Here is a 139,566-nt window from a genome sequence, read left to right on the forward strand (position 1 = left end):
CATGAATGGATTAATCCATGCATGGATTAGTGGATGAATGGGTTATTATGGGAGTGGGACTGGTGGCTCTATAAGAAGGAGAAAAGAGACCTCATTTAGCACACTTAGGCCTCCTTACCATGTGATGTCCTCTGCTGCCTCAATACTCTTCACAGAATCCTCACCAGCAAGAAGGCCCTCACCAGATGTGACCCCTTAACTTTGCACATGTGAGCATCCATAACTGTAAGAAACAAATACCTTTTCTTTATAAGTTACCCAATTTTAAGTATTCTGTTATAAGCAACAGGAAATTTATGAAGACAGTCTCATCTTGTCCATCATTTCTCTTTAACACCTTGGATGAAAAAGCATAGAACAATTATGCCCTGTTTGTGGATTAGAAAAAGCCGAACAGGAAAGAAAATACAATGAGTATTACCGCCCCGCCCCCCTCCCCCCACCCCCACACACAAGTAAACCTCATTAAACTAAAATTGAAGAGCAAAGCTAATAAAACTTCACTTAATCAGGAGAAATATAAACTCTTCACTAAGGTGCAAAATTTAACTTTCCATGCACGGAATTAAGTAGATCTGTCTTGAAAACACATCTTTTGGGGAAAAAAACTGTACTTTTTGTTGACTGAATATGTAACAGGACCCAATCATGTGATGTATCTACCAAAAAACAACTGCAATCTTTAGTTACATTTTCAGTACCCCAGAAAACGGGAGATTATCTTCCCATGGTGCTCCACACTAGTTGACCACATGTGGAGTATCATATTGACTTAAGGGGGATGCACCTTAAATCTAATCCATCTTTAACATCACAGCTTTTCAAATATTTGAAGACAGATTCCAAGCTGCCTTTTCCAAGCTAAGCATCCCTCTTCCCAATAGAACAAGTTGTTATGTCACCAGGACAATTCCTTGTTAATGACACTGCCCTCTACACATTTGTCAGCAACTCTTTGTAGTTGTGTCATACAATTGAATGGGATGAACAGGATTGAACAGGATGTTTCAGATGTAGAATGACTAGCATAGAAAAGAGTAGGATGCTCACCTGCCCTGTGCAAGTTATTCTTCTATTAACCAAATGTAAAATTACAGTGCAGCTACATTATACATGCACTTAATTTATACAATTCTACTATGTGTTTCAGCAAAAATAAATTGAAAAAGATACTGCCCACTCAGTGAACACATGTCAGAGTAAACATGAAATAAGCAATGTGAATGGGGCATTCACGCTTCACAAATTTAACACTTTTGATGGTGAGGTAGTGCTAAGTGTCACTCACCCTTATGTTTACGAGTGTCACTTAGGACACTTAGGAGTGTCACTCGTAAGCATAAGGATGAGTGTCACTCATCCTTACTGCTGTCCTTATGGGAAATTTTAGACTTTCATGGTACCTTTGACTTGATGAGAATTTTGTCTTTTTATCCCTTTTGACAACCACATGAGATGCAAGTCTTCTGTACTTTTGTCTTTTTGGCAGTCACCTCACGTTGTTGAATTTATAGTCTTTTTTTTTTGAAAAGGAGTCTCACTCTGTTGCCCAGGCTGGAGTGCAGTGGCACAATCTTGGCTTACTGCAACCTCCACCTCCCGGGTTCATGTGATTCTCCTACCTCAGCCTCCTGAGTAGCTGGGATTACAGGTGCGCACCACTACACTCGGCTAATTTTTGTATTTTTAGTAGAGACGGGGTCTCACCATGTTGGCCAAGCTGGACTCGAACTCCTGACCTCAAATGGTCCACCCGCCTCAGCCTCCCAAAGTGCTGGAATTACAGGTGTGAGCCACTGTGCCCTGCCTATAGCCAATTTTTAACAACAGTCTTTTCATATAAACACTTTCATATAAAAATGTAAATCAGTTCTGCCCTATCTTATACTTTTAGAGTTGTTTTGTTTTGTTTGAGCCTAAGTACAGGATTTTATGTTTATTGCTATTATGTTTCTTCCTACTACATGTGACTCATTATTCCGTATTAATGATTTAGATGATCAAATTGCTATTAATATTATACTCAGCCTTTTGTCATCTAGTTTCCATAATAAACCAAAGCCTACAACCTCCCTCTTGGTTGCCATTGCTGATTCATTAAGACTTTTGCACATGTAACAAACCTGCACATGTACCCCCTGAATCTAAAAGCTGAAAAAGACTTTTGCATGAATTTTATATTTCACTAATTCTAAAGTGAATATTTCTTTCACATTTTACATATTTGAAATTATGGCTTAAAATCAGTGGGATCTTCAAGAGAATGAGAAGACAAGCCACAGAGTGGGAGAAAATATTTGCAAAATACATATCTGATAAAGGGCTATTATCTAAAATATACAAAGAACTCTTAAAACTTAACAATAAGAAAATGAACAACCCAATTTAAAAACGGGCAAAAGACCTAAACAGACACCATACCCAAAAAACATAGAAAGATGGTACATAAACACCTAAAAAGATGTTCAACATCATCTGTCATTAGGGAATTACAAATTAAAACCACAATGAGTTACCACCATGTACCTATTAGAATGGCCAAAATTCAAAACACTGTCAACACGAAATGCTAGTGAGAATGTGGAGCAACACAAACTCTCATTCATTGCTGATGGAAATGCAAAGCAGTACAGCCACTTTGAAATACAGTCTAGGAGTTCCTTACAAAACTAGACATACTCCTATCAGATGATCCAATAATCATACTTGTTGGTATTTACCCAAAGGAGTTGAAAACTTATGTTCTCACAAAAACCTTCACATGGATGTTTGTTGCAGCTTTACTTACAATTGCCAAAACTTTGAAGCAACTAAGATATCCTTCAGTAGGTAAACGGATAAACTATGATATATCCAGATGGTGGAATATTATTTGGCACTAAAAAGAAATAAGCCATCAAATGACATAGAAGAAACTTAATGCATATTACTATGATAAAACTTAAATAAAAGAAACCTGTCTGAAAAGGCTACATACTGTATAATTTCAACTACATTATGTTCTGAAAAAAGCAAAACTATGGAGACAGTAAAATGATTAGTGGTTCCCAGAGATCAGTGGGTAGGGAGGAATGAATAGGCAGAATACAGAGGATTTTTATGGCAGTAAGACTATTCTATATGATAGTATAACAGTGGATACATGTCATATACTTGTTCAAACCCATACAATATACACCACCAAGGGTGGGCCCTACTGTAAACTATGCAGTCTGGAAGGTAATGATGTGTCGATGCAGGTTCATTGATTATAATAAATATCCTAAGCCTTGTGCAAGATATTGATAGTTGGACAGTTTGTGTGGGGGACGTGGGGTAGATAGGAAGACTCTGTACTTTCTGCTCAAGTTTACTGTGAACCTAAAATTGCTCTAAAAACCAAACCTTTTTGTTGGGCATGATGGCTCGTGCCTATAATCCCAACACTTTGGGAGGCTGAGGCGGGCGAATCTCAGGAGCTCAAGACCAGCCTGGCCAACATGGTGAAACCCCATCTCTACTAAATACAAAAAAAAAAAAAAAAAAAAAATTAGCTGGGCGTGGTGGCGGGTGCCTGTAATCCCAGGTGTGTGGGAGGCTGAAACAGGAGAAACATTTGCACCGGGAGGTGGACGTTGCAGTGAGCTGAGATTGTGCCATTGCACTCCAGCCTGGGCAACAAGAGTGAAACTCTGTCTCAAAAAAAAAAAAATTAAATAAACCTTATTATTTTTTTTAAAAAAAATCAGTGTGATCTTAAAATCCCTGTTGGCCAGGTTATAGCCATGATATGGTGGTCATTACCTATACATGCACAAACACGGTTATTGCTACTCATATTATCAGCACTTCACATGAGTTACATGTACTGTTAAGATTTCTCATGCTAACTTTAAAATTTCTTCAAAAAGATTACGCTATGATTTGTTACTAAAACAAAAATTTATAATAAGCATGGAATAGCGCAGAAACAGAGCAATGAGATATACTTTTGATATTAATCAGCAAATAATAGTCACTGGGGTAATGACTACACTCTGTGTTTTCTTGTGAATGCAGGACCTAGGAGAGAAGTGTCATGAGTTCATGAAAATGTGCTGCATTTTATTCCTGATATAAGTACAAAAGGGCCATCAAGTGGCAAGTAATGTATTTAAGAGAAATTAAATATATTTAAGAGAACTATGATTACTTTCCTGCTGAATTCTACCAAACATTTAAATAACTAATACCAATTCTTCTCAAACTCTTCTTGAAAATTGAGGAAGGAATTCTTCCAAACTCATTCTATACTCATTCTATGAGGCCAGCATTACCCTGATACCAAAACCAGACAAGGCCAAAAAAAAAAAAAAAAAAAAAAAAAAAATAGGTCAAAATCCCTGATGAACATAGATACAAAAATTCTCAGCAAAATACTAGCAAAGCAAATCAAACTGTACATAGAAAAGACTGTAAACCATGATACCATGATCAAGTGGGATTTATCCCAGATATGCAAAGATGGTTTAACATAAGCAAATCAATAAACATAATATATCACATCAACAGAATGAAGGACAAAACCCGTCTGATCATCTCAACAGATACAGAAAAAGCATTTGATACAATTCAACATCCCTTCATGATAAGAACCTTCAACAAACTAGGTATAAAAGGAGCATATCACAAGACAATAAAGGCCATGTATGACAAACCCACAGCTAACTTTATACCGAAGCTTTGACCTTCTCCTGGAACAAGACAAGGATGCCCACACTCACCATTCTTATTCAACATAGAACTGGAATTCCTAGCCAGAAAAATTAGGCAAGAGAAAGAAATAAAGGACATCCGAATTGGAAATGAGAAAATGAAATTTTTCCTACCTGCCAATGGCATGATCTTCTATATAAAAAACCCTAAAAGCTCTGCCAAAAGACACCTGGAACTGATTAAACAAATTCATTAAAGTTATAGAACACAAAATTAACATACAAAAATCAGTAGCATTTCTTTACACAAAAAACCAACTGGTGAAAAAAGAAATCGAGAAAGTAATCCCATTTACAAGATAGCCTTAAAAAATACCTAGTAATAAATTTAATCAAGGAGGTGAAAGACCTCTACAAGGAAAACAATAAAATACTGAGGAAAAAATGAAGAAATCACAAAGAGATGAAAACATATTCATGGATTAGAAGTAATATTGTGAAAATAACCACACTACCAAAAGTGATCCTTAGATTCAATGCTAATTTACATTAGTATAACCACTATGGAGAACAATATGGAGACTCCTCAGAAAACTAGTAATAGATCTACCACATGATCCAGCAATCCCACTGCTGGGTATATATCCAAAAGAAAGGAAATCAGTATATTAAAGAGATATCTGCACACCCATGTTTATTGCAGCACTATTTACAACAGCCAAGATAGGTAATCAACCTGTGCCCACCAACAAATGCATGGATAAAGAAAATACTATTCAGCCATAAAAAAAGAATGAAATTCTGTCATTTGCAAGAACATGGATGGAGTTGGAAGGCATTATGTTAAGTGACATAAGCCAGGCACAGAAAAATGAATATCACACGTTCTCATTCATATGTGGGAACTAAAAAGGTGAATCTCATGGAGGTAGAGAGTTGAATGATGGTTACCAGAGGCTGTCAAGGGTAAGGGGAAAAGGAAATGAAGGCAGATTGATTAATGGATACACAATGCAGTTAGATAGAAAAACTAAGTTTTAGTATTTGATAGCACAGAAGAGTGACTATAGTTAACAATAATTTTTTGTAGATTCACAATAGCTAGGAGAGAAAATTTGAAATATTCCCAACACAAAGATATGATAAACATTTGAGGTGATGGGTATTATAATTATCCTAATTTGATCACTACATATTGTATGCATGCCCCCAAAATATCACATGTACCCCGTAATTATTATATGCAATTATTATGTATCAATAATAAAGTGTCTTCAAGTCAAAGATATATGATCTTATCCACTTACACACTTGATCCACACATTTGTTGCAGATAAAACTTCCATGGTCCTTTAGAACAACCAGGAGTGAACTGCGTAGTGAGAATTTTTCCTTGGCAGATGTGAAAGTGATTGTAAGACAAGCGTACGAGTGAAGTCTCCAAAGATAATGAAAGAACCTAGTGCATGGTTGTTAGAAAGTGAATACAATCAATGGAGACAGCATAATTAGAGAGCAATTAAACAAAGGAAATTTGATGCACCTGGATCAGACATAGCTTAACTTCTCTTAGATATGATATTTTGGCTAAATTTGTGCATGTGAGTTTGCACACTTTGAAACATTTGATCAGTTAAAAGAGGCTAAAAACCTGGTTCAGGAGGCATATATTTTTTAAAGCAAAGTTGATAGTTAACAGGACATCTCAGTCTAAGGTAACTAGGCCAAGCACCTTCACGACTACAATAGCATCCTAACTTTCCTGCCTGCATCCACTTTTGCATCCTGAAATCCATTCTGCGTGCTTTTCTAAATACACATACACACCCATTAAAGGGTTTCACCATCTGCATGATTTTCTATTGCTCTTAAGAAAAATTCAGGCCGGGCGCGGTGGCTCAAGCCTGTAATCCCAGCACTTTGGGAGGCCGAGACGGGCGGATCACAAGGTCAGGAGATCGAGACCATCCTGGCTAACCTGGTGAAACCCCGTCTCTACTAAAAAATACAAAAAACTAGCCGGGCGAGGTGGCGGGTGCCTGTAGTCCCAGCTACTCTGGAGGCTGAGGCAGGAGAATGGCGTGAACCCGGGAGGCGGAGCTTGCAGTGAGCTGAGATCCGGCCACTGCACTCCAGCCTGGGGGACAGAGCGAGACTCCGTCTCAAAAAAAAAAAAAAAAAAAAAAAAAAAATTCAAAACTCCTTCATGTGGCTCGGTCTGGACCAACTCTCCAGCCTCACCTCACTGCACAATGGCGTTGTTAGCGCCAGACACTAAGTTCTTTCAGTTCCTTATATGTGCCATGCTCCTGCTTATTGGGGGTTTCTCTGCCTGGTGTTTCACTTACCACTTCACTTCATTTGGTAAGCTCCTATTCATCCTTCAGCTGCCAGTTCAGTGGTCACTTTCTCAGGGAAGCCTTTCCCAGCCTCCCTGACTACAGCAACTTTTTTGTACACACACGGCACCATGTCTGTCTTTTGCACCATGTCTCTCTTTATCCTGGCAGTTAACATGGTTAAAATTTTTCACTTATTTGTATGATTATTTGATCAATGCTTTATCTTGTCCTTCCCATACACAAAACAAAAACTGCAAGCTCCAAGGATATAGTAACCATCTTTCTACTCACCATTGTAATCCCTACTACTATTCCATTATGAAGTGGGTGCTCACTAAATATTAAAAGAATTAATGTTAAGTAAAGACACCTCCATATTTCTTCTTTATTTTCTGTAACCACTTTTCATAAATCCTGGAAGTTGGCAGCCCTAATCAAATATGTTTTACTATAATGTTAACAAAATGTGGTGAAAGTCCTCAAAAAGATAAAGCCAGAGTAGGCTTCCCATTAATGGTTTGCAATTACACAAAGACTAATGTTTTAAGGAGGACAAGATAGCTAAATGATGAATGGTTGTGATTCCACTGATAAAGAATGCAGTTCCTCAGCCAGGTGCTATGGCTCTCTCCTGTAATCCCAGCACTTTGGGAAGCTGAGGTGGGCTTATCCCTTGAGGTCAGGAGTTCATGGCCAGTCTGGCCGACACAGTGAAACCCTGTCTCTACTAAAATTACAAAAATTAGCTGGCTGTGGTGGTGCATGCCTGTAGTTCCAGCTACTCAGGAGGATGAGGCAGAAGAATCACCTGAATCTTGGAGGTGGAGGCCAAAGTGAGCCAAGGTCGTACCACTGCACTCCAGCCTGGGTGACAGAGTGAGACCCTGTCTTTAAAAAAAAAAAAAAGAATGCAATTTCTATTATCTTGTCATATTTGTGATTAACTTCCAAAAAAAAAAAAAAAAAAAAAAAACCCCAGCCAGATTAAATAGATATTTTCTTGGGAGAAAACTTCTAGTTAGAGAGACTTGATTTTAAAAGTGTTAGCTTAGTCAATGTTCTGCATCAGTTAAGAATACACAGGGAGGGAATGCCTCTGTGATTCTAAGGATTTGTTTTTATAAAATCTCAACAATGTTTATGTGTCTATGTGAATGTAAAACTATTTTGATCTCAGTATAAAATATAATGGATTGTGGCCAGTTATGGTGGCTCATGCCTGTAATACCAGTGCTTTGGGAGGTTGAGGCAGGAGCATCACTTGAGCCTAGGAGTAGGGGTTGTAGTGAGCTGTGATTCCGCCACTACACTCCAGCCTGGGTGACAGAGAGAGATCCTGTCTCTGAAAAAAATAAACAATGAGTAAATAACCAAAAAAAAAAAAAAATTAAAATAGTAGATTTCATCAGTTTTATACCCCTTAGATGTTAGCAACAGGCGTTGACTTTGGCAATTAGACAGAAAAGAAGCTTATTAACAGAATGTTAGAGGTCCTACTTTTTCTTTTTCTTTTTCGTTTTTTTTTTTTTTTTTTTTTTTTTGGCGGAGGTTCCCCTCTTTCCCCCAGGCTGGAGTGCAGTGGCGCGATCTCGGCTCATTGCAAGCTCCGCCTCCCGGGTTCACGCCATTCTCCTGCCTCAGCCTCCTGAGTAGCTGGGACTACAGGCGCCCGTCACCTCGCCAGGCTAATTTTTTGTATTTTTAGTAGGACGGGGTTTCACCGTGTTAGCCAGGATGGTCTTGATCTCCTGACCTCGTGATCTGCCCGCGTCGGCCTCCCAAAGTGCTGGGATTACAGGCTTGAGTCACCGCGCCCCGTCGGTTCTACTTGTTCTGACATTGAAATTGCCTAGGTGCTTTGGGAGACCCTTCAACTACAGAGCAATTAATTCCTGGTTTGAGACACCCCTTCTGCGTAAAGATACTTCCCCTTCCAGGCCGGGAACGGTGGCTCACGCCTGTAATCCCAGCACTTTGGAAGGCGGGCAGATCACGAGGTCAGGAGATCGAGACCATCCTGGCTAAAACGGTGAAACCCCGTCTCTACTAAAAATACAAAAAAAAAAAAATTAGCCGAGCGTGGTAGTGGTCACTTGTAGTCCCAGCTACTCAGGAGGCTGAGGCAGGAGAATGGCGTGAACCTGGGAGGCGGAGCTTGCAGTGAACCGAGATCGCTCCACTACACTCCAGCCTGGGCGACAGAGCGAGACTCTGTCTCAAAAAAAAAAAAAAAAAAAGGCAATGGGGAGAGATTAGTATGCTTGTAAGCAGTTATCAATGGTAGTGGTGCCATCTGGAAAATTAGTCTTGGAAAAATAAGTCTGGTCTAGCAGTTACGTAGGGAAGGGATCCTAGAGTTTCCCCCAGTGAGCTGTGAGCATCCAGAGTAGTTGACAAGGTCCCACAGTTAATGGCTACTTCTGGCTACTGGCAGAGGCAAAGTGAATCTTCTCTGGAAGAAAGCTTCCTTAGTTATCAACTTGCGAACAGGGACTCCCATTGAATAAAATCAAGACGTGAATTCACAATCCAATAGCTCAGATACAAAAGAAAGCAATCCATTATGTCTGAGAGACAGTGAACAAAACCAATAATTTTAGACCCTCTTCTCAACTACGGCAGTTATTAAAATGATCGGATAGAAAAATACAGACCTGCCTTATAGGTAATATTTTGAAAAATTGAGGATGCATCACATAAAAGACAATCCGAAAAGGAAAAATCCCAACAAATTTGAAAAGAAATAAATGCAGCCTTTAGAAATTTTTTTAAATGGCATTATTAAAATTTAAAAAGTAATCTACAATTAAAGACCAAATAAGACATTTTAAGAGAGAAATAGTAAACCAGAATATACATTTAAAAATACCTAGCATATAGTGCAAAATGACGAGATGGAAAAATATTTTTAAAAATATTAAGTGAAGTGGAAGATAAAATGAGAAGATTTGCATACATCTAATCAGAATCCCAAAAGGAGAGAAAAAGAGAATGCAAAAGAGGAAACAAAATGAGATCTAACAGGCTATCTACAAAGGCACAACAATGAGAATTACAACAGATCTCTCAACAAAAATAATGGAATAAAAAAATGTATACGCAGAAGAACTCTCTTTTGAGAAAATGAGGGTAAAATAAAGATTTTTTTAACCCAAAGGAAGTAGATTTCCACCAAGGAATCAGCCAAAATAACTTCTAAAGGATATATTTCAAGGCAGAGAATCATTCCAGAATGATAGTTTGAGATGCAAGAAGAAATAATTTTTCCAAAAGGCAAACATATCTATAAGGACAAACATTATATAAAATAATAATAATACAGGCAGAATTAACGTACTAGAAAATAATAGCATATAGGTCAGAAGAGGCGTGATGAAAGTTAAAACATTCTAGGATACTTGTATATTTTAGGAAAGAAGTTAAGATATTATTTAACTTCAAACTCTAATAGATAACATCAAGTTAAGCGTGCATGATAACACCTCAAGGATAGTAATCAAAAGAATAGAATAAATTTGCAGTGCACAAGACCAAAGCATGAGAAATAAAAATACAGAATAATACAAAAATAAACTAACAAAAGTTCAACAAAAATTTAAATAGATTAAACTCATTAGTCAAAAGATGGAAATTATGAGATAACATTTTTAAGTCCGGCTATATACTGTAAAGAAGAAAACATATAAACCTAAGAATTTAAAAAGGTTGAATGTAAAGGGATGAAAAATTATATCCCAGACAGCTATTAGCAAAAAGGAAGCTGGAATAACTATTTGAATGGTAGTTGCAATAGATTTTAAGACAGAACATCTTAATAAAAGGTTAAATTCACCAGAAATATGTTGCATTATAAAATTATATACATCTAATAAAAAACAGCCCCAAATATGTAAAGCAAAACTGATGCAACCTAAGGAGAAGCTGACAAATCCACAGCCTCTCCCAATTCCTAATAATCAAGCAGAATAAATATCAGTAATGAATAAAGTCATGAACTAGTGAATACATAGAGACCTTTTTGTGCAACAATTAGAAAACACACATTCTTCTCAAGTAGACATATAACATTTGTGAAAATGATATCTATGCAAGATCATAAAACAACAAGAGTTAAAGACCAGATAACATTGTCTGGTCACAATGTAATTAAAGTCCAAGTCAATTACAAATAAATAAATAAATAAAATGTTTTGTAATATTTGTCTGTTTAAAAAACAGTTCCTCAAAAAGCTAAACACAAAGTTACCACGTGACCCAGCAATTCCATTCCTAGGTATATACCAAAAGAACTGAAAACATATGTCCTCACAAAAACTTTACATTAATGTTCATAGCAGCATTATTTAATTGCCCAAAGTGGGAACAGCCTGAATATTCATCAACTGATAGGTAAATAAACAAAATACGGTATATTAGTACAATTCACTGTTATTCCATCATGGAAAGGAATGAAGTATTGATAATATGCTTCAACATGGATAAACTTTGGAAATATTATGCTAAGTGAAAGAAGCTAGATCACATATTGTATGTTTCCATTTAAATGAAATACCTAGAATAAAGAAATCTATAGATAGAAAGCACATTAGCCATTGCCAGGGCATGAGAGCATGAGGTTTGAGGAGTAATTGCCTGTGGGTATAGAGTTTCTTCTTTTAGGTGATGACAATGTTCTGTAATTAATGGTGGTGATGTCTGTGCAACTTTGTGAATCTAGTAAAACCACTGAATTATACCACTGAGAGTAATACAAGTGGAACTGCTTCTGTTTCCACCCCTGGTTCTCAGACTCACGTAATCATCCTATTGAGGATGAGTACCATGAAAATACATTTGATTCAAAGTATCTATGTGTCCTGAAGGATGGCACTGGATTCTTGTAAAGCATTGCTTCTAAGCTGGCCCTTCAGTTATCCTTAACCAGGCCATTCTAACACTCTATCAGGCCAGCAGTTTCTAGGTGGTGTGAAATGAGATAGTTCTAGGGAAATGCCCACTGCCTGCACCTCCTTTTCTTTAAAGGGAGTCCTCTGATCTGTTGCAATATTATGTGTGATTCAAAACCAGTTAATTAAACAGGGTTAGCTCCCAGACAGTGGTACTGAAAGAAAGGCAAACTCATCTTAGATATATCTATTCCTGTCTCAGTGAGTTGCTGGTTCTTCCAATGTGGAAAGTTTACAATGCAAACCCCTGCAAATGTTTTCTTCCCTCTCACTACCTCTGACTGGATTACAAACCCATTTGTAATTAGTCATAGTGGTCCAAGTGATAGATTAAGCTGACAGGTTTAAGCCAACTATGTCCCACTAAAATCACAATTTTAAGAACAGAGAGAGGAGTTCACCCCTACAAATTTCATGTAATTAGGAAAGGGAAATGGATGCCAGGCAGCTAAAAATGACAAAAACAGAGGGTATATATATCATTACATTACATTACATTACATTACATTACATTACATTACATTACATTACATTAACTGGTTCCTCCTCCTATTATCCAAAGCAAGGCTTTCCCATTTGGGATAGAACAATGTAGAGTTGGAATTCCACTGATGAAGAACAAATCTGTACTAAAGCATTCACTACCAAAAATGGCTATCTACATATAAAGATCATAACCATAGAGGAAAAAATGTTTCCGGCTTTGATGGGAAACTTGTTTATCTGAGATTCAAGTCAACAAGTATGTAGAGCGTAAGATATATACCAGATGCCACTGGGAAATACAAGAATGAGTAAAACATAATCTTGCTTACAAAAAAAAAATCAGTGGAGATTATTAGAATTTCAGACAGGGATGTTGTGCAGTCTCATGGAAACAAGCACACGTTTCTGCTCTGCTGTCTCAAAGTTTTGTTTTCTGAAGGTCTTAGAGTGTCAGCACTGCCTTCTTCCTTTGTTCTTCACGAAATTAAAAGCTAGACAGATCCCGACTAATGTTGCGTATTAGCTTGTTGATCATAATTGCCGATTTAAATTAACACACATACTTACCAGGAAACATTTGAGGGGAAAAAAATTCCTTCAGGGGTAAAGAGTTCAATGCAATTAAAAAAACAAAAAAAAGGAAGAGAAAAAATTATAGTCTGGTTTTCCAGATAAAAGACAAGGTAGGTAAAGTAAAAGAATTGACTGCCTGTAGACTGGGGTCTTCCTGACCCTCCTTGAGTCCACTCACTCCTAGAATCACTAATATCCCTATTTCTAATATCCCTATCCCTATGTTCACACTACATACAAGAAGTCAGGAGTAATTAGTAGCAAACTCTACCTGACTTCCAGGGTTGTTCAAATCATCAGCAAATACACTGTGGACTTCTAACCAACTGGATAAAATATTGCAAAACATTTTTTATCAGACAGTTTTTAAATAAACAAGCAAAAAATACTCCAGGTGACAGATACAAAAAGGGAATTCAGAGTCAGAAGCTGAGCAGTTGCAGAAGATTTATAGAAATATCTAAACCAATCAGAGCTCTTAATTGGGCTAGATCCTGGAGCTTTAAAGCCTGTATCTGGCAGAGAATCCATGGTTTACGGTCATGCAAATGGAAGCTGGAATGAGATATCTACTGAAATCCGGGAAATAGACAGACTTCTCTGTTCATGAAAGAAGAAACAGAAAATTTCTTTCTAATCACTATCTAGAGAAACAGTCAAGAAACTTGCTGTACACTAACAGCTAGGAGAGAAAAAAGATCCACTCTTGAGAAATTAGAATCCCAAGCTGCACCGTACATATGTGTGAGGTTCTCGCTTATTTAACCCATGTAGTATACATTTATACACCAAGAAATTTGCATAAAAACCAATCCAGAATCAGTGAAAGCCATTCGGCTCTGACAGAGGCTAATGCAAAGTAAAGATAATCCTCTAGTCAAGGAGATTATTTATATCCCCTAAAATATAATCACAGCTAAGATTTTAGTATGTGTTTTTCCAGGCCACATTTTTCTACGGATTAAAATACCCACATCATACAAATATAGAGTCTGTGTGTTGGTGGAAGAGGGTCATTCTTACTGCCATCTTGAATTATGACATCGAAACTTTCTCTTTTGTTTTTACTTCAAGTTCTGGAGATACTGGATTGCTTTATCGTGTTGCTTTATATTGATCCCTTTCATGGTCATGAGAGAATGTGTCTCTCATAATATAAATAACAACAATAAAAAGGCAAAGTCTAATTCATACAATGTAAAAAGTTGGCTAAAATTATTTTCCTTGGGAATTAATAATCTGTCCCTTTATTCTCACATAAAATCCATTAGAAGTCAAAAAAATCTTCAAACTTTTTTCTCCACATAGAACCTAATTTTGATCAAATATAAGAAAGTGTGTTTTATGATTAGCTGCTTCCTAAGCCTTGACTTTTACTTTAATCTTTACTTGTGTTTTGAGGATGCACACTTACTCACTCTCTCCTGAATCATAATCTCTTAACCTCTTAATCTCCTGGTTCCTTTTGCTTTCTTCAACACTGAGGACAAGAAAAAGGCTACCGTCCTCATTGGTTGAAGCACTGATTCATAATCTTGTCACAATGTGTACACTCATAATCTTATCACTTTTCAGCTGGTTCTAGATGCATCTCCCTTCCTCTCCATTGTAGAGGGATAAAATAAAATACCTCAATTTATAATCCATATTTTTAACATAATTTTTGTTTATACCACAATCCCTGAATTTTCAGTCAAATTTTTTTCAAAGGAATCTCCCCCACCCCTCCCTTCTCTTTGCAAGGCCACTGTTTGATCCGGTTAAGTTTTTATACGGAAAACATTTTAAGCAGCTCCAGTTGCTGATTTTACAAAGAATAAAAACAGAAATGATAGGAGCATTTGGCAAGAACCCTTAGACCTGAGCAGCAACCCACTGATATATTCCTGCTGCAGAAGTGATTTGTTTTGTTTCATGAACTTGTACAAGCGACTCTTTCTTTTTCAGTGCAAACGTAGTCACAAAAGGGAAAAAGACCAGCACACTGTGGGGAGCACATATTTGGTTCTTTAACCAAGTTTTAAAAATATGTTTTATGTCAATATCTAAATTACATAGAGCAAGCTGACACGCTCTCTTTTCCTTTCGTTTATGAACTCTATTCTGAAAGTGGGTGTGAAATAATCCTTTTGCTTGTGCTTCTGGATTGGCTTTGATGAGTTAGGTGTTAAATATGACTGGTTCAGATGTCACATATCGATGCAGGGCATAAATGTCGGCGTTTAGATGGAGAATAATTGGATTCATATCTGTGTTATGTTTTCGAATTGCTGGGTCAGTTCTGGGTCTCTTGCTGTAAATTCTTCATCACAGACCCAAGTAAAAGGAATGTGACAGATTTAATACCTTGAATAAGTTATTAACTGTAAGGATGCATAAAACAGTGGCACTGCTGAGCAGAGAACATTACACTGCTCATAATTCTGTAAATGAAAATTAAAGTTTTTTTCATTTTAGTGAAATATATTTTTCATTAGCTCTCTTGCTTTACTCAAGTAAGTTCTTTATGTTTGATCTAATGTAATCACTTTTATTTGGCCATTGAATTTATGAATGTTTAAACTCTAACATCCAAGCGTGAGAGAATGAATTTGATAAGAGAAGGGAGTTGTTTATAATGTTTCACTTCCCAAAATGTCAAGTGGCAGCCAGGTGGCTACTGTTGACTGCAACTGTGATTTTTCATGAGAACAATATCTAATGCAAATCCCATTATAGAGACTTCATGAAATATCACCATTTATCGTCATAGCATATTTGCCTTTTGTTATGGCCTAAAAGAAAGAGAACTGAAATCTAGTCACACCTATTAATTTTAAAATTATTTGAAAAAGAAAAAAAAAATAAGAAGCCAAGAAGTCAGGAGGAGGAGGATGGGTGTTTTTCATACCTCCCAGCATCAGCACTAGAATCTTTAATGGTGGCTGGTGCTGGAGAGCAGCTTGGGTTTTTCTGTGGTAGAATAACAGCAGTGGTTCTCTTATGTCTGTGTTACCAGGCCATCCCCACTCCAAGAAAATTCTTCATTTCTACAGCACCTTTTATCATGCAAGCTCAGAGTGTACAGGGTAATTCAACACAATTACATTCACTTGGCCATCCATTTTATTACTTGAACATTGAATACCTCCTATAGAAAAAGTCAGTTGCTGCCAATAAAGAGCTGTACTATAAGTTATGCAAGAGTTTCTCAAACTTGGCTTATTCAACACCACCTTCTGTACTTATTTAGCACACACTTTTACAGGTACTGTTCCAAGTACTTTATGAATACTAGTCTATTTAATCCTCATAGCAATCCAATGACCTCTTTTATTGCCACAAGAAATTGAGGTTCACAGAAATATAGTAATTTGCCCAAGACCACACCTTCACAAATTTTGCAGTGTCCACATCTCATCTACACATTATTTATCTACTAATTTTCTTTAAGTGACTTTTTTCTCCTTAAGTAAAAGTGTACTTAAGGAGTCTTATTGCTTCCATAAAGGGACAACAAATATTACCATGAGCTTAATGTGGTAATTATATTTTCAAGTATACATTAAAATAAATACATATATCACATCACACCCACTAGGATGGCTGCAGTCAATAAAATGGAAAATAACTAGTGTTAGTGAGGATACGGAGAAATCGGAACCCTCACACTCTGTCAGTGGTAATGTAAGACGCTGTAGCTACCATGGAAAACAGTTTGGTGGTTTCTAAAAAATGTTAAACAAAGAGTTATTATGTGAGCCAGCAATCTCACTCCCGGATATATTGCCCATAAGTTTGAAAATAAGGACTCAAATACTTGTACATGGATGTTCATTGCAGCATGATTCATAATAGCCAAGAAGTGTAAACAACCCAAATGTCCACCAACTGCCGAATGGATAAACAAAATGTGATACATCCATACAAATAAATTTCCAAATAATGGAAAATTATTTGACCATAAAAGGGATTGAAATACTGATACATCATACAAAACTGATGAACCTTGAAAACATTATGCAAAGTGAAAGAAGCCAGACACAAAAGGCCACATATTGTACAATTCCGTTTATAAAAAATATTCAGAATAGGTAAATCCATAGAAACAGGAAATAGATTCATGATTATCAGAAGATATCTGGAGAGAAGAATGAGGAGTGACTGCTGAATGCCTATGGGGTTTCTTTTTGAGGGGATAAAAATGTTCTGAAGTTAGATAGTAATAATCAATGGTCAGTTTTGTGAGTATACTAAAAACCACTAAAATCCACACTTTTAAAAGGGTGAACCTGATGATAGTGAATTGGATCTCAATAAAGCTGCTATTTTAAAAATAGAAAATAAAAGAGAAAGATTTCAAAAGATGCTTCAGGGATACTGCAAATATCTTCTTTCATTTGTAAGGCAACCATTCCTTGTATGTGAATAAGGATTTTCCAGGTACCATAAGACAGAAACAAAATACAGAATTAAAAAATGGATGGAGAGGATGGTTTTTAAAAATACACACATATTACATTTTTAAAGATGTGTTTGTGTTCTACCTAAAATAATTTCATATGTACTGCCCGAGGTAAACGCACCAAGATTTGGCAAGCACTGTTGAATATCACAGTGGTCAGCAAGACTGGGTTTGAAGCCCAGTTCTAGCACTTACTATGTGAGCTGGGAAAGTTCTTTAATGTTTCTAAAACTTGATTTCTTCATTTGTAAAACAGAGATAATTCCTGGGAGTGCCAATATCAGGGAAGCCTGGGTCATTAACTTAATATGGTAACATGTCTTGTTTATAGCCTAGAAAGGCAACGTGCTAAAAACATTATGTGTAATGTCATTATATGCTCCTAAAAACTGTATGGTCTAATTTAAATATAATAACCAAGTGTATAGTCTTCACTGTGCACAATTCCTCTAGATACTATTGAAAATCTAATGTCTTCTAATGTCATACCCACTAAAAGGGTTATTGATACAGAATCATTGCCTTCTTCAAATTCCTTAAATTCAGACTCTGTTGTCTGACAGATCACATTTTGTTTTTAAAATTTTAATACATCAATTTATGGTAAATTGTATCATTCTACACTCTAGTAAAGCTATGTCAAAAAAGTATTTGTATTTTATTTATATTTATGTTCTAAATTTACAAGTTGTGGGGATCTTGTATGTACCCTCAAAAGGATTACATCTTAGAATGCTGAAAAAAATTGCTCAAAAATCTATAAACTTGCCAAAAAGAAAACATAAATAAAGTACAGAAACTATTACTCAACTCTTAATTGACACTAGGGTCTTAGTGTATCCTATTGGCTTCTGAGAGACCCACTCATGTACAACAGCATTCATTAACTAAAAATAAATTTCAAATGTGCAGATTCAGTGACAATAATAATAAACAAATGCCAAATTACTACGATATATTATACCCTTGCACCAGCAATTGAAATGAGCTTGGAGTCTTTGAAAGTCCATGTAGCAATAAAAGTATGGCCCCCAACTGGATCAGAAATGTGAGTGTGAAAACACTTTTTCTTTTAAAGAGTCTATGTAACAAGTCCTGAAGTAATAATTCAAGTATTAAGCATACTATTACTCCTATCTCTTAGTCTCATATTTGATTGAATGCTTAGGAATCTACCTCACAGGGAGATGCTATGTCAACCAGTCACCTTTGCAAAGCAATCAAGGTTACCAAAACAGATTATGTTTATAAGACAAGGTCAAAAAGAACTTCAGCAACTCTTAGCATCTGAGTTAATCCCTAGTTTAATTTTTTCAAGTGTTCCCAGTCGGTCCCTAATTATTTCTATTTAACTCACCCTTTACACATGCAGAGCCAAGTAGAGTGAATTGGGCCCATGGGTTTTACATTTTTATTAAAAGACAGAGGTAACATTTAACCAAGTTGAATTGTGGGTGGCAGCTCACTGCATGATTTTTTTTCAGAGGAAATTTGATTGAACACATGGAGCTGGGCTGTGCAACAAGGTCACTATTTGCTTTACAAGTAGGTCTATATAAAATGGTATTTGGCAAGTATTCACCAAAACCCCTTGCACTGTACCACAGCTAAATTATTGTCCTTCCTGCTACCTTTCAGTTACCAAAATAAAAAGGTCAGAATCATGACACTTTTTAAAAAAATGCAAATGAGTTCTGTTAGCAGTAACTATTTGTAACAAACTTCCATTTCTATTAACCACATTAGGACAGTGATATTTTCCTACATACATTCTGTGAGCTCAATAAATGCTCTCTGACAAAGCTGAGCTCTAATATATGTGTGTATGTGTGTGAGAATATGCAAATATACAAATTGCCAAGTTGTTAAATGTCTGTTTATGTGTTTCCACAGAAGTGCTACTCTTCACAAGTGCCTAAAATGTAAAGATATATAGAAATAAGTATAAAGACCCAGGTATAGAGACACTAAATTACAATCAAATTAGAAAAGTAAAAGAAGTATATGTGTCTTACAGTACACACATTAATGGGGAAAACATTCTAGTTTGAATTTTAATTAACAGCTAAAAATTTAGAAAGTATTATTTGCTTTCAGTTATAAAATACTGAGTATATTTATTATTCAACTTACAAGTATTCCCAGATTTTATTAATAGGCTTATATTAGATTTATTTTCTGTAAATTAAATCAACAAAGAAAATTAGCAACAAGCAGGGACTCCTAGGGAAACTTTTATTTAAATTTTAAAAAATTGTAAATTTAAAAGTTCTGTATAGAAAAAGAAGAACACATAAGTAAAGATACAAAATGAACTGGGAAAAAACTATGACATGTATGACAAACAGAAAAGTAATATAATAAATATATAAAGAATAATTTAAATCTATAAGAAAAAGATTAATATCTAAATTAAAATGTGGGCAAAGGCCATGAGTGGGCAAGTCACAAAAGAAAGAATTAAAATGTCCATTGAATACGTAAAAAGATATTCAACCTTACTTGTAATTGACAGAAAGCAAATTTTAAAAGAGGAGAGAAACGTTTTACCTAGAAAAGTCCCAAGTGTTTTTAAACTGGTAATATGAGGAGAGTTCAAAAAGCTCATGGAAAATGCATATTATAAAGAAACTATATGTGGATTTCAAATTTTTTGCACTCATACTAACTTGTAACATACCTGAACAGGATCTAGTTTGAAGCACTAAGAAAGATAAGATATCAGTTTGAAAAGATCCACTATTAGAACAACATGATTCTGCTAAAATTGAAGCTTGAACAAACATCAAATTTATGGTGAAGTTTGGGAGGAAGAATGGGGAAATCACTGATGGGATGAAATGGTGTGAAGATGAAGCCCACAGAAGCAGACAATCCACATCAATTTGAAAGGAAAAAATTAATCCTTTGCTGCCCTAATTGAGGAGGACCAACAATTAACAGCAGAAACAATAGTCAGCACCATAGATATCTCAATTGGTTCAGCTTATACAATTCTGACTGAAAAATTAAAGTGGAGCAAATTTTCTACTGGATGGGTGCCAAAACTATTGTACCAGATCAGCTGCAGACAAGAGCAGAGCTTTCAATGACAATTTTAAATAAGTGGGGTGAAGATCCTGAAGCATTTCTTCAAAGAATTGTAACAGAAGATGGAACATGGCTTTACCAGTACAATCCTGAAGAGAAAGCACAATCAAAGCAATGGCTACCAAGAGGTGGAAGTGATCTGGTCAAAGCAAAAGTGGACCAGTCAAGAGCAAAGGTCATGGTGTATCAGTCTGTTCTCACACTGCTATAAAGAACTACCTGAGACTGGGTAATTTATGCAGAAAAGAGGTTTAATTGACTTACAGTTCCACAGGCTGTACAGGAAGCATGACTGGGAGACCTCAGGAAACTTACAATCATGGTGGAAGGTGAAGGGTAAGCAAGCATGTGTTATCATGGTAGAGCAATAGAGAGAGAGAAGAGGGAGGTGCCACACACTTTCAAACAACCAGATCTCATGAGAACTCACTATCATGAGAACAGGAAGGGGAAAACTGCCCCCATGATTCAGTCACCTCCCATCAGGCCCCTCTCCCAACACATGGGGATTACAATTCAACATGAGATTTGGGTGAGGATACAGAGCCAAACCATATCACATGGCAACAGTTTTTTGGAAGGCTCAAAGCATTTTGCTTGTTGACTTTATGGAGGGCCAAAGAACAATAACATCTACCTACTATGAGAGTGTTTTGAGAAAGTTAGCCAAAGCTTTAGCAGAAAATCATCCAAGAAAGCTTTACCAGAAGAGGTCTTCTCCGCTCTGCTCATTCCTCTCATCAAACAAAGACAATTTTGTAAGAATTTCAATGGAAAAATCATCAGACATCTGCCTTACACTTCTACTTGGCTCCTCCTGACTTCTTTTTGTTTCCTAATCTTAAAATATCTGTAAAGGGCACCTTTTTTCTTCAGTTAATAATGTGAAAAAAACTGCTTTGACATGATTAAATTCCAAGGTCACTCACTTCTTTAAGGATGGACTAAATGGTATCATTGCTTACAAAACTGTCTTGAACTTGATGGAGCTTATGTTGAGAACTAAAGTTTATATATTTTTATTTTTATCTTTTAATTCTGTCTTTCCATTAACTTTTTAAAATATAGAGATGGGAGTCTCACTATGTTGTCCAGGCTGGTCCTGAACTCCTGGGCTCAATCAGTCCTCCCACCTTGGCCTCCCAAAATCTTGGGATTACAGATGTGAGCCACCACACTCAGCCTCCGTGAAATTTTGGATCCCCTCATACATAGTATTGGTGATATTGGTCTCAATACAAGCACTCTCATTTTGTGAGTCAGGGTATAAACTGACTATACCTTTCTGGAGGGCAATTTGGCAATATTGTGTTAAGACAAATATGCCTACCCTTTGATGCAACAATTCCAATTCCAGGAATTAATCCTAAGGAAATCATCAAATTAATGATCAAAAATACATACATATACATGTTATGTAAATATAACATAAATGTGTGTGTGTGTGTGTGTGTGTGTGTGTGTGGTGGTATTGTAAGATTCCATAACACTTGAAAAACCCAAATCTCTAAAAAAACAGGGTAAGTTAAATAATTTATTATGGTACTCTCAAACAACGAAATGAACAACTATATTTAAAATGAAAATGTAGAATTACATTTATTAACAAAAATTTTAAGGTATATTATTGAGAAACTAAGTTTTAAAACAGTTTTGGTCCTTTTTTTGCAAGAAATCTGTGTAACAAAAGTTTAGAGTTATGCTAAAATAAGAACATTAGTTGTCTCTGGGCAATGAGATTTTATCTAATTTTTTTCTTGCTACTGTTCTGTATAGTTTAACTTTTTGGCAGTGTATGTATTATGTTTATAATCAGAAAAAGATCTCAACTTTATCTTATTGATATTCTTTTCACCAATTCCCCAGTTTTAGGAGCAGCAAAAAACATGACCCTACAAGTCAAACTGTTGACTACTGAACCTTCAAATTATTAATTATTGCCCTAACAATTCCCTCCTCTCTATTGGAAATATTTAATTTCTAAATTGCAATGTCTAACTTTCCCTTAATCTGTTGAACACAAGAAATCAATGTGACTGACAGAAGTGACAGGTAATGTTTCTTTTCCTTTCCCAACACTTCTAGCACAGTTCTGCTGGAAATACATACGGTATTTATTCAACAAACACTGCTTCAATTGTAGTATTACAAGGATCCTGGAGACTTTCCAGTGCCGTCCATGGTAATCTGATATCAGCTAAAGAACTAAGTTGTTGGATTATCCAAAATAATAAAATAAATTATACTTCCCTGAGGTTTCTTCTACATCTAATTGATTAACACAAAACAAAGCTACACTATAATCTACAGAAGAGGAGGATTTTTCTGATTCGCAAATGACATGATTTATAAAACAACAAAGCCATCAGACTGATGGGACTGTTGTTTTTCTACATTACTTAGCAATCATGAAGCATGACAATGTGAATTTTTTTGGCCTTTTATAAAAACTTCTTAGAAGAGTTGGACTTAAAGATTACCGTTCAGAATACTACCCTTCAAGACCTTTCTTCCTCATCCACTGAGAAGATACCAGCTAGAGCACTGGGAACCCACTAAGCAGACCAAGTGGAGGGCAGTGTTTTTAGGTATCCAGGTGGTGAGCAGCGCATGGGAATGTTCACCTAGTAGATTTGCACCCTAATATCTTTTAACATAATAAATGCAGCTGGTTCTCCATATCAGTGGGTCCACATCCATGGATCAAACCAACTGCAGATCAAAAATATACAGACAGAAAAAAGTTGATGGCTGCATCTGTACTGAACATATGCAGACTTGTTTTCTTGTCATTATTCCCTAAATAATACAGTATAGCAACTATTTACATAATATTTGCATTGTATTAGGTATTACAAGTAATCTGGATATGATTTAAAGTATTTGGGAGGATGTATGTAGGTTGTATGAAAATACTATACCATCTTATATGAGGGATTTGAACATCCCTGGATTTTGGTATCCAGGGGGGTCCTGGAACCAATCTCCCACAGATACCAAGATGTCACCATACAAAAATTATGCTATCTATTCTGTATAGTTCATCCATTCTGTGTAGTTTAACTTTAACTAGTATTATGTGTTATGCACCATTCATTTTTAAAACTGGATATACTGGATTATAGGATCTGCAAGCTATTAATATACTGGATTACATTGCCAATTCTTTGCCACTGACTCATCTTTCACTAGAGAACTCACTACATTGCAGAGTTTTTATATCCTTATCAGTAATGTTAAGAAAATATGTAATCCTTGAAGAGTTTTGTTTAAATTGCTAGACTGATCGCTAAATAGCATGATGTCATTTGAGGCTCTGTTGCATTTATCACTGTGCTCTTTGGTGAGGGAAGAATTCTTCGTTTTCATCCAAAATTTTGTTTTTCTAATTTGAAAGTCGTATAGGCTGAAAAAGACATTGTAGCAAACCATAAAGGTATAAAGAAATGAAAACAACTCATACTATACCATTCTCAAATAGGATGAGTATTTTTTACATGTCTTGTAGCCAAGTGGTTAAAAGGGCAGGCTGCTGAAATCATAGTGCCCAGGGTTCAAATCCCAGATTTGCCAGTTACTAATTCTGTGCCCCTAAGCAAGCGGCTTTGTGATTCAGTTTCTCAAGAGAAGGGAGGAGGGAAATATTAGAGAAGAACTCTTAATGGGTGGTTATGAGAATTAAATAGGTTAATATATGTAAGTGCTTGGAACAGTGCCTGGCACATGGTCTCATGTTAACTATAGCTATTATTTCCATTTTGAATCAATACATTAAATATATGGAATATACACATATGAAATCATACTGTTTGGCATCCTGCTTTTTCACTTAACAAATTATCTTGAGCATCTTTTTTTTCCTTTTTTAAAATTTTTTCATGTAAATTAATATAGAATTGTGTAATCATTTTTAATCACTACATAGCATTAAATTGCAAAGATGTATAAAATTCTGTAACCAATCAGAGGAAACTATTGTAAAGGCTCTATTCCATAATATAATCTCATCATGAAGATCAAATTGGGTTATTAAGCAAAAAAAGTGAAAGTATAGTCTGCTACTAAATCTTTAAAGTTTTTTACTAGCTTGGTTTTTTAAAAAGACAGTTATTTTAAAACAAAAAACTAATGTGCAATCCTTATAGTTCTCCTGATTGTTTATCCTCAGAAAATAACATCAAAGGCTCTTCAAAATCTCCTAAGTTAGTACCACTTGCTTTGGCTGATTTCATCACCTAAAAGATCTTACTTCAGATTGTTCCAGGGTACATGAAAAATAACCATGAAACAGAGCTATTTTTAAACTGAATTTTATAAGAAGGGGACCAAACAAGACTGATCTCAGATATCTGGGGTATAAAATACAGAGACCTTTTCAGTATATATTTCTATTTCTTTATAGAACATTTTTGTCATGGAAGACTATAAAGTTTATGATCTTACAGGACTTTTTATTGCTGATGTATAGTATCTACAATGCTGATGTAGAAAAAAAAAATAATCTTCTCTGCCTTGTCACCCAAGGTTTGAGTTCATGGTCATATCAAACTTCCAGACCAACCTTCCAAGTTTTAAGGCCACCTTATTATACTCTGGGGAGGATTCATATGGCCGGGAATATCATTGCAACAATCTTAAAGACCAGTCCAAAAAACCCTCTCAGTTTCAGAAATATTTCATATCTCTTCCACATTCCTCAAAATCACAGGTTTGTGCTAAATCTGAAAAAAAAAAAATTATACTACTCTTTTTTCTATATGTGAAGATAACTTTATTGATCAACCTTCAGGCTCAGTGCTTTGGACTTGACCAGGCTTATTCACATCTGTGATGGATTACAAAGGACATGTGTTTTCAAGGCTAGAATTTAGTTTGTGACCATGGAATAGAAAACCTTAGTTAAGGGAGACCAAATGTTAAGCTCTGGTCTTATTTTTATGTATATATACCAACCAGTGATTCTTAAACTAGCCATGATTAAGAATCCCCCGGGAAATTTTCAATGCAAATTCTCAGGTCCAACCCCAAACCTATAGAGTTGAAAACTACAGGATCAAAACCCAGGATGTATTTATTAACAGTTTAACATATTTTAATATATATACTTATTATGTATATTATATATGTGTAATATATATATACATATTTCCTCAAGAAATATTAATGCAAGACAGCACAAATCCATCTATGGACTGGAGTTTGGGAGGTACTGCTCTAACTACCTGGGTTAGACAGTATATTCATTTAGACAAATATTTTTAAGAACTTATTGGCCGGGCGCGGTGGCTCAAGCCTGTAATCCCAGCACTTTGGGAGGCCGAGACGGGCGGATCACGAGGTCAGGAGATCAAGACCATCCTGGCTAACACGGTGAAACCCCGTCTCTACTAAAAAATACAAAAAAAAAAAACTTAGCCGGGCGAGGTGGCAGGCGCCTGTAGTCCCAGCTACTCGGGAGGCTGAGGCAGGAGAATGGCGTGAACCTGGGAGGCGGAGCTTGCAGTGAGCTGAGATCCGGCCACTGCACTCCAGCCTGGGTGACAGAGCGAGACTCCGTCTCAAAAAAAAAAAAAAAAAAAAAAAAAAAGAACTTATTGTGGTTAGGTCTCTGGTGATACAAAGGAAATAAAGTGTGAAATCCCTGTAAACAAGCTACTGAGCCAGTATTCCAGCATTCTCCAAAATGTTTTCCATGAGACGTTTATAGGTATTACATTCAAAAAGGTATTATGATCAAATAAATTTGGTAAACTCTAGATTAAGCACATTTAACACATTTCTTTACTTCAGAATTTTTCAGGGCCTTTAATATGTTGTGTCTTTCCAAGAAGGAAGTCAGACTTCTCTCTACATGGAATTCTTTTTTCACAGAGTATGTCTTAGAACAAATTTTCCAAAGAATACGGTTTTGGAAGTGTTGAACTAGATTATCAATTTCTTACGGACAATGATCATGACTTTCTACATTTTTAAACTCCTGTAGCACCTAAACAAAGATTACTAGTACATGGAAAGTCAGTTGGTCAAATGAATTCTCACAATCTGAAAGGTAGGTTTATTATCCAAGATGTTAAGGAAATGGAGGCTGAAAAAGTATTAAAGATTGCCTGTGCCTACAGTGTAAAGCTGTCGTTTATTCCATTACTTTTTTGAATTTCATTTCCTCTTTTGGAGTGTTGGCTCATATTTATGCCCCCAGTAAAGCAATGGCTTACTTGTGAACTGCCAGTTTGTCTCTTACTAACATTTTAAAATTAGCCTTCATAGATGCTAATAATTTTACTCAGAAGAAAGCTGTGTCTGTGGAATGATGTTGGAACTGTGACAGCAGAAACACCATAGGAGCCAAGGAGCTTAGCATGCCTCAAAAGGTGAGAATGGCACACATATGCACCAATTTTTCTTATCAAAATATATCAGCACTTGTACAGGAATACAAGAAGAATACGAGGAGAATAATCACAGCATTGGGGAAATAGCATGCTAGTCTTGTAGCTACTTCCAGCATAAGGACCTTGCTGGGCATTATCTGCCAGGCTGTGGTGCAGAAAACCATTATACAGCATGGAAAAGTGAACTTGGCAAATGAAGGATAAGAGGAAAATCAAAAGAACAGTTTCTGTCATCAGTTCTCCTTTTCCAGGACTGAAGCAAACTTGTTTGATATTTTTAGTTTGCTTGATTCTAAATGACATGAAAATGCTTCCATTTCACTGGGGGAGGGCCAGCTGGAGTGAAAATCAAATGGCTGAGAACTGAGGTTTTATGTTTTATCTTTTAATATGGGAAAGAAAAGAAAAAACACTGTATCTCAGAGTGGTTAGAAACCAAATTGTTTTTTATAGTCTGCATCCTGCTTTGATGAAATGGGGGTGGTTTTCATGATGTCATCCACATGGTTTAAATAAACAGTATACTAAGGTTAACAAGCTACAATCATAACAGAACTATTAGGGGATTATAGCTAGGCTAATTTGATCAATTACTTTCAGTTCCAGAGGTCTCTAGATGAGACAGAAGCCAGTATACACATTTTGGCAGATAAAAAATTAGTTTGGTCAACACATACCCTGATGGTAATGAACATTCTTTCAAACTTCATTTTTCATCCCCGAGAGAGTAGAATCCCACTAATGCCAGTCACTGCCACTCAAAACCAGCCAAGAAGATAACAGTATTTTAGGCGCCAGAAATTTGCATTCCATGGGGTAGACTAGGACTAGTCTTTTGGCTGCTCCATTGTGTCTGTGTTATATTTTAAGTTTTCCTCTCAGTATTTTTCTATTCAAAATTAATTGAAACTAGGAATAACTATCTAAAGTTTGTTTTTTGGGGTTATTTGTTTTGTTTGTTTTTGAGATGGAGTTTTGCTCTTGTCACCCAGGCTGGAGTGCAATGAAGCAATCTCGGCTCACTGCAACCGCCACCTCCCAGGTTCAAGTGATTCTCCTGCCTCAGCCTCCCAAGTAGCTGGGATTACAGGTGTCCGCCACGACACCTGGCTAATTTTTTGTATGTTTAGTAGAGACGGGGTTTTGCCATGTTGGGAAGGCTGGTCTCGAACTCCTGACCTCGGGTGATCTGCCCACCTTGGCCTCCCAAAGTGCTGGGATTATAGGCATGAGCCACTGCACCTGGCCAACTATCTAAAGTTTTTAGTCATTGTATGCTATGCCTTCGACAGTTGATATTTTATTTCTTCTTCTTTTTATTTTTTATTTTTTTCCATAGCATGTTTGTTTGTTTACTTTAAGTTCTCGGATACATGTGAAGAACCTACAGGTTCATTACATAGGTATACATGTGCCATAGTGGTTTGCTGCACCTATCAGCCCATCATCTAGGTTTTAAGCTCTACATGCATTAGGTATTTGTCTAAATGCTCTCCTTCCCCTGCCCCCAACCCCTGGACACGCCCTGGTGTCTGATATTCCACTCCCTGTGTCCATGTGTTCTCATTGTTCAGCTTCCACTTATGAGTGAGAACATGCAGTGTTTGCTTTTCTGTTCCTGTGTTAGTTTGCTGAGGATGACGGTTTCCAGCTTCATCCATGTCCTTGCAAAGGACATGAACTCATTCTTTTTAATGGCTGCATAGTACTCCATGGTGTATATGTACCACATTTTCTTTATGCAGTCTATCATTGATGGGCATTTGGGTTGGTTCCAAGTCTTTGCTATTGTAAATAGTGCTGCAGTAAACATACATGTGCATATGTCTTTATAATAGAATGACTTATAATCCCTTGGGTATATACCTACTAATGGGATTGCTGAGTCAAATGATATTTCTGGTTCTAGATCCTTGAGGAATTGCCACACTGTCTTCAACAATGGTTGAACTACTTTACACTCCCACCAACAGTGTAAAAGCGTTCCTATTTCTCTACATCCTCGCCAGTATCTGTTGTTTCCAGATTTTTTAATGATCGCCATTCTAACTGGCATGAGATGGCATCTCATTGTGGTTTTGATTTGCATTTCTCTAATGACCGGTGATGAAGTGCTTTTTTTCATATGTTCCTTGGCTGCATAAAAGTAAACAGTTTTTTCTTAACTTTTTTTTTTTTTTTTTTTTTTTTTTTGAGACGGAGTCTCGCTCTGTCACCCAGGCTGGAGTGCAGTGGCTGGATCTCAGCTCACTGCAAGCTCCGCCTCCCGAGTTTACGCCATTCTCCTGCCTCAGCCTCCCAAGTAGCTGGGACTACAGTCGCCCGCCACCATGCCCGGCTAATTTTTTGTATTTTTAGTAGAGATGGGGTTTCACCGTGTTAGCCAGGATGGTCTTGATCTCCTGACCTCGTGATCCTCCCATCTCAGCCTCCCAAAGTGCTGGGATTACAGGCGTGAGCCACCGCTCCCAGCCTTCTTAATTTTTATTTGAAGTTCAGGGGCACATGTGCAGATTTGTTGCATAGGTATATTTGTGTTATGGGTATTTGTTGTACAGATTATTTCACCATCCAGGTTTTTTTTTTTTTTTTTTTGAGACGGAGTCTCGCTCTGTCTCCCAGGCTGGAGTGCAGTGGCGGGATCTGGGATTACAGGCGTGAGCCACCGTGCCCAGCCATCATCCAGGTATTAACCCTAGTACCCATTAGTTATTTTTCCCGATCTTCTCCCTCCTCTCACCTTCCACCCTCTGAAAGGCTGGAGTGTGTGTTGTTCCCCTCTGTGTGTCCATGCGTTCTCATCATTTAGCTACCAGTTGTAAGTGAGAACATGTGGTGTTTGGTTTTCTGTTCCCGTGTTAGTTTGCTAAGGATAATGGCCTCCAGCTCCATCCATGTCCCTGCAAAGGACATAATCTCATTCTTTTTTATGGCTGCATAGAATTCTATGGTGTATAATGTACCACATTTTCTTTATCCAGTCTATCAGTGATGGGAATTTAGGTTGATTCCATGTCTTTTCTATTGTGAATAGTGCTACAATGAACATAGGTATGCATGTGTCTTTATAATAGAATGATTTCTATTCCTTCGGGTTTATACCCAGTAATAGGATTGCTGGGCCATATGGTATTTCTGTCTTTAGGTCTCTGAGGAATTGCCACACTGTCTTCCACAATGGCTAAATGAATTTAAACTCCCACCAACAGTGTGCAGGCATTTCTTTTTCCTCCACAACCTCACCACCATCCATTAATTTTTTACTTTCAATAACAGTCATTCTGACTGATGTTAGATAGTATCTCATTGTGGTTTGATTTGCATTTCTCTATTGATCAGTGATGTGGAGCTTTTTTTCATATGCTTACTGGATACATGTATGTCTTCTTTAGAAAAGTGTTTGTTCTGTCCTTTGCTTACTTTTTAATGGAGTTATTTGTTTTTTTCTTGTAAATTTGTTTAAGTTCTTTATAGATGTTGGATATTAGACATTTGTCAGATGCATGGATTGCAAAGCTTTTCCCCCATTCTGTATGTTGTCTGTTTATTAAACAGTTTTATGTCCATAGAGTATATGAAGGAACTGAGCAATGAGCTTTAGATACATGACTTATCAGCTTTGTAAGATGCTGAATACAAAGAAATGATTTTTAGTATGTAAATAGAAGAAATGAATGATTAAAAAAAACGAGCTATTTAAATTCCACAATTGCTATTTAAAAGGCACTAGCTTAGTGGTACAGGGTACAAAATTGTGTAAGTCATGGATCTGACTTGATTGTCTCCTAGGGGAGATACCATCCACACCATGAATTACAACACACAGCAGATATGCCACAGAAGAGTGACAAAAATTTGACTCCTCATTCCGAAGTCAAAAGATGACAAGACCTCATTTGGGGGCAGGAATCAAGAAAAAATTCTGGGATGAGCTTTCATTTGCGATGTTCAGGCCATGATATAGACATTTTTGCATAAGGAATAAATCATAGGTAGCATGAAGTGGGGAATTAGGGAATGCCCAGGGAATGCTGAAGAGGACCTTTTGGTTTGCCCAGAGAATTGTGCTCCTAAAAGGCAGAGATCAAGACAAAAAAGTAAGCTGTAATCACTTTTGAAGGACTTTGGATTCCATGGGATTTGAATTTGGACAAAATAGTGTGGGGAGTTGTTGAAAGTTTTTGAGAAAAGCCTATCAGAGTAAGAAAAATTATTCCAGAAAAAATAACCATTCTCTAGCACATTTGAGAGAGCTCAGAGGTGGGGAAAATCAGAAGCTGTTATCACAGAGTCTAGTTGAAAGATAATGAGAGTCTACATTGGGCTGGTAGCAGTGGAAAATGAAGAAAAACACAAAGGTTTTATACAAGGAGAATCTATAGGACTTAACCACTCGTTGTGGAATAAAAAAGATTTAAAAAGTGGATTTCAACCTTGGGTGAATAAAAAATGGTGGCACCAACAATAGTAACATGAAAAATGAGAAAGTGGGACTCTTGGTGGGTTTAGTTAGGTATCATTGGAATTTGGGTGCTCCAATCACATCTAAAAACTTATAAAAACTTAGAAAGAGTAGTTGAGGGGAGATATATTGAGGGGTTTGAGAATCTGTTGAAGCAAAAGAGAATGTGAGTCCCCTCCAGAAAGAATTTTGGATTCTATTTAAGAAATATTTAATGAGTTCCTAATAGTGCCAGGGACTGTGCCGGGCATGGTAAGGAAAACAAATACACAAAACAGATCCCTTAAAAAGTTCAGAATCTAGTAAGTTTCTCATTCTGGTTCTATCACTTATTTGCTGTATAACCTAGGGAAATTAACATTTCGGGATTGTTCAGCTTGCTTCTATTCTGGGAATATTGCCGTGTACATGCTTAACCAGTTAGGTGGTGGCGTTAGATTTGCCAGGTGTAAAATTTTTTAGCATCATAGGGGAGCTCATGGGAAATATTATTATGAACAGTCATAAGGGCTAGTGGAGGCAAGGAATTAGGTGATAGCCAAAATACCAGTCAGAGTGAAGGAGCACAACACATGGGAAACATTTAGAGAAGTCTCTGAGGTTAGAACCGAAGCCAAAGCCTTCCACTAGTGCGTCACTTTCCGACAGTGCAAGCCAGCAGTGGCCTTGAAGCACTCCCATGCTGAGCTTAAGCACTGGATCCAGAAGCCAGAGGAATAACATAGACATTTCTAAAAAGGAACCCTGTATAGTAGAGGACAGTAGAGAAGTGTGAAAATGGCAGACATCTTCACACTGTGCTGGTGTTTAGTTATTCAATTGATACTTATCGAGTACTTACTGTGTGCTCAGGGCTACTTTCTGAGCAAAGCAGACAGGTTCCTGCCTCAGTTCATTTGCATTGTGATAAAGGAACACCTGAGGCTAATTTATTCAAGAAGCACAGCGCCAGCATCTGCTTCCTGTGAGGACTTCAGACTGCTTCTACTCATGGTGGAAGGCAAAGGGGAACCCATGTATCGTATGATGAGAGAGGGAGAAAGAGGGAGGAGAGAAGGTGTCAGGCTCTTTTTTAACAATCAAATCTCCTGGTAACTAATAGACTGAGAAGACACTCATTACCATGAGGACAGCACAAAGCTTTTCATGAAAGATCAGCCTCCATGACTCAAACACCTCCCACTAGGGCTCACCTTCAACACTGGAGCTCAAAATTTCAACATGAGATTTGGAGGCAACAAACATTCAAACTATATTGGTCCCTAATATCACGAAGTTTGTAGGCTAGTGAGGAAGAAAGCTATTAATCAAATTTTTACTTGACTGTAATAGGTGCCATAAAAAAGAAGGATACAGTTCAAGGAGAACCTCTAAAAGGAGGGCTTTCATTTAGATTGAAGTATCCAAAGAGCTGTTCCAAGTGAATTATGTTTGAGCAAACAGGGGATGGAGTTGGCCTTCAACAAAGTCCTTTATTGAAGTGAGAGATGAGGAGTGGACTGCCAGACAGATCTTTCCCTATTCCTGGTCACTAGAGCATCCAATTATAGAATCCTGAAGGAATAAAATATCAAAAGGTCCAAAAACACCAAAGGTGAACCCAGTGACCCAAATACAGAGAGAACAGGAAATTATTCAAAGCCTAGTCATGCTTATTACAGAGGCTCTAGCGCATAGTGGTAAAAACCCAAGTCTGGTATCAAACCAAAACTGAAGTCTGGCATTAAAAGCTGTGTGATGTAGACAAATTAGTAACTCTCTGTAAGCCTCAGTTTCCCCCTCTGTAAGGTAGAAATAATAAGAGTCACATACCCCTGTGACTGTTAAGAGAATTAAATAATTCATAAAACTTGTAGCACAATTTCTTACACTACCCTTCAATAAATGTTAGGTGTTATCATCATCTTGGATAAGGATTTTTTACTGAGATATACAGTGATCCAAATATCATAAAATTCACCCATTTAAAATGTGCAGTTTGGTGCATTCAGTACATTCACAAAGTTGTACAACCATCACTATCTAATTCCAGAACATTTTTATCAGCTCAAAATAAGCCTCATATCCATTAGTCACTCCCTTTCCCCTTCCCCTCCAGCCCCTGGCAATCGCTAACCTACTTTCTGTCTCTATGGATTTGTCTATTTCAGACATGTCATATAAGTGGAATCATATAATATATGGCCTTTTGTGTCTACGGAGCATAATGCTTTCAAGGTTCATTCCTGTCGTATCAAGTATTCATACTTCTTTCCTTTTTATGGCTGAATGATATTCCATTGTATAGATATAATGTATACATTATTAGTATAGAAGTTTTTGTGTGAACATATGTTTCCAATTCTCTTGGGTATACATCCAGAAGTGGGACTGCAGGATCGAATGGTAACTCTGTTTAACTTTAGGAGGAAATGCCAAACTGTTTCCCAAAGCTGTTGCACCATTTTACATTCCCACAAGCAAAGCATGAGTATCCCAATTTTTCCACATCCTTACCAACACTTGTCATTGTCTGTCTTTTTAATTCACCATCCTGGTGAGTGTGAAGTGGTATCTTGTTGTGGGTTTGATTTGCATTTCCCTAGTGACTAATGATATTTATTGAGCATCTTTTTCATGTGCTTATTGGCCACTTATGTATCTTCTTAGAAGAAATGTCTATTCACATCTTTGCCCATTGTTTAATTGGGTTATTTGTTCTTTTATTGTTGAGTTGGATACGGCTGTTATTTTAAAACTTTTGGATACACTAAGGAAACTGCATTTCCAGCGAGAGACACACCACGCAGGACTGAAAATGGTTAGTCTAAGGGGATTCATGACAGATTTGAGAAACCATGATGAACAGAATTTCCAGCCAGAGAATTTCCACTCAGACCCATCATCAACAGGAATGATTCCAACATGAAGGTGAACCACCACAGGATCCAGTTAGTCCCAGTTTCACTCTGTCATCCAAGCTGGAGTGCAGTGGCATGGTCTCCACTCACTGCAGCCTCAACCTCCCAGCTTCAAGTGATCTTCTCACCTCAGCCTCCCTAGTAGCTGGGACTACAGCAACATGGAGAAGGCATCAAAAACGTACTTCGTTCATCCACCAACAGTATGAAGAGCTAGAAGCTCTGTTTAGCCAGACTGTGTTCCCAGATAGAAACCTTCAGGAGAAACTAGCTTTGAAACTCAACCTACTGGAGTCAACAGTAAAGGCTTGGTTCAGGAACTGGCAATTCAGATTGAAGCAGCAGCAATCAGCAAAGCAAGCAAACAAGATCCTTCCATTCAAGAAGAATGTGCCCACTTTCCCCTGAACACCCCCCAGTCTTTATGCTTTTTCTCCTGTGGTTTCAGATTTCTACAGCTCCCTTCCACCTCAGCCCTTAGACCCTTCCAACTGGGCCTGGAATTCTACCTTCACTGAAAGTCCCACAGGTGACTTCCAAATGCAAGATACTCAATGGGAGAGGCTGGTGGCCCCAGTTCCTGCTTTGTACTCCGATGCCTATGACATATCCCAAATCATAGAACGGTACAATCTTCCTGATGAGAATGAGATATCCAGCTCTTCTTTCCACTGTCTGTATCAGTATCTCTCACCCACAAGGTACCAGGTAGGAGGACAGGATTTCTCTCTCAGCACTTTGCTGGTCCAGCTGTAGGCCTATCTCCCACACAAACGTGGCCCAGTATGACAAGCCAAAGCTTTGAAGCCTACAGTCTAACAGACAGCCTGGAATTCCAGAAAACCTCCAATACGGTAGACTTTGAATTTCTCTGACCAGAGTACTAATAAATATGGACCATTTTAAAAAGAGGTCTTCTTGCCTCTTGTACATAACTATTGTTTCCTTTGTCTCGTTTTAACCCAAACATCTGGGTCTGTGTCTCTGATTTCCATGGAAATGTTGTGAAAAGAGATTTCCAAGTAGAGCTGGGCACTACGCAATCAGCCCCACAATTCTCCCTGAGAAGCCTTCCTAGTCCCTTACATGGCCAATGAGACTCCAAAATTCCCCTCCCAAAACTATCCTGGAGTTTCTAAAAGTAGGACAGTGGTTTTGGGGGTTATCCACTTTATTATTTTAAAACTAGGACTCACTCTGTCACCCAGGCTGGAATGCAGTGGCACAATCATGGCTCACCAAAGCCTTGACCTCCTGGGCTCATGTGATCCTCCCACCTCAGCCTCCTGAGTAGCTGGGACTACAAGTGCCCGCCACCACACTCGGCTAATTTTTTGTTTGTTTTTTGTTTTTTGAGACAGAGTCTCGCACTGTCACCCAGGCTGGAGTGCAGTGGCAGAATCTTGGCTCACTGCAACCTCCACCTCCCGAGGTTCAGGTGGTTCTCCTGCCTCAGCCCCCTTAGTGGCTGGGATTACAGGTGCATGCCACCATGCCCGGATAATTTTTGTGTTTTTGGTGGAGACAGGGTTTCACCATGTTGCCCAGGCTGGTCTCGAACTCCTGACCTCCAATGATTCGCCCACTTTGACCTCCCATGGTGTGGGATTGCAGGCATGAGCCACCGAGCCCAGCCAATTTTTGTATTTTTCGTGGAGGCAAAGTTTTGCATGTTGCCCAGGCTGGTCTCGAACTCCTGGACTTAACGTCATCCACCTGCCTCAGCCTCCCAAAGTGCTAGGAATACAGGAGTGAGCCATCGCACCCAGCTGGGTTATCCAGTTCAAAAGAATTTTTTTTTTCAAGGTAACCAGAGAAGCCATCATCCACTTTTCTCTCTGTATCATTCTGATTTTAGTATATGTGTTGCGGAAGTGAGTATACACTATCATCCACTTTTAATGAGAGAAAGTTATAAACTTACCTTTTGTTTCCAATTTTTAGGGTTTTTTTGTTTGTTTGTTTTTTGTTTTTTGTTTTGTTTTGTTTTGTTTTTGGAGACAGCACTCTGCTTCCAGGCTGGAGTGCAGTGGCACCATCTTGGCTCACTGCAGCCTCTGCCTCCTGGGCTCAAACAATCCTCCCACCTCAGCCTTCTGAGTGTCTGGGACTACAAATGCGTGCCACCATGCCTGGCTAATTTTTGTATTTTTAGTGGAGAAGTGGTTTCGCCATGTTGCCCAGGCTGAATTTGGGGTTTTTTTAAAGGGGACTTTCAGTCCAAATTTGAGGGGAAATTACTATCACCACTAGTTTTAATATAGTATAATGAAAATATATATATATAGTACAATGGTCCAGACATAATAAGAGGTGTAAAAACTAGCACAGGAAGAAATAAAAACAGATTTTTGAAGGTGAGATGATAAACTCGCAAAATTAACAAAATAAATAGTCAAACTTTTAGAATGACATTTTAGCACATTTTCCAGCCACGTGATCATTCTAAAAAATTAATATCATTTCTGAACACCAGTAATAAAGAAACATAAGGTAAGTACCTCTCAATAAAAAATGTAAAAGTACCTAGGAATTCACGAAGAAAATTAATACCTCTGTGGAGAAAACTTCAAAAACTTAAAAAAAGACATAGAAAATGTTTTGAATAGGCCGGGCACAGTGGCTTATGCCTGTGGTCCTGGCACTTTGGGAGGTCAAGGCGGGTGGATCATGGGGTCAGGAGATCAAGACCATCCTGGCCAGCATGGTGAAGCCTCGTCTCTACTAAAAGTACCAAATAAATTGGCTGGGCGTGGTGATGCATGCCTGTGGTCCCAGCTACTCGGGAGGCTAAGGCAGGAGAATCGCAAGGATTGAAATCACGCAGTGTGTTCTCCAAACACGATGGAATGAAATTAGAAATCAATAGTGGAAGAAAATTTGGGAAATTCACAAATATGTGGATATTAAACAATACATTCCTAAATAACCAATGGTTAAATGGGAAATCACAGTCTGAGCAACATGGCAAAACTCTGTCTCTGCAGAAAATGGAAAATTGGCTGGACATGGCAGCCAGAGCCCATGCTCCCAGCTACTCAGGAGGCTGAGGTGAGAGGATCCATACCCCGAGCCACAGAGGTCGAGGCTGCAGTGAGCAGTGACTGTGCCACTGCACTCCAGGTTGAGCAACACAGTGATACCATCTCAATAAATAAATAAATAGAAGAAATCGTAAGTAAAATTGGAAAACACTTTTAACTGAAAAAAACAAAAACAAAAACAGAAGCACAACAAACCAAAACATGGGATGAAGCTAAATCAATGCTAAGAATGAAATTTATAGCTTCAAATACTTACATATATATTTTTAAAAGGTCTCAGATCAATAAGTTTCATACAGGAAGGAAGCTGGCATAGTTTTACTAATATTAGTCAAATTAAACTTTAAGGCAAAACTTTTTTATTGAGATGGAGCCTTGCTCTGTCGCCCAGGCTGGAGTGCAGTAGTGCAATCTCGGCTCACTGCAACCTTTGCCTCCAGAGTTCAAACGATTCTGCTGCCTTAGCCTCCCAAGTGGTTGGGACTACAGGTGTATGCCACCGTGCCAGGCTAGTTTTTGTATTTTTAGTAGAGATGGGGTTTTGCCATGTTGCTCAGGCTGGCCTCAAACTCCTGAGCTCAAGTGATCCTCCCACCTCAGCCTCCCAAAGGGCTGAGATTGCAGGTGTGAGCCACCTCGCCTGGCCAAAACAGTTTTTTAGAAATAAAGTATATTAGACAACAACAAAAGGAACAATTAACCTGAAATATATAACTCCGAACTTGTATATACTTAACATATACTCAAAATATATGAGGCAAATTTTAACAGAAATTAAAGTTCTTAAGAAAACTTCACCAATACATAGTCATAATGTGGCATATTCATACAACACTCTCAATAATTGATAATAACAGTCCAAAGAAAGCAGAAAGAAGGAAAGCCCAGAGTAGAAATAAATGAAATAGAGAATAGAAAAGTAATAGAGAAAAAAATTATGAAATCAAAAGGTGGTTCTTTGAAAAGCTCAACAAAATGGCAAACATTTAGCTAGATTGACCAACCCCCAAAAAGACTCAAATTACTAGAATCAGAAACAAAAGTCAAGATTTTATTACCAACCTTATAGAAATAAAAATTTTTAGAAAGAAATAATATGAAGAATTGAACACCAACAAATTAGATAAATGAAATGGACAAATTCCTAGGAAGACACGGAATACCTCATCTGACTCCACAAGAAATAGATGCTGTGAATAGAGCTTGCTATGGTATGAATGTGTCCCCCACAGCTCACGCATTGGAAACTTAATCCCCCAAGCAACAGCGCAGAGAGGTGGGGCCTTTAAGAGGTACTAGGCAGAACCCCCATGAATGGATTAATGCCATTGTTGTGGGAGTGGGTTAGTTATCTCAGAAGTGGGTTCCTGATAAAAGGATGGGTTCGGCCCTCTTCTTCTCCAAATCTTTATTCCCACCCCCACCGGTCTCTCTCTCTCTCTCTCTCTCTCTCTCTCTCTCTCTCTGTCTGTCTCTCTCTCTCTCTCTCTCTCTCCCCTCCTCCTCTCCCTTCCTTCTGCCATGAGAGGATGAAACATGAAGGCCCTGGCCAGATATGGCCCCTCCATCTTCCATTTGAGGCTGGAAGACTTCCCAGCCTTCAGAACTGTAAGAAATAAATCTCTCTTCTTAAAAAAAAAAAAAAAAAAATTGTTCACTTCCACTGATCCTAGAAAAAATCAGCTCTCCAAGAAGGAATAGATCATTGTTACTTGCTCTCTGCCTTAGTAAATAGCAGATGCCTCAGAATTGGGAGGCATGGAGGTTCTTTCATGGCTAGAAAGAGCACTACAGATACGGTCTCCCTACTCTCATCTCCCCTTCTCCAAAGACTCGTTCTCTTCCTTCCTCGTGTTGGAAACTCTATCTAGCCCCCTCTTTCTCACCTCTGAGCACTCATGTGTCAGTCTCATGGTGCCATCTTGAGACATTTACCTATATAGGTAGAGTCCCGAGGAACAGGAAACTAGAGACAGTGGGAAGGAGCATGCCAGAGGTGTTTGGCCCACGATCTTTTACAAATACAGAGCCTGGCAGATGGCAACAAAAAGTACAAACACCTTCCCTTCTCTGATCTCTTATCTCAACGCTAAACCTTGTCATTACTGAGGCTGGCAGAGAGGCACCATGAGGGGGGAGATCCCAGAACTAGTGATGGAAAGGGAGTTCTTACCCTGTCAGAAACTCTGTGGCCTTTAAGCAAGTTACTTTCCTTCTCCAAACTTGGTTTTCTCCCCTTGCGAAGTAAGGGTAATAACACGTGTTCTGCCTGTCTTGCAAGATTTTTGTGAAGATAAAATGTGCTAAGGTATGTGAAAGGGCCTTGTAAAATGCTATATAAATGAAAGTACTATTACCCAGGAGTAAGAACTCAACTTGTGTATAGCATCACAGTTGTAGTTGAATAAGTTCCAGGATATTAAATATCTTTATACATCACTTCTGGGTAACTTGTGCAATATATAGTTTATATATGGAGTATAATTTTTCACTTGGGGTATTGTTTTACTGTGTAAGTCCTAGTTATTTACAGAGGCTTTATTTGAAAATGAGCTAACACGTTCAAATTCCCCACATTCAATTTATTCACACATAGACATGTTAAATAAGAACTTCTTATTTTTCTGCTCTGATATTTCATCAAACTAAAATAAATGTTTAATATTATATATTTTAAGTATTTCAATATCTGGACTAGAATTGTTGTATAATTTATTCTGAGCACTTATATAGTGCCAAGTAGTATGTTAAACATTATGTCATATAATCCTTACCACATCCAAATGAGAGTGTAATCATTATTCCCACCATTTCTGAGAGGGGAAAACTGAGACTAAACAAAATCACATCACCACCTGGTAAGAGACTAAGCTAGGATTGGAAATATAGTGTTCTTGACCCCAGATCTCACCTCTTAAACTCCAATGTTTGTAATATGCCAAGGAGAAAAAGAACACTGAAGAACTGGAGGGTGATTCTTCTGTGTGCATTTGGACTATTTATTTCCACATTTCATTATAGGATTACCTTGGGCAGAACCCACAAAAGAAAACAAACCAAAACAATTGGAGAAGACAATTAATATATGAACAGGGTTGATTCCCATATGAGATTTAGCTAAGAAATACAAAGAATTTACTGAGAGTAAGAATTGTTAAACAAAGATAAATTATTAAAGGAAGTTACAGTATCTACTTTTCTGAAGGGTGCTAAGCAGAGTAAATCTCATCTTTTATAACCTCTGCTACATTCAATTAGGAAACTAGAGTCAAAGCAGTGAATAACAGTTAAATTATAGCCAACATTAGCATAGTATAGCATATGAATGTTTATAAATAAAAAAATAAGATACTAAGGAGAAAAAAGAGAAAGCTAAAAATCCTGTAAATGCCAATAATGTTACTAAGAAAAAAAGAACAAAAAAGTCACTTTAAAAGTTACTAAAATTAAAAATAACTGAGGTTACCCAATATTTTTTATACCTCTAGATACAGTATACAAATAAATCAATGAATCTTTAAAACCATACCAAACACACACACACACACACACACACACACACACACACACCCACCAACTTTTAATCAGGTCATACAAAAAGCACCATGGGTATTTGTTTTGTATAATGATATGCATTAATGTTAATAAAGGAGTTAAATATGTACTTTATATGATAAATACGCAAATATATGATTTTAAATAGTTTTCAGCAATAAGGGTGGATATTTGTTGTAGAAACAATAAAATCAATTCAAACTAAGTTCTATAAATATACTTAGTGTCACACTCACCCTACACACACTACACTAACTCCTGCATATTGGACCTCTTACATCTTTTATAGTCTTGATTTTGCTCTTTTTATTTTATCTTTATCATCTTGCCAATTACAAACTTGCTGTTTTTAAATTATCCACTTGGGTACGTGTACACCATGGAATACTATGCAGCCATAAAAAGGAACAAGATCATGTCCTTTCCAGGGACATGGATGGAGCTGGAAGCCATTATCCTCAGCAAATGAATGCGTGAACAGAAAACCAAACACCGCCTGTTCTCACTGTAAGTGGGAGCTGAACGATGAGAACACATGGACACATGGGGGAAACAACACACACTGCAGCCTGTTGGGGGTGGGGGAGGGAGAGCATCAGAAAGAATAGCTAATGGATGCTGGACTTAATACCCAGGTGATTTGGAGGTTCTGGTAGCGATCCACCATGGCACATGCTTACCTATATAACAAAACTGCATGTACTGCACATGTACCCTGGAACTTAAAATTTGAAGGGGGGAAAAAAGGAAACAGCACACTGAAAAATCTTTTAAAAATTAAAAAAATAAGTTATCCACTTGATTCAGCCTTTAAAAGAGAGGAAATGAACTTACTTTCATAAAGTAAAAGTGAAAATATTTATTGCTTCCAAATCACCAGTTTAAAATAAAAACAGGCAGTGGGAATTTTTTTTAATTGAATGCTTTGTTCTATTTATTTTACCTGTTTCATGTTCAATGCTGGATGCAGCATAGATTCTAACATTCCAAGTTATAAGTGAACAATGAGTGTAGAACTGAACCTCTAGTGAGCTACCTAATTCTTTTCCCAGAAGGTTAGACTACTAGTTTGCCCAGCAAGCCCTAAAGAAGATTTTTCCGAAATCTTTCCAATTCAATACTTTCTTTGTATCAACTGTGGTTTCTTATTTCCATTCCAGATGGAGAATTAAGTTTGAAAGACTGTCCAGAGTATTCGTTCTCAAAGTGTGATATGCTATGTTGTTTGATGAATGTCAGGAGCATATTAAACTTAATCACACAGTAATGCATTTACTGTGGAAGCAGTTGAATCATTCAAATAGTTCCAACAAACCAATTGCCTCTGTGAATAAGAACTGGTTCTATCAGCACTTCAAACAGGCCTAGACCTAATTGGCATACAAAAATGCAGGTGACTCATGACTAATTATCAATAGGTAGGAAACATTTTCACAGATGGGTTTCACTCTACTAAAACATGCACTTTGGGACACACACACACACACACCCCCCCCTTAAGGATTTGAATCAGGGATAAATCCATTCTAAAATTTTCCAGTTTAATGACCCTTCCAGATATATTTAGGTGTAGAAAGAAAAGTCTAATGCTAAATTTTGCATGTACATAGCCTTCCCAAATACATTTTAGTAAAATAAAATTGGCACTAATGAAAGAACAGATTTCAAATGTAGTAATTGGAGATAGAAAAAAATAAGACATAAATTATCTTAAGAAAATAGTTGTTACCTATGTCTTCTCTACAATTTGGTTTACTCTTCATTTGGGGAGGTGGGAGAGTGTGTTACATCGAAAGTGTTCATTAAGCACATGTTCTCACATGAACTCCTAAAACAAGAATTTAAGTGCCTTTCAGTGGGAAAATATTATTCTCGTTGCTCATTTCCCTTCCCTATCCAAGACATACCTCATAGGTATTATAGTTCCTGGTTTCCAATTTGCTTGTTTGAGACAAATGATGCCAGAATTCAGAAAATCATTTGGGGCCACTCAAAACATTTATAAAAAGAGCTTATAGTTAACAAAACAAACTTTGTCATCACAAACTTTAATCAGAATACATGAAACAACAAATGTCTTTGAGCAAACTGGAAGACAGATAGACTTAGAAAACTTGGCTTTACTGCTTAATAACTTTGCTTTGATGCTTCATGAGGGAATGGGAAGAGAATTGGGCTAGAAATCAGATGACCTAGATTTTTGTCCTGGCTTCACTGCCTATTGGCTCAGTAGACTTGAGAAATCATTTATTCTTTCCAAGCCTCTGTTTCTTCATCTGTTAAAAGAGAAAATAATAGAGACAATGGTACCTATTCTGCTTTCTTCTCAATGAATGACACTTCAGAACCAGTAAACACTCCCAAATCCTAAATCTCTTCTCCCAGTGCCCGTTACCACTGGCTCTAAATAAAGCCTGGATCTCAGGTAAGAACACTTCACTCAGACTAGTGCTCCTCCAATCTTATTTAAAAAAAAAAAAAAAAAAAAAAATCCTGAGGCTGGTGGTGTTTGGCTCATTAATTCTCTACTTCTGTCTTTGCTATTCTCATCAACCTCCCTTGTCATTCTTCCTCCATCACCAAAGCCTTGGCTCTGGTTCGCCGCCTGGTTCTGCAATGCAAGTCTTCCTGTCATCCTGATGACTTTAGCTGTAATGTTCAAGAATTCATTCAACATGTTGAATCAGGGCTGCTCTGTCTATACAGTAGCCATTCTTTTATTCCTTTACTTTCTTAATAAAGTTACTTTCACTTTGAAAAAAAAGTGTTGAATCAGGAACAAGAAAAGGGTGCCCATTCTCACCACTTCCATTCAACATAGTACCAGGCATAGTAGTGTAGTCCTAGCCAGAGCAATTAGGCAAGAAAAAGAAAGAAAAGCCATCCAAAATTGGAAAGGAAAAAGTTAAGTTGTCTCTGCTTACAGATGACATAATCTAATATATAGAAAACCCCAAAGATTTCATAAAAACGGTTAGAACTAATAAATAAATTCGGTACAGTTACAGGATGTGAAATCCACATTCAAAAATCGGTAGCCTTTTTATACACTAGCAATGAACCATCCAAAAAAGAAATCAAGAAAACAATCCCATTTACAATAGCATCCCCAAAATAAAATAGGAATAAATTTAACCAAGGAGGTGAAAGATCTATACACTGAAAACTACAAAACTTCAATGAAAGAAATTGAAGAAGGCACCTCAATGAATAGATATCCCATGTTCATAGACTGAAAGAGTTAATATTGTAAGAACATCCATACCACCCAAAGCAATCTACAAATTTAATGCAATCCCTATCAAAAGTCCAATGGCATTTTTCACAGTAATAAAATTAATATGGAATCACAAATTTATTTTAACAGTCTAGAAATCTGCCCAGGTCACATCATTTCTTAAGTATCCCCATGTTATTTCCAATTCTACATGTTTGAAATTCAACTCATGATCCTCTCCAACCAAAACTAGGCACTCGACAGTATTCCTTTTTTTTCTTTCTTTTTTTTTTTTTTAAATAAGAGACAGGGTCCAGCTCTTCCACACAGGCTGGAGTGCAGTGATATTATTATAGCTTACTTTAGCCTCAAACCCCTGGGCTCAACGGATCCTCCCATCTCAGCCTCCCTGGTATCTGGGACCAAAGGCACATGCCACCACACCTGGCTAATTTCTTTGTAGAGACAGGGTTTTGCTATGTTGCCTAGGCTGGTTTCAAACTCCTGGCCTCAAGCAATCCTCTCAACTTGGCCTCCCAAAGTGCTGAGATTACAGGCGTGAGCCACCACACCTGGCCCCAGTATTTCTTTTTTTTTTTTTTTTTTTTCAATTAAAAAAAAAGTACCATCTTTCTGTTTGTCCTGCCTGAATTGGTTTTCTTTTCTCTTTCACTAAATTAACTCACCCTTCCTTCAAATCTCAATTCAAACATCTCTTCTTTAAAGAAAACTTCCTGAACCAGCCTGATACTCATCACGTTAAAACTGTATTTATTTGTATGATCATTTGATTAATGCCCATCTCTCCCATTATAATCTAAGTTACATGGAAACAAAGACCATATCTGATTTGCTAAGCATGATATCCCCAGTACTTAGCACTGTTCCTGGTATATAGTATGTACACAATAAACCCATTGAATGTATGGTTATAAGATAATTTAGTGTTTATGTGGCAGATTTTGCTTCCTTTGTCTCAGAAGTAATCATTCTAAATGTTTTTAATTAACCTAAATCACTCTAAAGACTTAGATAAGGCCAGGCGCGGTGGCTCACACCTGTAATCTCAGCACTTTCGGAGGCTGAGGCGGGTGGATCACCTGAGGTCCTGACCAGGCTGACCAACATGGAGAAACCTCATCTCTACTAAAAATACAAAATTAGCTGGGCGTGGTGGCACATGCCTGTAATCCCAGCTACTTTGAAGGCTGAGGCAGGACAATCGCTTGAACCTGGGAGGCAGAGGTTGTGGTAAGCTGAGATTGCGCCATTGCACTCCAGCCTGGGCAACAAGAGCGAAACTCCATCTCAAAAACAAAAAAAGACTTAGATAAGACCTACATGTTCATTCCTGAAAACAGAAAGTTGCTGAAAATAGACTGATTACATATGGATCACAGCCTTAACATGAGGCCAACTTCAACTTCACAAGGAAAAGAAGTAGTAATTAGTTAAGTACAAGAAGGTAGTGAGGCCGGGTGCAGTGGTTCACGTCTGTAATTCCAGCATTTTTGGAGGCCGAGGCTCGCAGATCACTTGAGGTCAGGAGTTTGAGATCAGCCTGGCCAACATGGTGAAACCCAATCTCTACTAAAAATACAAAAAAATGGCTGGGCACCACTGTGCATGCCTGTAATCCTAGCTACTTAGGAGGCTGAGGCAAGAGAATCACTTGAACCTGGGAGGCAGAGGTTGCAGTGAGCCGAGATCATGCCACTGCACCCCAGCCTGTGCAACAGAGTGAGACTCTGTCTCAAAAAAAAAAAAAAAAAAAAGGTAGAGAAGTGAAACAAGAGCAGAGCATACAGCCATGCTGATATTCCACGTTGCCACAGAAACATTGTCCAAAAAGAAAAGTTATGTTCACACAAAACCTCAAAGCTTGGTTGTCACTAGCTATGTCTTGCTTCAAAACTAAACTCTCTGGGCCGTGTCTAGTCAAGGCTCTCAACTAAGAAGAGATTACAGCATCACACTTGCATCTTTCCCCTCTCACCCTGAAAATGCTCTTGTATATTTTATATACTGAAGAGATCACAAGGCATATGAGAAAACACAGGATGCAGACGGGGTAAAATGCTTAAATTTAGAAGGGGAAATCATGATTTGCCATTTACCTATTTCTGCAATATTTCAAAATATGAACCACAAGGTGTATGCCACTACTGTTAAAAATTGCAATACCTCTCCAGGCACAGCTACATTTTTCTAAACAAAACAAAAAAAAATGCAATACTTGCTTGCTATTATAAAAATAATTTAACTTTATGGATTTAGATAGAAACTAGATGTGGGACAGGACCACTAACCTAAAGAAAGATTTGTTTAGTCTGCATAAGTAACAAGTCAGAAATCTTTCTAACACTGACAGGTAATCAGTATGTCACAGCTTTCCCCCATGAGGGGAGACAAAACTTAATGATCATTGACTCTACCTGAAAACAGCCAAAATCACATCAACAGATGGGTGACTGTCAATTAGCCATTTGTTAACCAGTGTGGATTTCTTGGCAGCCCTCCCACAACCTCAACAAAATGAAGAGAGGAAGTCATGAGCAAAAACGAAGGGATGAGTTCTCCTGAATCCCATTTTCAATTTTTTATAATATTTTGTATTCTTGATAGAAAAATAATTGGGTGGGAAAATAATAACATGAGAAAACAAGGATCTTGTCCAACATAAGTTAGGGCCCTTTCTCTAAGATTTTTATGGGTTTCAGAAAAGTTGTCTTTCTGGTTTTAGATCTGCTAATATCAGAAATATCAAAAGAAGAGACTACATCCCTAAGTAACTCTATCCAGTAATTAAACTTAAAAACATACTATTAATTTATAGTAAAGCTTATTCAGTGTTTTTCTTCTGATAGCATTAATTTTCACTCCAGTTTCTTCATTAGAACATTAACAGATGTTAATGGTCAAGGGCAAATCCAAAGATTTAAAATAGAGAAAAACTATCTTCAAGACAAACATTCTTCATCTTTAGGCTAAAATGTATGAGAATCACCAAGATGCTTGTTAAAAATGCAGATTCCAGGACATGTCTTCTATTTTGTAAAACTAAAGTATGGTTGAGGAATATGAATTTTAATTAATACTCCAGAAGATTCATCTGCTAAGGCCACTTTAAGAAAAATTGTCGGGCCGGGCGCGGTGGCTCAAGCCTGTAATCCCAGCACTTTGGGAGGCCGAGACGGGCGGATCACGAGGTCAGGAGATCGAGACCATCCTGGCTAACATGGTGAAACCCCGTCTCTATTAAGAAATACAAAAACTAGCCGGGCGAGGTGGCGGGCGTCTGTAGTCCCAGCTACTCGGGAGGCTGAGGCCGGAGAATGGCGTGAACCCGGGAGGCGGAGCTTGCAGTGAGCTGAGATCCGGCCACTACACTCCAGCCCGGGCGACAGAGCGAGACTCTGTCTCAAAAAAAAAAAAAAAAGAAAAAAGAAAAATTGTCACAGTAAAAAAGAAATTGATTATTCTTATTATTAAAATATGTAAGATTAAGAAAAGGAAAATCTGAGCTTTTAAAAATTCAAGATACAATATTTCAATATCCTCTGTTTTCTCCTATAACCGATTACCAAGACATGACCATCTATATAGATTCTAGATCAAGTGTTTCTCAGGCTTTAATTTTTATAATTGTCCCCTGGGGATCTTGTTAAAAATGTTGATTCTGATTCAATAGGTCTGGAGTGGGGCCCGTGGTTCTGCAGTGCTAATAAGCTCCCAGGTGATGCTGATGCTGTTGGGCTTCAGATTATGTGTTGGGTACCATGGTTCTAGACTTTGATACTCAAACTTCAGCACACATCAGAACCACCTGAAGTACTGGTTAAAACATGAAGTGCTATCTCCACCCAAGTTTCTGATTCACCTGGCCACGGAGGCAGAGATTGGACAAATGTAGATGCAAGTCAAGAAACACTGGCAGCCACTAGAACCTTGAAGGGGGGGAAAAAAAGTAAAAGAAAAAAAACAAACAAACCTCCCCAGAGGGAGTCCAGCCCTCCCAACACCTTGAGTCTAGGGTAATGCCTGAGAACTGGCATTTCTAACAAGTCCACAAGTGGTACTGATACTGCTAGTTCCCAAACGACACTTTGTAAATTCCTGTTCTAGGCCATATTCTTGGGGAAGTCCTATCATTAAATATGTATATATATATCTTTCAGAACCCAGGTTTTCTCTCTTCTCAAACTCATTGGAATATACTGGCAGATGGCAAAACCTTAATATCACCACAAATCATAGAAAAGTTCACAATCTCTATCTTCTATTATTTCCTCTTCTTTGGTCTTCTTGGGAACAGAAAAAACATGAAAGGTAAAGAACGATGCAAGTCTTCAATTTAAAACAGATGGATAAGGACTCATTTGGGGTATAGACAAGCAGAGGTCATGTACCTGGAATTTATATTTCATTTTGCTTTATACAAAGCCTCGAAATGACGTGTCACTTTCCTCTAAAATATGTAACCTAGTGAGAGGTAGCCATTGTCAGATAGATCTCTCTCTAGGGAGATGCTCATAGGATAGGGAATGGTGAATGTGGGCTGATAAGCTCTTCCCACTTCCTTCATGAGACCCTAATTAGCCCTTTTGGCCAGAAAGTTATTTCTGTAATGGTGCATCCTAGGATCTGAACAGAGTTCACACTAGTCACCTCCATGACACAACTGAGCAGTGCATGGAATGGTACAAACATGCTAGGGGCTTCCCCAAAGAATTTGAAATTCCGACATTTTCCATTCCTATGAGTTAGAGGACTAAGGGTCAAAGGACAAAATATATTTTGTCCTATAGGGTTAACCCATAAGACATTATCAATGTTTACTTTGGCTTGAATGCATTCACGTAGTCAGTACATATTTCTGACCCCCGTTATGTGTCAAGCACAGGTGTAGGCACTGGAGAGAAGGCAGTGAACAAAAGTAACAAGATCTCGGCGTACATGGAGCTTATACTGAAGGTGGGCTGGGAAATTGTAAACAAATAAGTGAACAAGCCTATTTCTAAGAGTAGTAAATGATGTGGAGAAAATAAATAAGAGTGAGATGATAAAGGAACAGCTGTTTCTTTAGATTAGATGGTAAGAAGTTTCTCCGAAAAGATAATCAGTGAGCTAAGATGTGAAAGATAAGAAAATGCCAACTGTGAGGCTGGGCACGATGGCTCAGGCCTGTGATCCCAGCACTTTGGGAGACCACCATAGGCAGATCACTTGAGGTCAGCAGTTTGAGACCACCCTGGCCAACCTGAGGAAACCCCACTTCTACTAAAAATACAAAAATTAGCCAGGCATGGTGGTACACACCTGTAATCTTAGCTACTCAGGAGGCTGAGGTGGGAGAATCACCTGAACCCAGGAGGCTGAGATTGCAGTGAGCCGAGATCAAGCCACTACATACCAGCCTGGGCGACAGAGTGAGACTCCTCCATCTCAAAAAAAAAAAAAAAAAAAAGGAAAGAAAAAAGAAAGAAAAGAAAAAGAAAGAAAATGCCCACTGTAGTGTTCATCAAATGACTTAGCCACAGTCACTTATTATTTTCGTGTATGGTTAGGGCATAGGAGGCAATTTTTTGATAAAGGAGGAACAGGGAGAAATTAGGAGTCTAAAGAATTGGGTGCTGCTTGGGAAACAGGACTGGACGTGTTAGGGCTGCCACAGGGGCCTTGGGTTGCCAGAAACTGCAGGAGGGCAATCATTTTTCTGGCCACATTCTGAGCCACACTTCTCAACTATTTTTAAAATTCATGCACTAGAAATAGTCAGGCCCCGGCTGGGTGTGGTGGCTCATGCCTGTAATCCTAGCACTTTGGGAGGCCGAGTTGGGCAGATTGACTGAAGTCAGGAGTTTGAGACCAGCCTAGGCAACATGGTGCTATCCCGTCTCTACTAAAATACAAAAAATCAGCTGGGCATGGGGGTGAGTACCTGCAATCTCAGCTACTCAGGAGACTGAGGTATGAGAATTGCTTGAACCCAGGAGGCGGAGGTTGCAGTCAGTTGCGATTGTGCCACTGCACTCCAGCCTGGGCTAAGAAAGCGAAACTCTGTCTCAAAAAAGAAAAAAAGAAAAGAAAAGAAAAGAAAGAAAAAAGAAATAGGTCCCAATCTGGTGACTTCTTACCCCAGCTAAGTCATTGCAGTGGTGAAATAATTATTCTCAGCTTTGAGCAGCTCTGAGGCTCAGCCCCACTGGTACACAATTCAACGACTTGGCAGTTGTTCTCAATCTTCTCATTTCTGAAGCAACAAAGAGTATCCCCGAACTTTTGTCAGTCTGGACAACATGGTCAAAGGTTACTGAGGACCCTTGCTAGGAGGATCCATGCCTAAGGTTGTTCAAGGAATTCAAAGGAACAGTATATAGTATCTCAAGCCCTCAGCCAACCACACCCAGCCTCCAATTTCTCCCACCTCCACATCCCTCCTCCCCAATTTCTTTCTATTATGCATTTCAATAGATTCCACATTAAAAGCAAGTAGAGTTTCTTAGTCATTCAAAAACAATACCTTACTTGACTCCTATATTGCTTATTAGTTTGCCAATCTTAAAGTTTGTATTTATAGTCAAAGGCTATGGTGCACAATGTTCTGAAAGGCTTCCATTCATAAGTGGAGGGTACACAAGGGTTATGGGTGATGCTTGTGAGTCCCAGGGCTGTCCTTAGTTAAATGTATGAAAGGAGGACATTTTGATAAGGTCCTCGTCTTTCTGCCTTCCTCTATAATTCTTTCTTCACCCATGGGCTTCCCAGAGCTCTCTTCTGGGGAACCCACAACCCTATTTGTCCTCTATACACTATTCCCACTCTGAAATTTTTTTCATTATTCTTTCTGCATCACAGTTTACCATTCTCTTTCCCGTTCTTTCAAATTCCCATTTAATAACTGGTTAATCTGAAAATCTAATTCTAGAACAGTGCTATTCAACATGTTGTCCCCCTCCCAGCAGCATCAGTATAAGGTGGGAATTCGTAACAATGCAAATTCTCTGCCTGTAACTGACCTAATGAATTGGGAAGTGGGGGCTCATAGTCAGGGCCTTCATATGCTCTTCAGGTGTCAGGTGATTCTTGGGCACACTAAAGATGATGACTGTCACTTTAACGTGTCGTGTAGTTGCTTTTTAAAGGGGTCTTTTAAGTCTTTTTCTCAAAACATGACAGTGTGAAAATTGCAGGAATCTCTGTGTAGGAATAGGGTGTTCCATTGTGTATTGCAAAGCATATTGTTAAATTCACAGTGGCTACCGGGAATGACGGCAGGGAAGCTAGTTCCAGACAAAGACCTCTGAATGTACATTCAGAAGCCATCAGAACATCCCACTTGAAATGAGATGACAGGTAGATTAGAATACTGTGGCGCTCAGCTACAGCCCCAATGTTCAGAAGACAGAGAAAAAGAGCTCCTAAAACATCCTCCCTTGGGATGTTAATGGCCCACCTCTAATCACACATCATTTATTGAATGTGAAAGGAGGTCTGATATGGGCAAGGTGCGATGACCTGGCAATTTATTTTACTTCTTGGTGTCACAGACTTGTTTCTGTGGGCTCAGCAGGTCAAAGAGCTTAAAATGTTATCTAGAATAAGACAAACATGAAATTTTCCTCTGGCTTTATTCCATTTTTTTACTTAATGATTAATTAAGAGACATTCCTTTACTTAAAAAATTTGAGATGAGGTTGCACCAACCCTTAAGGTAATTCATAAAATCTAGTGCCTGCACAATTAAGCTTGCTTGGGAACCCATGGGCCAAAATTTTCAGCTGAGGAGGAATTTTTCCTAAAACTTATGCATCCCCCAAATCTTTCCTGGGCAGTAACGTCCTCCTGGGCTTAAATTTTCCATCAGGACTCAGCCTTCCCTGTAAAACCTGTTAGAGTGATGTGTCTTCTGGCTGGCAGCGTTTGAAAGTCAAGCAAACAAGCCTTCCAGGGCTCACATTGAGTTAAGAAAACATTTTCTGCATGACATTTAGGGCCAAATTAGGGACCAAAGTCCTCATTCTTTTACTCAAGACTAAGTTTATGTCTCCGCAGGCAATGTGAAATGGAGTGTGGAGAAATGATCTCATGAAATAAATTAATTTAGACAGGATGCCTGGTTTGTTAGTACCCCACGGAGTGTATGTGTAAGTGTGTGTGTGCATGTGCATGTGTGTTTAACAGCAGGTTAGGGAAACAGTAACACTAAAGAGATTAATGGAAATCACTCTGCACCAGCAGTAGAATCGAGCTTTTCCTCTGGGCCCTACCACTTACCAATCATGTGAGCTTAGGCATAACTCCCTACGTCTCTGTTTCCTCGTCTGTTAGATGATCTTGTAAGACCCGTTCAGCTACCACCCAGGGTCATTATAAGCAGAAGGATAATTAACAAGAGTAGTCTGTATTGATATATCAAAGTTCAATATTACTGCCACTAAGTGTCCCCTCTAATATTTGCACCAGGTTCTGTAGAGACACATGGTCATTATTCTTGGGTACACACTGACACACCACAGCTTTGACCTTTCAATCTCTCCCACCAGGACCTTCGAGCCACACATTTACCAGCACTAGATGAACTCACTATCTCTATAATGAGCCCAACTATAGCTGCCTCCAGAACAAGATATCAGAATAGGAAATTGAATCTGAGCTTCTCCCATGGAAGGCCAGGGCATTAATCATGGTGAGCACACTGGGGGTTTTTCATCTGAGCTGACTGGTTGGGTTCATAAAATCTCTTTCATTTTTCATCAGGAGATTCCAAGTTTTATATATTTATTATCCCTCTCATTATTTCACAGCCAGCAGCATATTTTACTTGTAGCAGTGCCTAACTTGAAATAATTTTGGAAACCACAATGCTTATGAGGCATGGCTTACTGGGGCACCAGCAAGCAAACCTTGCTCTTTATTAACAGACTGGGTGAAAGATTGCTTACATTTGCACCCTGATGTGCGCTGCCATTTCAGCTTTTTCCCCCTAACAACAACTACTGAACATGGGGATAATTTAACCTGGGTTTCCCCACCACCCCCCATCTCCACCTTGTCAGTTTCAAGGAAGCTGGTATAAACATAATTTATGTAACTCCCCCTCTTCATACTGTAAGGCATTGACCATTGAGTGGCAACAGTAATAACAGTTATTTTCATGGCAAATGTGTTTCAGTGAAATATAGTACATGGTTGCCTCCACCTCTTTCAAGCCACAGTCTACCCTTAAGAAATTAGTGTCCATGGGTGGCTGTCAATATAGATCAACGTAAGGGGAAAAATATGTTCACTGAGAAGTTCTTTGGCCTGTGACTATAACACACAAGGAACACGGTGATTACAGATGGATTTTTGGCTCTTTAAATGTTTCCATTCTTTTCCTACACTGCCTCCTCTGTGAGTTCATTTGGCTCATATCTGACTTACTTGACCATTAAAAAAGTGAGTTTAGGTCATTCAATTTGTTTAATAAAATACAACTGGACTCTCTACCTTTAGAAGTAAAATGTTTATATATCTCATTTAGCATTGTTGTTCATAAATTTAATGAGATGATTGAATTAACACATTTCTCTAATAGGGAAGATATGGGTTATTCTTCTGAGTTCCCATTCAGGCAACAAGACGAAAATATTTGGTCCTGGACCAAGTGCGTGGTCAGCTACTTGAATGAATACACTCTCATTCTCTGACTTTTCCTTGTGCTTGTCTTGGTTAAGGAAAATGTCTAACCAAGACATGGACAAGGAAGAAGGTAAGAGTCTTGCTTTTCCACTTTGGAATCCAGGACTGTAAGAGTCTTGCAGCGAGGGGCATTTAGTGTTTCATGAGTCATATCCCCGCATAACTCCTGTGCCTCAGAAGGACCCTGACAATCAGCCAGACCATCTCCTTTCTTTAGGTCCCCTCAAAAATTCATGACAACACACTGTTTCAAAACCTCAGGAAAAGGCAATCCTGCAATGTTCTTATTTTGGGCCCACAACTTGGTTGTTGAGCCATTTTACTCCAGCACCTAGCACAATGCCCTGAACAACTGAAGAATCGTCTTGGAGTGATGAATAAGTGAATGCAGAATGTTTCTTTGGGTCTGATCTAAGTAGTTTAGGGGCAGTATGATGTGGTTGTTATGAGCCCCAACTCTGAAACCAAATGTGGTCTCAAATCTCAGTTCTGCCACTTCTTTGACCCTGTACTTTGCTGCACCTCAGTTACCTTCTTTGTAAAATGGGAATATTAGGATTGTTGTAAAGTTTGTTGTTGTTGTTGTTGTTGCTTTGTTTTGTTTTGTTTTGTTTTTTGAGACGGAGTTTTGCTCTTGTTTCCCAGGCTGGAATGCAATGGTGCGATCTCGACTCACCACAACCTCTGTCCCTGTTGTTCAAGTGATTCTCCTGCCTCAGCCTCCCGAGTAACTGGGATTACAGGCATGCACCACCATGCCTGGCTAATTTTGTATTATTAGTAGAGACAGGGTTTCTCCATGTTGGTCAGGCTGGTCTTGAACTCCTGATCTCAGGTGATCTGCCCGCCACGGCCTCCCAAAGTGCTGGGATTACAGGTGTGAGCCACCGCACCCGACTGGATTGTGGTAAAGATTAATTAAGTACAATATTCTTAGTATAGTGCATAACATATAGTAAATGCTATTGTGATTGCAGGGCCACTGGGTTGCATAACTCTAAGGAACATTAGTCACAGGAAAACTTACGTGAATGCCCCACCCTAGAGTTATGCAGGGTACAACCTGCGAGCTCAAATAATAGCACTGGTATTTTGCTAGCATTATTATTACACTCTGCTTAGGCCCATTTTTTCTTTTCCCTTTTTGTCCCAATATCCACAACTTATGTAGAAAAATACGAATATGTGTTGTCTGAAGTGCAAAATAAGAGAGAATTTTTGTGCATGAGAAAATCAAAGCATTTTCTATACTGTGTCTTCTTAGACATTTTCCTTAACCAAGACAAGCACAAGGAAAAGTCAGAGAATGAGAGTGCATTCATTCAAGTAGCTGACCACGCACTTGGTCCAGGACCAAATCAGTCTCTTGAGGTAAAGAGCCCGCATTTGTCAGCCTGAACACTATTCTGTGATATCCTGGAGCAAATGCGCAGTGTAGAGAGAGGTACAAAAATGGCTGCCCAGAAGTATGTCTGGTGGAATGTCCAGATTCCATCTCCAGAAACCGAGAACCTCTAATCACATAAACCAAAGAAGAGAAACCAGGCACAGTGCCATTCCCTTCTGTTGGAGCATGGAGTTTTCCTCGTCAGAAACACATAAGGATTACTGCCTTGAAAGCATAGAGGAATCAGCTCCCATCCCCATGAGTTCTAGCTGCTTCTTTTCTCTCAATCCTTACCTCAGTGTCCTTGCACGGCTTATGAGGACAGCTTCACACACACACACACACACACACACACACACACACACACACACAGAGGAACCAAGTTAACTTTACAAACTCAAATGACTTCTTCTCATACAGAATTTCTGCCTCCAAGAAAGAAGCCTTTAGAACTCATTTGACAGAAATCCTCTCAGAAGCAGAGGTTGTTTTTTCATGTTTACCACAAAGTAATCAAATAGCTGCTCACAAAATTCCAGTGAGGAAAGATGTACTACCAACCAGACGAAGGATTCTGTTCCTTTTTTTTTTTTTTTTTTTTTTTTTTTGAAACAGGGTCTCACTCAGGTTAGAATGCAATGGTGCGATCTCAGCTCACTGCAGCCTTGACCTCCCGGGCTCAAGTGATCCTCTGGCCTCAGCCTCCCAAATAGCTGGGACTACAGACACGCGCCATCATGCCAGCTCATTGTTATATTATTTGTAGAGATGGGGTTTTTGCCATGTTGCCCAGGCTGGTCTCAAAATCTTGAGCTCAAGGGATCTGTGCACCTCAGCCTCCCAGAAATGCTGGGATTACAGCCATGAGCCACCACGCCTGGCCTAGAACTCATTTTTTAACTTCCATTCCTAGATCTTTAAAGAAAATAATTGGCCTTCCTGTTAAAATTATTATACAAAGATGGCTGGATAGATAAGGATTATAATCCCTAGGACCTGCAAAGAAAAAATGGAGAACAGGAACAGTTTCTTTCATCCCCTACCACATTACCATCCTTTGCCCCCTCCCCATTGAAATAATTGCTGCACTTTGGCTGGGCACAGTGGCTCACACCTGTAATCCCAGCACTTTGGGAGGCTGAGGCAGGTGGATCACCTGAGGTCAGGCATTCAAGACCAGCCTGGCCAACATGGCGAAACCCTGCCTCTATTAAAAATACAAAAATTAGCTGGGCATGGTGGGGGCGCCTGTAATTCTAGCTACTCGTGAGGCTGAGGCAGGAGAATCACTTGAACCCCAGGGGCAGAGGTTACAGTGAGCCAAGATTTCGCCACTTCACTCCAGCCTGGGAGAAAGAGCAAGACTTGAGATTCCATCTCAAAAAAAAAAGAAAGAAAGAAATATTTGCTGCACTTTAAGCACAGAGTTAAAACCAAACACTAAGTATTGAATTGATCTCAGGTTGCCACTGCCTTACCTAAAGTTAAAAAAATAAGAAAAAGAAGTGCTGGGCACGGTGGCTCATGCCTGTAACCCCAGCACTTTGGGAGGCCGAGGCAGGAGGATTACTTGAGATCAGAAGTTCGAAACCAGCCTGGCCAACATGGTGAAACCCTGACTCTACTAAAAATAAAAAAATTAGCCAGGCATGGTGGCAAGTGCCTGTAATCCCAGCTACCCAGGAGGCTGAGGCAAGAGAATCACTTGAACCCAGGAGGCAGAGATTGCAGTGAGCCGAGATCGTGCCACTGCACTCCAGCCTGGGTGACAGAGTGAAACTGTATAGTGAAACTGTATCTCAGATAAATAAATAAATAAATAAATAAATAAATAAATAAATAAGAAAAAGAAGGAAGTAGAGGAAGAAGGAAGGAAGGGAGGGGAGGAGGAAGAGAAAAAAGGGGAAGTAAGACATTCAGTATACATGGATTACTTTCTGTAGCAAATAATAGAAAATACCACAAAAAAATCAGCTTTTCAGGGTGGATGTACCAAGGTCCACTAGAAATTTCTTCTTTTTTTTTTTGTAACAGAGTCTTGTTCTGTTGCCCAGGTTGGAGCCACCAAGTCCAACCTCACCAGAAACTTTCTCTCTCCCTACTCTGCATCCTTGGCATACCTTCATGAACAGGGCCCTGCAGTGGCTGGTGCACCTCCAGAAATCACATCCATGTTCCAGGCAAAAATGAGGCAATTAGGCCTAAAGACTTGTCCTTGAAGGGCTTTGTCTTTTTGTTGGTGAAAGGAAGCCAGTCTCAGTAGACTTCTCTCTATATCTCATTGGCAGAACTCTATAAAACGATCAGCTCTCATGAGACTTATTCACTGCCTCGAAAACAGTATGGGGAAACTGCTCTTATGATTCAATTATCTCCCACCGAATCCCTCTCACAACATGTGGGAATTATGGGAGCCACAATTTAAGATGAGATGTGGGTGGAGACACAGCCAAACTATATCATTAAGGAACTTAGAATTGGCTGGTGTCAAAGCTACACAGAAGAACGCAAAACCATTTAGGATGCTGCTCACATCCTAAGACTTCACAGTTGTAAAGAGACATACAACAATTCATTGCAGAATTCCTCGTCATCGTAAAAAATAAAAGCAGCCTAAATGTCTACCAAAATTAGAATGAAAAATAAATTTTGTAATAGCTGTATCACAAAGTACCAAGCAACAGGTTAAAATAATTAAGTTTATTATATGTACTAACAGGGAAAACTCCTCAAGACATATTATTAAGTGAAAAACAAGCTATAGAATAACAGCCATTTCATACGAGTTATATTAAAGATATCTCAAAATACTCTATATTTTATCAGGAATTATATATGTACAGACAATGATCTGGGAGGATGTACACTAAGCAGATAGTAGTATAAACATCATCTAGGAAGGAGACCTAGTTTCTAGGTGCTAGTCAAAAAGGATTGTATCTATATTGTCAGAGTTTTAATTTTGACTTTAAGAATGTATTCATTTACTGCTTGTATGATCAAAAATTAACTGTAAATATTTTCATACCTTTAAAGTAAAATATAAAGTACATTGACATACTAGTTGAATTTTTATACCTATAATGAACAACAATATTAAATAAGTGACTGTTAAAAGAGTTATACAATATTCTTAAATTATCCTAAAATACGGTTTCATAAAAATTACTACCATAGGTTTCACTTTCATATTTTATCAATTTATTAATATTTTCTAAAAGAATATTTTAGAATATATTAAGTAGAATATATTACAAATATTTAGGTATTTAGAAGTACCTAAAATGTCTCTGACCACAGGAAAGCATTAGTACTGTGGTCACATTTTTGTAGTAGCATGAAATAAGTAGGGCATTTCTAGCTTTAAGAAATAGCAATGGGGACAGGCACCGTGGCTCATGCCTGTAACCCCAGCACTTTGGGATGCTGATGCAGGTGGATCATGAGGTCAAGAATTTGAGAACAGCCTGGCCAACATGGTGAAACCCCACCTCTACTAAGAATATAAAAATTAGCCAGGCGCAGTGGCATGTGCCTGTAATCCCAGCTACTCGGGAGGCTGAGGCAGGAGAATTGCTTGAACCTGGAAGGCAGAAGTTGCAATGAGCCGAGATTGTGCTACTGCACTCCAGCCTGGCAACAAAGCGAGACTGTCTCAAAAAAAAAAAAAAAGAAAAGAAAAGAAAAGAAAAGAAAAGAAAAGAAATAGCAATGAACACAAGAAAATGACACAATATGCAACTCAGTGTGAGTCATGAAATTTTACTTAGTTTACACAGGTCCTTATGTTGTGGCAAAAATATATTAAAATAAGGTTTTAATGGAACATTTCAAAGCTATTTGATTTCTTTTCTTTTTATAATCAAGAGCACAACTGCAAGTCCCTTTTTCCCCTATAACAAAAATATTTCTGACTCAAAAATTCTGTGAAAATTTCTGCTCACTCTGTACCATTTCTTAAATATGAGTTTTACCTACACTGTTTTCTATATGAGATGATCTTGATTTCAGCCTAAAGGAGGTTTATTTAAAATACTGAGACAGTAATTTCCATGAATTACCTGTCACTATGGGGAACATGGAGATGGGAGACTAGATCAAGCCTGTTGAGATTCAAACTTGTTCTTCCAGGAAAATCAGATCTGAACTTAACAATTATACACATGAATAGATGGGAGCAGTCAAAAGTCATTTCTATTTAATGCAGAAGGCGTTAGAAAACTTATGAAGTAAATTTGCCTCCTTAATTATGTTTGTTTACACTGACTCTGAAATGAGTGTGGTTTGCATTCCTGAGCATATATGGATTGATTTCAGAGAAGGTGCTCAGAAGTGAGACAGGGATACACATGGTTTTAATAATGACTATGGATATCCTACAAAGTACGTAATCCACATAAGGATAATAAAAGACCTTTTAGTTCACTCAGTTATCTAGTTAGACAAATATAAACTCTAGCCATGCTTCCTTTGTCCGCTTAGCACACTTCTCAGGGCTCCCCTTCCAGGTCAGTGAGTTTAGGCTCCAGGAATACACACTCATTGTTATCCCAGGTAAAACATCTTTTATAATCAATGAATCATCAAACACAGTGAAGATCACTCGCGTTGTTGATATTTTTCTGCGGGATGTTCTTAACACAAGCCCCAGGAAGACAGGCAAGTGAGAGTTCAGTCCGCGTGAGTTAAGGACAATGATGAATTCTCAGAACCAAACATTCCAGCCATCTTGTCCCTCCTGGCTTCATTTTGGTCCTTTCTCCCTCTGCTACCATCCATCACTGAAGTATTTCCCACAAGGAGCCAGGTCAATTCCAGCTCTCCTAGGACATGACACAATGGTATCTTAAGGGAATGGTCTTCTCCTAAAGATTTTTCAAAGCTAAAAAAAAACATAACTAAACACATCAAGACATATTTTCCTTTCAACTTTAACTCAACTTCAGATTATTCACCAAGGCTCAAACTCAAATCAAGTTATATGTGGTTAGAGTTGGAAAAGAACCTGACAATCATCTAGTTCAAAACACTCATTTTCAGGTGGGGAATGGAGTTCAGAGAGAACACGCGATTTACCTAAGTGCACTCTGTGAGTTGATGGCCCAGTTTAGACTAGAATCTTGGTCACCTTGAGCCAAGGCCTCAAGAATTTCATGGACACCCTGACAAAAATAAAATAAAATTAGGAAGTTAAACCTTCTTCAGCAAATATTATATATTTCAATATAAACCCTAAGACAATTAGTTTGAGAACTATGTCTGTTTGGAATTTTTCTTTAATTTAACTCTTTGCCCACCTCTCATATCCCTTTAGTGAAGATATTTGTGAATGATAATACTTCAAACTTTCTTTCCTAATCATAAACATCTATTTATCTGGATAACCTAGTGTCTTATTTTTACATTATATTTGGATTGAGTGTGTGAATACTTGCAAAAGTAATATTTCTTGGACTATTTTTTGGGCCTCTTTAGATGTCCTGCTGTGTGAACTATTTGAACTAGAATATGATCATAAGTAATGGGACTCTTTCCACTGATAATATGGTTTCCATTAGAGCACAGTCTCCAGTTAAAGTTGAAAACTTTATTAGTTGAGTTACTATTGAATGATAAAAAATACTTTGCATTTACACAAAGAAAAACATATTGGAGTCCGGTTAGTTTGACAAAAGTGTGATATTTGCAGAGAGAGCCAAGGATTATCCACACAAAAGGCCAAGTTAAATAAGACACAATTAGATCTTATTTGGCCTCCTACCTCTCAGGATTCATAAACTCACATTTTTGCAAACGTGGGGGAATAAATTTCATCCTAATTGTATCTTATTTCTCTTGGCCCATCTACATTACTCACACTCTTCTGACAGGAGCTTTCAGCAAATATCACATTTTCCTGCGTCTTGCTGACCTTTTTTTCAAACTGGCTTTTCCCTTTCCTTATTAAATGTTTTTGAACAGATATCATATTTTATTTTGTTTAGAAAGGTAAAATAAAGGGTGAGAATGTATTCATCTACATGGCCCTGAGAAGAAAATAGACATCAACAACAGAATTTTTAGAAAAACATACTCCCAACCAGTTCTGAAGATTTAGACTTTGCCACTAAGAATGTACACGGCTACTAAACCTATGCTGTCCCACTCTGCAGTGTGCTATCAAAGGAGGTTGAAAAAATTCAGAGAAAGGAATCAAAACCATCAAGACTTTTCTTTACACAATGAAAAAATTTAGACCAAAGGTTTAAAGTTCAAAGGTGCTATATTAGTCCGTTTTCACACTGCTATAAAAAACTGCCAGAGACTGGGTAATTTATAAAGGAAAGAGGCTTAATCGACTCACAGTTCAGCATGGCTGGGAAGGCCTGAGGAAACTTATAATCATGGCAGAAGGCAAAGGGGAAGCAAGCACCTTCCTCACAAGGTGGCAGGAAAGAGAATGAATGCAGAAGGAACTAACTACCAAACAGTTATAAAAAACATCGGATCTCATGAGAACTCACTATCATGAGAACAGCAAGGGGGAAACTGCTCCCATGATTCAGTTACCTCCACCTGTTTCCCCTTGACACGTGGGAATTGTGGGGATTATAGGGATTATAATTCAGGATGAGATTTTGGATGAGGACACAGCCAAATCACATCAGGTGCTGAATGTCAACTGACCCGAAGTGATATAACACATTACTACACTTCAAGAGGACTTGAAGTTGCCAGGACTCCCCTCTAGGATGCCTTACGCTCCTAGCCATTGTCTCCACATCAGTCCCCAGCTCTGCTGCCTCTTATCTACTTTTTCTGTTCTCAAGTTGCCGAGACGCTCATGAGAAAGACACAAAGTGTGTTGATGGGGCCTACTGCAGGCTCATTCACTCTGCTGTTGTGTAGGAGACACTCCTGGGCTTTGGCGACACGCAGGCTCTCATCTCTAGGCTCTTACAGGCTGCCCCTGGCCATCTCATCCATCCTCACAGCCTCAAGTGTCTTCTCTTGGTTCCTTATGCCACAGCTGCCTGTACTGAGCTGGAAAGTCCCCTGAGTATCATAACCTCTAAATCTGAGTATAAGTTCCACCACTTACCAGCTGATTAACCATAAGCAAATTATTAAATTCTCTGCTTGTCACTTTCCTCCTCAGTTAAATCAGGGTAATAATCTTTATTATGCAAGGCTAATAGGAAACAATTATATATGGTATACATAGTATAGTGTCTAGGACATCATACAGCAAGAAGAAGAAAAACTTCAACATGATTTGGCCAATTTTTCCCCTGCTTTCTGTTTGACTCCTTAATGCATTTCTCACAGCAGCTACTCCAGAGCTAGGTGTGGTGGCACGCACCCATAGTCCCAGCTCTCCAGAAGGCTGAGACCAGAGGATCACATAAGCCCAGGAGTTCAAATCCAGCCTGGGCAACATAGTGACACACCTTTTCTAGAAATAAAAATATTATTAAAAAATTTTAAAGAAGCTACTGCAGAAAGCTTTCATAGCCTTAAGATTCTCAGTTTTCTCACTCTCAACCCATTTGATCAGTACACATTGAGATCAGCCATCTCATGTGTGGTTCCTAGCCTCCTCCTTCTGCTGTCCCGACACCCTCCTCAAAGCCCAGAGCTGCCCAGCACCTTCACTCAGATGTGTCCTTGTAGCTGTCTCAGAGGGAGAGGCATCTTTACACCGTACCCAGGCTTCCTTCCTTCCTTCCTTGGTCTTATCTCACACCTGATGTTTCTATCATATCTTACTTTCTTTATCTCTTGTATGTTAGTAAGTTAATGAATATTTATTAATGTAGGTTTTCTTCCCACTCCACCAGTTCCTTCTCCACTCTACAGTTCTTCAAGTATTCTTATTCTAAAATACATCTCTGGGTTCTTCTCTCCTCTTGAGCTAGTACTCTGATCTTTTGCCACCAGGTCCCCACACACTGCAGCAACAGGTAGGGATCGGGAATCAGGCTTCCCCTTCCCTTTACCAGCTGTGTGTCCTTGGACAAATCACTGAACCTGTCTGTGCCTCAGCTTTTTCATCTGTAACATAGGCGGGAGGGAATAGGTTTGTTTTTATGACTAAATGAGTTAATTCATCCAAGCAGCTAAAACCTAAAATGCTTACTTAGTTCATAATAAGTGCTCAATAAATGTGGGTCTCCTCGCCCATTGCTTATACCCCCCGCCTTCTTGCCACTCCTCCTCCATCCCCAGAGGCTGGAGATTTATTTCTTAAGGATGCTAATGGCTTCATGATCTCAAAATGGAACATCATTTCCCACTTTCCTTCTCATTCTTCTTAACCTTCTTAACCTTTGTGCAGCTTTGACAAAGCTAACATCCCTCTTACTGGAACATCCATTGTCTTGGGACAAGGAAGGAAATAATTGATACGTTTTTCCTATGACCCTCTCCTACCCAGGCCATGAGACTTGACACTAGCACTGCTCCAAGGGGGCAAGAGGGAAGTTTCAGGAAGGAACTAGGAACAGACACTAATTTGGGTCTTTTAGTCAAAAGTCTTTTTTTTTTTTTTTGAAACAGAGTCTCGCTCTGTCGCCCAGGCTGGAGTGCAGTGGTGTGATCTCTACTCACTGCAAACTCTGCCTCCTGAGTTCACGCCATTCTCCTGCCTCAGCCTCCCCAGTAGCTGGGACTATAGGCGCCCACCACCACGCCCGGCTAATTTTTTGTATTTTTAGTAGAGATGGGGTTTCACTGTGTTAGCCACACAGTGATCTGCCTGCCACACAGTGAACCGCCTGCCTTGGCCTCCCAAAGTGCTGGGATTACAGGTGTGAGCCACCACGCCAAGCCTAGTCAAAAGTCTTGGCAGAAAGTTTGTGTGATTCTTCACCCCTTGCCTCAATTTGGTCCTCAGAGTTGAAGAAGGAAGGAAATCCAGAGGGAAATGCAAGACAGTTAAGTATGGGAGCCCTTTGGAAGGAGATATGGAACATGTTCCCCACCTACACCCATCAAGGCTGAATCTACAAAGAGCAGGAAACTGGAAATAAAGCCATCACAGGATGACACAGGCCTCCAACAAAAATTTTTATGGCCCCAGAGTGTCACAGTAAAGCAACAGGAAGTTTCCCAGGCTCCTCATTCCCCTTTCCCCAGAGGGATAAGGAAATACTGAGAGTAAGGCCAGAAAATTCCCAGGGGTCTCATGGGCATGCTGAAAGGACTCCCCTGTGGAGGGCAGCGTAGACTATGGGATTAGAAACCATCTGGGATCACAAATATCTCAGAGGATGCTAGTGAGGAGAGAAGCCAGCTACCAAAACCCATGACCATGGTGCCAGTGTGAAACCCTACCAGGCCAGCCCCACATCTCTTCCAATGGCCCATAAACTACATGCCACACAGAAGAAAAAATGATAGGCAAAACAAAGCCCCACCTAGACTGTCAGCTCCCTGAGGACACAGACCATCCTACTGTTCTTTGTCTAGCTTAGTGCTTTACAGATACGGATAAATAAATTTCAGCTGAATTCATTGATTACCTTGTTTCCTTTTCTGTCACCCTGAAATGGCACAAAAATCATCCCCCCCATCTTTTTTTCCTTGTCTCTTCTTAAATAATGTATTTAAAAGCAATATTGGTTCTGAATAGATGAGGAAAGGCTATGAGAGAACAAATTTAAGCATCAGAACAGGACAGCTAGAAACTGACTCTGGAATCTTCAATAAATAAGTAGCTTGAACCACTAGAGGGAGTGTGTACAGAAATGGATGAAATAGGATACAAATTGTGCTATAATATTAATTGAGAACCATAAATCTATGACCAGGCAAGATTCTCTTTAAAAAAAAAAAAAAAAAGTAAATACTTTCAAAAGATAGGCTGTATGGAATATGTCATATCAAGCTATTTCTCACCAAACAAAAGCAAAATTTAAACACTAGTTTATGCTGTGAACTTTTAAAAATATTAAATATAGGCATTTGTAGTTCTGTGCCATTCAGTCCTAAATGGCAACTTAGTACATGCTAACCAAGTCAACAGCTCAATCTTACTGTTGTATTTTAGAACTTTTCAATAAAAAGCCATACATTAAATGTATCGCATTCCTCATTTCAAAATTTCAGGAGAAACTTCAGTGAGTCATCATTTTACACTTGAAGAAAAACAGACCCAGAGTAGTTCATCAAATTATCCAAGGTCTTATATCTAGCTAGCAGATGAACTTATATCAAAAACTTTAGTCCTATACGGATAGAAAAGCGTTTTAAAAATCCAGAAAAGGAGTCACTCGGCAGATTCCCTTTGTAAGACTCCTGCCTTTGTTGTGTTTGTTCTTGAGAAGAATACTCATTCTTTAGTGTTTTTTCAGATCAAAATGGCTCCACACCAACCTGGCCAGGGTTCTCAAGGTTACAGAAATTTTGATTCATTTACACAGCTATTTCCCCAGGTATACATGAGCTCCCAGGAGGGCCGAGAAGGTCAGGTTCTAGGGTCTACCACCATCCCCCTTTGTTTTCTTCTTAATTCTGGCCCCAGGCATTGCTTCTGTCAATTTTAAGCATCTGGTCATTTTACTCCACTGGCTTTGTTACCTTTCCTTACAACTGTGGTTTGGTCTGAGCTACCTCAGTCTATCCCAACAGATTTCCCTAACTTGAGTCTCAGGAAAAAAAAAGTTGGGGCCTTGATACCTTCCCTGTCAGAGAAGCTCTGGAATTCTTAGGCAAAGCAGTACACTCTCTCTACATGCTCTACATTGTGGAATTGTCAGGATGAAGAGACATCCTAAGAGAGAAAAAAATGTGTGGTTACAAACTTTGGGTAGAGCAATGTAAATATCTTGCCTTACTTATAATAAAAAAGGAAGATTACTCAAATGATTCTGACCTTATGACAAAATTACTTCATATTGACTTGCTTTCTCCACTAGCAGTGCCAGATACAGTATTAAAAGTCTCAGCTCCCCAACTGCCCACTGTATGTCGATATAGGATGAACCTAATTTTACGTACCATGATACATACAGAAAAATTCGGGAATAAAAACATCAAAATTAATAGATAATAACTGCTCTATTTAGACAGTTGGGCAAGTATTTTCTTCCTAAATAATTCGTACACTTATGTATCTGTTAAAAAAGGGTTTTGGCTGCAAGTAATAAATACTCAATAAGGCTGGCTTAAACAAAGAGTGGTTTATTTTTCTCATATAACAAGCAGTTCTTCCAGAGGTTGTTCTGGGCTTGGTTCAGTGGCTCAGGGGTATTATCAAGAATGGAGACTCTTTATCTTTCTTCTATTATCCTTAGTACATTAGCTTTTCATCCTTAGGCTTTCCTAAAGGCCCCAAATACCTCACCCTGTATCTCATTGCCAGAACAGTGTCACATGACCACCAGTATCTGCAAGCAAAGGGGAATGGAATTACTATCATTATCTTAGATCCAGGACAAGGGCAAATGGTTAGGATGATTTTGTTGTATACAATCTGTGTATGTCGTTCCACCTCAAACAGTTGCTACGCACCTCTTGGAGCTGCCCTGATCAAACAATGGCTCTGTAAGTGAGGGGAAAGGAAAGAATAACTATTGGATAGTCAATTAACAGCACTGGCCATAGCTTTCTTCTATAATTTACCCTTTTCATGTTCCGTCATAGAGGTTCAATATGATTTTTAAATATGCCTACTAATATGTCATTGATTTCTGTCTCTGATGAGTACAGAAAGTCATCAGTCCCTAAGAAAGACTCAAATCCTTTTTTAAAATGTGTGTGAGCATCTTTCCCCAGAAAAGCAGACTTTTCCTTCCTACTCATTTCTCTATATATTTCTGAAAGTATGCAATTTCAGTGGTCGTCATTTAGTTATATTTGCAATTTTTTCAATTTTCCTGAACATTAAATCAACCACCTACTCTTTTCTGTGACAGAATCAATGTGTGGATTCTCTCATTAACTTTGAGATGCCCTTCCCTGCTACACATAAAATTTTGTGGGTACTAAACCAATGAGCCTTTTCCATTCTCCATGATAAAATTTACAGTCATTGTCATGTTAATGGAAAAAACTTTCTCTGAAGCTTGGTATTTCAGTATAAACAAAACAAGCAACCTCACACATTTCTCCCTTCTTTTATGTCCCTCACATATACTGAAAGAAATTTCACTCAACCATAAAGTGAAATATCTGCTAGCACTCTCCAGACAGTAATTGTTCTTCCATATTATACGCTGCTGATACAATATCCAACGTTATCGGGTGACGAAGGGATTGTTTTTGTTTTTGTTTTTTGTCTGAGACAGAGTCTTACTCTGTTGCCCAGGCTGGAGTGCAGTGGCATAATCTCGGCTCCCTGCAACCTCCACCTCCCAGATTCAAGCGATTCTCCTGCCTCAGCCTCCTGAGTAGCTGGGATTACAGGTACGTGCCACCACACCTGGCTAATTTTTTGTATTTTTAGTAGAGACGGGGTTTCACCTTGTTGGCCAGGCTGGTTTTGAACTCCTGACCTCAGGTGATCCACCTGCCTCGGCCTCCCAAAGTGCTGGAATTACAGGCGTGAGCCACCGTGCCCAGCTGACAAAGGGATTCTGTTAATTGTTCTTTCTGCTTTACTTCTGATCATAATAATTATCTTTACTATCATAAGTGCATTTAAAACTTTAATAGTAGTGTAATTTATACTTACTTTTTCTATAAGGATTGAAGTTTTCAATAAAGCATTTGTATATCTGTCCTCTCCTTAAACTAGCAATTTTGTCCTGGAAACATTATTTTACCATTGTTCTTGGCATTTTCTATTGGTATACCAACAAAATTGCTATTTTTCTTGAAATACATCAATGGCTTTATGCCACTATATAAAAGTTTCATAATTGATAATGCACCAGGAATTAGGAGCAAATGGACTGCCAGTCTGATTAAATCTAATATTCAAATATTTACATTATTTATTTATTTATTTATTTATTTATTTATTGAGATAGGGTATCACTCTGTCACCCAGGCTCAGGTTGGAGTGTAGTAGCATAATCATAACTAACTGCAACCTCAAACTCCTGGGCTCAAGTATTCCTCCTGCCTCAACCTCTGGAGTAGCTGGGACTACAGGCATACACCACCACACCCAGGTAATTTTTTTTTATTTTTTGTAGATATGAGGTCTCACTATGTTGCCCCGGCTGGTCTCAAACTTCTGGCCTCCAGCAATCCTCCCAACGTGGCCTCCCAAAGTGCTGGGATTACAGGCATGAGCCACCGCATCCAGCCTTTTTATACTTCTGGTTCACCCTCTTTTATTCCAACTGCCTGTGTGAAATCATCACAGTTACTAATTTATTTGTCTCAGGCCATGAGTCACATTTTATAGTGACACAGATCTGGAGCCTTTGTATGGCTGTATTTATCACTTTTGATCCATTTATTCATTTTTATGAATTAAACATATGACAATATATAATAATGACTATAGAAAGACAAACTTAGCACGTGGATAACAAGCACATTGTGTGTAAATATGCCTCACTTGATGAACTGACTAGCACAATTCTTGTCATATATGCACGTTTTTAAGAATATCATACTTATTGAGATACAAAAGATTCCTGTGAAAATGTTAAATTTCAAAATTTACAAAATGTATATGAACCAAATTGTTCCATTTTTACCCCTGAAGTCTTCACACTGTCTGTGGAAAATTTCATAGGCCACTGAGACCCCCAGTAGTCCATGGACACTTAGGGAACATTAAAAAATACTTGGGCTACAGTAAACCATAGAAAGAGGAATTTGAACTCCAAATTTATGGTCATTTCTGACTTGAAAGTTCTACACTTCTCATTTGATTACATTTAAAGGAAAACTATTCCTATAGCAAACAGCAAAGGATGTTATTAGATTCATGAGCTTGACTTTATAGTTTATCCCTCCTAACTTCTTTCATTTTGACTTAATCATTAACCATGGGTACAATTCCAATTTTCCACCTGCTTAGAATCTCCGAAAATTCAAAAAGATGTCAAAGCACTTTCAAAATCTAAGTTTAGGCTGTGTTAGTATTGATTTGAGTTCATCGCAAATGCTCTAGACTAGAAAACAGAAGACCAACATGTAGAAGCGACAAAGTAGTGTTTTGTTTGTGTGTTTGCAGAGAGGGGGAGAAAAGGAGATGTGGAGGACCCGCAAAAGCTAGTGCTCTCCAGGAGTGACAAGGAGCTTCTAGAAAAAGCAGAGTGCTTTTTGGAGGTATTCAGTGAAACCATCAGTGGTAATCTACCTAGGACTCTATAGAAGAGATTCAACACTAAGAAGGAAGGTAGGGTGATCTCTAAAGTCCTTTTCAACTCTAAGATTCTATTACAAATAGAAAACACAACAAGACCTTTGTTGTAGCACTGGACTCTATAAAGTTTCCATAAATAACAGTATTATCACAATAGAATTGATTGTAATCAAAAGAGTGAAGCACTCATTTCTACATAATGGATCATAAAAATAGTATTGATTAAAAAATATTAACACTGTATATATTAAAATAAAATCCTGTTTATAACATCACAATATTGTTCTTAATTTCCTAAAACAAACCCCAAGGGCTGTGGCACCTAAATAATCTCTAACAATGAACATATTCCCTTAATTATTAACACTAGCAATTAAAATATAGAAGAGGCAAATTGATCTTTTTTCTCTAAGAGTTTTATCTATTTCTCTAAAAGACAGCTAAAATTATCTAAGCACCATAAAAACTGGTGAAATCCTAAAAGGAAATTAGCAATTTCTAAGGTAAATATAAATTGCTGTCTTTTGGACTCAATCTTTTTTTATTTGTTTTGTTTTAGACATTTTCTTTCTATTTTCTAGTTTAAGCTATAGCTGTAAATACAAAATAAAGCACAGGAAAAATGTTCCACAGTATTTTTCTCCAAAAAAGACGTAAGATATTTCAGTACTTTAACTCCAGCTCCTAATGTCCCAGTCAAATGTTATTACAGAATTTTTGCTTTTAACAGATATTGGAAAACAAGCTAAGGCAAAAAATATCAGATACAGTGAATACAATGGTAGTAATAGTTAACAAAATGTTCCTTTTGGTAACAGATTACCAACCAATAAAAGCAAATTTACTGAGATAAAAACAAAATATCTGAAATTTTTTTCTTTTTTTTTTTGAGACGAAGTTTCGCTCTTGTTGCCCAGGCTGGAGTGCAATGACGCGATCTCGGCTCACTGCAACCTCCACCTACTGGGTTCAAGTGATTCTCCTGCCTCAGTCTCCCGAGTAGCTGGAATTACAGGCACACACCACCACGCCTGGCTGATTTTTTGTATTTTTAGTAGAGACGGGGTTTCACCATGGCCAGGCTGGTCTTGAACCTCCGACCTTAGGTGATCGAACCGCCTCGGCCTTCCAGAGTGCTAGGATTACAGGTGTGAGCCACCGCGCCCAGTCCTGAATTGTTAATTGTTAGAGTCTGATGCTATAGGTTTGAGATGTCATGAATTTGCTTATATGTATATACACACACTATATACTACAGATATAGTATATACTGTATATATGAGATATTATAGTGTGTATATAGTGTATATATGTCATTTATATATGTGTATATATAATATATATTATAGTGTATATATATGCTATATACCATATAGTATACTATAATATAGTACATAGACTATATAATGTATATATACTATATACAGTAATAGTGTATAATATACTATCAGTATAGTATATATAGTATATATAGTTTATAGTAGTATGTATTATATATACACACTATATGTAGTATATAGTATAATATAGTATAGTATATATAGTAATAGTATATATCATATACTATTAGTATAGTATATATTACATATAGTATATAACAGTGTATATAGTAAGATATACTATTACTACATATACACTATAGTGTGTGTGTGTGTGTGTGTATATATACTATTTACTTCTTACATGACTCTAAGCAGTGTTTAGGAAAGTGGGTTAGAAACCACATGCTGAGCTCCCAAAGATCTGGTGACAACCATGTCTTGCCAAATTAATGGAAATAATTTCTCTTTTTTGCAGAGATCTACACAGGGCTTGCTCCCTTAAAGAAACTATATAACTTGGGGTCAGGTATAGTGGCTCATGCCTGTAATCCCAACACTTTGGGAGGCCGAGGCAGGCAGATCACGAGGTCAGGAGATTGAGACCATCCTGACCAAAATGGTGAAACCCTGTCTCTACTAAAAATACAAAAATTAGCCAGGTGTGTTAGTGCACACCTGTAGTCCCACCTACTCGGGAGACTGAGGCAGGAGAATCGCTTGAACCTAGGAGGTGGAGGTTGCAGTGAGCCGAGATCGTACCACTGCATTCCAGTTTGGTGAAATATACATATATTTATGTATTTCTAGCTTGCTACCATGGGTAAGAAAATAAAAACTGAGAAAATTGGACATTTGAAAAGAAAAAAAGTATGCTACACCCTGTATGTAATGATCATATTGCATTGTTTGAAATGTGAAACAATGATTATGTTGCTAATAACTGAAAACTTCTAGATAAGAATTAATTTCTGCCCAAATTATTTTAAGGTCCCTCTTTACCTTAAATGCTATGAATATTTCTCTTCTAGATGCACAGAAATTGAATAAAACAGAAAGATACTATATAAATATTGGAAAAAATTATTTAACAAAATTAAATTCCATAAATACCTATGCTCCATGTGACACAGTAACTCCTAATACATGAATGAAAAGCACTATTTCCTGATAGGAAATGCTTTCCCCCGCTACGGATACAATTACTTAAGTCCATAATACCTTACATTACCAAGCCACCTGAATAGAAGCCAAAGCTGCTATAAAGATTATATTGTAAAATAAGCATAATTTGTTGATTTGTAACTATTTTGAAGTTTAGTCTAATAGCTTAAATTTTCCCATTCCCAGGCAGTATGCAGAGATTCAAAAAGTACTATTTATTGGATGTCAAAGAGGATGTAGTTTTTTATTTTATTTATTTATTTATTTATTTATTTTGAGACAGGGTTTCACTTCATCACTCTGACTGGAGTGCAGTGGCACAGTCTCAGCTTACTGTATCCTTCGCCTCCTGGGTTCAAGTGATTCTCCCACCTCAGCCTCTGAGTGCCTGGTACTACAGGCACATGCCACCATGCCTGGTTAACTTTTGTATTTTTTGGTAGAGACTGGGTTTCACCATGTTGGCCAGGTTGGTCTCAAACTCCTGACCTCAAGTGATCTGCCCACCTTGACCTCCCAAAGTGCTGGGATTACAGGTGTGAGCCACTGCACTTGGCCAGGATGTAGTTTCTTAAACTGAGATCTAGAAGTGGCTCCTTAGAACATTTTTTAAAAACATGAAAATGAGCCAGGCACAATGGCACATGCCTGCAACCCTAGCTACTCAGGAGGCTGAGATGGGAGGATCACTTGAGCCCAGGAGTTCAAGATCAGCCTGGGCAATATAGCAAGAGCTCATCTCAAAAAATAAATAAAAAATAAAACATTAAAATAAGCATATGCTCAAGCCTAAAGTAATTCCAAAAGGCCTGACTCCAAATTAGGCCAGAGATCTATAGAAAATTAATCAATTATTCAAAAAAAAAAAAAAAAAAAGCTACTGCATATACTTTCTTCTCATTTTGCTCCTTTTTGATTGACGTTCAAAGATATCTGATTCTAGAGGGAATGGGACTCCTATTCAATTTGCTAGAAGTTACTTATATGCATCAGAGAGCAAAAGTCAGCTAGAATCTGTTGGAGATTTTCTGGGATTATCTGAAGATTTAAGAATCATGGCATACGGGAAAAGCTACAAACTCTAAAGTTTGTAGACAAAGTTCAAAGTCGCAATTTTCTAGGTTTGTGTGACCTCTTTGAGTCTCAGTATTTTTTTGTTTTCATTTTAAAAAATGGATATACTAATGCCTCAAAAGATTAAAGATAATATATTTAAATGTCTAGAATATTAGGGTCACTCTCACTTATTATATTAAAAAGAGATAACAGAAAGCCACTTAAGGAGCCTTAAGCAAAATTATATTTACAAACTGTTTTGAAGTCAGAGATATTAGATCAAATTGTAAAGTACATAAGGTTCTAATCCTATTTAATTAATTATATTAGTATGTTTTAGAGATGACTTGTACCCGTAAGTCTTGAAAAACTTTAAGAAAAATGTTTGTTAATGGCAGAAACAACTATATAAAGAAAGGTAATATATTAAAAAGTAAAAGTCTTATTGGTTCATTTTTAAACTTCTAATAAGGACCGCAGAGAAAACATACTATGAAATTTAACATCCAAACTAAATAATCTAATAGAATTACTGAACACATACTTGACTGAAGGAAAATAAACATTATCTGTAATCAAGAACCGTATCTGAGTATGGTAATAGAGATGCTGAAGAGAAAAGTAACACGGAAAAAAGATGCATTTTATTATCCTCAAATATACAATGTTCTCCTGGGTGTCATGATCTTCCTCATTCCTGGACCAGATTCTGTAATTCTACCCTAGTGACCCTCTAGCCCTTAGCTTTCAAACTGCAGAAGAGTGGCTCCCTACATTTTTGTGTAACATTATTGCAAGGACTCCAATGCCATGGTGTTAAATATATATGACATAATTCAGTAGGGCAGCTCTTAGTAATTTTACTCAAAACCTTCTTGCTCTGCTAGAGGCTTTGCTGAAAGACAAATCCTGATGACTGACAGCATATGGCACTCAGATTTGTTGATCCTCCTCCCTACGTAAACTAGAACTTGTATCCTGAGTCATGCTCACATGTCTGGAACTTCACCCATAGAAACTCTCTTCTGGAAGAACTTTCATTAAATTTTGCCAACAGCCTTCTGTAAGATTGCTCCACTCTACTGTCAGAAATGCTGATTTGTCTGAGCATCAAGCAAGGACTCACAGGAGTACTTTTCCAGGAAATTCTTCAACCTCTATGCAAATAAGCTTCCAGCCCATTATTAAATAGATAGTTCCAACCGTGTCTGAGATGCCAGATTCAACCACTTCCTGCACTGCAGAGAAATCACTGTTAGTGAACAAAAAAGTGAAAAACAAAAAATCATGTTCTATCTCATAAGAGGCAGCTATACACGGACATGTAGAGAGAAATAATAGACATAGGGGACTCCAAGAGGAGAAAGGGTGGGAAACAAGTGACGTTTAAAAAATTATCTATTGGGTACAATGGTCACTACTCAGGTGATGGATACACTGGAAGCCCAAACTCCCCATTACACAATATATTCAGGTAACATACCTGCACATGTACCCCTTACATCTATAAAAATTTTTTAAGATTAAAAAAAAAATTAAGGCAGAAGAATTCATGTACATTGGGATTATCCATGGGGTGTTGGTGAGGCACAGATAATCCAAGCCCTCCCTAACAAAATTTTAATGCTCTTCTTTTGTCATAATCAGGAGACTGACTTTTTTTGTTTTTAATTTTTTTGTGTGTGCAGACAGGGTCTTGCTTATGTTGATTGGGCTGTTCTCCAACAGCTGACCTCAAGCTATCCTCCTGCCTCAACCTCTCAAAGTATTGGGATTACAGGAATGAGTCACTGTGCCTGACTGAAGCTGGATCTTAAAAACACTGTAGTTCTCTAAAAGTGTGGAGCCAGTATGGTGCTGTAGCCAAAAGGTAAAGCTGTGCTTTGTCAGAATAAGGTATTGAACACAAAACAGTAGCTCATTCCAGTATTGTCAGATATGGAATACTGTATACAGTTCTGGTTGCTAAACTACAACACAGAGTCAAGGAAAATAAAATTCCAGGGAAGGGTGAGTAAGAAGTTAGCAATATATAAGTTTTGCCAATAAAGCATATGAATGCAATCAGAATGCTTTCAAAATACAACTCAGTTACATATGAGGGGAGGAAGAACCTACTCAATACCTGTGATTACCTCCCAAGCCTTATCAGCATTTTATTTGTTTTGAGAAAAATGCTTATTTTGGGCGGAGTGCGGTGGCTCACCCCTGTAATCCCAGCACTTCGGGAGGCCAAGGAAGGTGGATCACCTAAGGTCAGGAGTTCAAGACCAACCTGGCCAACATGCTGAAACCCCATCTCTACTAAAAATACAAACATTAGCCGGGTGAGATGGTGGGCACCTGTAATCCCAGCTACTCAGGAGGCTGAGGCAGGAGACTCACTTGAACCTGGGACGGGGAGGTTGCAGTGAGCCAAGTTCATGCCACTGCACTCCAGCCTGAGCTACAGAGTGAGACTCAATCAAGGAAGGAAAGGAAAGGAGTGGGGAGGGGAGGGGAGGGGAGGGAAGCTTATTTTGAGAAGGTTTTAGACTTAAAATAGAAAAAAATGTATATAAGTAGTACAAAGACTTCACATATACCCTCCACCCAGTTTCCCTAAATGTTAATATCTCTCCTAACCATAGTAAAATTATCAAACCCAGAAAATTAACATTGATAGTATACTATTAACTAGTGTACAGTATTTATTCAAATTTCACCAATTGTCGCACTAATACCCTTTTTTCTGGTCCAGGATCTGACACTGCCCATAGTTGTCACATCTCCTTTGTCTCCTCAGTCTGGAGACTTCTGTAGCCTTTATCTTTCTTGACCTTTACATTTTTTAAGAGTATTGGCTAGTATTTTTTTGTTTTTTGTTTTTGTTTGTTTGTTTTTCTAAAAATCTCTTAACCTTAGTTTGTCTGACATTCCCTCATGATTACATGCAGTTTATACATTTTTGGCAAGAATACCTGGCTGCAAGGTAGAAATATATATATAGAAAAATTACAAAAAAGAACGCCCACAGAAGTTCTGTTGAGCCCTTCTCAGTGCATCTTATCTAAAAGAACATGATGCCAATGTGTCTCATTACTGATGATAACTTTGATTTCTTGTTTAAAGTCAAGGTCTACCAAGTTTCCCCTCTGTAATACTTACTCACTGTAACTAACGAGTATTTCATGGAAAGATACTTTGAGCTTCTGTGAATATCCTTTTTCTCATCACTTTCACTCATTCATTTTAAGCGTCCATTAATAAGTCTTACCTAGACTATCTATTACTGAGGTGTTTGTCAAACGATGATTTTCTATTTCCTCATTGTTTCTACATTTTTTGGCAGGGTCTCACTCCATCACCCAGGCTGGAGTGCACAATCACAGCTTACTGCAACCTTGACTTCCCAGGCTCAAGCTGTCCTCCCACCTCAGCCTCCCAAGTAGCTGAGATTACAAGTGCATGCCACCACACGCAGATAATTTTTGTATTTTTCATAGAGATGGGATTTTGCCATGTTGCCCAGGCTGGTCTCAAACTTGTGAGCTGAAGCAATCCACCCACCTCAGTCTCCCAAAGTGCTGGGATTACAAGCATGAGCCACCACACCAGGCCTGCTTCAACAGGATTTTGAAATAAGAAAAAACTGTGGATCAGGCACAGTGGCTCACGCCTGAAATCCCAGCAGCACTTTGGGAGGCTGAAGCAGGCGGATCATCAGATATCAGGAGTTTAAGACCAGCCTGGCTAACATGGTGAAACCCTGTCTCTACTAAAAATACAAAAATTAGCAGAGCATGATTGTAGCAGGACGAGCTGCAGACAAAACTCCTCAAACACTGAATTAAAGAAGAAAGAGATTTTTTATTTGGCCAGGAGCATTGGCAGACTCGCGTCTTAAGAGCCGAGCTCCCCGAAAAAGAAATACTTGGCCTTTTTAAAGGCTTACAACTTTAAGGGGTCTACGTGAAAGGGTCGTGATAAATTGAGCAAGTGTGGGAAACATGACTGGGGCCTACATGCATCAGCTAACAGAACAAAAAGTTTTACAATGCTTTTTTTCATACAGTGTCTGGAATTTATAGATAACACAAGTAGTTTAGGTCAGGGGTTGATGTTATTATTACTACTTTTTTTTTAACTCCTAGGGCCGGGTGGTGGTGCCAAGGTTGTCTGGCTATTTATGTTACTTTTGTTTCTTTCTCTCTTTCCTCCTGTCTTGTGAACTAGGCAAGGTGGGGGGAGGAGGGCAGCAGGAGTAGTAGTGGTCTCCTTCCTTATGATGGCGGGCACCTGTAATCCCAGTTACTCAGGAGGCTGAGGCAGGGATAATTGCTTGATCCTGAGAGGTGGAGGTTGCAGTGAGCTGAGATTGTGTCACCTCACTCCAGCCTGGGTGACAGAGTAAGACTCTGTCTCAAAAACGGAAAAAAAAAAAAAAAAAAAAAAAGAGAAAGAAAAAAGAAAGAACTGTCTACTTATTTGTTTATTTAGTATTTATTTATGTCAATATAGACTCATGAATGTTTATTTTATTTTACGGTTTATAATCAATTAGCTAAAGAAATTTTTTTTTGTTCAATTGTTTCAGATTTGGCCATTGAGTATTTTCCCAGTTAGCTCCTATATCCTTTTGGTAAGACTCCACATCACCTTTTGAATACTTCTTACTTTCTGGCTGTGGAAGTTGTTTCAAATTCTTATTGTACTTTTCTTGCTCTTGCCCTGGAGTCAATCACTTCTTCAAATAACCATTTTCTGTTTGTGCAGAAAGGAAGAGAGTTGAGCAGAATATTTTTAACTCTAGAGTCAGTCCTGGGCTTTTTCAAGTCTCTTTCTGATTCTACTACTTGGAGATACTTGCCAGAAAGTAAGTTATTTGAAAAAAATTTAAAAGGCTTACAGGACCATTTTTAAACTTTGGCTGAGGCAAACTCGGATGTAATTTCCACATCTAACTTCTGGTCTCCTTGTTATTATAGTTCCACATACATCAGAAATAAAGTTCCCTTGGAGACTGGAGAACTCCATCTACCATTTTAATAAAATATTGAATTATGTGATTCTTGGTAGAGAGTAACAAAAGTCTTCTTTTTAAGGGAGTTTTTTCAACATTCAGAGAGTTCCAAAAGGCTAGCTAGATCTCTAGTCTGAGTATTTTGGGGGATAAAATATTCCAGACCCACTAAAGAAAACTGAGGAGCCAACATAACTCATTATTGCAGGGTTCCAGACATCAGACTTTTTAGAGAAATATGATGTAGACTCAGGTTTAATGTGATAAAGATTGCTGGCTCTTTCCAATATTCATTCTCCTTTTTTTTTTTTTTTTTTTTTTGAGACAGAGTTTCACTCTTGTTGCCCAGGCTGGAGTGCAATGGCGTAATCTCGACTCACTGCAACCTCTGCCTCCTGGGTTCAAGCGATTCTCCTTCCTCAGCCTCCCAAATAGCTGGGATTACAGGCACCTGCCATCATGCCTGACTAATTGTTGTATTTTTAGTAGAGACAGGGTTTCACCATGTTGGCCAGGCTGGTCGCGAACTCCTGACCTCAGGTGATCCACCCACCTCAGCCTCCCAAAGTGCTGGGATTACAGGCATGAGCCACCGTGCCTGCTCCTCTTCTTTCTTAATTAGTAAAGCCCCAAAATTTGTCAGAAGTATGTGAACCAGAGCAACTGCATCTTAAATAGGAGCTGGGTAAAATGAGGCTGAAACCTACTGGGCTGCATTCCCAGACGGTTAAGGCATTCTCAGTCACAGGATGAGATGAGGTCAGCACAAAATACAGGTCATAAAGACCTTGCTGATAAAACAGGTTGCAGTGAAGGAGATGGCCAAAACCCACCAAAACCAAAATGGCGACGAGAGTGACCTCTGGTCATCCTCACTGCTACCCTCCTACCAGCACCATGACAGTTTACAAATGCCATGGCAATGTCAAGAAGTTATCCTATAACACTAAAAAGGGGAGGCATAAATAACCCCTTGTTTAATATATCATCAAGAAATAACCATAAAAATGGGCAACCAGCAGCCCTCAGGGCTGCTCTGTCTATGGAGCAGCCAATCTTTTATTTCTTTACTTTCTTAATAAACTTACTTTCACTTTGCACTGCCAACTCACCCTGAATTCTTTCTTGAGTGAGATCCAAGAGCCCTCTCTTGGGGTCTGGATCAGAACCCCTTTCCTGTACCATAGCCACCCAGAGTAGTAGAGCTATACTTTCCAAGCTTCTTTAAAGCCAGGTGTGACAGTGTCACCATGGTCTGATCAATGAGATGAGTAAGTGACATTTATAACTCCCCAGTGATATTCTTAAAAAAATGGGTCATGTCCAACACTTTCCTTTATTCTTCTTCCTCGTGACTGAGACATGGACATTCTAGCAAAAGCTAGAGAAGTCATCTTAGGCAAAAACATGGAAGTCACATGCTAAAGAGGTCACACATTAAAGACGACAAGCTACAGCCTTGACATCATGCAGCTGCCATGTTAGGTATGGTTAGCTTACACTTAGATTGAAACATGAGAAAAATTAACTTCTCTTTCTCTTAAGTCACTGTTATTTGGGGATCTTTGTTATAACAGTTAAACCTATATCTAACTAAAATAGAAGTAGTATCTGGAAGGGGGACTTCTGTAACAAAAGACATATGTAATATTAATATAGCAATGAACAGGAAACAGCAAATATTCAGATAAGTCAGGGTGGAAAGCTGGTGACTCTTGCTATGTCATAACAAAACTTTAGCTAAACTGTTACCTGCCATACATTGGACAGTAAGTAATAAACTGTCAGAGTCTGTGACTCTAAGGCAACTAGTTGGAAAAATTCAGAATCTTGATGTATGTTGACTGCTTCCTGCCACTTGAAGCAAAATCTTACAAAAGAGATAAAGTCTGAAATAGTTTCCCCTAAGGAGGGATAATTCTATTTTATGAAAAGAGGCATTTTCTGTCTTGCCAGAAATATAAATTGAGTGAAAGTGCAGTAATTTGGGTGCTCAAAGGTTTAAAAAAAGTCTTTTTGGCTTTTTGTTTGTTTGTTTGTTTTTTGGAAATAGGGTTTCACTCTGTCACCCAGGCTGGAGTGCAATGGTGCAAACACAGCTCACTGCAGTCCCAGCCTACTGGGATCAAGCGATCCTTCTACCTCAGCCTTGTGCCACCACACCTCGCTAATTTTTGGGGTAGAGACATATTCTTACCATATTGCTCAGGCTGGTCTCGAGCTCCTGGCTTCAAGCAATCCTCCTGCCTCAGCCTCCTAAAGTACTGGGGTTATGGGTGTGAGCCACTGTGCCCAGCCAAAAAAGCCAATTCTTCTTTACCGAACACTGAAGCAAGAATAAGAGGTAGGTCTCAAGAACAGCTGTAAGTGGAAATTAGAATGTGGCCCCCCCATAAAATGGAGAAGGAAGGAAGGAAGGAAGGAAGGAAGGAAGGAAGGAAGGAAGGAAGGAGAAAGAAAGAAAGAAAGAAAGAAAGAAAGAAAGAAAGAAAGAAAGAAAGAAAGAAAGAAAGAAAGAAAGAAAGAAAGAAGGAAGGAAGGAAAGAAGGAAAGAAGGAAAAAAAGAAAGAAAAGAAAGAAAGAGAAAGAAAGAAAGAACAAGAAAGAGGAAGGAAGGAGAGAAGAAATAAAATGGAAAGAAAGAAAGAGTGAGAGGAAGGAAGGAAGTAAAGAGAAAGAAAGAAAAAGAAAGAGAAAGGAAGGAAGTAAGGAAGGAAGGAAAGGAAGGAAGGAAGGAGGGAGGGAGGGAGGGAAGGAAGGGAAAGTATCTTGGGCCCCTTCAAGCTGGGAGCCGCTCAGGGCATATCTGCCTCTCATTCTATTCAAAGACATCCCTCCGCTCACAGAGATAGGTACATATCCTGATTGCCTCCTTTGGAAAGACTTATCACAAACTCCAAAGAATGCAACCATCTGTCTCTCACTTACCTGTGACCTGGGAGCACCCAATCAGCGGGGACAGGGGGCGGGGCTTGCTTTGAGTTATCTCTGCCTTCCTGGATGAAACTAATGTACTTCTTACGTACATTAATTGGTGTCTCATGTCTCCCTAAAATGTATAAAACCAAGCTGTGCCCTGACTACCTTGGGCACATGTTGTTAGGACTTCCTGAGGCTGTGTAATGGGCGTGCCCTCAACCTTGGCAAAATAAACTTCGTAAATTAACTGAGACCTGTCTCTGATTTTCTGGGAGGAAAGGGGAAGGGAGGGTAGGGGAGGGGAGGGAAGGGGAGGGGAGGGGAGGGAAGGGGAAGGGAGGGGAGGGAAGGGGAAGGGAGGGGAGGGGAGGGGAGAGGAGGAGGGAGGGAGGAAGGAAGGAAGGAAGGAAGGAAGGAAGGAAGGAAGGAAAGAAAGAAGAAAGAAAGAAAGAAAGAAGAGGAAGGAAAGGAAGGAAGGAAGGAAGGAAGGAAGGAAGGCAGGCAGGCAGGCAGGTGAAATGGAAGGAGCTCAAGCCTGTAATCCCAGCACTTTGGGAGGCCGAGGTGGGCGATCACGAGGTCAGGAGATCGAGACCATCCTGGCTAACATGGTGAACCCCGCCCCTACTAAAAATACAAAAACTGAAGCCGGGCGTGGTGGCGGCACCAGTCCCAGCTACTCGGGAGGCTGAGGCAGGAGAATGGTCAAACCTGGGAGGCGGAGCTTGCAGTGACCGAGATCGCTGCCACTGCACTCCAGCCTGGGTGTGACACAGCGCTGAGACCGGGCTTCAAAGAAAGCAAGAAAGAAAGGGGAAGGGGAAGGAAGGAAGGAAGGAAGGAAGGAAGGAAGGAAGGAAGGGGAGAGAGGGAGGGAGGGAGGAGGGGGAGGAGAATGTGGCCTGCAAACATTTTTCAAGCACCTTTGATAAAGTCCCTGACAGTCAGTGAGTGCCAACTCAGTCCAAATATCAGATGATGGCTGTGGCCTGGCTGTGACAAAATTCCCCACTCAGTCCATTGTTGTTGTTGTTGTTGTTGTTGAGACAGAGTCTTGCTCTGTCAGCCAGGCTACAGTGCATTGGCACGATCTCAGCTCACTGCAACCTCCACCTCCTGGGCTCAAGCAATTCTCCTGCCTCAGTCTCCCCAGTAGCTGGAATTACAGGTGTGTGCTACCATGCCCAGCTAATTTTTGTATTTTTAGTAGAGACCGGGTTTCACCATGTTGGCCAGGCTTGTCTCAACTCCTGACCAGAGGTGATCTGTCCGCCTCAGCCTCCCAAAGTGCTAGGATTACAGGCGTGAGCCACTGGGCCAGTCCATTGTTTTAAATGGCCTGAAGATAGCGACATTAAAATTGAGAGGGCAAATGGACAGAGCACAGAGGGCAATAAATAGGTCAGATACTTTAGTTTCAAAACTGCATTAGGGTCACATCTATGTTTGTCGTTATTTGTACCTGAAACTAATGTTGCAGGTAAACCAGAAAATTTAACTGGGTGGGCAGGGAGGGGGATATGTTATTTCCAAGGAAATAATAGGCCTGTTGTTTTTTTTGGCTTCTGCTCCTGTATTAGTCAGAGTCCCATTAGGAAGGACTCAAATTCTGTAATTTGAGGAAAGTTTAATTAAGGAATTATTTGTACATGGTGGAGAAGAAGTAGCAGACAGAAAGGGAGAGTAGGTCGCCCCTTCAGCTTGGAACAGTGAGGTGCTATTACCACCCTTTAGTGAGGAGAGAAAAGAGTTACTGAAACTAGCAGACAAAAAGAGATGCCTGGCAGGCAACAAGACCTTTGCTTGAGGGACACCACAAGCCTAGGGCAACCCTGTGAAGGAGAGAGCCAGGGGAAGAAATACCCCAACCTTTCTCATTCTTCCCTTCCTCTGATCTTCCTCCAGGGCTCCTCATTGGGGGAACCCGATTGAGAACAGAACAATGAAGTTCTATTGAGGTAATCCTGTCAGTCTCCCAGAAAAAAGATTAGGGTAGAGAAGGAGAAAAATAAATAATCTAGAGTAGTAAATAAATAATATTCCACATATCCCCACACCTACACCAGCAGGAAAATGGGGTACAATGCTATGCAGCCTTTAAGAAAGGTTTATTCTCCAATATCCACCACAGATAAGGCCATGGAAGACGATGAACAGAGAGTTCCTCCTAGAAAACAGAACAAGATGTTGCCGTGTGAAGATCCATTCCCAGGGAAGGGGTTCTAGCAGTTTCTGTTCATCTGGACCAGTAGCAGCCTCTTTCCTTTTCCAAATGGGAGTCTTAACTGTGGTTATTTTGTTGTGAAGGAGACATAACTTATTTTTCAGTTCATAAGTTGCTAGGCCATGAGGAAACATACCCAGACAAAATGAGAGCATTACACATAGACTTTGCTGAAGATGTGGTAATTAGATAGGACCTTTGAGTTATCTCCTCTTTGAGAGGAAATGAAATAAATATGCTTCGTTTGTGAGAAAAAGCATGTGCACAGATATTTACATAGTTAAAGGCACTGACTGTGGCAGAGGTTGTTAATTATCCTTCAATATCTGTTCTCCCCATCTTTCTTTAGAAATAGAATCCCAAAATTATATCTGGGCACATGGCCATCAGTCTCCTTTGCAACCAACTTTGGTCATTTGACTAAGTCTTGGCCAATAACATCTAAGCAGTAGTAATGTTGAAATTCATTCTTATGTCCTTAAAGTAAAGGAAATGCTCTCTGCTTCCCTCTTTTCTTCCTTCCTACTGGCTATGATGCAGACGGACATGTGCAATAGTAAGAGCAGTCATACCGGGCTATAGGTAGAAGCCGCATGTGGGAAATGGCAGAGCAACGAAATGGATGAAACACGGGTCCCAACATTATGAAACCACAATTATCCCCAGACTACTTATTCTTGGATGTTATTTAAGAATAAGGCCGGGCACGGTGGCTCACGCCTGTAATCCCAGCACTCTGGGAGGCCGAGGCAGGCAGATCACAAGGTCAGGAAATCGAGACCATCCTGGCTAACACGGTGAAACCCCGTCTCTACTAAACAAAATACAAAAAATTAGCTGGGCGTGGTGGCAGGCACCTGTAGTCCCAGCTACTTGGGAGGCTGAGGCAGGAGAATGGCATGAACCCGGGAGGAGGAGCTTGCAGTGAGCCAAGATCGTGCCACTGCACTCCAGCCTTGACGACAGTACTAGACTCCGTCTCAAAAAAAAAAAAAAAAAAAAAAAAAGAATAAAAGAAAAAGTCTCAATTATTTTGAGTATACATTACAGAGGCCGAAACCTCTACCTTAACTAATACTTAAACCAGGATGTAACTAAAGAGAACAAGAAACGCAGTCACCCTGGAGAAAGCCAAGAAAAAGGAACCTACTCAAGATTTAGAGATGACTATGCCTTCTCTCACACCCAGAACACTCTCCAGGACCATGACCATTTGGGAGCATTTTGCAAATATATGTTGATATGAAAACTCTAGACATTTCCTCATTGGAATTGAATGTGAAAGAACCTATCAGCTACTCAATCCAGGTACTTACCAGATACTTACTTTCTGCTTCTAAACTGAGGTGGTCTCATACACAAAAAGGGCCCAGCATGGCCCTAAAACTAAGAATTACTTGGGCAAACAGCAAATTCTCCCTTCTTTGAGGGGACAAAGAGTGATTTTCTTTTTCTTTCTGGCATACAAAGAGCATAGAGGGAGGAAAAAACACATTTGGAAATGACAAAGAGTACTTTATTGAGATTGGAGAAAATAGTGTGAAACCCAGGGCAAGGAAAGAGTCTCTACAATTACCAGTGATTAAGTGAAGGGGGAAAAGAGGAAGAGGTAAGCAGGACTATTACCAAGAGAGAGAGGCGTGGTGGAAGCTGATTCAGAGAGCTGAGCCAACTGTGTAATTGAAACCAGAACTGGTTAGGATGAAAGTACAAGTTTAAAAGTGAGATCACAAAACCAATTCCAAGTAGCCACAGTGTTTATATGTAGAGATGGAATAGATCCTAAGAGCCTTAGGAGATCTCTTGCCTGTTTTCTAGGCAAGACTCATTTTAATGCCCAGCAGGAACACTTGAGGGCAATGAGTAAGTACAAACCCATTTGATCTTCCTATCAGATGGGAAATTCCCATGTGCTTTATATAGTTTGAAGTTTTCCTTTGAAATGCAACTATGGAAATGAAATTAAGAAGCAACTGTTAAAGTCTTGCACTAGAAACAATGAGTTTTATTTCACTAGGGAGTTTGTTTAACTAAGGTAATTTGGATTACCTTAAATACCCACGAAGGAAGACGATCCCCTCAGGGACTCAGGGCCTGTTAGCTGTTCACCAACAGAACTAAAACTAGAGACTCACAGTATTGGTAAATACCTTTTTCTTCTTATTCCCTTGACAATGTTTGCCTGTTTGACAGAGTCCGTTACTCATTTTAAAGGATGCTCATTGTCAGTTTCCTAAGTATACTATTGTTAAAAGATGAGTGCATTTTTGGAAAAGGTCAATAAAATTTTAAGTGAATTTTAAGACTGTAAGATGGAAATAGTATATGCAGATGTTGTATATTGATTTCTAAAAATATTTTCTTCCTAATGACTGCTTCTCAATTCTGGGTTTCGGGATCTTTTCCTCATCTATATTAACTGGAAAATTAGCACAGGGAATTTAAGTAATGCTATATGAATTCTCAATGGTCAGTAGAACTGAATCAGAAGGCCCAATTTGCTATCTGCTAATGAAGAAAGTAATTATCTCTAATACTACTTCCTATCTATATGGTCTTGTACAAGTTTCTCAACCTCTCTGTTTTATTACATTTAAAATGAGAATAAACAGGGCACGGTGGCTCATGCCTATAATCCCAGCACTTCAGGCTAAGGCGGCGGGATAGCCTGAGGTCAGGAATTCGAGACCAGCCTGGCCAACAAAGGGAAACCCCTTATCAACTAAAAATACAAAAATTAGCTGGGCTAGGTGGCAGGTGCCTGTAATTCCAGCTACTTTGGGAGGCTGAGGCAGGAGAATCGCTTGAACCCAGGAGGCGGAGGCTGCAGTGAGCCGAGATTGCGCCATTGCACTCCAGCATGGATAACAAGAGGGAAACTCCCTCTCAAAAAACTAAAATAAAATAAAATAAAATAAAAAAGAAATTAAATGGGAATAAAGGCCTAGTGCAGTGGCTCATGCCTGTAACCCCAGCACTTTGGGAGGCCTAGACGGGCGGATCACTTGAGGCCAGGAGTTCAAGACCAGCCTGGCCAACATGGTGAAACCCTGTCTCCACTAAAAATACAAAAATTAGCTGGGTGTGGTGGCACATGCCTGTAATCCCATCTACTCCAGAGGCTGAGGCATGAGAATCACTTGAACCCCAGACACAGAGGCTGTAGTGAGCCGAGGTAGCACCACTGCACTTCAGCCTGGGGAAACAGAGCAAGACTCTGTCTCAAAAAATAATAATAATTACATTAAATAAATTTTAAAAATAAGGCAGGGCGCAGTGGCTCACGCCTGTAATCCCAGCACTTTGGAAGGTCGAGGCAGATGGACAACGAGGTCAAGAGATCAAGACCATCCTGGCGAGACCATCCTGGCTAACATGGTGAAACCCTGTCTCTACTAAAAATACAAAAAATTAGCCAGGTGTGGTGGCACACGCCTGTAGTCAGGAGGCTGAAGCAGGAAACTTGCTTGAACTTGGGAGGCGGAGGTTGCAGTGAGCCAAGATCGCGCCACTGCACTCCAGCCTGGGTGACAGAACGAGACTCCATCTTGAAAAAAATAAATAAATAAAAATAGGCCGGGCGCGGTGGCTCAAGCCTGTAATCCCAGCACTTTGGGGGAGGCTGAGATGGGCAGATCACGAGGTCAGGAGATCGAGACCATCCTGGTGAACACGGTGAAACCCCGTCTCTACTAAAAAATACAAAAAACTAGCCGGGCGAGGTGGCAGGCGCCTGTAGTCCCAGCTACTCGGGAGGCTGAGGCAGGAGAATGGCGTGAACCCAGGAGGCGGAGCTTGCAGTGAGCTGAGATCCGGCCACTGCACTCCAGCCTGGGCAACAGAGCGAGACTCCGTCTCAAAAAAATAAATAAATAAAATTAAAAAATAAAAATAAAAAAATAAAATGTCTTTTCTCATCTACATGGAAATTGAAAGAATACATGTGAAACTGTACCATAAACTCTCAAATGCTGGTGGAATCCACGCCTCAGCTTAGGTAGAGCTGCCTTCAGAACTCAGCATCTCCAACTCTTTCTCCTATTCAACCCCATTCTAATGCCAGCTTCTCTTCTTGCCTTCTGAGTTCTTATATTCTCCTTGCCTTCATTCTCCCTGTGTAAGAAATGGGAATTGTATTATCTACCTAATGCAATTGGTGTAAGGGCAACCTGGAAAGCTCCTGGTGCAATGTTTAGCATATGATCAACTCAATAAATCCAACTAGAGATGGGCAAAAGCAATCAGAGGCCATCTAATCCACTTCTCTTATGCAGTTGAGGAACCAGTGCTGAGAAGTGAGGAAACTGTGCAGTTAACGCCTGGAGCAGCAGATTTAGATTCCAGGTCTCTGGACTGTCAGGACTCTTTCCACTGCAGATTGCGGCAGTATCAAAACAAATAAATGATCAAGGGGGAAATCATCAAGGTGTGTTTCCCACTAGAGTCTTTCAGTGAAACCAGTATGAGAATGAAGTGAGGGGCAAGGGAGGGAAGGAAAAACAAAATAAGCTCCTTTTCTCGTGGTTCAGTGGGCTATTATAGCTATATACATCACACAAATCTTCTAATGAAGGTTTTATTATTTGATAAATATATTCTGATATATCACATAATGGAAGATTATCCAGCCACCAAAAAGTCTGAAGTAGACCAATAAGCACTAGGATAGAAAGGCGTGTCCAAGATACTTAGGGGCAAAAGGTGCTGTGTGTTCTCTACAACACGGTCCCATTTTTGTTTCATGTATATAATAAGTCTTATGGTAATAAGTCTGGAAGGACATCATCCAGATCATTAGCATTGGTTATCCTTCCACATAATAAAGACCTTTCCTTTTCTATGTTATTTCTGTATTATTTAAATTCTCAGATTTTGATCATTAGGAAAAAATAAATCTTTTTTAAGTCAAAAAAAAACTTTTAAAATAAAGATCAATTGCATGAAAGTACAATTATTCAGCATTACGAAAGACTAAGAGCTTTAGCAAGAATAATGAAAATATTCAGCCCCTTTCTTTCTTAAAGATTATTGCTGTCTGATAGCATTTCCTTTATGTGAACAATATGAGCAAAAATAAAAAATAAGAATAAAACAACAGAGGCAAGCAGTTATAATGGAATATCTTTTCCCAACATCTCTAACTAAATAAAAAAATGCAAAGCAGGCTATCTTGGAAGCAAGTATAAAAATGCTTCCCAGTCCCATATCTAAAAAGGAAATAAATCCAAATTGTGTCTCACAGCGCATGCACAATAGCCCTGCAGTGTTTTAATCCACTGTTACTTGGTATCTTAGTCCTAAGGATCTTAACCTTGTCCGGGAATGCCCTGAAATATACCAAAAGGTATACATAATTGCATATGTGCAGTTTTCTAGGGAGAGGAACTATAATCTTCATCCAAACCCATAAATATTAAGAACCACAGTATTCATGTATTCACACATATTCATTCTATAGACACTTGAGAATTGTTTACCTCTGTGCATTGTTATACATGCAGTGGGAATGTTATTAGTCACTCTACAAACATCATTTCTAATTCTGCCAGCAAAACTGCAAGTAAAGATTATCCCTTTTTTACCAATGGAGAATATGGAGAATTAAAGGTGTCTACAAATTCTTTTTTTTTTTTTTTTTTTTTTTTTTTTGTGAGACGGAGTCTCACTCTGTTCCCAGGTTGGAGTGCAATGGCATGATCTCAGCTCACTGCAACCTCCGCCTCCCAGGTTCAAGTGATTCTCCTGCCTCAGCCTCCTGAGTAGCTGGGACTACAGGCATGTGCCACCACACCCAGCTAATTTTTTGAGACAGAGTCTCGCTCTGTCGCCCAGGCTGGAGTGCAGTGGCGGGACCTCGCTCACTGCAAGCTCCGGCCCCGGTTTACGCCATTCTCCTGCCTCAGCCTCTCCCCGAGAAGGGACTACAGGCTTCACAATCACAGCTCAAGAATTTCTTGTAGCTTTTAGTAGAGACGGGTTTCACCGTGGGTCTCATCTCCTTGACCTTTGTGATCCGGCCTGCCTCCCCAAAGTGCTGGGATTACAGGCGTGAGCCACCACGGCCCACCCAGCTAATTTTTATATTTTTAGTAGAGATGGAGTTTCACCATGTTGGCCAGGATAGTCTCAATCTCTTGACTGTGTGACCCGCCTGCCTCGGCCTCCCAAAGTGCTAGGATTACAGGTATGAGCCACCACGCCCAGCAAAGGTGTCTGCAAATTGTTTGACACTCCTTCCATTGAGAGTTGGGGCGTGATGCTCCTTCCCCTTGAGTCTAGATGGGCTCTGTGACTATGTTAACTAACTGAATATGTTGGAAGTGACACTGTGTCAATTTCCAGACCCAAGACTTAAGACACAGGCATTTTCCACTTAATGTCCTTTGGAATAATAGTTCTTCAAAGCCAGCCATCATGTTGTGAAAAAGTCAAAGCAGCCCCCTGGAGATGCCCATACAGAGACAAACTGAGCTCACCAACCTGCCAGCCACATAGATGGGCTGTCATGGAAGTCGATGTTCCAGTCCCACTCCAGCTGCCCCAGATGATGCTGTGTGGCATAGAGATGAGCCATTATCCTCAATGAGCCTGTGGTTGGCAGAATAATGGAAAGATGTACATATCCTAATTCCCAGAACCTATGAATATGTTACATTACATGGCAAGGGTGAATTCAAGTTGCAGAGAGAATTGCTAATCATCTGACCTTGAAGTAGGGAGATTATCCTGGGATATCCCAGATGGACCCAATGTAATAAAAAGGTGCTTAAAAGAGGAAAAGAGAAGCAGGAGAGAAAGTCAGAGTGATTCAGTGGGAAAACGTCTTGACCAGTTGTTGCTGGCTTTGAACATGGAGGAAGAGGCTGTGAGCCAAGGAATACAGGCATCCTCTAGAAGCTGGAAAAGGCAAGAAAACAGATTCTCCCCCTGGATCTTCCAGAAAGATACACACCTCTGCTGACACCTTGAGTTTAGCTCAGTGAGAACTGCGTTGGATTGCTTGCCCACAGAACTGTACGATAACAAATTTGTGTTGTTTCAAGCCACGAAATTTGTGACAACTTGTCACACAGCAATAGAAAATGAACACAGAGCCCTTTCCAAATTGCACATTTGTAAGCAAAATGAATTATAGTTCAAAAACCACTATGTTTTGGGTTGATTTGTTCCTCTGTGATTGATAACTAGAACAATAAAATTAAGCTTGAGATAATCAATCTTTCCAAGTGACCCAAAAAGTTCAATTACTTGGCTCTGGTATGACATTTTTCACAGTGAAAACCTTCATGGTCAAAATTTCACTAGCCATTCCCTCCCCCAAGCTTCCCGGACATCACTTACCTCCTTGCCACCCTCTGAATCTGCTCTCCCAGGGGTTTCAAGTGCTCTCTTTGCACCAAACCCCACGTGATCTTTTCTCTGTCCTCATTCTCAGTGGTGACGTTGTTGACCACCACTTCTCTTTCTTTCGCCAAGAAGAGGTTCTTACACACACCGTTACTTCAAGGTCAGCATCTTAAAATCCAAACATATCATTCTTGAAAATAATGACTACTTAAAAAGTTAACAGTATATAACAGCAAAATTAACGACTTTTTAGTAGGCTATCAAACATTTTTATGAATGCCTAAGCCTCTTGTTTTAACTTACTTGAAGATGTTTTACAGATTTAATTTTCTATGTTTAAGTATCTCTTTTTCAGTGGAACCATAAATGCCCTTTTAAATTAGTGGCAGTGAGGCCGGGCGCGGGTGGTTCGCTCGTAATCCCAGCACTTTGGGAGGCCGAGCGGTGGATCACGAGGTCAGAGATCGAGACCATCCTGGCTAACATGGTGAAACCCCGCCTCTACTAAAAAAAATACAAAACTAGCCGGGAGCGTGTATGGCTTGCAGTCCCAGCTACCGGAGGCTGAGGCAGGAGAATGGCGTGAGCCTGAAAGGCGGAGCTTGCAGTGAGTCGGTGATCGCCACCGCACTCCGCAGCCTGGGTGACACAGCGCCGAGATTCGCCTCAAAAAAAAAAAAAAATTAGTGGCAGGAAAGTAGTTATCCTGGAAATAATTATATTTAGCAATTAAGTTTTACAACAAAGCTATTTTAATCAGCTGAAATAACACTCTTCACTGGTCACTATACTACTAGATAAGAGAGTTATTTTCAGGCAAGAATAAGATCACTTCAGTTCTTTCTTTTTTTTTTTTTTTGAGATCTGAGTCTTGCTCTGTCACCTAGGCTGGAGTGCAGTGAGCACTGCTCACTGTAAGTTCACCCGGTTCAACCCATTCTCCGCTCAGCCTCCCGAAGGCTGGGACTACAGGGCTCTCGGGCCATCACACCGGGCTAATTTTTTTTTTTTTGTATTTTTAGTAGAGACGGGTTTCACCCTGGTCTCGATCTCCTGACCTTGTGGATCCCACCGCCTCCCAGTAAAAGTGCTGGGATTACAGGCGTGAGCCATTCAGTTCTTCAAAGGAACTTTCTTTTTTTTTTGAGACGGAGTCCCGCCAGGCCTAGGTGGGAGTGCAGGTCGGATCTCAGCTCACTGCAGCTCGGCCTCGGGTTTTACCATTCTCCTGCCTCAAAGCCTCCCCGAAAGTAGCCGGGACTCACAGGCGCCGGGCCACTCACCGCTAGTTTTTTAGAGAGTTTTTGGGCAGAGACGGGTTTCACTGTTAGCTGATGGTCTCAACTCCTGACCTCGTGGATCCTCTGCCTGCCTCCCAGTGCTGGGATTACAGGCTTGAGCCACCGCGCCCGCCAAAAGGAACTTTCATGGTAAGTCTTCCCACAAAGTCTCCAAAGTAAAGTGATAATTGACTGGAAAATAGGCTCATTCTCCTTCATTCCTCCTCATTTGTTGAAGACCACCATCTCTTGATGTTTCTAAAGATTAACGATTTAAAGAAAGCCCATTTCTCCTGAGTGAAAACAGTGAGAGATGTTTCAAATCCCAGAGAAACTCCCTCTGGCTTACCAATTCAAATGCAGATTAGGTGCGAGCACGTTTAACTTTAGAATATAATGAACCAAGTAGCCTTTTGAGTCAAATCTCTGTGATACTCCCAGAAGTGTAGCTATGAGTCAGAAGAGATAGCAGGGAAAATATATCACAAGGTGCTATTTGTTAAAAAGATAAACATAACTATTGAGTGTTTATAAATATTGCTCAAATATGAAGCAAACATGAATGTATTTCCCTGTAAACCAAGTCTCAACTGGATTTTTGTGTTCTTGTTGCAATACCAGACAAGGAGAATTGATACAGTGTGAATCAAAAATCAAACAAAAAGAGGATTTGAAACTAGGCTTTCGGCTGGGCGCGATGGCTCAAGCCTGTAATCCCAGCACTTTGGGAGGCCGAGACGGGCGGATCACGAGGTCAGCAGATCGAGACCATCCTGGCTAACACGGTGAAACCCCGCCTCTACTAAAAAAATACAAAAAAACTAGCCGGGCGAGGTGGCGGGCGCCTGTAGTCCCAGCTACTCGGGAGGCTGAGGCAGGAGAATGGCGTAAACCCAGGAGGAGGAGCTTGCAGTGAGCAGAGATCCGGCCACTGCACTCCAGCCTGGGCGACAGAGCGAGACTCCATCTCAAAAAAAAGAAAAAAAAAAAAAGAAAGAAACTAGGCTTTCATTATTAGGAAAGTAAAAAGGACTTCCAAGAACACTTGGGGAAATCTATCAATATACAAAGATGTAAAAGTCACTGGGTGACAGAGTAACTGGTCTGTTTCCCTACAGGCTGCACATCAAATGTAATTTCAGGAGTGAGCTAATAAGGATACAAACAAATTATTTTGTTGGGTTCCCCCCCCAAAAAAAAACAATGAACTGTGAAGATGTAAAATAACTGTACCAGTTAGCACTCTGTAGTAAATGATGGAAAATTCAACTCAAACTTGCCTAGTTAATTAGAGAAATATATCGGATCATGTAGCTGAAGGCTCAAGGACTAAGCTTCAGGCATAACTTGATTCAGGGGCTTATGCAATGCTATATAAGGTCAGTTAATCTCCAAATTTTGATTTTGTCATTCTCTGAGTGTTGGCTTCATCCTAGGCTATCTCCCATTGTGACAGTAGCAGTGTCAAGCCTCATGTCCTTACATCACTGAATTCTGTGGAAATGTGAATGCTCTTCTTTCTCAGGAGCCCAGCCAAGGTCTCCCCAAGTCTCCCTATCTCTGACAGGGTTAGATGCCCATCATCAACCCCATTACTTGACCAGAAGAATGGGTTATGCTCATTGGTTGTCCCAGTTTCTCCCCGGAACCAAGGAAACAGTCACACCCACACAAATACGGCAGAACATAGCAGGGTAGTTTCCCAAAGGAAATTTAACATACTCAAAAGCGTGAATGTTTGTTAGGCAATAGTGTCCACTATAATATATTGGTATCAGATGTTAATATGAGACATTTTTTATTGATACATGATATGTGTACAAATTTATGGGGTACATGTGCTATTTCATTACAAGCATAGAATGTGTAATAATCAAGTTAGAATATTTAGGATATCCATCACTTCAAGCATTTATGATTTCTATGTGTTGAGAACATTTCAAGACCTCTCTTCTAGCTATTTTGAGATATGCAAAACATTGTTGATAACTAGTCACCCTACTCTCCTATCTAGCATTAGAAATTATTCCTTCTAACTGTAGGTTTGTATCCGTTAACCAACTTCTCTTCATCTCCCCTTGCCACACACACACCTTTCCCAGCCTCTGATAATTATCATTCTTTCTCCCTCCATAAGATCAACTTTTTTAGCTCCCACATGTGAGTGAGAACGTGGTATTTGTCTTTCTGTGCCTGGTTTATTTCACTTAACGTAATGACTTCCAGTGCCATCCATATTGCTGCAAATGACAGGATTTTATTCTTTTTATGGCAGAATAGTATTCCATGGTATATATATCATCACATATGTATCATATATATATGTATCATCACATCTTCTTTATCCATTTGTCCATCTCTGGACACTTAGGCTGATTCTACATTTTTGCTATTGTGAATTGTGCTGCAATAAACATGGAAGTGCAGACATCTCTTTAATATACTGATTTTATTTCCTTCAGATAAATACCCAGTAGTTGGATTGCTGGGATCATATGGATAGTTCTATTTTTAGTTATTTGAGAAAACCTCATACTGTCTTCCATAATGGCTATACTAATTTACATTCCAGTCATGTGTAAGAGTAGTAAAAGACATTTTGAGTATTGTTTGTATATGTTTAAATGAGAAGTAAAGTCATTTAGGTTTATAAGATGGTCTGATATGCAAGTATAAAAAATATTCAGCCCAGCCACTTTGATACCTAATGAGATAATGATTTTGTTGCTCTTTCATTCTCTGTGTGTTTTTTTCAACTTTTTCTCCCACAACATCCATCCATGCAAACTTTGCTCTAGTCTCATCCATTGGCTGATCTGGATTGCTTACTTCTATACCTTGATCTTCCCAATTTCTAGTGCCTGAAATGTTCCTTCCCCTCTTCATTCTCTAATATCCAAATTATCCTTTTCCAAAGCCTGATTCATAGCTACTTTATGAAGCAGTTTAGAAATAATGACCTTTTCTCCTACATTTTCTCATAATTTTTAGGTTAAAATTTGCAATTTACTACAAATTCCCACTCTCTAGATCATGGACGATATTATTTTCATGGTGGAAGTCATGCCAGCTGACCTTAATATGATCCTAAATTTCTTCTCCATAGAGCATTCCTGGAAGTCCCTATCAATCAATCAAAGTTTGCTCATAAAATGAAACTTATTGGCTGCTTTGCATGAACACTGGGTATTACATTCTCATTCTTTTCATTTATAACTCTAACAGCTTGTATGTTATGAGTATATAAAGCTTTGTCCCTAGAAAATGTTCAATAAATGGGCCGGGCGCGGTGGTTCACAGCTGTAATCCCAGCACTTTGGGAGGCCAAGGCAGGTGGATCATGACATCAGGAGTTCAAGACCAGCCTGGTCAAGATGGTGAAACCCCATCTCTACTAAAAAAAAAATATATATATATATATATATATATAATTAGCCAGGCATGGTGGGGGCGCTCGTAATCCCAGTTACTCGGGAGGCTGTGGCAGAGAATTGCTTGAGCCTGTGAGGCAGAGGTTGCAGTGAGCCGAGATCATGCCACTGCACTCCAGCCTGGGTGACAGAGCAAGACTCTGTGAAAGAAAGAAAGAAAGAAAGAAAGAAAGAAAGAAAGAAAGAAGAAAGAAAGAAAGCAAGAGAGAGAGAGAGAGACAGGAGAGAGAGAGAGAGAGAGAGGAGGGAGGGAGGGGAGGGAGGGAGGAGGGGAGGAGGAGGGAGGGAGGAGGGAGGGAGGAAGGAAAATGTTCAATATGGAATGGAGGGCAAAATCTAATGGTAAACTAAATGATGGTAGTAACTGGTACAAAAGCTAATTATGTGTTAAGGATATACACTTCTGTGATGAACATTTAAAATGTGAGAACTCCAAGTTTCCTTTCCCCAAACAATATGTTTTCACAAAATGGGAAATAATATCTAATGTACATAAAAGCTTTCCCTGAGGAAATGGTTGGAAACCATTTAAAGCAAAATACTGACATTTAACTATTCTTGATCCTAAAAAATAAAATATTTTAGCAGACTCATTTATTTGGAAAAAACAATCTGTGGTAGGTGATGTATTTGAGGAGAGGGGGAAAAAAATCCATCCTCACAACCAGATCTGGTTGGGGAATGATTTCTGGAATTGTGAACAATTGTGTATATTTTTAGCTACGGTTTCAGATGGCCTTATAGTGTTGGGAATTATAGCATTTTATAGCCCAGAAGTGATTACATAAAATCATGTTAAAGTGATTATAATAAGAACTACGTAGGCAGTAATGTTTGCTGCTCTGCAGAACACTTTGCCCAGGAGACTCTTTAAAGCTGAATGGAACAAAAATGTTGGTAGTCATATGAGACCTGTTCCTCCAATAAAAGTCCACACTCACTAGCAACCACAACCTGGCAACATTTTCGTTGAATCTCACATCTCATCTACTACTGAACATCAAAACAGCCAGTTACATCCTTGTAAAACAGGACAGATTAACAATTTAGCAGCATAAGTGTCTCTTCCTTTATCCCCCTATCATTTTTTTTTAATTTTATTATGTTTGTTCGTTTGTTTGTTTGTTTTTGAGATGAAGTCTCGCTCTGTCGCTCAGGCTGGAGTGCAGTGGTGTGATCTCAGGTCACTGCAAGCTCTGCCTCCCAGGTTCCAGCCATTCTCCTGCCTCAGCCTCCCGAGTAGCAAGGACCACAGGCATCCATCACCCTGCCCAGCTAATTTTTTGCATTTTTAGTAGAGACAGGGTTTCACCACATTAGCCAGGATGGTCTCAATCTCCTGACCTCGTGAGCCGCCCGCCTCGGCCTCCCAAAGCGCTTTGCAGAAGAATCTCAACTAATAAAGGCAGAAGAAATGATAACACGACCCCCAACGAAATAATAAATCTAGTCATTGAAACATCAATGTGTACTAATACCACTAGGTGAAATGTTCATGGGGAACTTTATAATGGATAGATCAGGTTGATAATACCTGAACATATTGATTGATCTCAGCATTATTAAAAGTATGTCAAGCAAACTGTATGTGATAAACTGGTAAATGTTTTATCTATTGCTGCATAATAAACTACTCCAAAACTGAGTGGTTTGAAACAACAGTAAACATTTATCATCACCCACAATTTCTCTGTGTTAGGAATTCTGGAGCAGTTTAGCTGGTGGTTCTAGCTCAAGGAATCTCATGAGGTTGCAGATTAGGTGTCAGCTAAGGTAACTGTCATCTGAGGACTTTGACTAGGGCTGGAGGATCCATTTCCAAGATGGCTCACCCATATGGCTGTCAGCATGGGGCCTCAGTTCTTCACCACATGGTCTTCTCCATAAGGCTGCTTGAGTTTGCAGCTGTCCTGATTGCCTTCCCCTAGATTGAGTGATCCAACAGGGAGAGAGGAAGAAGTCACATGCCATTTATGACTTGGCCTCCTGAGTCCCATGTCATTATTTCTGCTATGTCCTATTGATTCACAAGTCATTCTTCCTAGTCAGTGTGGTAAGGGACTACACAAGGACATGAATATGAGAAAGTGAAGATTACTGGGGCCATCTTGGAGGCTGGCTACCACAAATAGGAAGTAATCCTATGAAGTATTCTTGCCCCATCCTCTGTAAAACAATTCTGGGATCTAATCCAACCTGTAGGTCTAACTACCCATTAGTTATAGCAAATGGGAGGCAAGAGGAATGGGTAGAGGAACAAATTAAACACCACCACAGGGAAGCAATCAGTCTCTTCCACGATGTGGGACTATTTAAAGAGCAAGATCTTAGCCGGCGCGGTGGCTCACGCCTGTAATCCCAGCACTTTGGGAGGCGGAGGCGGGTGGATCACGAGGTCAGGAAATCGAGACCATCCTGGCTAACACGGTGAAACTCCGTTTCTACTAAAAATACAAAAAATTAGCCGGGCGTGGTGGCGGGCGCCTGTAGTCCCAGCTACTCGGGAGGCTGAGGCAGGAGAATGGCGTGAACCTGGGAAGTGGAGCTTGCAGTGAGCCGAGATCATGCCACTGCACTCCAGCCTGGGAGACACAGCGAGACTCCGTCTCAAAATAAATAAATAAATAAATAAATACATAAAGAGCAAGATCTGATTTCCTCAGCCAATAAATGATATGGGGGTAGGGGAAGGTGGGGAACAGTTACAGAGTGAAAGAGATTTAAGAGATGTAACAACCAAATGATAACGATTCAAACAAACCAATTGGAAAATACTTCTTCTGTACAGCTGTGAAAATGTCAAGGACTGGATATTAGATTATGTCAAGGAATTGTTAGGCATGTTCAGGAGGATAATGGCATTGTGGGTGGCTGTGTTTAATATCCTTATTTCTTATATGCTGAAGCATTTACAGTTGGAATGCTGTGATGAATGAGATTTCTTTTAAAATAATTCAGCAAAAATAACAAATGGAGGAATAGATGAAACGAGACTGACAAAAATTTAAAAATTGTCGTCGCTGACTGACAGGGTAAAGGGAGTTCATTTTATCAGTTTTTCTAGTTCTGAATATGTTTTTAAAACCTCCACAATTTTAAGCCACAGAAAGTTTGGGATTAGTCACAGCAGTTAGCATTACGCAGAAGTACCTAGAGGCACTGCAAGGTGGTTAGCTGTGTTTCGGGATGAGGCGGGTCTGCAGCCATGGTTCTAAACTTTCATGAACTTAGAGTTTGTGGCAGGAGAGAAGATGAACTGCGATGCAAGGGAATGGTGGGGGAGGTAGGGCGGTCAAGTGGGAGTAAATTGCAAAAGTCTGCACAAATTGGTGATAATGGTCTCTTCTGGGGAAGTGGCAGCAAAACTAGAAAGGAAGGAAAAATCCTAAACTGGTGAGTGGCCACAGCCTACAATAATCTGCAGTTGCTTCCTGTCAGATCCCCCTACTTCCTGTGTAACTTCCCTTCCTGGAGCAACGCTTTATTTTTGCCTTTTAGTAAATCTGTTACTGTTCCAACTCCAATTTCCTTAACTTTATAAAAGTTTTTTGTTCTGTTTAGAGTTTAAGGTTTGCTTGTGAGGGTGCTGAAGAGGCCAGGGCAGGGAAAGAGGATACAAGTTGTTTTTGCTCTTCCTTTTAATCTATCTTTGCAGTAGGAATATTTCGACAGTCTTTTAAAGCATATGATACATGTTGGGAAAGTTGGAGAAAGTCACTGTATAAATATGAAGTGATAATTATGAGGATAGAGCAGGGATTACAAAAGAAGACAAAGACTTTGATTTTTATAACTCAAAGTTGTAACTTTTTAATCCTCACATTTTAAAAGTACTTGTATTTGAGTTGAACAAAAGGACTCAGAGCCAATTTTAGAAGGTTGTTTAAAATGTTTACATCTTCTCAGGCTTTCCTGGATGGAAACATTACCAATTAAAAAAAACCTCCAAATTATTCATGGAGAAGAATAAAGTATTGTCTAAGGGATTGAAAGCCTCAGAAGAAACCATCACAGAAATTGTTTTATCAAATTCTTGCTACTAAAAGATTGTATTTTATCCCAAAATAGAATGGAGTTTCCTAGCTATTCATGGCTCAGAAAAAACAAATCATCTTGTTCGTTGGCCTCAGATATAATTTGTCATTAAATATGGGAGTGAAGGAAGAGGAAAAGTTATCAAGTTTCAGTGTTTGTAACTGAAATAAAGTTAATTACATGACTGTTCAGAACATATAAAAATACCTTGTTGTATGTATAATGCTTTTGTTTGGGGAATTTGTTTTAATTTCTTTCTATACCTTCTACAACAAGGATATCACAATGATTTCAAATAAAGAAGTTAAAAATCTGAACCCCTATGAAAATCAAAGCACAAGTTGTAAAATTCAAAATGATGTCAAACTGATCACTTGGGGCTATATAGAACCATAAAACCTGATTTAATTATACCAGGGTGCTCAATAAAGAACAGTTTTTTTTTTTTTAAATAACCTGTATTTTCTTACCAAAGGCCCCTGTTTCCTTACCCCACAGTGAGCCAGATTATGTGTGGCCATGAAGGATCTGTGCTCTCTCTGGGCTGAAGGGTGGAGGCACCCAGTAAAACAAGTATTACTGCTGCTTTCTAACTTCTTGCCACTTTTAGTGTGGCCCCTGCACCAGCAGCTACCATGCTACCTGGTAGGTGTTTTCTTTAAGAAATGCAGGTTCGGCCGGCAGGGTGGCTCACTCCTATAATCCCAGCACTTTGGGAGGCCGAGGCAGGCGGATCATGAGGTCAGGAGTTCAAGACCAGCCTGGCCAACATGATGAAACCCCATGTCTACTAAAAATACAAAAATTTGCCAGGTGTGGTGGCACGTGCCTGTAATCCCAGCTACTCAGGAGGCTGAGGCAGGAGAATTGCTTGAACCTGGGAGGTGGAGGTTGCAGTGAGCTAAGATCATGTCACTGCACTCCAGCCTGGGTGAGAGTGAGACTCTATCTCAAAGAAAAAAAGAAATGCAGACTCTCAGGGCCTACTCAAAACCTACTGAATCAGAAACTATACTTTAACAAGATCTCCAGGTGATTCATATGCACACTATATTGTGAGAAGTATTGCTCTAGAACACACAAGAATATTTCAGATTCCAATGCTCACCTTTCACTTCAAATCTCACTTATTTGATGTTTCCATCTGGTTCTCTGAGATGTTTCTTCTTTGGCCATGCTCTCCAGCTCCGAGGTAGGTGCTACCACTACACCTGGCCTAGGCTTTCAGGATAATGAATCCTGGCTCAGATCCTAGAACCTAAGGTTGTGAGCCCCTTGAGGGCAGGGAACAAGTTAAAAGAATGTCTACATCCATTTCAGGACCTGCCACATAGCAGAGACGCAAGTATTTTTTGAAGAATTAGTAAATGATAGATAAGAACATGGCCTTTGATATCAAATTGAGGTAAGTAGAAAACCTGACTCTTCCACTTACTAGCTGCATAATCTTAAATAAATTACTTAATTTATCTAAACTTCACTAAAATGGGAATCATAATCCTATCTCAATGAATTCTACTGAGGATTAAAGAAAACTGAATGTACCTAGCATTATGTACGTATTTCATTCTAAGGGGTCTGGGTTTTTTCATGTATTAATAAAATAGTACTGGCCGGGCGCGGTGGCTCAAGCCTGTAATCCCAGCACTTTGGGAGGCCGAGACGGGCGGATCACGAGGTCAGGAGATCGAGACCATCCTGGCTAACACAGTGAAACTCCGTTCTACTAAAAAAAAAAAAAAAATACAAAAACTAGCCGGGCGATGTGGCGGGCGCCTCTGTGGTCCCAGCTACTCGGGAGGCTGGAGGCAGGAGAATGGCGTGAACTCGGGAGGCTGGAGCTTGCAGTGAGCTGGAGATCCGCCACTGCACTCCAGCCTGGGCGACTGAGCGAGACTCCGTCTCAAAAAAAATAAATAAAATAGTACTATGTTTTTCCATTTTTAACTGTTGTCTCCTTCCTGTCTTGGTTTATGTAGGCTGCCATAACAAAATACCGTAGACTGCCAAAATTTTTACCTTGGATTTTCCAGCCTCCAGAACTGGGAGAAAATTAATTTGCTTAAGTTTCGCAGTCTATGGTATTTTGTTATGAGAGAGCCTTAGCTAGAAACTGAACCTGCCAAAATTTTTACCTTGGACTTTCCAGCCTCCAGAATTGGGAGAAAATTAATTTTCTTAAGTCATGCAGAGTTCAGGTTCTAGCTAGGGCTCTCTCCCTGGCTTGCAGTCAACCTTCTTGCCTTCTCCTCACATGGCAGAGAGAGAGAGAGAGAGCTCTTTTCCTCCCCTTATAAAGACACCAAACCATTAGGATTGGGGCTCCACCTTCATGAACTTACCTACTCATAATTACCTCCTAAAGGCTGTATATCCAAATACAGTCACATTGGGGTTTCAACATTTGAATTTTGAGAAGACACAATTCAGTCCATTGTATCTCCAATACGTAGCATTGCAGTGTTAACAGTTGTAACAAAAAATTTCTATGTTAGACAGATTTACATTCCTTATAGCAATGCTATTATTTCTTTGGCCCTATAATGTCCTGATATTCCCTTTATTTCAGTTTTTCTGTTTTCTTGGCATTCTTTATCCATCTTAATATAGAGTCTATTTGGGTCTCTCTTCTAATAATTATTACCTTTTTTTTCTAGAAAACTGTTTATTCTTCTAGAAAACTGTTTTTTTCTAGAAAACTGTTTTTATGCTTCTTAAAATCCTTAAACCTTTGATAAGTCAATAAATTGCCAGAAATGCAAGCGACACTCATAAGCATTTTCTTACAGTGCATCAAGATAAAAATAAGTTAAATATATGATTAGAAAAATTCTTTCTTTCTTTCTTTCTTTTTTGTTTTGTTTGTTTGTTTGTTTGTTTGTTTATTTTCTTGAGACAGAGTTTTGCTCTTGTCTCTTGTTGCCCAGACTGGAGTGCAATGGCATGGTCTCGGCTCACTGCAACCTCTGCCTCCTGGGTTCAAGCGATTCTCCTGCCTCAGCCTCCCAAGTAGCTGGAATTAGAGGCGTGCACCACCACATCCGGCTACTTTTTGTATTTTTAGTAGCGACGGGGTTTCACCATGTTGGCCAGTCTGGTCTAGAACTCCTCACCTCAGGTGATCCACCCACCTCGGCCTCCTAAAGTGCTGGAATTACAGGCGTGAGCCACTGCTCCTGGCAATTTACTTTCAAAAGGATTATGCAATCTAGCATCCTCTCCTTTACTTTCTGAATTCATTTCTGACTTCCCTTCTGCTTCCTTATTCCAATGCAAAACTACATAGTTCTTCAAAAAGAGCCATTACCGGTTGGGCACAGTGGCTCACTGCACTCCAACCTGGGCGACAGAGTGAGACTCCATCTCGGGGGAAAAAACAAAACAAAACAAAACAAAACAAAAAGAGCTATTACCCACTGGGCGCCGTGGCTCATGCCTGTAATCCCAGCACTGTGAGAGGCTGAAGCAGGTGGATCACTTAAGGTCAGGAGACCAACCTGGCCAACATGGTGAAACCCCGTCTCTACTAAAAATACAAAAATTAGCTGGGCATGGTGGTGGGTGCCTGTAATCCCAGCTACTTGGGAGGCTGAGGCAGGAAAATTGTTCGAATTCAGGAGGCAGAGGTTGCTTTGAGCTGAGATCAAGCCACTGCACCCTGGCTTGGGGGAGAGAGCGAGACTTTGTCTCAAAAAAAAAAAAAAAAAAAAAGCCATTCCCTATTTTCAATCTGCGACTAACAACAATTATGAAGAATATGAACAGCCTTTCCCCCTAGTCCTTAGATGTTAGTGTATTTTTTGACTGCTATGATCATTTGAAAGCCATGCCCAGCTGAACTCTTAAATATTTCTAAGAACCTTATAGAGATAGACAAAGCATTTAACTCAGAGAAGCACTTAATTAAAGGTGTTTATTATTCAATAAATATCTAGCTCATGCATTTTGTTTGGTAAGAATAGAAAGATGAGAGAAACACAGATTCTTCCCTCTGGGTGTTGGTTGGCTAGTGGGAAAGACATACATATGAACAAAAATAAAATATCACTCATTCCTCATGAATGCATTTGTAAGATACAAATGACTGGCGGTATTTCAAATATACTTGGACTGGGGATATAAATTCACATTGGTGGCGGGAGAACTCCTCAGTAGTATTGTCTAGGTTTGCTACCTTCAATTCCTCTTCTCCCACTTTGTCTTGAATACATACCAGGTAAGCTTTAATCCTCACAACTCTACTGAAACAGCTCTCGTCAGGGTCACCAGGTCCCTAGGTATTCTCAGAGTGCACGTGATTTAAATTTCACTGTGACATCTCACAAGTGTGTTTCTCCACCCTGAATCTTTCCTCATCTGAACTCTAGACCATTCATTGGAGTGTAAAATAAATGTTTCAAAATTATATATAAAACTGAATCCTCAATTTTCTTTTACAAATCTTCCTCCATGGCCATTCCTCCATCCTACTATTCACCTCGTTGCTCAGGCCAAAAATCAAGAATCATCTTTCATTCTTCTCTTTACCTTACATTCTTCAAAATGTTCATCAGCAAATTCTGTCGACTCTACCTTGGAATAATATTCCAAACACAACACCTGTCACCACCAATGCTCCCACTGCTCCAAACCATCACTATCTTTGCCTGAATCCTGCAATAGCCTCTCAACTGTTCCCTCAGCTTCCATTCTTTCCCCTTTGCAGTTGATTCTCCACACAGCTGCCATAGGCATTCTGCTAAAATGTCAGCCAAATTGTTCACTCCTCTACTCCAAAATCCTCTAATAGCGCCCCATCTTACTCACAGTAAAAGTCAATGCACTCAGTGGCCAAAGATCCATGCAGTCTAGAGTTGCTATCCCCACCCCCTGACCTCATCACCAGCTCCTCTCCCCACCCTGATTGTGATCTCACCTCACTGGATTCCTTGCTATTCTTCAACCACACCAGGCATGCTCCCACTTTAGGGCCTCTGCCTTTGCTGTTCTCTGCCAGATCTCTATCTGCATAGCTTGCTCCTTTAGATATGCATAGCTCACCTCCTCTAGATGTTTGTTCAGATATCACCTTTTCAGACAGGACTTCTGTTTTAGACATGTTTCAATCAAAGAAGCAGAATTAGTTGAAGAGAGAAGTAGAGAGAGAAAATGAATTCGTTACACGGATTTGACTTAACCAATTGTAGGAGCTTATTAACCAGACTCTGTCAGGCTGTTTTCTTTGCATTTGATGCTGGAGTTTGAAGTCCATAGATTAGAGAGTAGGAAGGAGAGATGGACATAAACTTGAGGAGAGCCTGGTCAGTGGGCTGGAATCCAACAGGGCACACTGGACCCCGTATCAGTTCTCATTGCCTCCAACCTGCTTATGGGGCTATCCTACATAAGAAGCCAGCCCACTTCATCACAGAACTAAACACACACCTGGCCCAGGAGTCAGAGAATCTGAAGGAGAATGCTGGGGAAGGTGAGCAGTTGCAGGCCCTGCTACTGTGCTATATTAATGAAGTGAGCCAGTAGAAGGGCCACAGCATTACCTGTCCTGACTTTTTAAACATGAAAAACAAAATGGTGGCTGTTTCACATCTTCCCTCCAAATATTGCACAAAAAAACACACAAGAAAGACATAATTCAGCCTAGTCAAGTTACACATTACAAAGCCACCACTCCTTTTATGATTGCTCAGTCTAAAATTGCAGCCCTGCCTCCAGCACTCAGTATCCTTCTCCTCTGCATTATTTCTTCTCCATGCCACTAACATTGCATATATTTTACTTGTTTGTTTTATTTAGCATCAGTCTTGCCCCACTTAAATGTGAGCTTCATGAGGATAGGGATTTTTTTTTTCATGTTTAATCACTGCTTGGTGTCTGGTTCCCAGAAAACTGTCTAACACACAGTACATATCTGCAAATATTTGTTGACCAGAAGAATAAAGGAATTATGTAAGCATTTAGATGAAAATTTTAATAGCTCTATAATTATGATTATTTGTCAATAAAACATTTACATACAGATTTTTTTAAATGAAGCAAGTGAGTATTACAGATATAGGAAATAAATTCACAACCTATACAATAATAAGGGAGCTAAAGAACTAGTGGCCTATCACTTATTTTCACTCCCTGTTCCTTGGGAACAGAGAACAAGTTTATAGACAATAGCAGAAGAGCAAAAAGGTTTTGTAAGATCTGTCATGTAATATATAGAATAGTGAAGATAAGACTTTGTTAAATAAAAACGGCTGCTTATCACCAGACTTCTCGCATTAAATAATTAGGCACTTAGTAAATTTACTTGGCTGCTGCTTTTCTTTCTTTTTGTCTTTTTTTTTTTTTTTTTTTCGAGACAGGGTCTGGTTCTGTCACTCAGGTTGGAGTAGAGTGGTGCAATATCAGCTCACTGCAACCTCCATGTCCCAGGCTGAAGCCATCCTCCCACCCCAGCCTTCTGAGCAGCTGAGACCTTTGTAACAGCCAGCTTAAGGTGTAGCTGCGACCCTTGTAACAGCCAGCTTAAGGTGACCTGTCAGGGCAGTTAATCTGTCATCTCTGTGGAAGTGATCAGTTTTACTGTAATTACTGCAATGAGTCTTGAGTCTAACGAATCAAGAATCAGCCTGGAAGGCAAGAGTCTTCCACTAAGTCATGTGGGAGATCCGGGGTAGGGTCAAAGGGTAAAACCCTGAAAGACCTCTGAAATATCCATTGGTCGGTTTGTATGCTGACCAGAAGGTGCCAACACAGTCCTCCTCATGGGAGACCTAGGTGGGAGGCATGGGAATGGTGCACTGAACTCTCAGAGCAATAAAACTGTTCCTACAGCAACAGGCCTTGTGGTGAAATACTACAGGGTGTGAATTCCTAGACTGGGCTTCACAGTATGGCACAGGTCACTGGCAAACTCCTCCCTCAAAGAGGGCTTTGACCAGGGTCTCACAGGTTTATTTTATTTTTATTTTTATTTTTTTTGAGATGGAGTCTTGCTCTGTTGCACAGGCTGGAGTGCAGTGACATAATCTCAGCTCACTGTAACCTCTGCCTCCCGGGTTCAAGTGATTTTCCTGCCTCAGCCTCCTGAGTAGCTGGGATTACAGGACCGTGCCACCATGCCCGGCTAATTTTTGTATTTTTAGTAGAGACGGGGTTTTACCATGTTGGTCAGGCTGGTCTCAAACTCCTGACCTCGTGATCCCAAACTCTACCTCGGCCTCCCAAAGTCCTGGGATTACAGGCATGAGCCACTGCACCCAGCTGACAGGTTTATCTTATTACTTATTATATTACTCTTGCAACCTTATAACTTTACATGTATGATTTATGTGTTCTCTTTAAATGTTGGTCAGTGATAGATTTAAAGGAAGATCAATAAAGGAAGGAGGATGATGCCTGAGAACTTTGGAACTTAATTTTTTAAATGTCAAGCTAAGGAAATCAGACAGGGCACCTAGGAAATATATCTTAAAGACCAATTTGCATTCTACACGCCTGTTATCAAATGGATACCTCCTTTACCTAGCTATATTGCTTTTACTCGACAGCCTAATAACCTGGAAAGTAGTAAAACTAAATGTGTACCTTATTGATAAGCCATCAAAAGTATTATAATATTTCACCTTTCTCATAAAATATGTGCAAAAAAATGTATTAGGATATTAACATATAAGCTTACCGCTCTAGTGGGATGAGCTATGAATCCAACACAAGACGATTCCTTTGGTCTTTTCTAAGTAGCATTCTACCATAGAACTGCAGGAAAAAAAACATATATATATATGGCAGTTTTCATAAACAAGGATTTATCCTTGAGCCTTTCACACATGTCTTTAGTTCTCTTTCTAGGATTTTAAAGTAGCATAATTTATTTATAATCCCTTAAAGATCTTAAAGAAAGAAAGAAACAGTATAACAGCATCAACATTCTTTAAACAAAGCTCATTTTTTCATTCCTGGAAATGTGATAAAAATTAAAATTGCTATGAAATAATCATGTTTTTCTCCCAGAAGTGGGGCAGTATTTTATTTAGCTTTGAGTTCTGAAAGTTAAGGCTAGTGCCTGGCATATCACAAGTGTTTTATAAATGTTTTTAACCTGTGTTGTGCCATGAGGCCCAGTCCAGGAATTCACACCTTGTAGTATTTTACCACAAGGCATATTGCTGGAGGAACTGTTTTATTGCTCTGAGAGTTCAGTGTTCAGCCATTCCCATACCTCCCACCTATGTTTCCCAAGTAGAGGACTGTGTTGGCAACTTTTGGTCAGCATACCAACTGACCAACATGGCGTATGACTATATAGCATATACACGAAATAAGTAGCTATATGCCTTTGTTGTTATTTAAAGGCATACTCTAACAATTATCAAATGACTATAAATGTACTACACACATGGCTTACACCAAAATATCTGAGATAATGTCAGTAGCACATTGTATTGATTAGAATGCTTTCAGCTACGAGGAACAGAAAGGTTTGTCTTACTTTGTTAAAACAATAAGAAGAAACATTTTCACATGGTAAGAAGTCATGAGGTAGGGTGGGTTCAGGGCTGGTAAATACAGCAGCCAAATGATATTTCTAAGGATGCTGATTCTTTTCATGTTTCTGCTCTGCCTCTTCAGTATATCAGTCTCATCCTCAGACTAACTCCCCAACCCCTGCCAATGGATAATTCCAGGAATTAATAGAACATTCAGAGACAGAAGGGAAAGTCCGAGTTTCCTTTTAAGATCACGGAAAACTTTCCCAGAATCCACCATGCACACATCCATCAAACTTCTCCACAAGTCTCATTGGCCAGAAGTGTGTCACATGCTTTTCCTGAACCAATTATTGTGAATGGTGATGATACTGCTATTGGTGGTTCAGAGCAATCAGGATTACCACATTCCCACACCTGCCAAGATGCAGAATATGTGGCCAGGTGGGAGAGAAGGACACTTGAACAAAATGAGGATTTTACAAAGATGGAGGAAGGGGAATGGCCATTGGGCAGGCATTCAATGCATCTACTATAGGAGTAAAAATACAGCTTTCCTAAATCTTTAATTATAATGAATATATTAGTCACAATTAAATTTTTAGCAATATTCTTTTTTGGCAGAATTTTATCTTTTTATTATATAGGGAGAGTTGGGGTCAACATCTAGGCACGGATGGAGGTGAGACTGTGTAGATCAGCTTATTCTTTATAATATTAGCAGCAGGAGAAAATGAGAAGGCAAATAGGGGGTCAAAAAACGGAGGCAGAAGGGCCTGTGGCACTTAGAGGAGACTCTTCTGCCATCTGCAAGTGTGAGTGGGCTTTTGCTGGACAAAAGACGTGATCTGGGATGAACTGTTTGCCCAACCTTGGGAGTCTGCCGATTATTGGCTGTACATGTAACCTGGAAGTTTCTGGTTCTGTGAATTGAGCAAAAAATCTACCCACAACATTTGGAAGTACAAATGGGAAGTACAAGTGGTGTCGCCTCAGAGAATAATGGTCGGAGCAGAGATCTCAGAGCAACCCTGCTCTGAACTGACTTCCAGCGGGCTGGGGTTGGTAAAATGGAATGTTGTCAAAAAGTTGGTCTCAAGAGTCTTGATCTCAATGGTGGCATATAAGGATATTATATTGTATGGTATTATCTCTTATTATGTTATACTGTGTTGTGTGGTAGGATTTTATATACTATATGTCTACGTTTGCAACTACACCCACATATGCACCCACACACACCTGTATGTGTAAGAAAAAGGCAAGGAAAGAGGGAATTGGGAATGTGTTATGTGTCACTTGAGCAGTTTTGGCCAAAGGCAAGAGCTTCAGGGAACTCCTCTCCTGGTTCAGCTGTTCCAGCACAAGGAGTGCCTCTGCAGCGCTCTGCAATCCTTCAGGAACCCATTGTGCTTTCTCTCTCCAGTTCTTCTTTCTCAGGGTCTAAAGGGGCTTCCTTGGTGTGACTGTGGGATCCCTGCCCTCCACACAGTCCTCCTCCCTCTGAGCAGTGTGGCCCATTTAGGTCTCCTGTAAGTTTCCTGTGAAGTCCCGGGCAAGTTACTTTTCTCCTCAGTATGCTTTGTCCTGCCAGCCAAGTCATGTCCCGTTGAGGTCATGGGAGATGCAGTCTTTTACACAGACATTTGCAAATGAGGGCTCAAACTTGAATCCACAAGTAGGTGCTGGTGGCAGAAACTTGCAGGCGTCTGTTTCCATCTTCTGGCACTCCCCACCCCAGCATCCGTTCTACACCTTTCTGGCTTGCAGAAACTCTCTGGTCTCCTTTGAGTTTCTGTCTTCCCTGGGGTTCAATGGGAGGCACGACATGTGTGGACCCTGGAGCTAGGGGTGGCTGGGAGCCTCAGATCACCCTGGATGTTGCATAAAGGGTCAGGGTTCAATGGCACTGGCAGGAACCTCCAAAATGTGTGTCTCAAATCCATCAACTTCTCTCCACATCCCGGGGAAGGATCCATCCTTTCTTCCTGGACTATTGCTGGTATCTCTTAACTAATCTCCTTGCTATTGCTCCACAATCTGCTCTTTATATTATAGCCATAGTGACAGCTCCACATGGCTGGGGAGGCCTCACAATCATGGCGGAAGGCAAGGAGGAGCAAGTCACATCTTATGTGGATTGCAGCAGGCAAAGAGAGGTTAGCAATATTATTATTTTCTTCTTTTTTTTTTTTTCTTTTGAGACCAAGTCTCGCTTTGTTACTCAGGCTGGAGTGCTGTGGCACTATCTCGGCTCACTGCAACCTCTGCCTCTCGAGTTCAAGTGATTTTACTGCCTCAGCCTCCCAAGTAGCTGGGATTACAGGCCCGTTACACCACACCTGACTAATTTTGGTATTTTTAGTAGAGACGGGGTTTCACCATATTGGTCAGGCTGGTCTAGAACTCCTGACCTCTGATGATCCACCCACCTTGGCCTCCCAAAGTGCTAGGATTACAGGCATGAGCCACTGTGCCCAGCCAGCAATATTCTTAATTGCCCTATTATAATGTAGGAAGACATTTCTGAAACAATTAAGATGTTGTTTTCTAAAAAAAAGTTTTAAAAATGCTTATTCATTCTTTTCTCTTTTTGTATTGTTAGCAGAAGTCTTCAAAATTATCTCACTCATTTTAGTTCATATTATTATGTACTCACAATATTTTGTTTGTTTTCTTCACTGAAAAGCATTTTTTAATCCACACTTTTCTATGTACTTAGAATACAATTGTGAACAAAATAGACCAAAATTCCTGCCCTTGTGGGGTTTACGTGGTGTTACCAGTAAGATACGCCTCATATGAAAGGCATTTTAATAATGGGTAATAATTTTAAAATATAAAACATCAATTTTTGATAGCCTGAAAGAACAACCCAGTTTTTTGAAAGTTATCCTGAAAAAAGAAAAAAATAGGTAAACATGGATGCAAAGGATGCAAAAGTATTCATTAAGTAGCTGCTCACCACAATAGTCTATAACAGGGAAAAATTGAATACAGTCTAAATGTTCAAAATCAGAGACCTAGCTAGGAGAGAAAATTGTGTGTCTGTATAGATAATCATTAAAAATAATTATGCTAGGCCAGGTACAGTGGCTCATACCTGTAATCCCAAGTTTGGGAAGCAAAGGTGGTAAGATCCCTTGAGCCCAGGAGTTCAAGACCAGCCTGGGCAACATAGTGAGACCTTGTCTCTACAAAAAAAAATTTAAACATCAGCTGGGTGTGATGGCACAGACCTGTAATCCCAGCTACTCAGGTGGATCGCTTGAGCCTAGGAGGTCAAGGCTGCAGTGAGCAGTGATTGTGCCTCTGCACTCCAGCCTGGACAACAGAGCAAGAACCTGTTCTCCATCCCCCCAAAAATTATGCTGTTTAGTTATTATTTAGAATATTGAATAGTCATTAAATATAATTGTGTGAAATAATATTTATTTGTAAAACTGTTCATGATGTGATAATACTAAATTTAAAAGTAGTATGGAAATAAAGCAGCATGGAAACTCTCTAATAACTTCTTTTTTTTTTTTTAATTGAGATGGAGTCTCACTCTGTCACCCAGGCTGGAGTGCAGTGGTGTGATCTCAGCTCACTGCAGCTTCCACCTCCAGGGTTCAAGTGATTCTCCTGCCTCAGCCTCCGGAGTAGCTGGGATTATAGGCACACGCCACCACGGCCTGCTAATTTTTGTATTTTTAGTAGAGACGGGGGTTTAGCCTTGTTGGCCAGGGTAGTCTTGAACTCCTGACCTCAAGTGATCCACCCGCCTCAGCCTCCCAAAGTGCTGGGATTACAGGCAGGCGTGGGCCACCGTGCCCAGCCTCTAATAACTTTTTGTTACATGTGAATAACACCAAACTGTTTTGTTGTTTGTTTTTCAGACAGGGTCTCACTCTGTCACCCAGGTTAGAATGCAGTGGCATGATCACAACTCACTGCTTCCTCAACCTCCTGAACTCAAGAAATTTTCCCACCTTACCCTGAGTAGCTGGGACTACAGGAACACACCACTATGCCCAGATATAATAATTTTACTTTTTGTAAAAACTGGGTCTCACTATGTTGCCCAAGCTGGTCTCCAACTCCTGGGCTCAAGCAATCCTACCACTTTGGCCTTCCAAATGTTGGGATTACGAGCATAAGGCACTGCACACTAAACTATTAACAGTAATTTTTCCTAGATGTTATGATTTGGAGTGAGGTTTTTATCCCCTTTGTTTTCCAGATTTTTTTTTTTTCTTTCTGAAATGGAGTTTAGCTCTTGTTGCCTAGGCTGGAGTGCAATGACACGATCTGGGCTCACCGCAACCTCCACCTCCCGGGTTCAAGGGATTCTCCTGCCTTAGCCTCCCGAGTAGCTGCCTAATATTTTTGTATTTTTAGTAGAGATGAGGTTTCTCCATGGTAGTCAGGCTGGCCTCAAACTCTCAACATGAGATGATCTGCCTACCTTGACTTCCCAAAGTGCTGGGATTACAGGTGGTGTGAGCCACCATGCCCGGCATGTTTTCCAGATTTTTCTTTTCTTTTTTTTTTTTTTTGAGACAGAGTCTCGCTCTGTCACCCAGGCTGGAGTGCAGTGGCCGGATCTCAGCTCACTACAAGCTCTGCCTCCCAGGTTTACGCCATTCTCCTGCCTCAGCCTCCCAAATAGCTGGGACTACAGGCGCCCGCCACCTCGCCCGGCTAGTTTTTTGTATTTTTAGTAGAGACGGGGTTTCACCGTGTTAGCCAGGCTGGTCTCGATCTCCTGACCTCGTGATCCGCCCGTCTCGGCCTCGCAAAGTGCTGGGATTACAGGCTTGAGCCACCGTGCCCGGCCCAGATTTTTATTTTCAAACATGTATTGACATGATAAATTAAAAGGGAGCAAATTAAAGTCATCAATGATGACTTGAAAATCTCATTATAATAGCATCAACCATTTATTAAGCGCTTACCATGTGCCAGTCAATGTGCTGAGCGCTTAACATTTGTTAGCTCACTTAATCCTTTCAACATCCTTATAGGGTAGGCAAGCCATGTTCTCCATTTCTCCTCAGGCTGTAAATGATAAATTTAACCATTTATTATGTTAAATATCTTGCCCAAGATACAGACTAGGAAGTGGTTCCCCCTGAATTCAGTCCAAAGTAGCCTGACTCAGAGACTGTTTCTGTTTGTTTGTTTGTTTGTTTGTTTGTTTGTTTGTTTTAAAATGGAGTCTCGCTCTGTCGCCCAGGCTGGAGTGCAGTGGCGCAATCTCAACCCACTGCAAGCTCCGCCTCCCAGGTTCATGCCATTCTCCTGCCTCAGCCTCCCAAGTAGCTGGGACTACAGGCACCTGCCACCACGCCCAGCTATTTTTGTTGTATTTTTAGTAGAGACAGAGTTTCACTATGTTAGCCAGGATGGTCTCAATCTCCTGACCTTGCCATCCGTCTGCCTTGGCCTCCCAAAGTGCTGGGATTTCAAGTGTGAGCCACCGCGGCCGGCCAGAGTCTGGTTTTTTAACCATTGATGCTTTTCTGCCTACAAATACAGAATGTTAAAAGCAGGTTGGATATGGCAGAAAATCAATGAATTAGATCACAAAACTTAGAGAAAAATATAAAGAGATAAGCAGAACTGTATCAAGAAAGCAAAATGACTAGAAGCTTCTCCAAGGTAAAAGAAAATAATCTTTTTTAAAAAACCTAAAAGCTGCTTCATAAACATTTATTGAATTAATAAATATGTAAAACACTACTGTTTTAAATTATTGGCTAAAAATTATTTAAAGAATAACTTTCAACTTTTCAGTTCATTAATCAGTTATGGAGATATCCTGTCCATTGCTTCTTTTATTTCCCCCTTCCTTTCTGTTGCTGAGGTTAACTCTTTAATAACCAGAGAGACAACAAATGTGTACTACCTGCTAATTGACTACTATTCTACTAAGAATGATTTTATGGTGAAAAGGTTAAGACTATTCTAATAGAAAACAATGTTTTTTTAAGGTTTGTGGGTTTTTGTTTTTGTTTTTGTTTGTTTGTTTGTTTTGTAGTTTTCACCCAGTGCAAGAAATCATCAAAAGACAAATGGGATATACACTAATAAACAAAACAAACACGATCTCTCTACTAACACAATTTATAGTCACCTAGTTGGAAAGAAAGACCATAGCTCATGATTAGAGAGAGCTGTTAGAGAATTGTATGAGACACCTCCTGTGTACCACTTCTTAGCCTCTTTGCCTTGCCTCTTAATCCTGTCACAGCTTTGGTGACCAGTAGCAAGTTCTACCACCTTCATGCTCAGCCTGTCAGCAACAGCACCTCACCTCAGCCTGTTTTAAGTACCTCTTACTCCCTATCCTGGTGTCTCTCTTACACCATCGCAGAGGACATTCACAGAACTCACTTAGCACTCACACGAATACAACCGAATACAACCGCACATGTGTGAGTCTTCTGCTCCCCAGGGGAGCTGCCCTCTAGAGACTGCATCACCCACCCCCTCTTGCCCTCTGGCTAATTGTGTTCACCCAATGAGAGGCATTGGCAGGAGATCAGTGGACCAAAAAAAAAAACAAAAAAACAAAAAAAAGGATCATTTCTTCTTTCATTCCTGTCCTGTTTCAGCAGAAAGTTTCCGTGGAGACTCTGTCCCTTTATAACTACAGCTCCTGTGGGCGATCCCGCTTGCTTGCCTCAGCACCTAGCAGGCCATTTCCTCCCCTGGTCCCTTCAGGCAGGGCAGTGATAACATTCCATTGTTGCTAGTCCCTGGAATGCCTCAACAGTCCTTGCTGGTTCCCTTAGCTCTGTACATCTCTGTAAATAGCCCTTTTACTAAATTATCTTCAAAATCTCAATTTAGCATTTCTTCTGTTACAATTACAGATAGTCTTTTAACAGCTAATCACCTACCTCCTTTGTAAGAAAAGTACAGGCAAAAAGAATACAAGTAATAAATTAGCATGGTTTAATTAATGAACTCTATGCTGGAAAGCTGAAAGAAATAATCAGGTTGAAGAAAGTATATCATAAGAAAAAGATATTGGGTCTGGGCACTGTGGCTCATGCCTGTAATCCCAGCACTTTGGGAGGCCAAGTTGGGTGGATCACCTGTGGTCAGGAGTTCGAGGCCACCCTGGCCAACATGGTAAAACCCTGTCTCTACCAAAAATTACAAAAATTAGCTGGGAGTGGTGGCGGGAGCCTGTAATCCCAGCTACTCGGGAGGCTGAGGCAGGAGAAATGCTTGAACCTGGGAGGCTGAGGATGCAGTGAGCCAAGATTGTGCCACTGCACTCCAGTCTAGGTGACAGAGCTTGACTCCATTTCAAAAAAAAAAAGAAAGAAAGAAAGAAAAAAGAAAAAGATATTGGTTGGGCCAGGCATGGTGGTGCATGCCTGTAATCCCAGCACTTTGGGAGGTCAAGGGGGTAGGATTTCTCTAACTCAGGAGTTCAAGACCAAGCTGGACAACATGGTGAAACTCTGTCTCCATAAAAAGTACAAAAATTACTCAAGCATGGTTGCATGTACTTGTAGTCCCTGCTACTTGGGAGGCTGAGGTGGGAGGATTGCTTGACCTTGGGAGGTCAAGGCTTCAGTGAGAGGAAATTGTGCCACTGTACTTCAGCCTAGGGGAGAGAGTGAGACTCTGTCAAGGAGGAAAAGAAAAGAAAAGAAAAGAAAGAGAGGAAGGGAGGAAGGAAGAACGGAAGGAAAAGAAAGAAAGAAAGAGAGAGAGAAAGAGAGAGAGAAAGAAAGAAAGAGAAAGAAAGAAAGAGAGAAAGAAAGAAAGAAAGAAAGAAAGAAAGAAAGAAAGAAAGAAAGAAAGAAAGAAAGAAAGAAAGAAAGGAGGGAAGGAAGGAAGGAAGGAAAAAGGAAAGAAAGAAAGAGAAAAGGAAAGAAAGAGAGAAAGGAAGGAGAGAAAGAGGGAAGAAGGGAAGGAAGGAAGGAGGGAAGGAAAGAAGGAAGGAAGGAAGGAAAAAGAAAGAAAAAAGAAAGAAAGTAAAAGAAAAGAAAGAAAAAGAAAGAGAAAGAAAGAAAAAGAAAGAAAGAGGAAAAGAAAGAAACTGAGCTAATAAATACATGACAAAAGTTTGATAGGGAAATGAGATAAAGATCATTCTTATTTCTAGAGCTGAAGATACAATTACAAGGCTAGTCAAAAGAAATCTAAATACAAGAAATGGACTTGTATTTATTGTTTTTGACGTTTAACCGAATTAACTGTTATTGTATCCACATAAACAGTTGCTAAACATGTTCCTGGGAAAAGATACAGTGAACTAGCAATATTATTCATTCTAACAATGTGTGTGTCAGCAATTCACATGTTTGAAATGGTCATAAACAATGACTTCAAGTCTAAATACTATTAGCGTAGGTCACTTGATTTACGAACACTATGATAAATAAATGAGCTTTTAGTAAACACTAATGATAGGCCAGGCCCTGTGCTGATGTGTTCTTGTATATCATCTCCATTTATTTTCTTTAAAACTGCTGGAATGTGCAGTTGTCAACTTATTGGACGCTCTCTTTCTCAGAATCCCCTTCTCTGTATTGTTCCAAATTAGGGTTGGGCAAAGAACTTGTTTAAGATTTGGAAGGCAGAGCAAGCAACAACAGTGACTCTTGGGAGACTGTCAGACACGGTAAGAAACAGATGCAGAGGTGTCCAGCAGATCCCAACTTGTCCTCTCTGTCCTGCATGCCTCGTCCTGCTCATCTGCCCGACTGTTGGCACTGCTGACCAGCTGTGGCCCCAGGCTCACCATGCGATGCTTGCCTGTGGACTAACACAGCTTATATCTTGGATGAGAAAATATTTTCTCCTGTACCACCTTACTCAAGAATCAAATCCTCGAGGTAGGGAGTGGGAATTCAGTCAGTCTAGCTTGGCTTACTTGCCTTCCCGTGAGGACAAGCACTTTGATATACAAGGGATTGCATATTAAGAAATAGGTAACTCTTGGGAAAGGAAATTAAGGCTAGAGAAAGGGGAATAGATGCTAAGGGGCCAAAAATAACAAGAACATCAAGTGTCCAGCCTATGCATTTACCCACTATGTTCTGTATCACTGGCTAGCTAATAATAATAGACATTTATCCAGCACCTTCTCTGTGCCAGTAACTCAGCAATTTATATGTACTATAATATTTAATCCACGTAATGATCATAGGAGGTAGGTACTTTTCTTTCTCTATTTTACAGTGAAGATAGATAAAGTTGGCATTTTGCCAACATCTCCTGTAAACTATAGCTGACTAGAGATGGATCTGGTTAGAGGTTTCACTCTAATATCAGAACTACTAGATTTTCAACACCAATTTTGCTAATTTAGGGGAAATTTTGCTGGAATTTTTATTAATCCATCAAGCAATAATCCCAGTACTGCTAATTTATATTGTAGTGACTAACTATATAGCATAAATCTCATCCTTCATTCCATAGGAGAGTTCTAAGCTGCATGAGATATTTTATTTTATATTATTTGTTAAAGTTAAAATTTAAAAAGCTACTTTTTCCTTAAGCTTTTAATTATAATTTATAAATTCTATATTCTATTTCGTGAATCCTAACACTCACTTTTAAGGGAGCTTTTGTATGTTAGTTAATCTAATGCTTTAAAATATTTTTTAACTGAACTTAAAAGTATATTACTTTTTTTGCCTTTTAGTATTATAATTGACTCACAAATCTCTAGAAATCAAGTATTTATTTTTTAACAGCTTCATTGAGATGATTCACATGCCATACAATTCATCCATTTAAAGTATAAAATTAAAGTGTGCAACTCAAAGTATACAATTAAGTGACTTTACTATATTTCTAGAGATATGTGACCATCATCACAGTCAATTTTAGGACATTTTCATCACCTCACAAAGAAATTCCTCACTCCTTAGTCAAGTGATTCTTATAAATCAGTTAAGTTAAATTTATAAGTAAGGTTAATCTTAAATTCTCTTAATTGTTCTTTTTTTTTTTTTTTTTTTTTGAGACGGAGTCTCGCTCTGTCGCCCAGGCTGGAGTGCGGTGGCGCGATCTCGGCTCACTGCAAGCTCCACCTCCCGGGTTCACGCCATTCTCCCGCCTCAGCCTCCGAGTAGCTGGGACTACAGGCGCCCGCCACCACGCCCGGCTAGTTTTTTTGTATTTTTAGTAGAGACGGGGTTTCACCATGTTAGCCAGGATGGTCTCGATCTCCTGACCTCGTGATCCACCCGCCTCGGCCTCCCAAAGTGCTGGGATTACAGGCTTGAGCCACCGCGCCCGGCCTAAATTCTCTTAATTGTTCTAATACTCCATGAACTTAGTGAGATTTTAACTTAAAATCACAGTTATAAAACCATTACCCAATTACTCGTTTTATTTATTTATTTATTTATTTAGAGATGGAGTCTCACTCTGTCGCCCAGGCTGGAGTGCAGTGGGGTGATCTTGGCTCACTGCAACTTCCGCCTCCCAGGTTCAAGCGATTTCCCTGCCTCAGCCTCCTGAGTAGCTGGGATTACAGGCGCATGCCACCACACTCAGCTAATTTTGTATTTTTAGTAGAGACAGGATTTCACTATGTTGATCAGGCTGGTCTTGAACTCCTGACCTCATGATCCACCTGCCTCGGCCTCCCAAAGTGCTGGGATTATAGGTGTGAGCCACCACACCCAGCTACTCATTTTAAATTGGAATCATGGGCCCCTTCTAATAGGCCAAAATACCTAAAACATTATAAACATCTAAGGACAGATGATTCCTTAATAAAAAAAATTAATAGCATGGTTTTGATTTACTTCATCATTTTTACATTTAATTCCAAATCTTCCCTGAGCTAAAAATACACCTGCCCACTAAAGAAAAATTATGTCAAACAAACATAATTTGAGATTTGCTTTCTAGAGCAAGTTTGGGGAAATATTTTCTTCGCTAGATGAAAATGCATACCAGTAAGAGATTTTGGCCAGGGTTTGAGATCTAGAACTAGAAACACACTCAGAACAACTTATCTCATAATGGTGAGTGACAAGTCATGCCCAATTTGATAGACACTATATCAAGAGAATTGGCCTTTGGTGCCTTAGTGGCAGCTGAAGGAAGCGTGTATGGAATAACCTAGAAGAAAGAGAAGCCCAAGTAATATGGTGGCAGGCAGAGCCCAGAACCTTGTACAAAAATAAATTTTATATGGTTAAAGAAGCTGAGGAATTTTAGGACAGGAATGTGTGATATTTTGTATTGTAATTACTCTGTATTGTTGTCATCCATCCTTCAGCAGAAGTATAATATGGTTATGTTTGAAACATAAAAGGAGGACAACTGGATAGCCAAGAGTGATGTAAAGGATGTAAGGAAGCATCAGCAATGTAAGCATTGATGCAGGCAGCAATGTAAGTTGATGCAGATACAGAGAGCACTCTCCTCTCCAAAATATCCTTGGTTTATTAGAGAGGGCTCTGACTGCCGTGAGTGGGATGGAGGCTTGGGCCACGTTATTTGGATATTGTAGGAAAGGGTAACTAAAGGATGAAGGACGGCCGGGCACGGTGGCTCAAGCCTGTAATCCCAGCACTTTGGGGAGGCGGCGAGGCGGATCACGCGAGGTCAGGAAGATCCGAGACCATCACAGCTATGCAGAAACCCGTCTCTACTAAAAAATACAAAAAACTAGCGGGGCCCGAGGTGGCGGGCGCCTGTAGTCCCAGCTACTCGGGAGGCTGAGGCAGGAGAATGGCATAAACCGGAGGTGGAGGCTTGCAGTGAGCTGAGATCCGGCCACTGCACTCCAGCCTGGGTGACAGAGCAGACTCCGTCTCAAAAAAAAAAAAAAAAAAAGGATGAAGGACTTCAGAACCCCCAGGCAGCAGAGGCTCGAGTTAAAGGAGAATGTAACCACATGCTTCTTAAGGAAAGTCTATTCCTTAAAAGTAAAGGAAATAGAGAAAAAGTATGGAGACGAGATGATGGGCTATTTCCTATCATTGTTTCTAAGAAGTCATTGAGTATGAAATTTATCCTGAGTTACAGAATTATACACAGTTACATTCAGCTACTCAGCAGCTCGGCAACCAAAGGAAATGATTTCTACATCACCAATGCTGATGAAAGAAGGTTTCAGCGCCTCATGTCATGAGGGAGGAAATGAATCATTTGGCTGCTCCAGCACCTACTTAGTTCCCTTGAATTGCATCAACAGCCCCAAGAATTTTGAATTTGGGTCTTTGTAATTAAATGGAATGTTTTGTCAATTTTTCTTAAGAATTGTTTATCTTCGGCCGGGCGCGGTGGCTCAAGCCTGTAATCCCAGCACTTTGGGATGCCGAGACGGGTGGATCACGAGGTCAGGAGATCGAGACCATCCTGGCTAACACGGTGAAACCCCGTCTCTACTAAGAAATACAAAAAACTAGCCGGGCGAGGTGGCGGGCGCCTGTAGTCCCAGCTACTCGGGAGGCTGAGGCCGGAGAATGGCGTGAACCCGGGAGGCGGAGCTTGCAGTGAGCTGAGATCCGGCCACTGCACTCTAGCCTGGGCTACAGAGCGAGACTCCGTCTCAAAAAAAAAAAAAAAAAAAAAAAAGAATTGTTTATCTTCATAACCCTCTGATTTGGCTTTATAAAAAGACTTTTAAACAGTGTTTTATGTGGGGCAGTGCTCATGTAGCCCCAAACGTCTGATCTGTTTGGTGAAGGCAGTCAAATCACTGGCTGAAAAAATAATAGAAACAGGTAAACTGGCTACTTGTCATCATGAAGACTCAAAAATTGGGCCTCATTTCCCACTTTTAATAAAGATACTTTTAATATTAATTACATAAATAGCCCTTTGTATGTAAACTAGGCTATTTGGGCTTGGCACCTTGAGCCCCTAACTATAAAACAGATTTTTGAGAAGTAGTGTCACTAACTTTTATTTTCCCCTCTGGCTAGGTGTTTTGTTAGTAAAGGGATGCAAAAGAAGAAGAGTGAGCTGTGCTTCATGCCACTGTGCCCTAGCTGCCGGGAGCTCTTTCACTCGAACCACCATGGTTGTCCTGGCCATGCCTGGCATTTGTCCCACCTAGAAAGCCACCAAATCCTCCACAGAGAAGTCTATGAATGCCTAGTGAGAGAAGTTGAAAAAATGTGACTCGCAATTAGTAACTCTTCACACAACCTCGGTAAGCCATTAAATTTACCACAACTTAAATTTTGGTGGCATTTTATACCTAGCTCTGCAGAACAATTCGTGCTATTAACAGACTTGACAGTCTACTGAATATCTGTGTGGCTTCTCAACTGCTTTGGGGATAGGAGGTGTAGATGGACAATTACATTAATTTCTGCCTGGGAAAGAAGAAATATTCATGCAAGATTGAGCAGAACTATCGTAATGAGTTTGCTTTGTTCTTTTGCCGAGGAACACAGCATCCTCTGCGTTGCCTTTCTTCATATGAAAGTGTTTCTCCACAGAGTGGAGAAGTTCTTTTGGGCCTCCGTATAGGCCACGTCAGCTACACGGTGAAAACCAAGAAGGTGGCATTCCTTGCAAAGAAAGGAGATTCATTTTCAAATTGCTTCTTGACTTTCATGTAAATTATGCCCAATATATATATATTTTTTTTCTTTTTTCTTTTTGAGATGGAGTCTCGCTCAGTCGACCAGGCTGGACTGCAGTGGCGCGATCTCCGCTCACTGCAAGCTCCGCCTCCCGGGTTTACGCCATTCTTCTGCCTCAGCCTCCTGGGTAGCTGGGACTACAGGCGCCTGCCGCCACGCCTGGCTAGTTTTTTGTACTTTTAGTAGAGATGGGGTTTCACCATGTTAGCCAGGACGGTCTGGATCTCCTGACCTCGTGATCCACCCGCCTTGGCCTCCCAGAGTGCTGGGATTACAGGCGTGAGCCACCGCGCCCGGCCTTTTATGCCCAATATTTTAACACAATGACAATATGATCAGCTTTCTGCTTCAGAATGTGTTGAGTTTTTTCCCTATCTTTATGCAACTGTGAAGTACATATGAAACCAAGTGGGTAAATGTAGTGTTACGGGCTGAATTATATTCCTCCCAAAGTTCATGTGTTTAAGTCCTAACTCCAGTTCCTCACAATGTGACATTATTTGGAGATAGGGTCTTTACAGAGGTAATAAACTTAAAATGAGCTAATTAGGGTGGCCCCTAATTCAACATGACTGGTTTCCTTATAAAAAGGGAAAATTTGGGCAGAGCACAGTGGCATATGCCTGTAATCCTAGCACTTTGGAAGCAGAGGTGGGAGAATGACTCGAGCCCGGGAGTTTGAGATCAGCCTGGGTAACATAGCAAGACCTCGTCTCTACTAAAAAAAAAAAAAAAAAAAAAAAAAAAATTAGCCAGGTGTGGTTACATGCACCTATGGTCCCAGCTACTCAGGAGGCTGAACTGGGAAATACTTGAACCCAGGAGTTAGAGGTTGCAGTGCACTATAATCATGCCACTGCACTCAGCCAGGATGACAGAGCAAGACCTTATGTCCAAAAAAAAATTTTTTTTTTTTAGTTAGGCATGGTGGCGCCCGCCTGTGGTCGCAGCTACTTGAGAGGCTGAGGCACGAGAATCGCTTGAACGCGGGAGGAAGAGGTTGCGGTGAGCCGAGATAGTGCCGCTGCACTCCAGACTGGGTGACAGAGCAAGACTGCCAAAAAAAAGAAAAAAGAAAAAAAGGGCCAGGTGCGGTGGCTCACGTCTGTAATCCCAGCACTTTGGGAGGCTGAGACGGGTGGATCACGAGGTCAAGCGATTGAGACCATCCTGGTCAACATGGTGAAACCCCGTCTCTACTAAAAATACAAAAAACAATTAGCTGGGCGTGGTGGCCCGTGCCTGTAGTCCCAGCTACTTGGGAGAGTGAGGCAGAAGAATTGCTTGAACCCGGGAGGCAGAGGTTGCAGTGAGCCAAGATTGCGCCACTGCACTCCAGCCTGGTGACAGAGCAAGACTCTGTCTCAAAAAAAAAAAAAAAAAAATTAAATATTTAAAAAATAAAATTATGTCACCAACATATTCATTATAAAATTCTGATTAAACAATCTCATCAGTCATAGCTCTTCTTCTGGACTCTAATTACAGACCTGAATGAGGCAGTGACATTATTAGAAATGTAACATTTTCTGGATATCAGCAAATACCACAGAAAGGCTGTCCCTCTACTTTGGCCTTGTAACTTGACCTTCAAGCTCTATAAATTCCTATTCTTGAAACCTCTGGGCCTTGTGACTCTTAGATGACTACATATTAACTTGCTTTTGCCTGCTTATCTAGTATCTTTTACTGCTAACATGAATTTATGTTCATCTTTTCTCTCTGTCACCCTTAAGTCCTTTGCCGGCTAATCCTTCCACTCCCACCATCATTTCTTTTTCCAAAACGTCTCTGGACAAGCCTTTAGCTCATTAAGCTGACTTTCCAGCACTTTCAACATTGTTATACTTCTGTTTAAGTTTTCACATATCATAAATTTCATATTGTAAATTCTTTGAGGGCAAGAACCATACATTTTATTTATTGGTTTATCCTAAGCACCTACTGTGAGGTAGGTAGCCTTTTCCATTTAATTGATTACATCTATATCATTTTACATTAGTGGTATGTAATTATTGTGATTTATGATGCTTTCTACATTTCTACAGATCAAATGCAAATCTTTTGTTAAGAAATAAACACATTTACTTACGGATTAATATTCATAAACATAAAAACTGGTTTTGCTTTTTGCGTGAATATCTGTTGGTTGATTTTTATTTTTTATTGCTACATTTGACAAACCTAATGTCATTAAAGAATTATGTTATCATTTAAGACCTTTAACCATGTGACTGCTTATCTCACATGTTTACACTTGAAACTATTCACTGTGCAGTCAAATAAGCAAGTAATGTAGACATTATCTACAGAAAGAATTCACCTGGGATACAGGATGTGACAAAAACAGAGGGTGAGGACATTTTATTGTTGTAGACGTTCCTCATTCAGCTGGAGATTTTCCCTTTTCATTTAACACTAACTTGAATAGACTGAATTTCGCATAAATACAGACACTTTAATCTTCATTTCTGATGCAACTCAAGCACATACATCACTCTTGTGTCCCATACATCACTGCACTGTTCACAATGTTTCTGGATAGATCTCCTGGTCATGGTGCATGTGATTCTGTTTGCTGTGTGATGCTTCACTGTTCTGATGAGTCTTGTGTCTTTGTTCTTTATGCATTTGCATCTCTACACTTATGCTCCTGAAGATATTTCCTAATGGGCATTTGGCCTGAAATTTAGAAGCAGCCTCATGATCCATTTAGCAAAATGTCCTGGGGTGATTTGAGGGAGGTTGGAGAGATTTCAAGGCAGATAGGTAATTGGGAATCTAATGAAAGAGTAGTGAGTAGGAGGGCCTGATCTAGGATCTGATAAGAGGTACAGTTTCAGGGATTTGCCATGGAGATAGTGGAAGGTCCCTACAGAGCCAAGAAAGTAGGTGGAAAAAAAATAAAATAACTATGTGGAAGAGATAAATCAGAGCCCATTTCTCTGGAAATGGCTGTAGGAATGACACCGAAAACTGGCTAGTGGGGATGAAGGTGAGTTTCTCTTTTTAGGAAAGGTGAAGGAGAACACAGGTGCCTGAGAGTCCTGAGCATAAGGAGGCCAGGCAATCCTGCCATCTCCTCAGACGTGTTGTGGGGCCCAACAACATGGCTGACAGCCAATAGCACAGCCAGAATGCTCAGAGCTTCACATCTCGATTAAGTAGCAATTGCAGCAATATTTCAAATTCCTTATTATCAGGGAGAGATATAATGCCTGATCACCTTTCTTTACTGGGGAGAAACAGAGCACATTACAAACATTTGGGTACTTAGAGCAAAGAGCTTGGATGGTGAAGGGGTGGCCTGCCCCTCCACACCTGTGGGCGTTTCTCGTTAGGTAGAACGAGAGACTTGAGAAAAGAAATGAGACACAGAGACAAAGTGAGACAAAGTATAGAGAAAGAAAAAGTGGGCCCAGGGGACCGGTGCTCAGCATACAGAGGACCCACGCTGGCACCGGTCTCTGAGTTCCCTCAGTATTTATTGATCATTATCTTTACCATCTTAGAAAAAGGGAAGTGGCAGGATAATAGGATCATCGTAGGGAGAAGGTCAGCAGTAAGACATATGAATAAAGATCTCTGCGACATAAGTTTAAGGAAAAGTGCTGTGCCTTGATATGCATATGTAAACATCTCCATAAACCTTTTTAGTGTATAAAGAGCAGCATTGCACTAGCAAGTCCCACCTTCAGCCCTAAAGCAGTTTTCTCCTTTCTCAGTAAACAGAACATACAATCGGGTTTTACACCAAGATGTTCCATTGCCCAGGGACTGGTAGGAGACAGATGCTTTTCTCTATCTCAACTGCCAAGAGGCCTTCTTTCCTCTTATACTAGTCCTCCTCAGCACAGACCCTTCACGGGTGTCAGGCTGGGGGACGATCAGGTCTTTCACTTCCCACGAGGCTATCACATGGGGAGAAACCTTGGACAATACCTAGCTCTCCTAGGCAGAGGTCCCTGCGACCTTTGGCAGTGTACGTGTCCCTGGGTACTTGAGATTAAGAGAATGGTGGGCCGGGCGCGGTGGCTCAAGCCTGTAATCCCAGCACTTTGGGAGGCCGAGACGGGCGGATCACGAGGTCAGGAGATCGAGACCATCCTGGTTAATATGGTGAAACCCCGTCTCTACTAAAAAGTACAAAAAACTAGCCGGGCGAGGTGGCGAGTGCCTGTAGTCCCAGCTACTCGGGAGGCTGAGGCAGGAGAATGGCGTGAACCCGGGAGGCGGAGCTTGTAGTGAGCTGAGATCCGGCCACTGCACTCCAGCCTGGGCGACAGAGCGAAACTCCGTCTCAAAAAAAAAAAAAAAAAGAGAATGGTGATGACTTTTCACAAGCATACTGCCTTCAGGCACTTGTTTAACAAAGCATACCCTGCATAGCCCAAAATCCGTTAAACCTTGAGTCACCACAGCACAAGTCTCTTGCAAGGACAAGGTTGGGGGTAGGGTCACAGATTAACAGCATCTCAAATACAGAACAAAATGGAGTCTCTTATGTCTACTTCTTTCTATATAGACATGGTAACAGTCTGATCTCTCTTTTCCCCACAGATGGAGTTAGAGCTAGAATAGAGAACTGGCATTTCTCATACAAGTGCTAATCTGAGTAAAATTATATAGAATGCTTTTCCACTCCACAGGATTTTACACAAATTTATTAAATTTATGAAGCTTATTTTAAATAGGATTATTTCTAAATACTATATAAGAATACAGCAAAATGCAAATTCCTAGATACCATTACATGGTATCACTCACTATAATATCCTAAATAAATGCTAACTTTTGTTAAATAGAAATTGTAGGAGCCCATTTTTTGGACTGAGCTCCTACACCAGGCTCCATCAGATGAAACTAAAAACTAAAAGAGTCACTCATGGGCGAGGTGGCGGGCGCCTGTAGTCCCAGCTACTCCGGAGGCTGAGGCAGGAGAATGGCGTAAACCCGGGAGGCGGAGCTTGCAGTGAGCCGAGATCCCGCCACCGCACTCCAGCCTGGGCGACAGAGCGAGACTCTGTCTAAAAAAAAAAAGAGTCACTCATGTCAAAGTTCCATGTCACCCAAAGATCAGGCCAAATTTCCCAGACAGGCCAGTTTCAATGGGCATAAAAATGAAATCCCCTCTGCTTTAATCCTTACCAAAATAAATAAATAAATAAATAAATAAATGAATAAATAAATAAATAAATAACCAGAAGTAACCAGTGTTAATCAGTCAGCTATTTTTTGATTGTTCTGTCTTCCTGTTCCTGCCTTACAAGGGCTATAACTTTGAAACAACCAATCTGCTGTTTGTTCTTTGTTTTTGCTTTCAGCCCTTTTCTGTCTATAAAACCAAGCTCCTCTACTCACAACTCATGGGGAAACTTCTTCTATTTTCTAGAATGAGTGTTGCCCATTTCTAGAATGATGACTAAAGCCAATTAAGACCTTTAAGCTAAATTGTTATAATTTCATATTTTGACATATAAAAAATCTACACACACACACATATATATATATATATATTTTTTTTTTTTTTTGAGACAGAGTCTTGCTCTGTCACCCAGTCTGGAGTGCAGTGGCACAATCATGGCTCACTGCAGCCTCAACCTCCTAGACTCAAGTGATCCTCTCACCTCAGTTTCCTGAGTATCTGGGACTACAGGCATGAGCCACCATGCCTGGTTAATTTTTTAAATTTTTTTGTAGAGACAGGGTTTCACTATGTTGCCCAGGCTGATCTCAAACTCCTGGGCTCAAGCCGTTGCCCTGCTTTGGTCTCCCAAAGTGCTAGAATTACAAGCGTGAGCCACCATGTGTGGCCTATTTTGACATTTTAAATCAAGTTGAATTTCCAGTCTTGAGTAGGCCTTCCCTTTTTTGTTTTGTTTTGTTTTGTTTTGTAAGATGACTCCTAGGCTCTTGATTAGGTTTATCCACAAAATTCCATTCAAGCTGCTGCCATATTTTCCTCTGAATGTGCCCGTAGAAAAGGAGATTTGACTGCTTTTTGCTTTCAAACCTCCAGAGAAAAATCTCTTTTGCTATCCTCTTGCTTCTTTTAACTTGTGGTCAAAGCAAAAGAACAACAACAACAAAACAAACAAAACAAAACACAAACACATACAACACGCACACACATGCAGAGATATGTCTTTACAGTCTACTTTCATCTGCACACAGCCTTTCTTCTTGTTACAGTGGAAAGTGGGAGAAATGTTTCTCCAGCAACCTAAAGCCAATCCCTCACCTGTGTGCTGAATTCCATCTCCTTTCACCCTTTCAGATTTAAATAATCATGGTGGAGCCTTATGAAGGAAAACTCCACAGGTGACAAATATTCATCTGTAGAAAACTATTGACACAAGAGGATGTTAACAATATATTCTTAAATGAAAAAAGTCAGGCTGTACAACAATATGTATATTAGAATAGCATTTGAAATAGATAATACGGATACATAGATAGATAGAAAAGACTGAGAGAATGTATATATGAGTAGTGATTATTCCTTAATAGCAAGATTATGGGTGGGGGTATGTGGGTCTGGAGGAGTGTCTGCATTTTCTAATTTGTATGCACATAGTTTGTGTTTGGAAATTAAAATTTAAATACTTAAAGAGGCTAGCTTTAAGTATATGAGGGTAGCTGCTCACTCCCACTATGAATAAAGCTTTAGGCTTTGAGTCCTATCCAAGAGCACCTATTTGAATAACATCCATACAATGTACATTATAAAAAGAAACAAAATTATACTTACACATCCAAGGATCTGGAAGACATAGGACTACATATCAGCTGATTTTAAAATGGACTTTTCTAGTTCCAGCGGCAGAGTAAAAAATGGGCTTGTTTTTCCTCTTGATCGGAGGTTCTCAAAGTGTGATATCCCAACCAATAGCATCAATCTTATGTAGACCTTTTTTTTTTTTTTTTTTTTTGAGATGGAGTCTTGCTCTGTCGCCCAGGCTGGAGTGCAGTGGCCGGATCTCAGCTCACTGCAAGCTGCGCCTCCCGGGTTTACACCATTCTCCTGCCTCAGCCTCCCGAGTAGCTGGGACTACAGGCGCCTGCCACCTCGCCCGGCTAGTTTTTTGTATTTTTTAGTAGAGACAGGGTTTCACTGTGTTAGCCAGGATGGTCTCGATCTCCTGACCTTGTGATCCGCCCGTCTCGGCCTCCCAAAGTGCTGGGATTACAGGCTTGAGCCACCGCGCCCAGCCTATGTAGACCTTTTAAGAAAGTTACATTCTTGGCCCTATCCTCCCCCAGATAATTTGAACTAGAAATGCTGAGGATAGAGCCCAGAAATCTGTGTTTTCTCAAGCCCTGCAGGGGATTCTGATGCCCACTGAAGTTTGAGAATCTTTGCTCACCATAAGTTGACTTCTACACAAAGATGTAGTCCCACAGAGTGTGGAAAAAGCATAAACAAATTGTCATCTCCCCATGCTCTCATGAACAAATGGGACAGAAACAAAAGAATCCTTAACTAAGAGAAGGCTAAGGGTTAGTTTCTCTCACCACTCTGGGCAAATGGAAAAGATGGATGGGTGGAAGCATTCCTACAGCCAACAAGTCTTCAGGAAAATTGAGCTTGACCATGCCATAACAAAAAGGTCAACATGGGCCGGGCATGGTGGCTCACGCCTGTAATCCCAGCACTTTGGGAGGCTGAAGTGGGTGAATCACCTGAGGTCAGTAGTTCAAGACCAGCCTGGCCAACATGGTGAAGCCTCATCTCTACTAAAAATACAATAATAACAATAATAATAATTAGCTGGCATTGTGGCATGCGCCTATAACCCCAGCTATGTGGGAGGCTGAGGCAGGAGAATTGCTTGAACTTAGGAGGTGGAGGTTGCAGTGAGCTGAGATAATGCCACTGCACTCCAGCCTGAGCGACAGAGTGAGGCTCTGTCTCAAGAAAAAAAAAAAAAAGGTCAACACGAATTAACTGGGTATGTGCTCTACTGTGTGATGCTGTCCCAGAGAGGCGATTATTAGACACTCCTCCCTTTGGGCTGGCTAGATATAGTCCTCTTATTGACAGGGACAGGAAACTAGAGGCACTGCCCAGTCACATCAAGAGAAATCAGGCATCAGGGAAAGGCTGCCAGGCAAAGGGGACTCTCCCTTTTAAAAATGTATCACACACTAACATTTTAAACAGAACATTGGTACTTAAAATGCTGCATTTAATTGAGTTCCATTCGCCTGTTTTCTATCTAAAGGATATGGTTTAAAACATTTTAAGGAAGAGTCATTACAATTAGTATTTGTCTGGAGGTGCATGCCCCAGCCCCATCCAAAGTGGCTATCCTAGGAAATCCTCATAAAAGCAAATTGGCAACTGTAATAAAAGAATATGCCCATAATTGCACCTTAATAGAGTTTCAAAATTTGGGAAAAAAATTGTTAGTATAATCTCTATCAATTACAATATAATTTCTCAAATCATTTTAGGCCTATTTTGTGTAATGTATTCATTAAACATTATGTCATAATTAAATATAAAGATTATTTAATTAGAATATGCCCTTAAATATGGAGGGCAGCTAGGGAACATGTCAAGGCTATTTCTTCATTGGTAAAATGACAACTTTAATACAAAAACATACTAAAGAATAAGATGTTCTCACTACGAACACTTTAAATAATAATGAACAAAAATGTCACAGTCTAGGCCAGTCATGGTGGCTCACACCTGTAATCTCAGCATTTTTGGGAAGCCAAGGCAGAAGGATTACTTGAGGCCAAAATTTCAAGACCAGCCTAGGTGGTAGAGCAAGACCTCATCTCTATGAAAAGTAAAAAGTCACAGTCTAAACCTATGTAAATAACATACTGACTCTATGTATAACATTCATTTTCCATTTATGCAAATATTTTCCATTTACTCCATATTTGCAAAAATAAAACCATTTTAAAAATACTTCCTTAAAATTACACCACCTCCTTAAAATTATACCATCTTTCCTCGAATGCCTATATTTACTTTCTTTTTTTTTTTTTTTTTTGTTTTGTTTTGTTTTGTTTTTTGAGACAGAGTCTTGCTCTGTCTCCCAGGCTGGAGTGCAGTGGCGCGATCTCGGCTCACTGCAAGCTCCGCCTCCCGGGTTCACGCCATTCTCCTGCCTCAGCCTTCCGAGTAGCTGGAACTACAGGCGCCCGCCGCCTCGCCCGGCTAATTTTTTGCATTTTTAGTAGAGACGGGGTTTCACCGTGTTAGCCAGGATGGTCTTGATCTCCTGACCTCGTGATCCGCCCACCTCGGCCTCCCAAAGTGCTGGGATTACAGGCGTGAGCCACCGCGCCCGGCCTATATTTACTTTCAAGTAATAATTTCTTTTTAAGTTTTAGGCTTTGCTGGAGATTATTTTATGAAAGAATTAGATATTGCCTTAGGAAACTTTAAAAAATAATTTTATGAAAATTCTTTCCAATGGATACAATTTTTCTCTGTTTCTAATTTGCTAGTGCATTGGCTTTTTAAAAGGTATGCAAATATATGAAAATGATTCTTTTAATAGAAGGAGAAATATCTATGTTCATTATTCTTGTTTCATGAACCCTGTTCTGACAAGGAGCTCACTCCAATACCAGAAATTAAACTTCTTGGTAAACTCAGAGCTATTTTGAAATTTTACTTGTCTAATAATGATGCCTTGAAAGAAACATAATTCCCATTCAAATGCCATTAGGCTCACTGATTTTCGAGCTGATTTCAGTGTGATATAAAAACAGTAAGATCTGAGATTCCCTTGTTAGTTTTAACCTTCCAATAGATCTTATACATGCTGGCTTGAAATAACAATACTGAAATACTGAGCTCTTTCATGATCACATAAAAACATACCACTGTTATTTCCACCCATTTTAATAGTTCATGGTGGGGCTGGGTGCAGTGGCTCACGCCTGTAATCCCAACACTCTGCGAGGCCAAGGTGGGCGGATCACTTGAGGTTAGGAGTTCAAGACTAGCCTGGCCAACATGATGAAACTCTACTAAAAATACAAAAATTAGTCGGGCATGGGTGGCACATGCCTGTAATCCCAGCTACTCAGGAAGCTGAGACAGGAGAATCGCTTGAAACTGGGAGGCAGAGTTTGCAGTGGTGAGCCGAGATCCTGCCACTGCATCCAGCCTGGGCAACAGAGTGAGATTTTGTCTCCAAAAAAAAAAAAAAAAAAAAGAATACTTTATGGTGTAGGAAGAGCAGATTAAGCAGAAAGTAACAATGAACCTCTAGCTCCATATGCCTTACCACCTCCAGGCCACCATTCTGTCTCATCTGTCCAGAATTTAAGGATTGAGATTTTCATATTGGTTATGCACATTATGTTGTCAGTTTTTTCAATAATCCATTAAGAAAGTTACTATTTTTATTATCCTCACCTTATAGATGATGAGACTGAGTCACAGAAACTCCAAAGCCTGCATGCTTCTCCACCAGGCAATATTACCAGAGATAGAGGAACCCCAACCCATTTACGTTCATGGAATACACAACTACCAGTTTTAAACTATGGAATGGCCTGCATACACTCTTCTTTCCAGACTTTGATTTTTTAAAATAGTATTTACATTTTAATAATAGCAACCGTGATAAAGAAGAATTCTGTTTCTCAGCAGTGATTTGTAGTTGTATTATTTAGGATTAGATTTGGCTGCATGTGACAGAAGTTCTCAAACGATAGCTTAAGAAGATCGGAGTTTGTTTCTATCTCATGTAATAGCCTAAGGCAGGCATCTCTGGGCTGCTGCAGCAGATTCTCAGAACCGGGGACTCAGGCCCTGCCTACTTTGTTGCTATACCGGGACGGGGTTTACTTTATGGTCCAAGATAGCTGCTGGAGCTCTAGCAATTACATTTGAATTATAGCCTGCAGAAGGAGAAAGTGTGGGAAAGGCAAGCCTTCCTTTTTTAAAGACATTTTCCAGAAGTTACACGTATAACTCTGTTTGCATTAAATAGGCAGGCCATACTTATTCACATGGCCACCCCTGGCTGTAAGAAAGGAGGAAAAGTTCCCTTTGTTCTGGGTTGCCATGATGCCTGCCAAAACCTGGGTGAAGTAAGAATGGGGTAGGAATGGATTTGGGGAATCAACCCAGTCTTTGCCACAGGAGAGGAAAATGCATTCACATTGGATGGACACAGGGTGAACTGGGGGCCATGGAATACTGGAGAGCATATGCTCACAGAGATATGGGTTACATGCAGCCAGATTTAAAGAGAAGCCAGAAATCTAAATTTTTATGTGAGATTTCTTGATTCTTAAATATTGCCAGTTGAATAAAATATAAAAAAAAGTGCAGACCAAATAAAACCTATCTGTGTCAAGCCTACAGGCTAACAGTTTACTTCCTTTGATTTAAAAGAATGGACTCTGTTTCTCTTTGAGATTTACTATTTTCAATCAAACAACAAATATTGATTGAGGACTACAGTGTATAAGGTACCATGTCAAGGGTGACGAAGGACAGAAAGATATAATCTTTCACTGGAACAAGAAACTCTCTGATGTAGGAGACAGGGTTCATGACTAGAATTGAAAAAAAGAGGTTGCAGTAAACTATGTTTTAGTTTTGCTTCATTTTGTTTTGGTTTTGGTCCAGTTTCTTTACCTAGCCCCTAACACTGTGTCTTATTTCCTTAGGTCTTTTCTCAATGTTTAATAGTTTCCATTCTCATTTTAACTCACTCAAGTAAATGAATCTGTCCCTGGAATTCCGTACTTCTAAAATGTATCTCTTGGAAATATTGAGTCTTCTCTTCCTTATTTTGTTGCTAATGTTTTGGTTGACAGAAAAATGTTTTAAGCCTTTCTTTACATGTGCTAGTCCTTGTAAAGTTAACCATATACACATACATATCATAATTTATGTCAGAACTTGACTTACTGTCCTCAAAAGGATGTGTGATGGGACAAAAATTATTAATAAATAAATGTCTGTAACATTCATTCCTGCTCCTCCCAGAAGTAGAGAGTGAGAGGTATTGGTGGCAAAGACCAAAGTCACCCCATCAAATTCTCTTGGAAAAGCAGTGAGTGGAACACCAGCTAGTCTTCCCCTGCCCTAGGGTGATGAGTCACTCAACATTCCTGGTGTCCTCTGGTGCTGTCATGACTGGCAGATGGGAGTCAGGACCAGCTCCATAATTTGCAACGCCCAGTGCAAAATGAAAATGTGGGTCCCCTTGTTCATAATTATTAAGAATTTCAAGTCGGTTACAGCAGAGCATTAAGCTAAGCATGAAGCGCTTCTGAGTGTGGGTCATGTGTTGCTGCACAGTTGGCAGTGACTGTAGTGGTGCACCACTGGACACTTCTGGCCAGGGGAGTGGGGAGCAGGTGGGCAGCAGGAAAACATAGGCTCAGAGATGTAGGGTGAAGTTTTTGTTTCCAGGGAATTTTGGGGTGACAGAAGCACAGCGGCAGTTTACAGTATGAGTTTTTTTTTTTTTTTTTTAACAGAGGGGGAATCAGAGTTTTCTTGTTTCCTTGTTTGTTGAAGTGTTCCTATGATGTGCATGTCCCCCTTTATGGTGTTCAAGAAATGCAGCCGGGCACGGTGGCTCACGCCTGTCATCCCAACACTTTGGGAGGCTGCGGTGGGTGGATCACCTGAGATCAGGAGTTCGAGGCCAGCCTGGCCAACACGGGGAAACCCTGTCTCTACTAAAAATGCAAAAATCAGCCGGGTGTGGTGGTGGGTGCCTGTAATCGCAGCTACTCAGGAGGCTGAAACAGGAGAATCGGCTTGAACCCAGGAAGCGGAGGTTGTAGTGAGCTGAGATCCCGCCACCACTGCACTCCAGCCCTCCAGCCTGGGCGACAGAGCAAGACTCCCTCTCAAAGAAAAAAAAAAAGGAAATGCAAAAGAAGAAACAGTTAGTATATTATTATAGCCGGGCGCAGTGGCTCACGCCTGTAATCCCAGCACTTTGGGAGGCCGAGGCAGGTGGATCACGAGGTCAGGAGTCCAAGACCAGCCTGGCCAACATGGTGAAACCCCGTCTCTACTAAAAATACAAAAATTAGCAGAGCGTGGTGGCGGGCACCTGTAACCCCAGCTACTCGGGAGACTGAGACAGGAAAATCATTTGAATCCGGGAGGCGGAGGTTGCAGTGAGCCAAGATCGTGCCATCGCACTAAAAAGAAGAAGAAGAAGAAGAAGAAACAGTTATTATGAAAAGATGCTTTAGTCTGCAGCACTCTGCTGCCATTCAGGCACTGAGACATAGGAGTCGCACTATACAATGAACCCTTGGACAGTGCAGGGATTAGAAGCCCTGACCTTCCTCCCCCAAAATACAAAATTGGCATATAAGTTGTGACTTCCAAAAACTTAACTACTGATTGCCTCCTGCTGACCAGAAACTTTATCAATAACATAACAGGTGATTAACACAAATTTTGTATGTTATATGTATTATATGCTGTATTCTTACAATCAAGTAAGCTAGAGAAAAGGAAATGTTATTAAGAAAATTGTAAATAAAAGAAAATATATTTACTATTTATTAAGTGCAAGTAGACTGTCACAAAGTTCTTCATCCTCATCATCTTCTTGTTGGGTAGGTAGAGGAGGAGGAGGAAGAAGAGGAGTTGGTCTTGCTGTCTCGGGGTAGCAGAGGCAGAAGAAAATCCAAGATTAAGTGGATCCACAAAGTTCAAACCCATGCTGTTGAAGGGTCAAATGTATAACCATTTCACAGTTCTTAGTAATGTCACTGATTAAGGGTTGGCCAACACTTTTATAGTAATAGGAATTTATTTGTTTGCATTTATGGCCTGTGAGGAAAACAACAACAACATTATACTTGGCCATCTATCTCTCCTCTTCCCTCTCTGCATCCCTTCCTCCCTTCATCCAGCCCTCTTTTCTTCCTGCCCTCTCTTCCTCCCTTCCTTTCACCTTTCCTTCCTTCCTTTGCTTTCTTTCAAACAATTGTGAAGCCTTTCATTATTTTCCAGTAAGAATCTTAAAATATTTTCACTTAATGATAACCAATCATATTTATTTAAGCAATCAAATGATTATTTTTCCCCATACCATTGCAAAGAAGATCATAATAAATTCTTATTTGTTCAAGGCTGCCATCGTATATGTAACCTCACTCACCAGGAGCTATGTTCAAAGATAAGGCCCCTTGCTTCACTTTCTATATATCCTCTAATTTTTCACAGAAAGTTCCCTCAACCCTCCTGCCTTGAGTAATAGGTCACTCTACCCCCTAAATACAGCTTGTGATGGGTTCCAAATACCACTTTTATACTGTCACTTTTTTTCTTAAGAGATGGAGTCTTTCTGTTTTGCCTAGACTGAAGTGCAGTGGCACAATCATAGCTCATTGCAGACTCAATCTCCTGGGCTCAAAGGATCCTCCTGCCTTAGCCTCCCAAGTAGCTGGAACTAGAGGTGCGTGCTACCACACCTGGCTAATCCATCAATAGTCCTGAAAAAAAAATCCTCCTTCTTTGAAATATATGACACCTGCTATCTCTCCTTGTCATTGGAAACCACACATTTCTGCTTACTCCTACTGAGAGGCTTTAAAATCCTTAGTTCCCTTGTTCTCCACCAAGATCATCCTTAAAAAGCCTAACATTGAATCAATACAACTATCCACCTCCACTCCTACACCAACATTGCTAGGCTACTGGAGAAAATCTCATAAATGTAGAGATTATTTCTATCATATTGTCTCCACCTCATTTGGGCTTTCAATACTACTTGTCAATCCTTTATATGTTCTTAGTGAATGTTCTCTCCAATTCTACGCACAATCTACTGAAAATGCTCTTCCTTATACCATCTATACAGACACTAATTTCTTTTCTCTTAGTAATTAACTTTCCCCCACCCCCGAAAAATATTGCTTTTGGGTATTGACTTTTTCCATTTCTTGCCCCTATATTTACAAACAAGTCTATAAATACATCCACTGAGTTACACTGATTGCATTCATCGCCCCAGTTAATGACCTCCCTTTTCTACACCCTTTGCCCTACAATATTGTAGTCCCTTCTCATTCTGATCCTGTGCTTGCCCATGTAACTTCCTTTTGTGGAGGCTTGAAGAAGTGCTTGCGTATTTCTGCGTTCTGTTTGGAGCTCAGTTAGGACCTTGAACAGAAGCCCAAACTAACCTGCTGGAGGATGAGAGCAAATGGAGCACAGCTGAATTGTCCTAGCCAAGACCTTCCTAGCCCAGCCAGTCTCAGCCAATCTATCAGCTGACACAGAGCATGAACAAGCCTGAAGACAAGATTTGTCAAATCTGGTCCAGTAGAACTGCCTACTTAATCTGCAGACTCATGAGAAATAATAAGCAGTGGTTGTTTTCAACCACTACATTTTGGGATGGATAGTTATGTAACAATGGCTGACTAATACAAACTCTCACCTCCAACTCTCCACTCTCAGAGGAAGAATCCTTTCTCCTTTTTAAGACAAATTTATTTATCTACTTGCCCTTTATCCCATTCCTGCGTTTCAGATCTCATCCTTTTGATTATCTCTCTACATATTGCATTTTCAACCTCTTGCTCCCTTTTGACCTCTTTCCCTTATATATTAATATAAGCATGTTCAAATCTTTCCCATTAAAATAAAACACACAAAAATAAACCTGTGTCTTCCACAAGTTATTGACCTGTTCTGTCATTCTTTTCATTTATATTCCTTGAAAGGATAATAATTTATACTAGTGCATTATTTAGGGTTCTCCAGAGAAACAGCACCAACAGGATGTATATATTTATAGAGAGAGATTTATTTTAAGCAATTGGTTTATGCAATTGTGGAGGCTCAGTGAATTTAAAATCTGATGATGAAGGCTAGCAGGCTAGAGACTTAGGGTTGTGCTTCCCAGACTATCTGGGCCTTCTCATGTAACAGTAGCTCCAGCTACCAAATCTTTATCTTCCACTTAGCTCGCTCTTCTGAACTTCATTTCATTCATTCTTTCACTGAGGGTGTTAATAGGGTATCTGTCTTAATGAATGCAAAGCACTATGGGATCTTGTGGCAACTTTTAAAATGTCCCCCCAAAACCCTGCCTCCTGTTATTCACACCCTTGTTTTACTCCTCCCTTTGAGTGTGGGCTTCCAATGAATAGAATACAGCAAAAGTGATGAGATGTTACTTATGAGATTAGGTTACAAAAGCACTCTGGCTTCTTTTCTTATTAATTCCATCTTACCCTCTCTTAGAACTGTCTCCTTGTGTCTTTCTCAAAAGTCTTTGCTCTGGGAGCAGCAAGCAGACATGTTGTGTGGGAAGCCTTACGAAGAGGCTTACATGGCAAGGAACTCAAGTTTCACGCCAATAGCCAGAAATAACGTGAGGCCTGCCACCAGCTATGCTAGTGAGTTTGGAAGCAGGTCCTCTCCAGTTGAGTCTTGCGATGACTGCCTACCTGGTCAATACCTTGATTGCAGCCTTCTAAGAGACCCTGAGGCAGGGGCACCCAGTTAAGTTGTGTAACTAAGGAGCTGGGCAAAGGGATGTGGACAAAAGTGGTGTGTGCAACGTCTGGAATGTGCCCTTAAAAGGAAGGTAACATCATTGTTTCCCTTTGACTCCTTTTCTGCTGGCTGGAATGCAGTGTAATTGTTGTGGTGAGTTGACTTGAACCGTGAGGATTCTTGATCCACAAAAACCATGAGAAAATAAATATTTATGGTTACAAGCTGCTATGTGTTTATGTAGTTTGTTTTATAGCAATAAATAACTTATACAGGGCTGGCTACTCAGGATCCATCCTCAAATAATGAATGCTCCCTGACATAAATGATCCCTCATCCATTAGGGGTGATAGAACAGTGTCTGTAACCACAGCACAACATGGTAGGTGTTACAATATACATAACAACTGGTGGGAGCATAAAGAGAAGAGAATTTCAATCGTAATTGAAGGTGAAGTGATTCACACAGTGGATTTTATTTTGTCATTGAATGAGGAGGCTAAATCATTTGATGAATATGAAGAGAAAAAGATGGTGGGATACTTGAGGAGAAAATGACTTTTTAGCACCTATGCTGGGAAGAATAGTTGAAGGAATTGGAAACGAAACAACTAATGGTATTTAGGCAGTGTAGAAGTAGGGACTGGAAATAATGGACTTATATGATCTTCAATCTGAGGTTGGGATTTATTATGCTAAATACTTTAGCAATCTGGATATAAGATTAGAGAAATTGATGGCTGAATTTGGGATTTCAGAGAAGGTGAAACAGAAAAGCAAGGAACCAAGGAAGATGAGCTGAGAAAAACAGCAAGACAATTATTGCAGTTCTGGCTCATAGAGTTTAGACTGACTAGGGAAAGAAAGATAATCAAAGCTTCTGAGAGTTTAGGGAAAAGGCACCTGATTCTGATCCCCCACAAATAACTGAGACTAAAGAGCCAATGCTGTGTTTAAGCCTAGGTGATGTATTCCCTCCCTGAGGTGGAGAAAACTCACAGCTGAGAAGAAAGTTCAGGTATGCTACCATGAAAACCATGAATGCACTAGCAGAGATCACTAATTCCCTACTTTCTTCTAGGGTAAGTGAACCCCTAATATTTGGGGGGAGAAATAACAACTGCACTTCCTAATGTTTCCTGTAGCTAGAGATGGCCATGTAGCTAACGAGCTGGTCAAAGGAACGTGGACAAAAGTGGTGTGTGCAACTTCTGAACTGTGCCCTTAAAAGGAAGGTGACATTATTGTTTTCCTTTCACTCTTTTTCTGCTGGCTGGAATGTGGTGTAACTGTGGTGGTGAGCTGACTTGAACCATGAGGAAGAGACTACATCCTAGGGAGGGCAGAACAACGGAAGGGGCCCATATCCCTGAATGCTCTCATAGAACCTTCACACCAGCCCTAGTCCTACATGAGGGACAATTAAACTTGTTCATTTTTCAAACCACTTTTAATGTGGGTCTCTGTAACAAGCATCAGGACCTATATTTCACCTATTTCAGATGTCCACTAAAAAAGATAAGCTGGGAATATATATGACCATAGCATAAGACAGAAAGCAGTAAGCAATAAATAGAGGCACACGTAAAACTTAAGGATGTGTATAATAATCACCTCAAGTCAGGCTGGGAGCTTTCATAAGAGGTTGAGGTTTCTGACCCATGACAGACTCCAGACTTTCCATAAGGTGGTGGAGTGCAGGACAGGGAATGTGACTATGTGCTCTTAAGAATCATCCATTGATTTTCCTATCATTTTTCTAGACCTTATGACTTATTGTGAAAAAAATTATGTGGCGGCCGGGCGCGGTGGCTCAAG

General features: G+C 39.8%; 1 protein-coding gene and 1 long non-coding RNA gene across 9 annotated transcripts; one reads left to right on the plus strand and one right to left on the minus strand.

The window, feature by feature from the left end:
- Positions 1–30,943: 30,943 nt before the first annotated feature.
- LOC101012476 (arginine-fifty homeobox-like) lies at positions 30,944–35,561 on the plus strand. The gene is given in 4 exon segments (XM_031666826.1): positions 30,944–31,043; positions 34,257–34,319; positions 34,322–35,041; positions 35,044–35,561. Coding segments are annotated over 4 exon segments (1,023 nt in total). The 3' UTR covers positions 35,184–35,561.
- A 29,486-nt stretch (positions 35,562–65,047) lies between these two features.
- On the minus strand, positions 65,048–104,086 carry LOC103885369. Of its 8 annotated transcripts, none has more exons than XR_002522711.2 (7): positions 104,027–104,086; positions 100,329–100,494; positions 90,469–90,642; positions 89,608–89,715; positions 87,083–87,240; positions 74,109–74,234; positions 65,048–66,564 (listed from the first exon to the last, which is right to left on the minus strand). It is a non-coding gene; the product is annotated as an uncharacterized LOC103885369 (long non-coding RNA). The 8 variants fall into 8 exon arrangements; XR_004183812.1 differs by lacking the exon at positions 74,109–74,234 and adding an exon at positions 92,104–92,203; XR_004183811.1 differs by lacking the exon at positions 74,109–74,234 and adding an exon at positions 97,018–97,109.
- Between the last annotated feature and the right edge of the window lie 35,480 nt (positions 104,087–139,566).

This window comes from Papio anubis, chromosome 5 (assembly GCF_008728515.1).
Source record: "Papio anubis isolate 15944 chromosome 5, Panubis1.0, whole genome shotgun sequence".
NCBI classification, from domain to species: Eukaryota; Metazoa; Chordata; class Mammalia; order Primates; family Cercopithecidae; genus Papio; species Papio anubis.